Genomic DNA, 130,330 nt, shown 5'->3' with positions numbered 1-130,330 from the left:
CGCCTGATGGCTGCTATTGACGAGATTGCTCCTAGGTGCCCTCCACACCCTTGCCTTAAGCAAGCTCCCTGGTATTCCCAGGAGCTTTGTGAGAGAAAGACAGTAGTGAGACGGCTAGAGCAAGTGTGGTGGAGAACTCATGACAAGGCAGCGAGAACATCTTATCGCACGCTTATGAGGGCATATGAAATGGCGGTGAAAGTGGTGAGGCATGACTTCGTCACTGCAGAAACTGCATCTGCTAAATCTCGCCCAGCACAATTATTTAAGGTAGTCCTCTTACTGTTCTTGAGGAGTTGTTGGCCTACCACCTCACCGGGACAGAGATTAGGGGGACAGCCTTACAATGGTTGGTCTCCTTCCTCAAGAACTGGACAAAGAGGGTTGCTGTGGGGGAGGAGTTATCTGACCCTTTCATGCTCCTGTGTGGAGTACTGCAAGGGGTGATATACTCCCCTACACTTTTAAACATCTACATGTGTCTTCTGGCCCAGCTGGTCCTGGCCCTGACCTGATGGAATGATCTCCCGGAAAAGCTGAGGGCCCTGATGAGGCTCTCTGGGTTCTGCAAGGCCAGCAAGATGGAGCTCTTCCGCCAGGTGTTTGTTTGAGACTGTGGTCCCTCCTCCCCCCTTTATAATCTGGACCTCTCTTTATAATCTGTACTCCCACCCAGGCTATACAACGCCTATGGTCAGCTATCAGGGCAACAGCGGCTGCCAGCAGAAGGGCTGAGGGTTCATACAAGAGAGTAGGTTGTTCTTTGTTGTTGCCATTGATTGTACCGGATTTTATGCTGCTTTTATATTTTATGTAAACCACCACAAGCTGGCTGGGCTGAAAGTGGCAGTCTATAAATTCAATTACAAATAAATAAATAAACAAAAAACAGCATTTATGTTTTTAATCACATGCACACAGTGACAGTGGAGAGGGGGTGAAAAGAGTTTTGCATGATATGTGCCAGGTTGGAAGTGCAGCCTTCTAATCTGGCAAACCGGGTTTGATTCTGCAGCCCCCCATGTGCAACCAGCTGGGTGACCTTGGGCTCGCCACAGCACTGATAAAGCTGTTCTGATCGAGCAGTAAAATCAGGGCTCTCTCAGCCTCACCTCCCTCACAGGGTGTCTGTTGTGGGGAGAGGAAAGGGAAGGTGAATGTAAGCCGCTTTGAGACTCCTTCGGGTAGAGAAAAGTGGCATATAAGAATCAACTCTTCTTCTTTTCTCACACTTTAAATGTCACACAATATTCCCCAGCCTGGTATTGACTTTGTAATGAATGGGTATGTGTTGGTGTAAGAGGAACAGAACTCTTCCTGAGAAAGGGCATAATAGAAAGATATTAGGCCTCAGGTATATAGAGTATGAGGTTGATTACCAATGCTTGAGACTTTCTGCATTTCAAAAAGAAAGCTCTTAATCAGTTGTTTTAATATATAGATAGAAAATACATTTAAGTACAAAACTAGGAAGATCTCTCATTAACCTGATTTGGTTCCAAACTTCCAACAGGCAGCATGAGAGATATAGGAAATCTACTCCAAGCTACTGTTGTTGCTGTTACATGTAGCAGGTTGGAGCATAGCTGCACCACTTTTGGCATGACACAATTTTATGGTTTGTTATTTTTGGTTAGCTGCTGTGTTTCACTGTTTGAGCCTAGCCCATCCTGACAAACAAGTGCTCGGTCCAATCCAGAGCACAGGCGTGTAGATGGATCCAAACTGTCCTAGTGACAAGTTTTCATGCTGTGGTTCAGCCCAGATTTCCCACTTCTCAACTCAGAACACATGGCAAGTTGCAGTCTGGGTAGCATTCACAAGATTACTTCAAAACAAAACACTGTACATTCATTGGTCACCAAAACTCAACAGAAAATCCATAAAAATTCCTGCTGATTTTGACTTTCAGAACATGGTGTAAGTCAGCCACAACGCACTGTTGAAAACACATGCTGACATAACAAAGCTGCTTGTTGCAAGGGAAAGGGTTAAGTTCCACTTTTGCTTCTGACTTTCCCATAATCCCAAGTATCTGCTAAGGGCAGTGACCTGACTCCTGGGGCTGAAAACAGAGCCAATGGCAACACACCATCAGTCTTAACACTTATGCAATTTGATCTCTTTCCACCAAGGGAGGATTGCTGGAGTGGTGTTTTGGTAGAACCAGATAGGGCCGCTTTTTAGCTGCTCTGCTTCTCCTGTTGAGTCCAGGTGCTGACCTTCATCCTTACTGGCCTTTTGATATTTTGGTGTTTTATTGTTCCAGGCAGAAAGATTATTCTGTTTCCAGCTTGAAAGGCTTAGGTACGAAAGATCCAGATTAGGTATACAAGATTCCATGAGAACTGGAATGAAATAAATGGCTTTATTAAAGTCATAGTCTGCTATGTCTGCTCTATATGGACTGTTATATGAAGCTACCTTCAAGGCAGACCAGCAGTTCTCCAGTATCTGACAGCAACAGGTCTTTCCCAACATTTCCTGAGAACATTATAATTAGGGTCGCCATGTTCTTTAGCACAAAATATTCAAGTTGCTGTGGAGAAACACATGACTTAATTGGTGCTGTACCAACATGCTCTTAAGAAACTGCTACAGTCATGGGGCCTTGAAGGGTATGTGTATTGCTGCTGCACATTTTCAGAAACAAGGTTTTTCACATCAGAATATTATGACTTCCAAGCCCTTCACCTTTACGAAAGGAAAAGTACTTGTGGAATCTTCTCTTGGTTACCAGCCAGGGTTTTGTCTTCTCCATGAGCTAGAATCTGAACAATTATTTTGACAGCAGCTATTGGAAAAAAAAATATTCTGTGGTCTTGGGTTGTGCTCTGGCTGGGCCAATTAGAAGTATGTGGTTTGTAATGTCACTTGAACTTTTTTTTCCAGACTGCCATTATACTGTCTGGCTGTGACTCCATTTCCTTCCTGACACTTGGTCTCTTCCGCTGCGTCTCTGGTTTATTTCTGACAACCCTGGCAGTGCCCAGTTGCATTTTTCTTTTCCTCCTGTTGAGCCTCACATCTGCCCGGCTCTTTGAATCAGTGGCTCTGAGTAATTTCTGGACATTTCTTTAGTCAATTATTTATAACAAAGGATTGCAGGCCATTCTGGGAACAGAATAACCACTGTGATAGGGCAAGAGGGTTTAGTCAGCATCTGGAGTTTCCAAATTAACTGACTACTGAAAAGTCTCTTGACACATTCTGGTTAAGTAAGAATCTTAAAAACCCTGTGTTTTGATTTCCAAAAATCCCTTACATTTCTAGCTCTTAAAGGGACAGAGATATCTATATCTATATCTATATCTATATCTATATCTATATCTATATCTATATCTATATCTATATCTATATCTATATCTATATCTATATCTATATCTATATCTATTATAATGGGAGGCAGGAACACCCAACACCCACCAAGTCATATGGATGACAGGGACTGTAGGAAGATAATTTGCAGCAAGGTAATTTTATGATGCACATCATGAGAACTGTTACATTCATGAGTTCATGGATAGAGACCCGGCTACTGGGCAAATGCGCAGCTCTTTATTAGTAATCTCAACAATGAGTACATGTTGTAGCACAGTGGTCCGCAACCTTCTTCAGGCTGTGGACCGGCGGCGGTGGGGAGGGCGATCACCTGGCCGCGCATGCCATGCATGCATGGCACTCCTGCGCATGCCATGCCTGCACAGCACTCCTGCGCATGCCATGCCTGCACAGCACTCCTGCGCATGCAGTGCCTGAATGGCTTGGGTGCGCATGCATGCATGCGCGGGAGTGCCACGCATGCGCGTTTGTGGCCGTGCATGGCGCAAATGCACAAGCGTGGCACAGCGCAGCCCTGCGGAGGCAGGGAGCTGCAGCCCAGTGCCAAGGCCTTCACGGCCCAGCACCAGGCTGCGGCCCAGTGGTTGGGGACCACCATTGTAGCAGGTAACAAGAAGAAAACCCAAACATATACATATGACAGACAAGAGGAACACCCACGGCCACGTGCGATAGACTAGATCGAACATGACTGATTTGAACCCACTGGATCCTGCAGCAGGAATCCTTGCAGTGCATTGGCTGGTTTTGTGTCTGCCTGAATCCTATCTCAGACCTCAAGCTTAGTCCTCAGCAGATCCACATACACAACAAGAACATAAATTGAAAAGGTTCCAATCTAATCATTTGCTGTGAGTCAGGACCATTCTCCACCCCTCTTCAGGTAACCCTGAGCGATCCAAACTACTGGGTGTGACAGGCAGCACATGTGCTGCAAAAGGTTCTTACAAGGTAAGTAACACCAGGTAACTCATTCAAACAAATTCTGTAGCTCAATGTTAAGGAAGGCAAAATCCACTCAGGAACACTGAGCAATTTGTCTTAGATGAAAATTCTTTTCCATTCCCAGATGTTGCTGTCAGCCATATTTGCAGCACAGATAAATGACATAGCCTAATGCTAGTGAGCCCTATGCTCACTAACTTATCTAACTCATTATTATCTTTTACTGGCTGTGATTATTCTGGATGTCAGGGAAGGAAAAGTCTTCTGCAATACTGTCCTTGGCAGGACCCAGCCCCCCCCCCCCCCCCCCCCCCGTTATTGAGCAGAATCCCAAGCATACTCTTTCTCACTGGAGAAGTGTCTGATGTCCTGAAGAATATAGAAGTGCTCTCCTATTCTGGGTAAAATAAGGGAGGACCTTCTTGGGATGCAGTTGAGGCACCTGAATGGAAAGTATACTTTGCACATGTATCTGGCTGTGTTTTAGCTGGCTTTATGCTTTGGGCATGGGATGCCAGCACAGATTATCCAGGGAACATTTGCTCTCTGCACCCCTGGTTATGCTTACAATGCTGAAACAGGTATAAAGACAGAACCATGTGGAATTGGTCTTTTGAGCTCCATTGAGCCAATTACATATCCAGCATCATTTTGTCAGATCAAGAAGGTCACTGATCCTGCCTCCTATAGACCCCCCTCTGCTCAATTAGTCAAGGGCATTTCACATAGATTGTCCATATTTGCATCACAAATTCTAAATGATGCATGAAAAGCAGCTGTTAAAAACTCAAGAATTAATTATCTACAGCACTTGAAAAGGAATAGCTTGCCAGACATTGCACTGGCAATGGAGTGTGGGAGTGTGGTCAGGAGCACAGAGCATTTGCACTCCATGGGAGCAAACTGTGATTGAAAAAACCACCAGCATGAATGGCATCTGCTTCTCATTCTGCCCATCTACCCAGGTGACCTGAAACATCAGACCAGAAGCAAGATAGGTTGGTGCTTGCATTCCATTATATATGAGAATGGAATTAGCTAATGCCAGCAAGTCATCTTCATCTGTGCCTGGTTGTTCTTACTCCATGTTCTCTCAAAACTGGTGCCTGTTTTGAATTTCTCTCAAGCTGAAACTTGATTACCTACAGAAATCAGGGTTGAGAAGGAATGCACCCTCAGTATCTGTTCCAAATCTGCCACTTGAGACAGGAGGTTCAACCTTTCTCATGATAGGGTCAGATCTTGTTCCATAGAATTTCCACGCCCCCCCCCCCAAATTCATTCAGTTTTCTTACACTCCTGTCATTACATTTTACTTGGCCTTGAAGACACCAAAGCACTTTCCCATTTTTGCTACAGGAGACTAATATGGCTGCCACTATGAAACTGGATGGGGCAAGACTCTTCTCATAATTTACAAAGTCAAAGCCTCTCACACACACAGAGAGATGCAGGCTTCCTGCATAAAGATGCTACTGGCGCCCTCATAATCTTGTTCTTAATGGGAAGTACTGTAAAAAGCAAAATAAAACTGCACCCAGTAGGGGTATGAACAGTAAACCTAAAATGTACTTCATGTTAGGTAAAGCCATTTTGACTTAATTTGATAATTACCCTTTTCTGGTAATTATTACAAGTTTACCTGTACAGAAACTTTCTTTTTTTTTTTTTTTTGCTCCCCTTTCTTTTCCTACCACCTCTAAAAACTTTCAGTTCAAATAACACGTATTTGGTTTCCACATAATCACATCCCTAATATTATACAACTCATTGCATGCACACCACACTGGATTAAGCCATTCTGGTGCCCTCTACCTACTTACTCCTGTCACTAATGAATTGCAAACAAGCATGTTCCCCATCATCACCCTGTGCCCTGCCCGATGCATGTGTAATCTAAATAGAAGCTTTAATGATGCTTCCAGCGGCTCTAGCCCTGCTGAGAAGGACTGATGGTGAGAGGGGTCAGGAGGGCTGTGGCACCTTGAATATTTCCCCCTTAAACCTTCCTCTGTCACAGTGAACAGCCTCCAAAGCTCCCTGGAACAAACTAATATTTTATCGTTGCTTGGAACGTGTGTCTGCTTCTTTTTCAGCATTTCTGCAGGATCCATGGGCATACTGAACTAGCAGGTGCAGTTAGGCTACTCTTTGCTTGATATGCAGGATCTTGATCCAGTCATTGAAGCACAGCTTTAGCTAGGGGATATCTGTTGTTTATGCCTGAGATATTTGGACAAAAATAGCTTCCCGACGAAATGCTCTTACTCTTGGGTGATCAGTCCCAGATACCTGCTATGGGCTCACGCCACTGGCTGTATTCACAGTGGCTGGGTATGTAACCACTATTCTGTGGAAAGTCATAAAGGAACCAGCAGAAGGGAATTTCAAAAGTGCCCAGCACAGAGCACAGGATGTCTGCACTTACTACTGCATCATACTAAGAGCACCAGATCATTAGCAGCCTGTAAGTCCAGCTGGCTCCTTATATTCTTATTTTGTCCTCTAAAACTCCACCTCTTGCTTTCAATACAAAACCTGCAAAGTTTCCTGAACACCCATCAAGAGCTGATTGTTTTTAAGAGAAGAGGGAGAATCCTGGCACGGAATCCATGATATTTCAGTGCAGAACATCAGTCAACAAAAAAGGCCTGGCTCTTCTTTGGAGTGAATTACAGATTTTATTTATTTTAAAACATTTATAACTTGCCTATCCCTTCAGGGCTCACGGCAGCTGCTGCAGATGAGCTTGTACTACTGGTTTGTAACTAGCAAGCAAAATATAATTCTGATTTCCAAGGAGCCAAGTAAGGTCCCACATGGTGCTTCACAGCTTGGAGCAAGAAGGTGGGCACATTGCAGCTTCTGGCTGGGTCACATTTGCAACAACTGGCTGTGAATGCTGAAGCCTTGGCCAACTCTCTCTAAATAACAGCAGCCAGCACACATGGAACTGAGGCCAATCTGTGCATTCCAGAGAAACTTGTCCAAAAACACTTGGAATGAAAGGAAGAATGTCAGGGGGGAAAATAAGGGGAGGGTTGCATTGTTAAAATTGTAACTGGTTAATCTGGCTTCAATTTAAGTGGGGAAAAGGGGACAAAATAAAACAAAAGAATGACTGTAGTTGCCAAAATCCAATCTTGTGTTTTTATAAAATAAAGATTTAGGCATTGTTAGAGCTCAAGCACCAAAGAGAATTTAAGGATGCAAAGGAACTGGACTGAAATCAATTGCAATATGGGCTCAATTCGGTGCACAGAGCTTGTTTATGTATCTGAAAGATACATAATCTGAAAGAAGACGATTTGAGCTTTTTGCTCCTTGACCCTTTTCCCAGCTGTCTTGCTGAGGTTACAATATATAAAAATCGTATTTGAATATATTGCAATATACCTAGTCCTCTTCCGTAAATATATATTTAAAATAAGGAAAGCTCATTCAAACTCACATAATGTTTCATAGAACCAACATATATTAGGATAGGAACCTCTACTGAATTAACTTGTGGAATTCCCCCAAACTATAGGGCAAAGTCCCTATAGTGTAATTTGTGTAAACCAGGACTGATGATACATTTAAGAGGCCTTTAAACTCTCATTCATTCATCCAGAGGTCTTTAGTGATTAGGATGCTTAGTACTTTTCTGACTGTGATTTTAATATTTTTATTCTCTCATCTATGTTACTATAGTTATTGTTTTGCTTTATTTATATTGCTTTGAAAGTCTTGCCTGCTGAAAAACAAAGTAAACACTTCCTTAAATAATAACAATACTTAAAAATAAATGGAGTTAGAGATGCTGTTGCATACTGACTAAGAGATATACAGGGTACTCCTAGACATATTTCTTTGCATATATGTATCCTATACCTATCCTATATATTTTTTGCAGTGGAATTTAAATATGCATAGGATTATAGACTGAAGTACAAATCAGGAAGTCCCTGGTTCAAATTTATGTTATGTGGCTTAGGCCAGGCTTTCTCAATCAGGGCTTTGTAAAGCCCTGGGGTTTCTTGATTACCCTAGAAGGGTTTTCTGAATGAGTGGGAGTTAATTATACATATTACTAAACCATGATTGGGAAAGCCTGGCCTAAGCCACATAAAGTGTGTATGTGTGTGTGTGAAACATTTATTGGTATATGACCATATATAGTCATGTCAACCCCCCCCCCTCACAAAATGGCCAATCATGAGCCTGGAAGGGGTGGGAAGAGGAGGGATCCCAGGTGGGCATGTACACAGCTCTGCTTCCCAACCGCATTCTTTATGATTGTGTTGTTTCTGGGGTTTCTTGAAACCTGAAGAATATTTCAGGGACTTGTGCAATGTGGGGATATTGATATGGGCCTATCTTAAAAGATAAATGTATGTGAAGGATTTTAACATTCTCTATAAATGCAAGTATCATTATTAGAATATTAAAGAATTCCATCTTCCCCATGTGTACTTTCTGCTATACTCAGAGGTTGCGAGTTCTAATTAAGTTTACTTAGCTTTTAACAATTTACAAAGAAATTGAGCAGTGACCAGAATATCAACTTTGATTTATGTATTCAGCTCTTGAAAAAAGAATAATCTCAGGCACCTAATGTACTTTTGCTTTGTGAATCTAACAGATCTGGAGATGGCAAGTGCCTGGACAGAAAATGACTGGGAACCCCCTTTATGCTCTGCTTAATTCTGAGAAGGATTACACCATTTGTAATGATTAGCTGTAGCTGATAGCTACAGCCAGAGTAAATCATCAGGTGACAGGTAGGTATGAAGTCAACTGTCCCCTGGGCAATAGTTAACTGGAAGTTCCAATGCACATTACCAGTATATTACAGATAAATGTAAAATGGGAGTGCTGTCATGAAGTCAGGACATCCCTGAGCAGAGTGGAGTTGGTCAGATGCTGGCAATGACAACATGTAGTTTCAAAATTGGAGTGGGTATGAGGACATATGGACAGACAGATGAACAATGACTCATGCTTACTCTGGATCCTGTAAATGTCTCCCAGCAATTTTGCAAATCTGCTTCCTTATGCAACATTTCCCCCTTGCCTAAAAGGAATCAGACTTTCCTCTAAGCAATTGAACAAACTCTAAAAACATACAGTATTCCCCATCATACTTTCCCATTTCCTAGCATGACAAGTTTTTATTCCAGATCCCATGCTGTGTGTGTTTGCTTGTGTGTGTGTGTACACCATATATATATATGGTTTGCCATCAGTTACATATTCCCCTGATGAGATCTACAGGCAGCTGGCCCAGATTTCTTTCCTGGATCACATGACCTGTCTAGGTTGCTTTATCTTTCTGAATACCAAGTCTGTAGCTTGTTTCTCCCCTCTTCTTTTTGAGACTCTTAATCAATTTAAAAATATAAAATTGACCCACAAAACTTAATCAGAGCTGTTTCCCACAGTGATCCTGAGGAGTTTTCTTGAGTTTTATTTCCTCTCAAGTTCTTTTCACAGAAGTCACATGCTGCCATACATTCCTCTAGCATTAATGCTTCCTTTGGGACTCAGACCTTACAGAAATATGAGAACAGAGCTTGCAACAGGCAGACATTCTGGGGAACCCGGCTGTGTGTTTGCTGTACGTGCATGGAAAGGAGCTACAAAAGAAGAACTTCAGAGCTTCCCTTCACAGGATACAGCTGATAAATAGATCTCTCTGAATACTGCATGTCACTTTTGAGGAAGCAAGAGTTTGCTGACTTGAAGTCCAAGCTATGTGCACCCACAATCTAGCTAGCCAATAAAAGCTTAAATCTTTGAAAGTAACTGAGTATAATGGAAAAATCTTCATAAAGAATAGTTAGTTTTTATACCCAACTTTTCACTACTGAAAGGAGGCTAAAAGTGGCTTACAATCACCTTCTCTGCCTCTCCCCACAACACATACCCTGTGAGGTAGGTGGTGCTGAGAGCTCTGATAGAACTGATATATAAGAACAGCTCTAAGAGGACTGTGACTAGCCCAAAGTCACCCAGCTGGCTGTATATGGAAGAGTGGGGAATCAAACCCAGCTCACTGGATTAGAAGCCATTGCTCTTAACCACTACACCATCTGGCTTCAGTGATGGCATAGAAGTTTCTGTCTTATGAATGAACTTAATCACCATTTCTTCAAACTGGATGTTTACATTAAATTAGAAATATAAAACTGGAAACAAATTTCAGATTCATATATTTCATTTTGACAGAGATGTCCATATAATTTAGGTTGTTGATTCACCAGACAGAGGAACCAAACTTGTCAATATTGTGGCTGAGCACAGGGCTTCAGCATGCCTTTTTCTGCAACACTTAGAGTGATATTTATTGGCATCATAGCTAGTGATAATTTTCTAGATTTAAATATTTTGTTTAGAACAGAATATGGAAACCTTTATATTTGTAGTCACACTCAATTTACACTGATAGTCACCATTATTTCACCTGTCTTCTTCCAATATGCAATTTTTTTTTGTAGACGGAAAGGAAGTCACAGTATAGTGTGATTTAAAGTGCCTGCATCCTACAAAACATACAGACTTAGCACTAAAAAAAAATTAACATGACTCTCAATGCAAGGCCTAGAATAGGCAAAACCACCTTTTTCAAACTGACCTTGACTACTTAGGGCTGGCATGCATATATCTGACTCAAGATGTGTTGATACTTATTTGAATAATTACAGGTTTGTTTTTGTTCACCTGAGTTTTGTCACACACTGTATATGGAGATATCTTTAAAACTGTTTTAAAAACTTCATTTCAGAATTCTGCAGCCAAAATGCAGGCTGCTATAAGCTATAGAGACAATGTTAAAGAGAACACCAGTTATACATAAGTTTTAGAGAACATCAGCTGAAAAAACCATGCTGGCTATCAATGTTTCTGGCATGTGAAAAAGCATCTGCTCCCATATGAAACTGCCTCTACTCCATATGTCTGTAGCCTGTGGTGAATGTGAGTGGCAACTAAATAGTAGGCCTTGCCTGCTTGTGGTACACCAACTTTTGGAATTTTTTCTCCAGAGCAGTTTATCTGGCACTAAATTTAAATTTTAGTTACCATGTAAAAATACTGTCATTTTCTTAAGCATTTTGCTCATCAGTGTATGTCCCTTTGTTTCTTGCCAAAATTTCTACTTATTATAATTTATTGTAAGTCTTGTACATATATCTTACAAAGTCATTTCAAGTGTATTTACCCAGGAATATGAGGCATAAACATTTTTAAAAACCTAATAAATAATTGATGTTCCTGGTATATATTGAAGTCCTACCCAATACCCAAATTGGCAACTATCCATAACCAATTTTTGAATCTGCTAGCAATTCTGAACATCAACTTCTTGAAAAATGCTTAGAAAGTTATGTATATGCCGTGCTACTTTGTGTTACTTTGATGATAAACTAGCATTTCTGTGCTGTAGGCAATTTGAAAAGTATTTCAGAACATTTGATGTAGGAACATATGTGATCTCATATAAGTTATGTCTCATGATCCCCACTGTTTATAATAGAGCAAGCAGCAACTGTCAAAAGCTGAGGGATTTAAAGGCTGCCTCCTAGAATATTATAGAGAATCCAACATTAATTTCTCATAGTGGTAAACAAACTGAACCTCAACTGCACCATGTTTAAACATGAAATACCTGGTCACATCATTTTTAAATAGTTTAATATTTCCAATCCTTATAAGTAACATAGCAGGTTTAACTTCCAGGTACTATGTATGAAAACTGTCGTTCTGAAATTGGAAAGAGAACGTCTGGAACACACATACAGAAATAAATCAGTTGTTGAAGCTAGATCTTACCAGCTCTATTAATCTTTCTCCTATCACATAAAGATGAAAGAGGTTTCATTGCGGGTTGCCCTCTCCAGCCAAATTTGCTTTCACGTTCCTGACTCTAGAATGGTTTTGTTACATGTCGGTTTCTTTAGACTGCCTTTTGCTAAGTTGCTTTTAATCATGTTTTTATCATGCTGCTTTCTGACAACCTTTTGGACAGTTTTAAAAATCATTATTAACCACTTATTGCAAGTTTATTTATTTATATTTATATACCACCCTCTCCCGAAGGCTCAGGGCGGTTTACAGGGAACAGAAAATAGATACAGATAACAAATATATATATATATATATAATCCTTATCTTGCTGTGTTTAACTCTGGATCTTATGGTTATCTAATCTTAAAATACAAAATAGCTTCGACACTTTACAAGGAAACCAACGAACAACTAACCCAAAAATATGATAAATAAATACAGCGCGCAGATGGGTGGCGGGGTGTTACAACGTTGTGAAACTAAGGATAGGCCTCAAAAAAACAAAAGTACGTCGCGCGCTGCAGCCGTAAGTACTCGGAGAAAAGGCGATCCTTTGCCTGAACGTGGCGCTTGAGGTAAAAAGGGGAAAGTCTCGTCGCCCCGCCCCCTTCAACAGCCCCTGCGCGCGCCTCCCCCCCCCCAGTCTTAGGGAGAGAAGGTAGTCGACGCGAGCCTCGCCCAGGCCACGCCCCTTTCCCGAGTCCCGCCATCGGGCTGCTTAGGTTTGGTAGTGGAGAGCGTGGGCTGTGTATGTGTGCGCGCGCGCGCGCTCACTAGCTCGTTCCCGAAGAAGAGAGAGGGAGGGGCCAAAGGGAGGCCTGCGTGGCAGCTGAGGACCGACAGAGCGACTTGCGGGCGAGCTCGCGTCCTCAACTGCTGTGCGGGCGAGGGAACGCGCGTGCGCGTGAGTAAGAGAACGACTCGGTCTGTCAGTGCGAGAGCGAAAACGAGTGGGGGTGGGATTGGCAGCGGGAGCGCGCGAACGAGCACGAGCGGGTCGAAGTTGTGTCCGGGACTCCTTGCCCGCTTGACTGCGTGTTTGCCTGAGGCACGGGGCCCGAGAAGCCGGGACACCTCCCTCCCAGAAGCAGCAGGTAAGGGAAGGAGGCCTCGCCTTGGCTGTTTCCCAGCAAGGATGGAAGGAATGGGGTCGGGTCACGTCACGCCTCCTCCCAAGCGCTCCCCCCTCTTACAGCTGGGGCGCCCCTTTCTCTTCCGCAGAGAGCTCTCTCAGGTGTCCCCCGTCCCTCCTCCCCCCGTTCCGTATGCATTAGCCATCTCTTCTCTTTCTCCATGCTACTCCTCGTATTGTTTATGCATGCGCTTATTAGTTATGTCCCGTCTTTCAGTTACAAATAATGGTCAAGGCGGTTTACATCCTCGGATTAGTAAAACGGGAAAATATTAAACATTTTAAACGTGTATCTAAAAGAGCAGTTTCCTGAAAGTTCGATTAACTATCGATAAAATAACTAATAAGAGCTCAAAAACCAATATAGAGTGATAACATTCATAGTAAGATTGACATAGTAAGATTGACATAGTAACATTCATAAGTAAAGATTGCTGCTATTACTAGTATTTTGTAGGACCTTTTAATGGGAAATATTTTTTGCTTGCTTTGTTACCTAGGGTGCATTGGATCCCCCCCCCCCCAATACAATTGGGCAGGTTTGTTGCCTTTTACTCATCCCTCTTGCATCCTTGACCATGCTCTAAATCTAGCTGTACCTCATTGCTGGTTGCTTTTCTTTACATTTCTTGGTTCTGAATTACAACATTAACTATTATTTATATGCTGCAACTCAAAAGGAGAACTAGTGAGGTGTGCCATATGAATTGCAGTGGGGTTTTTGATTGCTGTCTGGGATACTGATTACACTGTACTATGGGAGGGGCATGTCATTACTGTCGTTCACATCAGGTGATCTCTTACATACAGTTGAGCCATGAGTAGGAAATACTTACTTGGTGTTATTTCTCTTGTACTTTTGTTATTTTGGCTTGTATATATCTTCGATACAAAATTTTATGGTCTGTATAGTTATTTTGTCACTTTATTTGTAAACAGGTTTCAACTACAGACTCTTTTGGGGGATCTCTAGTTGCCCTCTCTAGTATATTCTTTGATGTGTGCTTTATACAGGCCCCTGCTTTCATCTGTATTAATTTTATAGATGGCAGGAGGAAAGTGGTTTTAAAATATGAATTAAATTATAAAATAGGCATCTTAGTAAGAGTAGAGTCTTAAATCGTAAATGATACTGCTAAAAATTGATAGCAACTGCCTTAAACTGAGTTGAACTGTTGGTCTAATACTGTGTTCAGATTGGCAGCTCTAGAGGCTTGGAAAGATATTATTCTGTTAAATGAGACCTTATAACTGTAAATGCTATAGGCTGAACCTGTAATTTTGTTTATGAAAAGTATGGTCTCTGCCACTGTCCTTTACTCTTAGCTCTGATTCTTTAAGTTACAGGCCTCTGTTCTTCACCGGGCAAGAACGGTCCTTCCAGTATTTGATTTGAATTTCTTTAAGCAGAAATTATTCCCCTAGGCCAACAAACCAAGGATATAAGTATGTAGTTAAGCACATTAGGAATTTTATGTAAATCAGTTTTAGAGTTCCTCATATGGTATCAGGTAACATTTATCCCCTGAGGTTGTATTTAGAGTAAAAAATTTCAGAGAAGACAATAGATGAATGGAGAACAGTTATGGTTTTACTTATTCAGTATTCCTGAATATTCACATTATGGCAGCAATGAGTATAAAATATAATTATGATATGCTCTTGAAACTAGTTCCCACTCATCCCCAACCATTCTTTTCCTGCTGATGGGCGTATGCTCAAGCAAGCAACTACAGATTCCTTGACATTATAGCATTGTTCCTTATTATCCTTCTCCCTCATAGTCTCTCTCTCTGAGCAGTTTTTAAAAGCTGGGACAAGACATTTTTGTGTCTCTAGATAGATCCTGTGTTTTGGACCTAAAGTCCAAACTTGTATATAAACGTGAGAGATACATTGCACATTTCAAGAGCAATAACTACTATATTTTATGCCATTTTGAAATGATAATCCCTAGGAAGCTTCTGTGGCAGCCACTGGGGTTAGGCGTAGTTCACTGGAGACATAGGTTCCAATTCTTCCTCATCTGTGGACATCACTGTGTTGCCTTAAGGAAGACACCACCTTTCACCCAGTCTACTTCCCACAAAGTAGCCTACACACGAAAGCTCATGCCTTGAATAAATCTTTGTTGGTCTTAAAGGTGCTATTGGACTCAGTTTTTTTGTTCTACTTCCCAGTGTTGTTAGAATAAATATAACAGGTGAGAACTGTGAGGTATTTTGTAGAACAAAATTCCATAGAAATTGATAAATAGACAGCTTGTAGTAAGTGGGCAGAAAGTTGCTTCTCCTGGGTGGGACAGCAGTTGTTGAGAATGGAAGGGATCTGATATTTAATGCTACAATGTAGCACTGTACCATATGAGTTGTAATGTAAACCGCCCTGAGCCAAAAGGTAGGGCGGTATATATAAATATAATAAACAAATAAATAATGGGGCAGCCAAACAGGACTGAAGGTGTATGTCTGATGGAGTGTAAACTCAGAATAAGAAGAAGGAATAAATGATCTCTCAAAGATCTTAAACAGACTTGGTGAGAAGTTGCATTGTTTATAGTTAAGCTGTTTCATGGTTGAGAGGTGTGATGAACTTTTGCTTTGCAATTGTATATAATTATAGGCTCATTTATTAAAAGTGAGATTTGCTTGGTTAATTTTTTTTTTTTGCAAAAAAGTAGGATTATATTTTGGTTTGGTATCAGGTAACATTTAAAAAAGTTAGTGTTGGTAGTGCTGTCCATACAATTAAAATACATACCTTAGGACAGACATTCTGATATAGTATTTTTTTAAAACAGTCATCTGAGAGGAGGATTAGATTACCTCATGAAAGCCAGTGTTAAAGCTTGTCTTAATTTCTTACTAACAGGATTATGGAACAAACTCTACAGCTCATTGGGAATAATTTAAAATTTAATCCCCCCTTGTCTGCTCTGATTGGTAGATACCTCTGCATGGTAGATGGGAGGGGGGCTGGGCTATGATGGACGCTGCAGCTGATTCATAAAATGTTAGTGAAATAAAAATAGCATCTCATCAGGCCATGTCCCCTCTGAGGTTGGTTCTTCTAGATTTGCAGTTGCATCCAAGTGGGCACACTCCTAATCAAAGGCTTTGTGCCTGTTACTTTAAGGATAAGCAAACCTCTCCAAATCAAAGGCTCTTGACAGTGTCCTAAAAACTCTTTCCTGGGAGTAAGCTCTATTCAACATGTAAGGTGATCAGATTGTCCCCATTTTGGAGGTTCATCTGGGGGTACCTGGCAAATTGTACTTATGTTGAAATTTTAAAATATATATTACAATACTATTTTTGTGTTCTATGCGTTCTGTGAAACTTTTTGTTGCTCCGTATAGACCACATTTTTAATCAAGACCCCCCCCCTCCCGGTCACTGGTGTTTAACCAATGTTAAAATCTGGTCACCTTACTCTAAAGACATCAGTTAGACTAGCTGGAACATGCCCATCCTGAAATAATGCTTTATTTTTCTTTCTGTAGCATTGTATCTGTACATCAAAATAGAATGTATGGTACTGACCATGCTGCAGTTTTCTTAGACTAATATTCTTACATGCTGCATCATCTAAAGCAGCAGTCATTAAATCTATCTAGTAATGGAAATCTGTTTATCCCAGAACTAAGGGACATGAATTGCAATTCATGTGGCTTAAAACAGGAAATGGTGACTATTTCATGTATTGCATAGCAATGGGGGGGGGGGGGAGTAAGAGGAAAAAAGCTGTTAGACAGAAATGAGATTTCTAAATGGGCTGCCCAAATAGGAACTGAGAGAATAAATGTAAATGTGTAATTTTTCTTGTTTCTCAGTAATGAGTGTAATGGACACTTTAGGAGGTGGTTGCTGTTTTGGTCTCTGTATATAAGCTCAGTAGAAGACACAAGGCACTGTGATACAAAAATACACTTTCTCCTTCCACCCCCAGCAAAACAACCTACAGCTAAGATGACAGCAGGATTTGTTTAGTGTTTTTCTAATATTTAACATTTATTTAATGCCAACAGTGTGATTGTGATGAAAAGCAAAATTGTGGACTCTAATGGGAGACCAACACTGAGCAAATAAGCCATTAGTGCTTAAAGAAGAAATACTTTGAGGCACAAACTGCCTCGGAAACTTGCCTAGTATTATTACTTTGATTAGTATTTAATCTTCCTTTATTGTGAGTTATATTCTTTGTGAAATGCCTGTCATATTAATATAGAGGACTCTGAATAAGAGGGCTGGAAATGCAATTACTGGCACATGGATCATTTTGTGTGCTTTGAGATGGAATCACTATCAGGATTAGTTATATCATGCTGTATGGGTGCTTGTGAGCATACTTCACCTACTTCTAGAGCCAAATTTGAAGGGAAGAATTCTTTCCAATATGTGGTATCTGGGCAAGTTTTAAGAACTTGTGTGGCAGATTGGGATAGTGGGATTGGGTGGAGTTTCATCTCACCCCCCCCCCCAATGCTGTAAATAAAATTCTAGTACTCAGTACTGTCTGAAGTAGCATTATTGCGAGGGCTTGCCAGTTTTCATAAAATCAAGTAGATTGTTTTAATCTTTTATCATATTGTCATAATAATTAATAAAAGGTGGTTGGAATATTCCTGTTATGACATGTCACAGCATATCATGATTTTAAAGTACTCGTATCACCTAAAAGACCATAACCTTTAAAATAGTCATTAGCCTTCAGTTTTTTTCTCTTCTGACCATGCTGGAGGGAAAGAATTGATGGAGCATTTGAACAGGCCAATGGGATCTGGAGGTGGCATCAAAAGCCCATCCCTTACTGGTCCAGGCGGCATATTTCTAGCTCACTCTTTGCTTCCAAGTAGGAGGAAGGGTGTGCTTTTTTGTACTGTTGTGTGTGTATGTTTTATACAGTATTGAGTTCTTGTTCATACATGCAAGAGAATGCTGAGGGGTAGTATGGAGTTGTGTGCTGGTAGTGCTGCTCAGTCTTAGGGAGGGGAGCAGAGGAGCTGAGAAATGGAGACAGCTGCTCACCACCAAGGGCACTAAGAACAACTGTGCTGCTTGGTAGAAGCATTTGCAAGGAATAGTAGGTGGAAGCTGGAGATATTGAGCACCTTCTCTTCTCTTGTAAGTGTGTTGCCCTTGCAAATTCATGTTCCAAAGTCTATGAGATTGCAGAATTTGCTATACTTGGATTGCTATACTTATTGCCATGATATTTTAATTAAAGTTAGGGAATATGAGTGCATATAAGACTAATTTGTTTTTAATGCCAACTACTACTAATTAGTGTTAATACAGCATTTTGATAATTCATAGCATGCATGGATCAACCAAGTTATCCTGATGTCAGATGCAGCTCTGCTAACAATAGAATTTGACACTCCCCAGAACAGAGCATAAATAGTATTATTCAGTTATTCAAGGTTTAATGGCTTAAATAAAAAAATAGCCATTTCTCACTATCAGACGTAAAAGTCTCAATCACTTCCAAGAGGACTTTGGCTCCAGATCTTTTAAGAATTTGGTTTAGGCTTTGCTCGTGCATGTTAATGGTACTATTTATCATTAAAAAGAAAACTTCAGTCTCCTGAGAGAATTGAAAAGTAAAACATTGTCCATTTTCTCACCTAGCACTGAAGCAGTGCAGCTGGGTTTTGCATCTTAATGAACTAGGCATTCATTACCCGCCCGCCCCCCCAAAAAAGAAAAAAATTGCTTCCGATATTTACAGTAGCATCATAAGCAATTACACCCTTCTAAGTCCATTGACTTAAGTGTAAGCCCACTGGTATACTTTATAGGATGGCACTGTGTGCTAAAATGGGTCTGGTACCTATTGACAGCCATAGCTGACTTACATATGGAGTTGAACACATTTCTCCTAGAGATTTCCTGAAGTTGGTTTCATGTGAGAACAAGCATCATCTTGAAGAACCTGGCAAAGAGCCATACTGGCAAGCCTGTTTTTCTTTTTTGATGAAGACTGTGATGTTTTGGATCACTCAGAAGTTACCCCACTGTCTTTGGATCACTTTCTTCAACATGGTCCTAATGTGCATTATGTGAAGCTTCCCAGCCTTTTTTTTTTTTTACAACCAGAGATCACCCTGCACCACTTCAAAAAAATAATAGAATGTAAGGCCTAAAACTTAACACTTTGAGAAAAATGGTTCTAACTCAAGAGGCTGAGCACGTTGCTTTATAGATCTTTCTTTAAAGAGCAGATTTAGAAGTGCAGATAACTTTGCTTAATATTGATTTTGACGTATTGCCCAGAGCTGCTTTGAAATAATAATTCTCTCCTGGAATTCAACTAGTGTCCCCACAGTGACTCTCTTGTAAGTGCATGCATTTAATGTCTCCCCTTCTATGCTTTGTAAAAAACTGCTTCTTAAATTTTTTTATACTTTATCAAAATAAACATGGTGATATTCTCTTCTATTCTTGCTTCAACACCACAAGGTCAGGGAGCCTAGAGGATTCTTTAATAATATCAAGTGCTTTCCCCAGTCATAATTACCTGTGCTGCGGAGACTCAAAGGAAACAGATGTAAGCCTGTTGTCATAAAAGTGGAGCCTTTTGCACTGTTCAGCAGTTTGACACAGAATGAAAATCTCATAGTTAGCAAAACATATAATTTTTGTAGTTGAAGGTAATGCATACAGAACTGCAGTACCTAAATTTTAGTTGGCTTTTTTAAATGGAATGACTCTTAAGAGTTCATAAACTGGCCATTTTACCAGAACTGTGAATTGTGGAAAGTAACTCCCTACTGGATATTTTAAAATGCTGGTAAGAAGGATTGGGGTGGTTAGCTTTCTTCGTCCTGGGGGACTCCTTTATGTTTTTCTTGTTGAATACTTTATTTGGAATAAATAAAATGTTCTGGTTTAGTGCCCTCATATTGCAGAGGTGAAAAATAAATTGATAGGCCCTGTGAACTCTTGCCCCAGCCTAGAATGCTCTTGTGACAGGTGGTAGCCCGCACCCTCTCAGAGAGCTTGCAAGCTTTCCATTTTGATGACTGGAGTGATGTTTACTATTCTGTATGACTTGCATTGCTTTATCATTGAGCTCTGAGACATCTCTGTATAATTCAGTGAGATGTCCACTAGCCTTTTGAAAAGGCTTCATGAACATGAAACACAAACTCATGTTTGTATTGCCAAGAAAAGCTGGTGTGGGGTAGCTGGGGGTGTTTATGAGAGACTCGTTATATGTTCAGATTTGTAAAGTGATGTACAGGGGACTGGAACCCAGACTTCTGCTTGTCAGTGCCTGCCTCTGAGTCAGCAGTCTGCTCCTGGCTCAAGTGGGAGTAGGATGGCTCAAGTTCCATATTTTCCCCTTTCTGACAAGCCAACTGCTGTCCTTATTACTACAGGAGATTAATGCTAAGCATGCCATGAGTTTTCATCTGTGCCAAGGAGAAGGGGGGAAAGTAAGATATTTTACAGCAGAAAATGTATGTTTGTGACCTGACATTGTAGGGCAAAACGTTGCAGATTATTATGTTTTTTTTTTGTGTGTGCAGATTGACAGTAATGTAAATGGATCTAGCCAACCATTTCAAAAACTGACTTATAAAATACCTTCTGAAATGTGATTTTGACTATTTTGCTTGCTTTGTGGCATGAACAGGGGATTTATAATTTTTCTTCATTAGCTACCTTCTTCCAGAATCTATCAGCATTCGGCAAGTCTGTTCTTCTCTCCCATGGAGACGTAGGAGGGTGTTTTCCAGGAAAATCAGGGAACTGGTTGGATGAGCTTTAAAGGGATGGGCCTGTGACATCCTTAAGCATTTCCCCCCAAAGTGCAAGATTTCTAAGTTAACACTTCTAAGTAACTGAGTAGAGACAGCAGTAAGGGCAAAACGTTTGAAAAGGGATAAAGTTTTTGTTTTCAGCATCCTTCTTCAAAGACTTCAGCTTCTGAATTTCTCCTTGGTAGGAAAAATTTGAGTTTCCAGTATATTATAGTAATCAAGTTGAAGACGATAAAGATAATCAGTCCCAGTCATATATCTAACAAAGTGGTCTCTTTGCACATGATAGCCGCTGTCACATTGTATTTGAATCTTTAAAAGGTCACAGAATACTCTATAATTTTGACTGCAATCTCTGGAATTCAACCTATTTAGTCTAACTTCTAACACAATTCATTGTTCCAAGGAAGGATTCTGTTCTGGGTTAAATTGTGTGCTCCTCCCTGCTATTAACAGTTCACAATATCAGAAGTTGTTTTTCCTTTACCTTATTTCTGACAGTGGAAAGGCAACAGTCAACATTTTGTTTGGGAGGTACTTGAGGCAGATGTATGCTATTTGCATCCGTATTGATAGCGCTATGTACATGTTGTATACAGGGTGTCATGAGATAGTACCAAGCAAAGTATCTGATGCTGGAAGCTCTAAGATATAGAGTGAGGAAGTAAAACACTGTAGTTGCTTTCCAGATTTCTGGGTAAAATTGCTCATTGACACTAGATAAGATAATCAGACCCAGATAATCAAGAAGATGCTCTTGGTATTGTAGTCTGTTTTCCTGCTCAACATCATATGCTACATCTTTATTGCTGAAGAAGATATCCTTGTGCATGAGATTTTGGGGGCAGGGCATTTCTTTCAAAGTCCCAGTTGGGTCAGATAGATCATATTACACTATATATAGGATTATTCACATAGGCTATACAAGTAGAGTAGAGGAAGCTATTATTTTTCTTTTGCAGGCCATACTTAATGAGTTTGGAAACTCTAAGTGATGACTTTCAGCTCTTAGAAGATTAAGAACCAGTGCTGGTTTTTGTGGCAAGCTGTATATATTAAAGTCAGCCCAACATAGTAAATATTATCTGTTACCATAATCATTGTACTTAGTGTAAGTGCTTCTTGGGTGGATATTAAATATCTGTTAATCTTTATAGTATTTATAGTATAATTTTTTAAACTTGCTTGAACTTCTTAGTGCTTTCACTGGTCAATTACTTCAATTTATAATGTCTTGTCAGCTGTAAGAACATTACTGTCTAATAATACACACCACATTGTACAATATTTGACTTGCTTAAGTTGATTTTTCAGAGTTCAGAGAACATTTTTAGCAAAGAGACTATGGTTGATGTTTTCTTATTATTTGATTATATCTTTTGCTCAACATAGATTGTATTGGTTATAATGGCAAAGCAGAATGGATGGATTCAATTTGCCTAATGGATCACTGTTGTTAGAGAACTTCTACTGCTATTTCTCATATTACTCCTCCTCCTCCCTAAAATGCAACTGATGTGAAAGTCTGAGAAAATCAGCTTAGTTTGGTATGGATCATCTGTAGGAGTGGCTGGAATCTGCAGAGAAAGTTGATTATCAGTTCTCCATCTGAGGTGAAGGATGTCTTGGTGGATGATTCCTACCCTTCACTCAGGGAGGCAGGAACTAGTTTTGTTCCTCTTCCTTTCTCCTTGGTGAGAGTCACTCTTCCTTCAGTTTTCCAGTCTCTACAGGGAGAATGACTAGCTAAGTAGACTGTCTACTTTCAATTTCCCTTTTTTCTTATTCTTTTATTTCTAACTTCTCCCTCTCAATTCTCCTCTAGTCTAGCATATATACTATTCCTCTCTTATTTCCCTCTGTCTTGCTTACGGGTAGCAACTTCTGAGGAAAGAGCTTAGGAGGCTTTCTAACAAACGCTGAGCTCATGGCAACCATTTTGAAAGCACAGCTGACAGTGTTCTAAAATTGACACTTGGTACTATGACTGAATTGGGGTACACAGAGGGATTTCTGCCAGCTAACAACTTTATATGCTCCCAGTGCATTGATTCTGAATATCTCAAGGCTTCTACCAACCAAACAGGTAAGAAAATATCATTGGATCTCAGCTGTTTCAGAGAATCCTCATGTTGATAAAATAACCAACACCAGGCTATTCAGCATGCCTCTGAATTTTCCCCTTCTTAAGACAAACTATCAAAGAAGAAATCTCAAATCTTTGCCAAAGATATGATGGTCTCATTGGAAAAAAGAGCCTGATGACCTACCAAGGCAACTCAGAAAGGGAGAAGGATTGATGATGGACTCATCAGACTGTGTCTTTAATAATAGGGAGGAAAGGGATTTCCTGCCTGATGAGGAAGAGGGTGAAATACAGGAGCCTGAGCACACTGTGATTTCTTTAAACAGAGGACTATCAGTAATTATTAGCTAAGTTATTGATTGCACTAGTCTTAATACAGTCTCCATGGCAGCTGAGCAAAGTTCAGGAACTGAGACTAGTCGCAGACCAAAGGAAAATCAGAAATTTTTTCCCAAGCTGGGCATAATCCAAAAGGCATTCCCTCTGCCAAAATTCATGAGAAACAGATGATGGAGAGTGGACTAATCCTATGGCTAGCCAACAGTTCCCTGCATTCATTAATAAAAATGGTGTGCTCTGCCTAAGTATACTGAAGTTATTTTGCAGGTCCCTCTGGTGGTTTCACCCATGACTACGCTACAGACTGCTGGCTAGCTTCCAGAAGATGGAGAGGGTGACCTTAAAGATGCAATGCATAAGAAAAGCAGATCTGGTTTGAAAAAGGCACATAAGGCAATGGCAATGAGGGTGCCCACCACTGCCGCTATTGTATCTAGAGCAGTAATCATATAGTCCAGAAAGATTCTGCTGTTAATACCAGTCAATAACCACACAATGACTAAAGGAACCAACAGACTACTAAAAACTGTTTCTTTTCCACTGATGCAACCTTGGTTCTCTCTAATTTTCTTTTTCAAAGAAACTCAGCAGCCAGAAGGATCTTTTTGAATATGTGGAGGATAGGCTGATAACCACCTAATAGCCCCTTTTCAGGGAGATAGGCTACTTGGAAATGGCCTGCACAGAACCCTAGTTGATACCAGGGATATAAGAAGTAGGTCCTTCCTAGAAACATCAGACATGAAGGTCTTCCCAGCCTTTTGCATGCAATATTCCTTGTCTAGATTTCACCAAGAAGGTAGGAGAGGCCCCTGGACTTAGTCTGGAATGATCTTCAGAATGAGATAGTAATCTCCTAGAGTTTCCAAAGATCAGGCAATATCAGACAGGGAGAATAAGCCTGTTCAAAGCATGACTTGCAGGAGATACTGGTGGTGGGGCACCTGTTTTCTATTCAGTGAAATATAAAACAACTCTCAGACAGACTTGTGTGCAACAGAGACTGAATCCCGTGGCCTCAAGATACAGTTATTAGCTTTCCCACTGATTCCTGAAATGATCAAAATGTCCAAGAACGCTGGAAGCCACCAGTCATCTAATGCAAATACAAGCAATAGAATCAGTTCCATATCAAATTCATTCACCTTCATCCCCTCCAGGTGGAGTCACTGAGATCAATCTCAGAGGCTCTTCAGCTAGATGAGTTCCTGGCCTCATTAGATCTTACAGGTGTACCTTCATGTACCTGTCTTTCCCACCAATCATAGGTACATTCAGTTCTCCATAGAGAACATCCATCTACAGTTCAGAACTCCACACTTCAGGTTGGCTACCACTCTGAGGCTGTTGTAGAAGCTTTTTGTAAATTCCATAGTGCCTCTGAGTCACCAAGGCATACACATTCACCCATACCTCTGTGACTTACTGATTAGATCCTGTTCCTGATAGCAATCAATTCTGGATACACAAGAAACTATCTATAGCCTCCAGAGCTTTGGCTTCTCAATAAATCTGCAATAGAGTTTTCCCAACCCCACTCAGAGGCTAGAGCACCTTGGGGTAGATATAGACACAAACCTAATTTGTCTAATTGTTACTCTCAAGAAAGTTAAATATAATAACAAGAAAGACCAAAGGCATGGCAACAGCAATTATCAAAAGTTATTCTTCAACTCATATGAACCTCATCAGCTTCCAGTTGCCAACTCAAATGCAGTCTAATAAGTTGGAAGGCGGTCCTGTCAACTCCAACATTTCCACAGGCCACTCCAGTTAGAAATGGCCAGAAAACCAGATGTATTGATAAAGGTTATCCTGAAAGTCAGAGTTTGTTATGGTGGATGAAGGACAGAAACCTGAAACAGTAAAAATTCTATTTCATGAATGAGGAACAACAAATTTTTACAGATGCAAATTTCGTGTATGATGCTGGATGGAATGCCAACCCAAGTCCTGGGGTCTCATGCAAATAGTCACTTCCTATAGATTTGCTGAAAAGTTGGGCAATCTACCTGGCCCTGTTACTCTTGATGATCATTTGAGCAACTTTCATGTTCTCCTTCAAATAGACAGTGTGATGTCCAGAATCTATGTGAGCAAGCAAGGGGACTCCAGATCCTCTGTTCTGCAGAGAGAAGCAATCAAGATATTATAATGAACTGAACCAAACCTACTGCCAATCCACACCGAGCACTTCCAAGGAATGCCCAACATACAAGTGGACTGTTTGAGCCATCAAACCATCCAAAAGCAAGAATGATTCCTGAAGAGGAATGTATTCGACCTCATTGTGAACCACTTCTGTGCACAGACAGAAGACATCTGCATCATGCAACAGTCACCAAGTGAACCAATTCTACTCCAGGTATTTCCATCTGAAGGCAGAAATAACAGATGCACTAGTGCCAGACAGCCTATCATATGTATTCACTCCAATATTGGTGCTTCCAAACACTTTTTTGGAAACTCAAATGACAACAGGTAGAAATCCTAGCAGTGGCCCATCGCATCCGCTCAGAGTATATCTGAGATTGGGGCACCATTAAGTGGGAACCCTGTACATTCATAAGGACAAAGTGGTCCTCAGGACCCATCATTTCACTCCAAAGTAAACTATCTTCCATAGTTCTTGTAAAACCAACCTAACATCCTTTGTCCTAATCCTAGGCAACCCAAGGAAGAATCTGGCATTCACTAGTTGTCAAAAGAACTCTCAAGACACTCAGAATGGAGAGTATCTGGAAAACAGATAGTTTGTTCATAGCATTTTCACCTCCTAACATGGGCTCAAGGATATCCAAGATGTCTATCAGAAGATGTCTTTGAAAAATACTTCATTAAACCATACATGGTGCAAAATCAAAGGTACCCAGGGCATCACCGCACACTATGTCAAGAGTGCTGTGATTATTGCTGTGTTCCACTGTGGTAGAGGCACTCAAGGTGGCAAAATGATCCTCAATACCAAAGTTCCTTAAGCACTATAACTCAACCTATTCATCAGATATAACCTTGCTTGCATGGGCAGTGTCTGCATGTATATGGAATCTATCTCCCAGCCATCACAGCTGATGGTAGAATGTTAAACCTAGTGAGAATGAAGGCGTGTTGCTGTGAGTTGACCAGATGGTAAAAGTGAGGAGCTAGCATATCAGGAAGTATAATTCCTAAGAAGAGAGGAGAGCAGGTTTTCCTAGCTGCTTAATTTAGAGCTTGAAACTCAGTATCTAGGATTCTGCATTTTATGATTTTATATACTGACTAGAAACTAAGCCCGCTGTGCTTTAAAGACAGTGGGCATTAGGGGTCCTATAGAGTTGGGCGGGGTGGCTGCGGGAGTTGGCAGCAGCCAGGCCACACACCCGAGGGCAGGGATGGTGTGGCCTGTGTGGCTCCCCCGGCGTCTGCCGCCTTCTCGATGTCTCCCCCTGGTGCGGCACCTACCTGAGTTGTCGGAGGGTAGGCGCCGTTGCAGCAGTCGCTGTGGTGGTGGTTGGGCCAGATGCTGGTGTAGGGAGTTGCGGCGGCGTTGCTGGGGTGGCAGCTGGCGGCAGGTGCTGCCAGATGGCTGGGCCGGGGCCACATGGTGTCTGCGGAGGCAGGGCGGGCACAGGCATTGGCGGGGCTGGCGGGGCTGGTGGCGGGCCGCAGCCACGGGAGAAGGCAACACCGGCTTGGGCCGTGGCCGCGGGTTTGCAGAAGCCAGTTAGGGTGGTGGGCAGGCGCCGTGGGGTCCTCCAGGGCGATTGAGAAAATGGCGGTCGGCCGCATGGGGCTGACGTGATGGGGGCAGATCGGGAGGTGCAAAGCGCCTCCCGATTCGTCAGTCCGGCGGCAAGGGACCTGCGCGCAGCTCGCAATTGGTCCCCTGCCACCGGACTGACAATCCGATTGTCAGTCCGGGGGAAGGGGCCTATCAGCACCCTTCCTCATCATGGACAGGGCCCGCCCTCGGGGCCCTTAACAAATTATTTAATCCGCTCCGTTAGGAGCGGTTAAAGATACTGATGTTACAGGCACTGAGACCAACAAATCTAGAGAAATGCTGAGGGTTTTAATTTTTTGCTCAACATAATGTGACCGATTAGATGATTGTTGTTCCAAGAACATTAGGAAAGTAAAGCTATAAGATTCAGAGTTAAAAATTAGACATAGCGAAAAGTTAATGGTTAGCATTCATGTCCTAGTCCCTAGCAGTCTTTGGTTTGTTTTGAAACAGATTGCAGCATAGGCAGTTGGGAATGCCTAAAATTCTATGCAAGAAATAGGATTCAGTATTTTCAACTGTTTGGTTAAAAGCACTTATCCATATAGGGACTCCATAGAGCAGCTGAGAACATGACTTAGCGTTAAAGAGTTTAAGTGCTGCTGGTACAAACTGGTTGCCCTTGGTGTAGAAAAATCAGGCAACAGCCAGAGTGCTATTATTTGCAGTATTTATTGTGTGGTTCTGATGTACAGTCCAGCTCACATTGTAATGGAAATGTACTCCAATATTTAAAATGCCTAACTTGTTCGATGATATTCCCTTGAATATTCCAATTGAAAGGCTTCCATGATTTTGCGAAAATTAACACTTTGGGCTTCTCATAGTTCAATGCAAGCCTATTAGTTTCACAATATGCTAGACAATCGTTAAGGAGGTGCTTCAGGCCGACACAGGAATAGCACATAACGACAGCATCATTGGCATAGAGCAAAAATGGTCTGTGCTAAAGGCCAAGTTTGAGACAATGGCCATCTATGTTTAATAATGATGAAGCAAGCTCATTCAATAACAGGTTGAAAAAAAAAGGGAGCCAGTATGCAACCTTGTTTAACACTCTTGTTGGCTGCAATTCTCGTGTGTTAAGTACCCTTAGGGAGAAAGACTGATCTGACAACTTGTATGAGAATATAATATCCTAATTGAGAATAGTAGCCCTTTATCTATATTCAGATTCTCTATATTCAGATTGGCTAACTCATTCAACAGATGATCCCTGGGGATAGAGTCAAATGCTCACTTAAAATCTAAAAAAGCAACAAACAGCTTAGCCCCATTTCTCCCTCCCCTATATTTATTAACTAGATGGGTCAGAGTAATACAAAGATCTAAAGTGGACTTTCCTAAACAGAATCCAATTTACTCAGAGCCTAAGATCTTATTCTCAGAGATACACATGGTGAATTTTTTAATGACTGTTTGGCATAAAGTTTTCGGATAACAGAGAAAAGGCTAGGGCACTACTCTAGAAGGTCTCTCCAAAATCTCCTCTGCCTCAGAGGGAGAATGACCAAGAAGGGTCCTTCTCTTCTGAGGACAGGAAGATATCTTGTCCCTCCCATTTCATTGTCATCTGGGAGACATTAATCTACTGTATCATTCTACGCTATGATGTACTTTGTTTCAGATTCTTCCTCATCCTGCTTAGTGACCTATAAGACCCTTTCAGTCTTTACCTGTTAAAAGTTGATTGTTGCATATCTGACATCTGTTAATGTCTTACAATTATATTTCATGTTATTTATTTCTTTATTTTTACATTTGTACCCCACCCTTCCCCAGAGGCTCAGGGCAGCTCTCAAAGTTAAAAACACATGGGATTACTAAATAGGTTTTTAAAATTCTAAAAGTCATTAGCTAAGTTTAAAATCAAACCTGTCTAGTCCACCTTCACACGGCCCCCAATTTTGAGGAGTTAGATGATCGCAGAACTGAGAGGAGCCATATGTTCTTAGAGAGCTTGTCTGGGGTGACTTTCAAGCAGGGAGACCAGCATCTTGATACTATTCCTAGACCTTAACCATAGGCTTGGTGGAACAGCTCTGTTTTACAGGCCTTGTAGAACTAGTTAAGGTCCCATAGGTAGAGTGTTCCACCAGGCCAGAGCCAGGACCAAGAAGGTTCTGGCTTTGGTTGAGACCAGTTTCACCAAGGAGACAGGAAGAGGAAGAAAAATAGCTCCTGCCTCCCTGAGTGAATGGTGGGAATGACCCACCAAGATGTCCTTCTGTTCGTAGAGGAGAAAGACCTTGCTTGGTAAGTAACCAATGGTCATTCTTCAGTCATTCTTCTTTGACTAAAGATAGCTTTAAAAAAAACCCTTAATTGAATACATTTTGTAATTTTATAGTATCTCCTGCCCTTTTTCTTTGCTTCAAACTTGTGAGGTTACAGTTTCTCTTAAGGATGGCTTGTAGAACTGCCCATTTTTCTTCCAGATTTTTAAAACGAAAGATATATTTCCTAACATATCTTATTGTAGGTCCAGGGTAAGGTAAAAACAAACAAAGCTTTATTCTGTGGCTGAAAATACAAATATTTGCACAGAATTTCCCCTGGATTCTAATTCTGCAATTCATGCAATGGTAGGAAATTTTAAGAAAAAGCATAGTGCAGCAAGGGCAGGCAGGCTAAGCACTCTGGTACCGAAATGCATTTCTTCAATTATCTGAGAATGTTGAAGTGTAGTCTTCAGGGCTTTCCTCTCTCATGCTTTTCCCTTGTATATATATGTAAGATGAAGCTTCTGCTGGCAGAAGCAGGTTTCAGCAATCACAGCAGCTCTTTGAGGATCTAATAAGTCCCCCAAGGAGTTACTGTTCTAGTTACACTTTTCCTTACTTTCTAGTGGAAAACTAATTCTTTCTTATGGAGGACAGCAACTTTTGAAGTATTCTTGGGTGTAACACACAATAAAGATCTTTATGGTAGAGAATGGAACTGTATTTATATTTCTTTTAAAAAGATGGACCTTCATATTAGTGGTGGTGCAAGCATGTTTAGTTGCTGTATTTTTTTAATGTTATATGTTCCCTAGGTACTGGTGAGTTGCTATTGCTGTGTACTGTTGGGATAACTGAGCTGGTATCCTATGTAGTCCCACTCAAATGTTGAAAGAATGTTATAAGCAATAGATTGCAAAGTAACGGCCACAGAGTTCATGATTTCACTGATGATGGCCACCATGCACAATGAAGCATGTTGATAGTGACCTATATGAAACATGCATGAAAGAAGCCAATTTATGCATGGTCATGCCAGACCTCATGTGACTCCACTACACACACAAGACATAATCTGGAAGATAAAAACAGCATCCTCAGTGTATGAAATGCTACAGCACGCTTAGCAGGAGCCCTACAAATGACAACACCAGGCATCCTTGTAGATATAGGTTTACACTGTGCACACCCAGCCTGCAAATGGAGACTGTTTTGATAGGACAAGGAAAGGAAGGACAGGCAATCCAAACAAAACTCATTTAGGAGAGACCACACAGGAAGACACAATGGTTCCCTAGACAAGCATTCAAGGCCAGTTAGACAGAACTGTACAACTACAGGAACAGTGTTGCCATCTTCATCTCTCCAGTAATTTAGTGGGAAATATCATTGAGATGCAAGATTTTTTTCTACTATAGATAAATGTAAAATTAAGTTGTTTTGAATGTATATCTGCCTTCCCTGAAGCCATAAGATCATCACCCCCCAGATTCCCAGTGACTCTGAGGAAGAGAAAATTAAGAGCCTCTTTTTTAGAGGGGACATTGAAGTTTTTAAACAGGTAGCCAAATATTGTGCCATGACGTGCAAAGTACATAAAAAGCATGTTACTGGAAATCTGTTGTGCACTATTAATCCTGATACACTTTTAGTTTAATTCTGTTTAAAACACTTGATTTAAAAGTATTTATTTGCTGTTAAGCATCATTACTATCACTATTATCACTAAACATAATACCTGATTGGCCCTCCTTGGGGATATGCTGCCAATAGAGAGAGAGAAAGAGCACTCTGCCAATGAAGGCTAATCAGTTCAAATTGCACTCTGCCAATGAAGACCAATAAGCTCGAATTGCATGCAGACAACTCACTTCCTACCTGATTGGCTCCTACTGGAAATATTCCCTCAAAAGGCAGACACGTAGCAGGTAGATAATTTCCTTTTACTGTGAACTGTTTTGTCACCTGCAGAGATATAGAAGCCTACTTAGGAACAGAGAGTTTATAACCTCCTAGAAAAAAGTTGAATGCACACTGATTTCTGCTGTTTTAGGCCTCACTAGAAAAAGAAGAATTGGTTCTTATATGCCGCATTTCTCTACCCAGAGGAGTCTCAAAGCAGCTTACAATCACCCTAACTTTCCTCTCCCCACAACAGACATCCTGTGAAGTAGGTGAGGCTGAGAGAGCCCTGATATTGCTGTTCAGTTAGAACAGGTTTATCAGTGCTGTGGTGAACCCAAGGTCACATCTGGGGGAGCAGGGAATCAAACCCAGCTCACCAGATTATAAATCAGCAATCCTAACCACTGGAGGCATAGCCAGTTGCACCCAGAGAAGCTATGGGCTCTAGCAACAGGCTTTAGAATGTACGCCTACACTTTGGCCTTCCTGGGAGCTGGCTACATGGCAAAATCTCCTGCCCAGCCATGGAGTCTTGGGGCCCCGCCTCCAAACCTCAAGGAACATTCCTGACCCAGGGGTCACTAACCTCCAGGTGCAGCCTGGAAATTGCCTGGAATTGGAGGTCATCTGCAGACTATAGAGAACAGCTCCCCAGAGGAAAATGGCTGTTTTGGGCAGGAGAATCTGTAATGACAACTCATCTCCAGGCTCCTGGAGATGAAAGGGCTTTCTTGGGAGGGGAAAACTGGAGTAATGTGCCCTATAGAGGTTGCAGGATGCCAATCTCCAGTTTGGACCTGGGAATTTGCAGGTCATTTCTAGACGACAGAGATCAGTCCTCCTGGAGAAAAGAGCTACTTGGGAGGGGGGATGCTCTGGATCCCATGGGGTGCAAGATGGGATGCCAGGCTCCGGGTAGGAAACAAAGAGAAATGTTGTGTGGCAGTAATTGCTAATAACAATAAACATCAAATAATTCATAAATTTGTCACAGTTTCTTCCTTCAATGAAGATTTAATTCATAGCAAAATTTGCTTGAGCAACTGAAAACCTTTCAGTCTTTCGGGCTTTGGGAAAGCCCCGGAAATGGGATCTCCAGGTCCCAGCTGGAGGTTAGCATCCTTGCCTCTGTTCAGGGATGCCAGCCTTCAGGTGGGACCTGGAGAACCCCCAGAATGAAAGCTCTTCTCTAGACTCCAGTGATCAGTTCCCTTGGGGGAATGGGCTGCTTAGGTGGGGAGATCTCTGTGGCACTGTGCCCCAGGGAGGATTGGGGATCCCCTGGAATGACAGCTCCTCCTCAGACTGCAAAGATCACTTCCCCTGAAAGAGCTGCTTGGGATGGGGACTGTGTAGCACCCCTCTATAGACAGAGAGAGAGAGAGCAAGCAAGCAAGAACAGAAAACAAAAGCATTCCTCCCTTCTCTAATTGCAAACCTTATTAATCACACAATCATCTCTCAATGTGGGAAATACCTGAGTGTCTCCCTCCTTGGATTGCTCTAAGAATCCATTGGCCAGAGGTCCAGATTTAAAGGAAAATAGCAGTCATAACAGTCAATAAGCATCCTCCTGCAAAAGCTTGTTCTGCCTGTGCTGTAGTTCGTCTCTTTAAGGCAATGGCAAATTGTACAGCTTGGTGCAGTGGTTAAGAGCAGCAGCTTCTAATGGGGCGTGCTGGATTTGATTCCCTACTCCTCCAAATGCTGGGTAACCTTGAGCTAGTCATAGTGAAAAGTTAAAAGTAGGGTATAAAAATCAACTTTTCTTCTACTGGGAAACAGTGTCTCTCCCCTCCACATGTCCCCATGGCCTCATGGTGCTTCTGTGCCCTCTCTACAGTTTCCCTATCTTCCATGCCATTGGTCTCAAATTTGCAGTTTCTGGGCCTCCCACAATCCCCCCTTGCAGAAGGTGCACAGGCTGTACCAGGAGGCGGCTCCCCCCCCCATGTTCTCTGAGTTAAAAAAGGCTAGGAGGCCAGGGCAACTTACTGGCAGCAGGTCATGCTCTGAGGCCGGTCCCTCTTCCACCTAGCAAACATCTGAAACTGGCAGAAAGTTAGAGATGGACAGCTGACTCATTATTATCTTTTCCTGGCCGAGAGTTCCCTCCTGATTGGGACTAAACTTCCAGGGCAGGCCATTTCTGGCTGAGGGCCATCTCCTACAGGGGGAATATTTCAGGGGGAGTCAATCTGGTAGGGAGTGAGTTGTTTGCATGCAGTTTGAGCTGATTGGCCCTAATTAGCAGAGTGTTCTCTCTGTTGGCAGCATACCTCCAGGGAGGGCCAATCAGATAGGCAGTGAGTTGTCAACTTGAGCTTTATTGTGTTTAGTGATGAGGCAAGATCAGGGAATTTCTTTTTATCTTGAAATGTGCTTGGTTCCATAACTTCTGTGTCCAAAAAATATAGAATGATGTTTATTTAAAGAATTGTCATAATGCCATGGGGGTCTGTGCTGTGTGGGTCCACAATGTCAAATTAAGAACAGTATAATTTGCAATGCGCAGCTGTGCTGTAATGTGAAACTTGCAGTTTTTGCTTAACTTCCATGTGAAGTACCATCAAGTCACTTCTGACTTATGGTGACCAATGAATTAATGCAGTGGTCCCCAACCTTTTTCCAAGTTTATAATGCTGCAGGAAACCAGTTCCTGTTTCTTTTACATGGGTGCCTCTAATTTCATTCCCATATCAATATCTAGAATTACTGAGTGAAGCCCTGCAGCAGGGTGAAATTAATGGTTTTGTGACAAAGGATATTATGTCTGTGTGGCTATGCTGTTGAACCTTTTTACAGTCCATTATCAAAATGGCATACTATTTAAATCTTGGTAAAGAGTGTAGCTAAAACATAAGCCTTTTCTTACTGAAACCCTTCAGGAAATTTAGCAATAACTCTTATCTTTCAAACATACTAGCATTTCTAAAGCAGCTGAAGATAAAACTGCCAAGTGCATCTAATGGAATCAATAACTAACACACACCCCTTTTTTAATTTAATGCATCTGGGTTGTTTCCCATGGACCAACCAACACTTATATTTTTGTATATTTAGTGTGTAGTTGCAAATTTTCCATACTATGAAAGCTATTTTTGCAGTTAGTATTGGTTGCTTTGCAGGCTTCACACGTTGTCTAACCAGGTGACTTTGAAATTGTCTTTTGGATGCAGAATATGCATTATAGCATTTATTTTTACTCTGGAGTGCTAATTTCTTAGCATTATGTATTATCTGTTTTTGGTTTGAATATAAGAAATATAAATACATTAAGTTATTTATTTTTGAAAATAAGCACATCTCCTCCTTGTTCCTTGAGGAAGATTCCCCCCCCCCAGTAAGACAGATAAATTGGCTACTAATATTATCATAACTACACATTGCATTTTTCATATGTACACAAGATTTAAGTGTGTATCTTAAAATATAAGGTGTGAATACATTTTGTGTATGTATTAGTCATGCAGGTATGGTCATGAGGGAGCAGTGGTATTCTGTCGAGTGTGAACTTGGTGACAGAGGCAGCTTTGTGACTGTCTCTTGATTTCTGACTGTCATAATATGGAGCATGATGGCATTAACTTTTCTTTCTAACTTTTGGTAACAAGTCTTGTTGCTAAATTGTTTTTTAAGCTGTTTCCATCTAACCATTTTCCCTGTTAAGAAGGAACGATACAGACTGAAATATGTTCCTATTTCATACCAGATTGGCAATATCTCATCAATAATAGTATAAATTGCATTCTTTATTTTAGCTTCAAAATAATTATTACTTCCATGTATTGGCTGATTGAAATGATGAGGAAGTTGATAGGGAAGCAAATCAGTTAGCTTTAGAAAAAAGCTGTGTTTGTTGGAACCTTTTGAGAGTACGTGCAGTGTAGAAACATCTTAGCGTGTATCTGTTGAAAGATCGATGTTGCTGACTAAGTACAGAAACATAAACATGAGCTGGGGTAGAAAATTTATTTCAAACAAGTTGGAAAGCTTGCCACAAATATTTAAATAATAAGGCTAGTAGCATTTGTTTTATTGACATCAGCTCTAACTAACTATTGGTAACTTAACATCAGTTGGTTTCTGTATATAGAGCAATAGATTATACTCTCATATCACTTATTTATATCAATTGTTAACTTAATGAGAAAATGAATCTGGATTTTTTGTTTTTAGTGGGTTTTTATGTTGTCTAGAAGCTAAAGCTTAGCTCTTGTTACGCTTACTACACTGGTGAAGTTTATACATAGTCATTTCTGTGTCTTTTTTCCAGAATAAATTCTGCTCATAAAATATGGAACTTTGGACTTGATGTGGCCTAATTAATATACATATACCAATGTATCTTAATTTGTCAAGAACTGTAAGAAAAATGGTTGAAAGTTAGCCCAAAGTCTTTAAAATGGTAGTAGGCTTGTGACATTTCTGTATAGAGCCCAAGTAGATACATGTTAAAATCTAAGGAATCCAGAAGAACAGCTTTGTCAGGTTTCCCACCACAACCTTCCCTTCTCCTTTAAGGTGTACTAATACCTTCATGTTTAAAAGTGTTGCTTTTTGCATCATAATGTCGCGGCCCCTTTTGTGCAGACTAGGAAAGACTGTAATAGTTCTTCACGGCCTCTTTGGAACAGCTTTGTGAATGTTCTAGGGAAGTGATGTTTATAACCTCTCCCCTTGAAAGTAAATATGTACACACTGGTGTATGCCTTAAAAGGTGAGCCTGCTCAAATTTTAAGGTCTTGTCTTAAAATGCCCAATAAGTTGGTTAGTCTTTAATTTATTACAGAATACGTGGTTGTTAAGAGTTGAAAAGTATATTGACATTGTAATGGACTTCAAAGTATTACCAAGGGATATAGCTAACATGATAGATTTCCAATGTTATTTTGGCCAGGGGTGTATCACTGTGCAATCTTACCTTAAAATTTAAGGTTTTTAACTTCCCAGGATTACTAGGACACCCTACCCCTCAGATATCTTTTATTCACCAAAACAACAGAACACAATCCCAGGGGCTATGGCAATGCGAGTCAGATAAGTGTGATTATTTATTTATTTAAAACATTTTAGTTCCCCCTTTCCACCCAAATACAGTCCCCCCAAGTTATTCCAAACAGAGCAAAATAGCCTTTACTAGTGAGTGGAAGACAACAGTAGAAGGAGGGATATGTATCTCTGTAGGGAGGAAATTCTAAATCCTTGGCACCCTGATTGAGAAGGCTCTTTCATGGGTTGCCAGCAGTTTAGCTTCAGAGTATAGGAAGCTGAAGTGGATGGGTAGGTTGATATGGGAGAAGATTGTCCTTAAGGTATACTGGCCCCAAACTGTGTGGGGCTTTAAAGATCAACGCCAGTACTTTGAATTAGGCCTGGAAGCAAATGGGGAGACAGTCTAGATCAGTGGTCCCTAACCTTTTTATCACTGGAGACCGGTCAACGCTTGACAATATTACTGAGGCCCAGGGGAGAGGGTAGTCTTTTGCCGAGGAACGTTGCCGCCGCCTGAGCCCCCATTCCACTTGCTTTCCCGCCGGTGCCCCTGACTTCCCGCTGCCAGCTGGGGGGCGCTACCAGCAGCAGCTGCATAGTGCCATGCTGAGGGGGAGCACCCGGCCATGGTGGCCACTGGAGAGCACCAAAGGTGAGCCAGCGGTAGAGTGGCAGGGCAGCCCCCGAGGCAGCAGCCAGGGAGGAGGATGAGGAGTAACCGCGGCCTGGTATCAACTGATCCACGAACCGGTACTGGTCTCTGGACCGGGGGTTGGATGGAACAATCCTAGAATTATATGGTCCCTATGAACCACTCCAATCAGTGTTCTGCCTGCAGAATTCTGTACCAACAGTAGCTTCCAGACATTTTTCAAAGGCAGCCATACATAGTTCATTGCAGCAATCTAATTTATTTGTGCTTTGAAAGGGGGAAAGGGGGAAATTTTGCATTTTGTGAATGCAAAAATGAAAAACCTACAACCCACGCCTTCCCCCAACCTTCCACTTTATAACCCTTGGCATCATCAGTCAGATGTCTTAGGTCTGTAAAGTACAGTCTTAAGTAATTTCCCTGGAGACTTACTAATTTCTTGCACAACTCTCATATGCATCATATGGTAGCTGCTCTTCCATCACCCTTTTAAGCAGTGCTTAAATTTTGAAAGGTATATGTTACAGATTGTCATATTTTTGTGTGGCTTTTCATGTTAAACTGTACTGCTTATGGTAATTTCAAGTCATTTTGAACTGACTCCTGAGAAAGGCAAGCAAAGGAGTTAAAACTTGTCAGGAATTTACAGTAAATGCTCCTTTTTTGAAATTGCTGTCAGAAGCTTAATTGTTAGGTTCAAGTATATTTGTCATGTGCCAGACAGTGTCAGTGTTCTTGCGGTAAGCCGGTTATGTACTTCCACCCAGAAAAAGTGAGAGAGTGAGAATCCAAAGGCTGCTTGAGTGTTTTCTGTTTGCTTGTGTTACAGAAGGAAGAGGGAGGTGATGCTGTTTAACGTAGCTGGTAATTAGGTTCTACAAGGAAGCATCTATTACTGTTGCTTGCTTTGCCAAAGCTCTTCAGTATGATGGATGAGATTTAAAGGTTGATCTGACTAAATTGCAGTGAGAATACTAACGACAAAGATATTTCTGTTGTGAAATATTCCTACAAGACATCATGGCTGTGGCATAAGTGCTGTAAGATAATGGACAATAAAAGTCACTCGGAAATAATACTCTCCCAGGATATGGCTGCTGCCTTGTCACACACATACTGAGCCAAGAGAGAATGTAATCATGAGCCAAGACCATCATTTAAATATATTGGTAATCTTGTATAGCATCTTGACAGATTTATTTTATGAGCCGGCAAGAGAGAGAACATTATTGGGCAGTGGAGGGGGGGAGGAAAGCAGTATCGTTTTGGTGCTTAGTTTGTAAAATAGTTTGCATTGATTCGCCGTTTCATGGTGGCTTCAGTAAACAGTACTTGTGCTCTCTTCACTTAAAAAAAAAAAAAACCCTCAATCCTATATAGGTTTTTATGGAAATAAAATCTGGCCAATTCACTGGGACATATGTGAGGGTGTTATGTACGTGGTGCTTCTGTAAGACTTTCCCATTAGATAAGATCCCTATCCTTCCTCTCATAACCCTCATTTCTATGAGCTGTTCTTAATTTCAGTATGGCTAAGTGTATCAATGAAGGTTTGTATTAGTTTCACCATTTGTATGTACATTCTGTTGATGGCAGAAAAAGTGTGGACTGTAGTGGTGGTGGAAATGCTCTCTTCAGTACAGGTTGCTAGTGATAATGGTAGGAAATTTGTATGTGTAGCTCATGACTAAGTGACTGGCAAATTATTTTGCTGGATTCAGGCTAGGTCAGGGGCTGTTCTGAAGTTTGTATAGGGGGAGCATTCTTCTTTTGCAACCAAAAGATGTACTACTTATGCCAATCCACTGGGATTGTTTTTTTTTCTTCACCAGTGGAGGGACCCAAAAGCAAAGACTCTCTTGGGAGAAGCCTGCTTCTGCATCCTTAATTCCTGAAGATTGCTAAACCTCTCTGAATGTTTACATTTTCTCTATTTTCAAGAATGCTTAGGATCACATCTTTGTTAACACATTACAAGATAGCGTATTAGACAAACAAGATATGAGGTTTTATTCTGCGGACCCTCATATCTTTCACATCTTCTATGTGATGAGTTATAGTTCATTGTATAGTTTTTGAAATGCTATGCACAATCATCTTTGAAAGATATTTTAGCTAACTGCTTTGGTGCAAATAAAGCCATTCTTTCTTTCCACCTTGTATATGAGCAAGTCGTAAGGGAAGTGGAAGACAGAGGTGATGCATTTGTCCTCATATGCATGCTTGTCATTAATGATAGTGTTATTTGTCATGTTCTTTTAATATTCTGAATTTGTATACTTGCATGCCCATAGTTTTCATGTAAATAAAAACTACATAAAATTACATTAAAAATTCATGTAATTTTCAAGTAAATTACATAGTTTTATGTAAATAGGTCAAAGCTTAAATGGACTTCGAGGAATGGTAGAGGACAGGAAGGCCCGGAGGATCATTGTCCATGGGGTCGCTATGGGTCGGACACAACTTTGCACCTAACAACAACAACAACAATGCCCATAGTTGCTTAACACTTTCAGTCTGTTCTGGACAATGCTCCTTGTCCTTGTGGGAAACTTAAGGTGCTGGCTAGGTTTGAGTTGGTTCAGATTCAGGGTCCTTCATAGATGTAATAGCTGAAAAACCTATTTGAAATCCTTCAGTGTGAAGATCAGGATAATAAGGCCCTTTTGTTTTCCCCTTTATCACAGGAATAGCAGAGACTGAGGGGAAAGACAGCCAGTGTTACGTAGATCTGTTTGTGCCCAATACTTTTCCTGGGTGCTTAAAAATATTTGCAAGATGAAACCAGTTAGGGACAGTTCCTGTTTGAAAGGCAGATGGGTAACAAGGCAGAAGTTTCTCCAAACAAAATGGGAAGTATTGTCTAGCATATCAAATTTGGTGAAAGATTTGTTAAATCTGGATTGTTGATTTTTCTGCTTTGTGGCACTTTGTGCAACAGAAAGAACTGAGTGCCAGTCAAGTGGAAAGCAGCAAGATATACATAACAGGGATCTAGGTGGGTTAACACAGGAAAACAGGTGCTTGGTGGGAGCAGTTCTTGCCTTTGTGCTGCTCCAGAAGTATTCCTCACTAGAAATATTGGGAAAATAAGCTGATTTATGGTTATGAGCTAGCTGCCCAAAGATATATGTTTATACCTGATAAAGCTGATCACAGCTGTTACTGAACTGGATTTGGAAAGGGAGTACATTGAGGAGAATAATACAGGCTGCCACTACAGTTCTGTTCTTGAATGGGTTACTGGTCTCTAATGATCCTGAGCTTTGTGGCTTTTTTGCTTTCCGAAAGGGAATGGTGAAATAATTTGTTTTCCTAATGTGCTGAAATGTTAGCTTTGAGGGGAAAGTGTGTGTGTGACACCCTTCAGTTTGAAAATCAACTTCAGAAAGAGATCCCAAACTGTATTGGTATGTTATGAAAGGGAGGCCTATGCAAATTGAGAGATGAAATTAGAATTTAAGTATGTCATGCTGCTGCTATAGATTGTGCAGATTTTAGTAGAATTAACTGACTACTAAGGGACACATTTTTACTGTGTGGTTACCAATGGGTTTCCTGCTAATTCAGGAACGAATAAACAATTCCAAGGTAAGTTCCTCCCCTTTGGCTGTTTAGAAAAAGCAGAACAAGGAAGTTCAGTTTTGGGAAGGAGAGTTGCCCTCTTAGTTTTTCTTGATAGAGTTAAGTGCTCAGATGAAGAAAAATGTTAGCTTTACATTTCTTCATTTAGACCAACATACAGTAGATACTACTGGGTTGAATTATAGTCAGAGTATTCTGATTGATAAGCATAGTTGGAAAAATCCCTGATGCCTTGTTACTGAAGCACTTAAAGAATTTTTTCCTGGGTCGTGACTCCTGAACATTTCAAAAATTTGTCTAGCTCTGTCAAATAACATTGACTTATGAGACTTTCAGCAAAGATTTAACCAGCTTTACTCAACAACAAATTCAAGTGCTCTCAGTTACATTCAAGTTTTTATTTTTCTGTAACTTAGTGATGCAGTGTAATAAACAATATGTCGGCATTCAGTTTCTGGGCCTTTGGATTTGCTTCTTCACAGTTGTAGGTTGTGCTAAATTTAAAGAAATGAATTAACAGGTACAGCTGCATGCTCTTTAATAGTAGTTCTCAACCTTTTCAGTATGATGACTCACAAGTCCAAATTTATGAGGTCCTAGAGGCAAAGCCCATTGCACCCAGTGAAACAATAGGCTGTAGGATACACGGCAGCACTGAGGCCTTCCTGGGGGCTGTCTACATGACAAAAGCCCTAGCCTAACACTGGAGTCTTAAGACCCTGCCTCCAAACCTCAAGGAACATTCTTGACCCTGGATAAAAAAGAGACAATTAATTCCATTTGCTGATTTGACAGAAAATAACAAAAGATTTCTCATTTTTAATACCATCAGATCAAAAATTATATCATTCTTTAATTAAAAAGAAGCTGCTTCTGATAAGACCTCTCAGTGAATTTGAAATGTTAACATCACATAAAATCTTTATAAGGAAGATTTATCTATTATATTATGAAATTGTTTGAAGAGTTCAAATAACTTTGAGAATAAATGGAATAAAAAATTGGGGAATGTCTTAAATTTAAAAAATGGGATTTTATTTTTTCTAAGGGATTAAACTTTACAATAAGTTACATTTATTGAAAACCTGCTAAAATGATATATATATAGCATACAAAAATATATCTAGATTAAAGGACAGAGAAAGCAGGTGCTGGTATTGTAACAAAGAGAACAGACTTTTTTCACATATGGTGGGAATGTCCTAAAGCACTTTTATATTGGGACAAGGTGATTGAAATTATTAATGTAGGAAGATCATGGTATTGTAATATTACAGGACAGCTTCCATTTTGAACTGTGCAGAATAGTTTCTGTAATGAACCATTTGTGTAATAAGTGATGAGCCAATGAACAATTAGATTCAAGCCCATTTTGTATTAGTTCTTCAGAGATTGTTAGTATATCTTATGTAAATAGCTCAAAGCTTCTAAGAGGAGCTAGCCAGTGTTAATTTTTTCTTGATCTAGAATACAGCATTCTGTTTTGATATTAGCTGGCAAATGTTCTCTAAAAGGCTGCTGCAGTAGCTCTTGCACTCAACTCTTTTGATGGGATAGAATCACCCAAGTTCATACATTCCAGATAATTGTCATAGTGGTCCTTATCTTCAGCTTGAAAACCCCCACACTCATTCTGTGATCAAATATAATTAAGTAGGAGATTTTCTCTATAGCATTGTATGTTGTGATTGTTAATTGAACTAACAACAAAATGCATAATGTATAACTTAGCATATACAATTGTACTATATGCAGTTTAAAAATATAAATGTCTTTGCTTTCTATAAGACAAATATTGGGTGCACATATACATTGTTTGAGAAAAGTTATGACTGCTGCATCCTATGCTAACATAGCACATGGATCTTAATTTTTGCGATTTGAAAAATAAATGAAAGTTGAAGATGGAAAACAAAATTATGTAATAAGCAAAAGAAAGTGTATTATTTGAACAGAAATCCTCATACAATCATAATAGATAGGACTACCAACTTATTTAGCTATCAGGTGCACACATTTAGTTTGAGAATTACAGCTCCATTTATCTTTAAAGTTAACCTTGTATTCCTGTTTTAAGATCTTGTTACACCACTAAGTGTTTGTAAAAGTTTATGGCAATCAGAGCTTCTACTTAATCTTAAAATAGCATCAGAATTTTCCAAAAATGGCACTGTTAAAGAACGGTGCTGAAAGCTTTCTCCTTTGCACCATTTCACTTATTAGCAGTGGAGATTAGAGCGCATTATCTAGTTACCCTGACATGCTTTTCAGGAATGAAAATCCAACCTATTACACTATGGTGAAACTCCAGCAGTGCTGTCCATTATTTAATTCCTTGAGAACAATAATAAGGAATGTCCCAGCTTTGCCATTATCTTATAAAATTTTTAGTAGTCCACCCCACCCAAACATACTTACTCAGGGGAGCAATCCTATTCAGAATCCTACTTAAATCTGTGCAGTGAGACTTCCTTCCAGGAAAGTATTATTAGGATTGCACTGTTAGTCATGTATGCCATATCAGTGACCTGAAAGAGAATAAACTGACCTTTAGTTTACAAAAACTCCCTCATCTGGTTGCCAAGAGGCAGTTCTTGTTGGCTTCAGACAAGCCCCGGGACTTCCCATAATTGAGAAATAGAACTTCAAAGCAAAAAGCAGAGGTAGAAGTACCTGCCAGATGTATAAGGGAGTTTTCCCTTACACAATGCTTTCCCTCCATTTCCTGTTCTTGACTTTGGAATATAGTAGATTGACAATAGTATTGTCAGTTAATAGTATTGTCAGATTGACAGTTAATAATATTGTCATCCTTTCAGGGGGCACCATGTTTTAAAGGTTTACCCAATCAGTGATGAGCGTTTTTTTTTTTAAGAAATGTTAATTTGACTTAACATGCTTACTTTAACATATTTAGTAAACTTAATTGAAATGTGGGTAATTTTTATTTTCCAAATAAAACTTTGAACTGAAATATTTGATTAGGGAAAAAAATCAAATTTGTTATTTGTAGTCTGCCTTTCCCACAGGGACTCAAGGGGGATTATTAATTTGTCAAAAGCCAGGAGAGTGAGAGCTTTACTGGCCTCCCTTGGCTTTCTGTTCTATAAGGCAGGACTCACAACAGAGAAAGCACATGTATGGGCAGTTGTTGATTTTGCCCATTTGCAGTTGGCACCTGTAAAAGCCCCTATTGTCATGTGTGAAACTGTGGCTCATGTGGCTTTAAGGTTATCTGTTCCAGTTAATATTTCTGGTAAGGGCTTGCTTGGAGGAGTAAAAGAATAAAAACACAACAAAACCCCCATAATGCCCTTAATACATTATTTGGAACCGCTCAGTGAGTGGTATCATATTTAGTTAAGGGTTAAGTGGATGGAGAGTGGGTGGGGCTGGTCCGGGTGAGGGGCGAATCGGAAAGTGCAAAGCGATTGGCCCCTCACCCGACTGGCTAGAGTTCGAACCAGTCGCGCCTCCTGCCCCCCCCCCCACCCTGGGGCCCCTTAACAGCCGTCAGTCCTTACTGACAGCGCAGCCAGCAGGACCACGGCTGCATTCCTCACGCGTCTGGCCCCAGGGAAGGGGCGCACAGCCTACAGTTCGCTGTGGGGGGGAGAGGGGGCAACAGAGGCCTTGTCCCTGGCCCTGGAAGCCCACCCATGGCAGTCTCTGAGGCCGCGGGTGTTCTTCCAGGGCCGGAGGGAAGGCCGGGCTGTCATGGGGGGGGATGGGGGCTTCTGGGCCCGGGGGAAGGCCGGGAGGGAGGTGGAGGGGGAAGCCGCAGCAGGGGGGAGCTTTCAAAGCCCGTTCTGATGAACTGGCTTTGAATCTAGTTAAACAATAAGATGGCAGATGAAAGAAAACGTACTAGCAACTCACCCCCTTGACCAGCCAGGGACAACATTCTTACTCTCCTCCTGATGAGAGTGGGGAACAGATCAATTGATGGATACGATAGACATGAACTTGTTTCATTTCTCTCCTTCAGATATATACAGTATTTGCTGGGTATAAGGCTACTTTTCCCCCCTGAAAACCATGCCTCCAAGTGGGGAAGGGGGGTCGTCCTATACGTCGGGTGCACTCCAGTTGGGATAGACATAGCTGCCCATAGTGGCCCATAGTACTGTAATGTAATGTAACAAACTCTGTATTTTGAGTGGAAATGTTAGGGGGTCATCTTATACGCCCAGTCATCTTATACGCCAGCAAATACGGTATCTATATATCCCTCTATACCTAAGTCTTATACAGCATGCAGAACTTCTCTGATGATCTCACTACAAAAGCACACCATGCTTCAAAATCTTAAAATAATCTTCTCATTCACATATGGTTTGTCAATTGATAATTTAATTACTGGCTTGAAGCACTTTTGTAGTGAGATCATTAGAGAAGTTCGATATGACAGATTACTAAAACTGAATGCTGTATAAGACTTAGGTCTAGAGGAATATAGGTCTAGAGGAATATAGGTATGTATCTGAAGAAGTGGAATGAAGTTCATAACTGGTATGCTTGTCATACTATAATATACTATGATAAAGTATCAATTGACAAACCATATGTGAATGAGAAGATTATTTGAAGATGTACTTCCATCAATTTTGAGATTATTCTTTAGAATGGGTTACTTTACAGCCTATTCCATACATAGTTTTGTATCTTGCATTTAGCTCTGATACATGCATGAACCAAAATCTGTGCAGTTGCACCTCCACAGGCCTGCTATATGTGCATGTTTTTAAAGTCTAGTTGGCACATCTCTAAAGTATCTTTCTTAGCCAGTCTGCTACTTACAGAGTGTGTATTGGCCAAATACTACCCTCCTTCTTTAACTGCTGCTATACCTATAGTATGTTTGCTACCAATATCCCAGAATAGATGCCAGTTTTGAGCAGGACATCATGTCCCTTGGGTGTCAGCAAGAATCAGTGCTGGTGTCATGTGAGCAGATGCATATCAGTTTTCAAACCTGATATTTCGTTCTTACCTCTTACAAAGTTGTCTAGCTAAAGGTGCTTTGAAACAAATACTAGCCCAACCCCAAATACTTGGTGTGACTTTGCAGAATTGTAGTTTATTGCTCGGTGTTGTCAGGGTGTGTGCTGACAGATGTGATTTCTTAAATTCAGAAAAGAATTTGTTTCTCGTTGAGCATTGCTACTTACAAGGTGAGTAATGATACTGTGGCTGTAAGAGGGTCACTCTAAAATAAGAGTAATCACAATTAGGGATGGGCGTGAACTGGCTCACACTCTAAAATTTGGACTGAACTCGGACTGGTTTGAAGTTCAGGATCCGATGTTTGGATAATGGCGCATGCGAGGGAGCCTGAGACAGCTGGGCTAGCAGAACGCAGGTGAAATAACCCCTTGAAGACACTTTTCTCCCTGCCACTTCAGGGGGGTGGGGGGCAAACCCCTTCCTGACCCAGCCCTTTCTCTTGACTATGGCCTTTCCATCTTCTGGCAGCCACTTAACCCTTCAGTTTTACTCCCTGCCACTTCAAAGCGTGCTGCTGCCAGGAGCAAACTTCCTGGACTGGTTCAGTTTGTGTGTGGCTGGTTCAGATTGGGGTTCAGTCTGCGATTGCCCCAGGCCCTAAATCACCTTTTTTGGGTTTATGCCCATCTTCAGTCACAGTGGTTTTACATGACAACTGCAACATGTCATTTGAGGTCTCTTTTATAATGGGAATAAAGGCCACAAAAATCCATCCAAATTAGGCCTCATTTATTAGGCTGCTTCATTCAATTATCCGGCTGCTTCTTTCTCCCTCATATGTATGTTCTGAGCTGTGCAATTCATAGACAGTCTAGCCTTCACTGCATAGTTAAGGGTATCAGAGTCTCTTTTGTTATCAGCACTGGATTTTGCCCCTATTTTGACAAAGCCGTTTCCTGTAGTCACAGTGTAATACATTGACTCAGAATGTTGGCATGTGCAATCGTACAATATTGAAGCAGAATTGGTCTGGAGCAAATAAATGTGACGTCATTCGACTGAATGAGTAAAACAAGAAATATGTAGTGACATGCATAATGGTGAAATAAGCTTTATCATAATTAATTACTTCAGAAAGTTGTTTCTTGCACTTACCTGGAAACATTCCAGGCCTGTCCTTTTGCACCCTAGAGTCCAACAAGAGTTCCAGGGTATAAAAGTTTCAAGAGTCAAAGCTCCCTTTCTCAGCCACTCAAGAACTTAACTCTTGTTGGTCTCTGAGTTAGTACCAGACTCAGTTCTAACCGTTTTACTGAAAACCAACATGGCCACCCTCTGAAACTGATCTTCGTAAGTGAAAGTTCCTGTAACTGGATAACTGTCTCTGTAGCAAGGTGTTATTCAAGCAAGGTTTACAATCCAAGTCTTTACATCTTTATCTCTACATGTGGAGACCTCCCATCTCTTTAGAAACTAGGGATTAGCCCTAAATGTGGTGCCATCTACAGTGTTTTCCTTGCTTTCTGGGCACGTGATTTGTTTAGAATGTGTGCAGTTTAACTGCCCAGGTGCGGGTTCTGAGGGCTGCACATGCATTTCATTTCAATAAAAAGTACCACTAGGTTTGATTTTCAACTACAATTAACCTCTTATAATTGTTGAAGGCTACCTTGCAACACCTTGCACTGGTAGTATTTTGACCTTCTATCTCGGTTTATATTATCTCACCTTGGCAAGTGTCTTGCTTTTTCCTTTGCAATTTGGATTAATTATCTGAATTGTTAGAGTGCTTTTTATAACCTTTTCTGTGCCCTACTTTATGATACTATAAAAAGTTATAAAGAGTAGTTACTGCTGACATCTATGTTGATTTTTTACTTGTTTTGTATTGTAGTTGTCGGCAAGCTGGTAGAGCTTGCTGTCTTACGGGATTTTAGTGTTTTATTATCATATAGAGGTAAAGCCCATTGTATTTTCTAATACAATGGGCGCTAGCCTGGGCACTGCTGGCCCTGGCAGCCTTGCAGGGCTCCTGGCAGGCCCCTTCCACCGCGCTGGCCCCGCCGCCTCCCCCAAGGTCCCGGCTTTGGTGCGGTGAAAGGAGCAGGCCTGCTCCTTTCACCACGGCGAAGCCTTCCCCCCCTCCCCCTGAGGTCCTGGCTTCGGTGTGGCGAAAGGAGCAGGCCCGCCGCGTCCCCGCGGCGATGGGCCTGCTCCTTTTGCCACGCAGAAGCCGTCCCCCCGCGAGGTCCCGGCTTCGGTGTGGTGAAAGGAGCAGGCCTGCTCCTTTTGCCGCACCAAAACCTTTCCCCGACGCCCCCCCCCCCGAGGTCCTGGCTTTGGCGCCGGGAAAGGAACAGGGGCACCGTGTCTTTGACGCGGTGGCCCTGCTCCTTTCCCGGCGCCAAAGGCTCTTCCCCCAGGCCACTCACCGAGCCCAGGACAGGCAAAGGGGCCCCAGACTGACACTTGGAGGGGCCAATCGGGCACTTCTTAAAGATCATTGTAGTTTTCGACGTCCTTATAGGATATTTGCACTTCCTTGTAGAAATGGGAGAAGAACAATATTTGCTCTATTTTTTCCTTAGAGAGAAGTCTAGTACTTTTTACATATTTACATATATTCTTATTGTTTGGCAAATAGAATGATTAAAGTACACTAAAGTATATTAAAGTACAGTACATACATTTATATTAGCAAAGGGAGGGGTTTTGTAGAGTAATATAGGAACAGAGACTTATGCAAGCTATGGAAGCAGAAGTGAAAGTTTTGCATTGAAATCAGCCACACTAATCATGCCTTCCTGGCAGTCTTCAAACAAAGGTTGGATACACACTTTTCTTGGATTCTTTAGGATGCTTTGTGCTGAACCTGCGTTGAGCAGGGGGTTGGACTAGATGGCCTGTGTGGCCCCTTCCAACTCTATTTCTATGATTCTATTCCTCTCTTCTTATCATTCCTGGAATATCATAAAGTCCTTTTGTCTACTTACATGGACAAGTTGGGCAATACTCAGTCAAATTGTGGAGTAAATCAGCCTCTTTCTTCCCAGAAACTATTGCCCATTTCATGCAAACAACTGCTGGTATTGAGTGATAGTGACTTGGTCCCAGTTACCTTGAGTTCAGTCCAGCCATCTGTCAGTAGAAGATGCTGATGGATGCAGATCTTTCCCACTGAAAGAAGAGAGGGGAAAGAGTGATGTCGTCCCTTTCTCCTTCGGCTGTAGCCCACTGACCGAGGTTGCTATTACTTCATGCAGGTCCTGCAATACTGGAGAGATACTATTGATTATGAAGCAGAGACAATCCATGATTTTGTGAGCAAATTTCCTGTTTCAGTTCCCTGGAGGTGCAGCATGGTGTGGTGGTTAAGAGCAGCGGCTTCTATTCTGGCAAGTTGGGCTTGATTCCCCGCTCCTCCACGTGTAGCCAGCTGGGTGACCTTGAGCTCCTCACAGACCTGATAATGCTATTCCCACAGAGCAGTCTCTCTCAAAGCTCTCTCAGCTTCACCTACCTCACAGTTGCTTTGAGATTCCTTTGGGCAGTGAAAAGCAGGATATAAAATTCCAACTCTTCTTACTTCCTTAAGCACATCTGCAGGAGTGTGTTATATGCTCAGGCTGTCATAATTTTATTTATATTTATTTACTAATTTCATCTGTACCCTGTTTTTCTCCACAATGGGAACCCAGAGTGGCTTACATTGTTTTCCATTCCTCTATTTTATCTTCACAACTGTCCTGGTTAGTAAGAAGAGCCATGCTGGATCAGATCAAAGGCCTATCTAGTCCACCATTTTATTCAGATAGTGACCAGCCAGCTACTTGTAAGAAACCCACAAATTAGAAGACTACAACAGGTTTTGGCTACCCATTTAAGGAACCTGGTGTTTTTGTAGAGTGTAGAGGTTGTCATACTTCTGCTTGGTGAACAGAGGAAATGTCTCCTGCATTGCCAGTGTTGGGTAGTGGTTAAAATGTGGTGGACTGTAATCTGGAAAACTGGATTTGATTCCTCACTCCTCCACATGCAGCCATCTGTGTGACCTTAGGCTTGTCGCAGTTCTTCTAAAGCCTTCTCTGCCCCACCTACCTCACAGGGTGTCTGTTGCCAGAAGAGGAAAGGAAAGGTGTTTGTAAGCCACTCAGATTCCTTCAGGCAGTAAAAAGCAGGATATTAAAAAAACAGCTCTTCTTCTGCTGTTACTTCCTATGCTCATTTATCTCTGCCACAATAAAAAGAGAAGACTGTTTCTTCCAATCAGTCTTGTTATGCTCAGTTATTTTAATACAATTCTGTTATTGTTCCAATACAGATCGAAAGCAAATAGTGGCATGTTACTATGGAAGGACAACACAATCATCCACACCATCTAGGGGACCAGAATAATCCACTCTGCAAAGTGACGAGTCAAGAATACCAGCATGATACTCAGGTAAGCAACCCATCCTCCTTTTTTGGAAAATTAGGAAATTGTCTGAGCCACATTTATTTTAATCAGAAACAAGTGTCATCTTAGACCCTATCTCTGTGGGTAGTTACAGTAGTTAAACTGACATATTCAAGGGCTGATGTATCTTGTCCTTTTCCAACCAAATTTCACTCAACCGCAGCTCAGACCTCTTCAACTGTTTTTCTTGTCAAGGTTTCTCTGAAAAACATCTGTAGGTCTTTTGTCTGGTCTCCTGCATCAGCATGGTCCAAAAATGCAGCTGTATGAAGAGTGCTACAGTCACTTTTTTGCTGACCAGCTCGCTATTCTTCCATGTGGGACTGCACAGGCCCTTGTGGAATTTCCAAAATTCCAGAGGGCCTGCGGGGCAGCACTCTTCCACCAGACATTTGGTTGCGTTCCAGAGTTGCACCTCTAACATCTAAATGGGGGCTCCGCCTATCCTGCATCTGGGGTTACTGCCCCATTGCAAGCACCCTATCTTGAGCCAGGCCACACAGTAGGTCTTTATAGTTGGCATGGCTAAAGTGATTACAGAATCAATTTTAGTACTGTTTTAGCCTAAAGCTTGTTTTATTTGAATGTTTTATTTGACATGTTTTTTACCCTGATGTAAGCCAACCCGAGAACGTTTTTCGGAAGGGGTGGCCTAACCCCCCCCAAATAAATAAATAAACAAACAAACAAACAAATAAATAAATAGCTTGTTTACTGAGAGGACTTTTGTGCAGGCACAATTCTCTCCTTCCTTTCCCTATTGAGGGCTGCTCACTCAGAGGGCCTATCTTCTTCAATGCAGCAATGGGTGAACTGAGGGGAGGAGCAGTGTGCTTGCCTCTGTCATGTGCCTTTTGGGGTGAGAAAATTTGGGTGCAAGTTGGAAGGATGGGGGAATGCTCCTAGAATTTTGAATGTTTCTGCAAACTTTAGAATATCATTTTTAATGTCTGGCCAGTACAGTCCCATGTGTGTCTGCACAAAAGACCACTCAATGAACAACAGTTTCAGATAAATGCAACCTTTCTCCCCCACCACACCCCACCCCACCCCACCCCACCCCGTGAGTCCTCATGGGTTCCCAACTTGTCCTGATATAAATAGGATACAGACAAATATATGTGCATGCACAAGTATGTAACTGGTGACATTACTTGTTTTAAGGCCAGACTTGTGGCTTGTTAATCATTGGAGCACCTGTCACTAGAGGCAACTTTGTTTTTAGAACAGTACCTGTTAACTGGGATGTGCCAGTTAACTATTCCTTTGTAAGCATTTCACCTAGCCTGTTGCTCCAGCTTTCCTCTTTTCCACAGTTGGCTATATATAATCATTTATTTGTGCAAGGTGAGAAAATTGTTAAAGTATGGTGACATATCCTCGTCAAAAGAATAATACCTAAAAACAAATGGGCCAAGTGTATGTTTGATTTTTCCTGATAAAGTTTAGGTTTCCTGAAACCAGTAATGTTCATCCTGACAATAGAGGCATTATTTGCTGAGCTAATTCATTCAAAGAGCAGAAGTGAAGCAGAGCTATGAGGTTTATAAAAACAATGAGTTGCCTATGAACACATGGTGCACAGCGATGCTTTGAAATACCCTGTGTGGAAGGCAGACCCCCCTCCCTTAATGCAGCAATTTGTTATATTAAGTCGTTTAATAATAATTGATCTCCTTGAATTAGCCAAGTTGCATTTTGAGCAATTAGGGTTAATTACAGTCTCATTTGGCAGGATAGAGCCCGTGTAATTATTCCATGAACGAGATTAGGAAGTATTCTTCTACAGCACATTCATAGAATCTTTAAAGTATATGTTAAAATTTGAAATGGCATGGTTAACTTTAATTAGTAGATAATAACTCTGTTCTCTTAGTGGCCTGACATTAGGATTGTTTGTTGTCATGTGTGACTATTTTGGGGCATACTTCGCTCTCTCTATTCATATGTTGTGGCTGTCTCTTCTACTGGAGGCAAAAATGAAGCTAGAATTATTCAGAAAAGAATAGTCAAGACCCTTAAGGTTTTGTACACCCTGTTCTCCAGGGAGGCTTAACAAATTTGGGACTATTTCTCTCAGAGAAAAGATTGAACAGGGAAGATAAGCAGCAGTTTCTTGAATATCTTGAAAGCTCTCGTTGTGAGAGAGGAGAAGACAGAGAAAGTATTGAAAGAGCTCCCCAGGGAAGGACAATAAGTGATGTGTTAAAAATGTAATGGTATGGATTTAGAGTGGCAATTGAGAGACAGTTCCTTGCTGTATCATGAATTGAACAATGGAGCAAGTTATGTCTAGAATATGGATAATCTTCTGGATTTTTGAGTCCCTCTATGCCCCTCCTGGTTTGGTTCTCAACAATTTTTGTTTTAAAATATTTTTGATCTTGTTATTTATGAGCATATTGTATCTGACTGTGATTCAATAGATTTTTTTGTGAGTGGTCTCATTAAATTTTCTGTATGTAGTTTAGAGAAGGTTGGACTAAAATGGTTAAATACTATTATATATTGGTAAAATTTAAATTATAGTAATAACAGTATTGTTAAATAATTCCTTGTTATGTGAATTAAATTAAGATAGGCAGATTATTTTGGTTGTTTTAAAAATTGAATCACTTTCATTAATACTTTGTAGAAGACTTTATCATAATTAGTTTCAATAGATAAGATAAGACGGTAATAGATGTTCATGTTGTTAAAATAGCTGGAGTGGAATTGGAAGAAATTAGTTATAGCATAGTAGCAACCATAGTAAGGTTATCTAAAATGCTAAATGTGAATGTCTTAGAAAAAATGAAAAGGCTTGAGTGCATGTTGATCACAAACTAGAATCAAGTTATTCAGAAGGCCAGTTATCTAGTTTGATAGAAACACTGAAAAACAAACTATTACAAATTCTTAAAAGAAACAAATATTTACCAGTATTCTTTAAATTAAATTAAAGAGCAGACTCTTTTTGGAAAAAAATGATGTTTGATCCATTCAACTCATCCAACTACCATCCACTTTCGCATTTGAGCTTGTGGTTGAGTGTGTGGTTGCAGATCAGCTACAGAGTACCCTGGAAGAAACATCAACCTTTTGTCCATTCCATTCTGGCTTCTGGCCTGGCCATGGCTCTAGTCACCCTCACAGCTGGATCTAGGTGGGGCAGTGCTACTGTTATTGTTGGACTTAACAGTAGTATTTGACACTCTCAGCCATGGGCTGTTAGCACATTGTCCAGCTGATGTGGGGAGCCAAGGTGCCATCCTTAAATGCCTGCAATCTTTGAGGACTGATGACACCCAGCTATATCTGTTGATGAACGGCCATCTTTTCCACCCCTCCAGAATCTTTGGAGAAATGTCTGGATGCCATGATGGACTGGCTCATGTAGAGTTTGTTTGTTTATTATTGGATTTCTTACCGGCCACTGTTGGCAAGCTGTCTTACGACAAGTTGCAACTATAAAACTCCACAATAAAACAGTAAAATTCCAGCATTAAAACTCACTCTAACCCGGTAGCGAACTAAAACCTTCCCCCACCCACTCAATGACCACCCACCTAGCACCTCTGGGTTGTGGGGGGAAAGGGTTAAAAATGAGGAAGGGCCCCTGATCTTCATTGTTCTGGCCTCAACCAAAGACCTGGCGGAAGAGCTCTGTCTTGCAGGCCCAGCAAAACTGAGAAAGTTCTTGCAGAGCCCTAAGCTCTTCCAGGAGCTGATTCCACCAGGGGGCCAGGACTGAGAAGACTCTGGTCCTGGTCAAGGCCAGGCATACCTCCCGTGGGCTGGGAACCACCAGCAAATTTGTACCCACAGAGTGCAAGACCATGTAGGGGACGTAAGGCAATAGGCGGTCCCTCAGATATGTGGGTCCCAGACCGTGAAGGGCCTTAAAGGTTATAACCAAAACCTTGAGATTGATCTGAGCTGCAACTAGCAACCAATGCAGGTGCCTCAGCACAGGCTGGATGTGAACCCGCCAAGGTGTTCCAATGGGAACCTAGTAACAGCTGCAATTTCTGGGACAAGGGAAGGCTTGCATAGAGCAAATTACAGAAGTCAATCCTGGAAGTGACAGTCGCATGGATCACTGTGGCTAGGTTCTCCAGTGACAGGTAATGCGCTAGTAGCTTCATCTGGCGTAGGTGGCTGCTCTCGTGATCTGTGCCTCCATTGAAAGGCAGTCATCGAGGATCACACCCAGATTCCTGGCAAAGGGCGAGATGTTAAATTGCACCCCAGCCAGGCTGGGTAGATGTGCTTCCTGATCTGCCCCCTTCTTCCCCAGCCACAAGACCTCCATTTTGGAGGGTTTGAGTTTCATGTGACTCTGCTCAGGCCATCCAGCTACAGCTTCCAAACATCTGGTGAATATTTCCAGCAGGAAGTCCAGGCGGCCATCTATCAGGAGATAGAGCAGGGCATCATCTGCATACTGATGACAACCCAGCCTGCAACTCCGGACCAGCTAGGCCAGAAGGCATATAAAGATGTTTAAAAGCATGGGGGAGAGAATCGCCCCTTTCAGAACTCCACCCAGGAGTTGGAAGGGGCGTGATAACTCTTCCCCCACTGCATCCCTCTGTGTCGGGTTCTGAAGTAAGGAGATCAGCCATTGAATGGCTGTCCCACGTATTTTATTTATATTTAAATGTATATACTGCTAGTCATGACAGGCCATCTCATGGCGGTTCACAATAAAAACCGATAAAAGTACAATACAAGAGCCCATTAAAAACCTTTAACAGTAACATTGAAATGGAAATAGAAATAGTAGTTAGCGGCATAATAATTCCTAAAAACATCTTAAGGAGCCAATAATTGTTCCAGCCAAGGGCCTGAATAGATGACACTATTAATCTAGAGGCTCAATCAATACAGGTAAAGTAGGGTGGAATCCACTGAATGACAACTCCGGGCATCACGCTGGCCTCAAATGAATGCCTGGCAGCTCTGTCTTGCAGGCCCTCCAGCAAGTTCCCTCAAGGCCCTTAGCTCTTCCTGGAGCTCATTCCACATGATGCAGAATTTGTTTCCAGTGTTGTTATGCTTTATTTAAAAGCAATTTGCTTGGTCTCTGCTGTGGAACTGGACATAAGGAAGTGTTGAGGAAAATTGCTTACACTTAGGTTTGCCATCTGTAGATTGGGAAATTCTTGGAGAAACCTGGGAATGGTGGGATTTAGGGAAGGGAGGGAACTCAGCTGCATTTAATGCCATAGTGTCCACCTTCCAAGTGGCCATTTTCTGCAAGGGAAGTGACATCTGTAATCTGGAGTTGTCATTTCAGGGGATCTGTTTATGCTTCTCAATTAGTTGAGGATTGTGTGCCGTTGTACACTGGATATAATAGCTTCATGTGTGGTCATCATGAATCACATCAATTACAAAAAACACATTCTACAGACATCACCTTTGGAACTAGTGTGGTAAACAGAAACATTATTCATGGTCTGGTAAAACCATGCAAGGGAATTTGTCCAATTCACAGCATATGGACTACAGCACAGTAAAGTCATGCTATGCGATAGTGCATGGAGTCACATTACTGGACTGACAAAGTTGTTCAGGTGTGTCTTGCAGATGCCTGCAGTTGGCATTGAACTGTCATGTAAACAACTCAGGCAGTTATGCTTCTGTTTTCTCTAAACTGGTATTTTTCTTTAGCAGAGTTAGTAATACATCTGACCTGCCTTGTCAGTCAGTAATATATCTGACCTGCCTTGCCAGCCCTATAATTTGCTAAAGACACAGTAAAACCTTTTCCACCAGCTTTAAATTAGGTATTATTTAATTTGTGCCTCAGAACTGTGAAAAAACAAAGTTCAATTCAGTCTCGGAATAGCCGTGACATTGTGTTTAGAGCTAGTGTGGTAGAGTGATTAGAGTACTGCACAAGGTTTGGGAGGTTTGAGTTCAGATTGTTAGCCATGAAGCTCAGTGAATGACCTTGGGCCAATCTCTACTTCTCAGTCTAAAGGGGTATGTTGTAAGCATTATTTACATTTATCTATTTATAGAATCATAGAATAATAAAGTTGGAAGGGATCTCATGGGTCATCTAGTCCAACCCCCTGCACTATGCAGGACACTCACATCCATATCGCTCATCTACTGTAACTTGCCACCCCCTTGTGCCTTCACAGAATCAGCTTCTCTGTCAGATGGCTATACAGCCCCTGTTTAAAAATTTCCAAAGACAGAGAACCCACCACCTTCTGAAGAAGCCTGTTTCACTGAGAAACTGCTCTAACTATCAGGAACTTCTTACAGATGTTTAGACGGAATTTCTTTTGAATTAATTTCTGGTCTGTCCCTCCAGGGCAAGAGAGGACAACTTAAACAATTTAAACAATTTAAGAGAACAATTTAAAATATTTCTATTCCACCCTGTCACTTTATTCAGGATCCCATAAGTCAGCGAGCATCAAAACAGAACATTAAAGCATTTGAGACATTAAAAAAGCATTTGAAGTACAAATAAAACACATGCAACAGAATAATATGAAACACATAAAAACACACAAACAGGGAGGTGGGCTAATAAGAGTGAATGAGTGAACACCAAACAACTACAACAAAAATCTTCATCTTCTGGTGAAAAACAACAATAAGAGGGAACACCAGTGAATCTCCCTGGGAGGAAGTTTCAAAGTTTTGGCACAACTGAGAAAGCCTGTCTCTGGTTGCCTCCCTTCTAGCCTCAAATGGTAGGGGCATCCAACAAAGGGCTTTCAGAGTGACCAGAGTGGTCAGGTAGTCAAGGACAAACAACCAAACACTGAAGTCCACAAGAGTCAATGAGAAGAGAATGGGGCAGAAGTTACTTTCCAAGCTTCTTGAAGAAAGGGCTAGTTAAAGATTGCAACAAAAGTTGTATATTTGAGATTGTCTGATCTAAGAGACTGTAGTAATGTTATATTGTATTATTATCTGTATCTTTGGCATTCCAGAATCAATACTAAAAACATGTTCATTTTTTAACACTGTGTGACTCACAGAGTATATAAAACCCATCAGATTCTATAGAGGACAAACTGTGCTGCTGTTTAACTTCCTGTTTACCATATATCTATTTTATATTGTACAGGTTAAAGCTTCCCTGAATATTATTGTGGGTGTCTTTTAATGGTGAAATCACTTAGCAGTTAATGTCACTCAGATATGAACTTTAAAAGATAGGAACTTTAAAACTAAAAAAATTAATGATGCATTGCAGATAGCCCCTGTTGTGCAAGTTGTGGTACTTTCAGGCAAAGAATGACTGATTGCAGTTCTCAAAAAAAAAATGTGATGCTGCCATCTTGAATGTAAAATATGTTGCATATTTTATATAAGGTTTATGTTATATGTAATTTATATGTATTATATATACGATAAATTGACTGTGCTGGTAAGTAAAAAAGATTTGGGGATGTTCTGGTTTGACCTGGGTATGCTTTTGTTCATGCTAATAGTTATCATCTTCTCTCTGGCTCCATTGTTGTAATGAAATCTGATAGGCTGTGATAGAAAATGCAAATCTAGGTCATTGCATATGTAAATGTGCAGCTGTAGTCTTGGCATATGCCAGAGTGTATCATCTGAGGTGTCCAGTTGTCACCCAGCATTAATGGGGTTTGGCAAGCCAACATCTATGGCTGAACCATATTGCAAGAAGTTAATGCTGGCATGCTGTTCTACTAGCATGATGTGAAGAAAGTACTGAAGGACTTTTTTATTTAAAATATTTATTTGATACAAATATTGACTTTAAAATTTGCATGCATCACTATGTTCATGGTATGCTTGGCTATCCATTACAGCATGTCATATTGGGATGTATGAGGATATTATTAGTCAAAAGATTTTTGCAAGTTGTGGCTTCTTGTGTTTTCTGAGAGACTCTGGGACATTTGGGACATTAAATAAGTTGGATTATGTCCCAATCATGCTGCAAATGCTTACTCCAGCTCTCCGTCTTAAGCCTCTATTCTGTTACTACCTGCTTTGTGACAAAAGTGCTGCCCAGAATTTGCCCCAAAGGTTCTCTCCATCTTGGCAGTCATAGCTTTCATACCAGTGGTGGAATCTTGAGCATCTTTCCTAATGCCTGCAAGGCATATAGTGGAAGGGATTTCCAGAATGGTATGGGTGATAGGTTACATAATACTTCAAGAGGAAAGGATGGGGATAAGTGCCTCAAATATTTCCTGCTGCACTGTGGAAGCAACAAACTTTTTAACCAGCTGCATTGAGAAATCCCATATTTTAGTATCAAGAAAATGTCTGTGATATTACTGAGGGCAGCTGTTTCTTCCTCTCACTCAAATTCTTGAAATTTTTAGTAGCGAGGGACTTGAGCACCATAGGCTGAAATTCTTTGACAAGGCACCATATTGAGCACTCAAGAGAAGCCAGGCATAGGATAATTTTAACAAAGACATTCCAGGAGAAGCATAAATGCATAAATACTGTAACAACGGAGAGAAATTACACTGCAGCTTAGTCAGATTGCATGCAAAATATACAATATACTTCAGATGAGAAGTGTATTCTTGACGGATGCTTCCCATTGGGACAGAAAACGGTCAAAACGGAGTTTCTTGTGACACCAGTAGGAGTCACCCTTTGGTGGTGATGCATACCTCAGGGTATGCTGATGGTATCCTGCATTCTCATACAGCTATTGAAGAATAGATGTTTTCTGAAGCGGTATACTGTGCTATCCATGAAACTGATGCCATGGGGCAGCTTCAGTTGTGTTAGGACACAGTTAACTGTACTTGTCCATGGGCCTCAGGAGGGCAATAGCAGGAAGAATCTCTGGAATACTTTTGCTGGCAGGAGTTTGATTTGTTCCATTTTTGAACACCACTGCTCAGACTGACCTTTGATTTAGTATAACTATATGGCAGTACAGTGGAGTATATGTGTGTCTGTGTATCTGGGGGCTATACTACAGGTTCTACTTCACTTACTCTAATTTGCTCACTATGGGTTTTTCCCCCTCTTCAGAGGCACTTGACATCATATCCATATCGCTGCACACTAGCAGATTTTCAGATAGAGAAAAAGATTGGACGAGGGCAATTCAGTGAAGTCTACAAAGCAACTTGCCTTCTGGACAGAAAACCAGTAGCATTGAAAAAAGTGCAGGTAAGCACCTTAATGACCAAAAGACCAATTACATTTGAGTAACTGCTACTTTGGGGCATAAATGTGTTTTCACCTGTGAATGTTAAAGATTAGTTAAGATAGCAGCTGCCTCAAGAACTTCTTGTTTTTAGAATTTGCCATGCATATCACTCTTTTTTCTTGTGTGTGGTATTATTTAGTATTTCATATTCCATAGGTTTACTAGATTTTACATATTCTGGAATACTTTCTGAGTATACAACATCCACCCACCTATGTGCTGAAGGTTCTTTATTTAGATTATGCTAACATTTGCTGGTAGCATTTTTTTCCTAATCTTTGAACTGATCTTTCAAATTTCCACTAACTGTGAGTTTCCCTCTGATTTTGAGAGTACATATTAATATTATTTGTTTTTAATTAGTGGAGGGGAATACACAAAAGAAGGCAGTTTATTTTGTCAATAGAAAGGAGAAACATAACTGCATTATGAGAAGTGCTAGATCATTATTGATAATTATTTCCCTAGCACTTTTTAAGATGTTGTTATGATTCTCATTGATTTGTATACTGTAATTTACTTTTGTTTTTTTGGAGATCAACAACCTGATAAACAAGCTACATTTCTCACCCTCACCAATTTTAGCTTCATTTTTTAAAAAATTGATACATTTTCTGTTTTGTTTACAGATATTTTTAGATTTTGATCTACAAGAAGTCTGATGACTGCAGTGTGGGTATTAATGTAGGAAGTTAGGGATGATGGTGATTTAGGACCTGAAAAGTATAGGTTCCATTTTTCTTGCTTGGCTTTTAAGCTGTTTTTTTTTCTCCTTTTGAAGATATTTGAAATGATGGATGCCAAAGCTAGACAAGATTGCATTAAAGAAATAGACCTTTTGAAGGTAAGAATTTCTCTTGGTCTGTGATAATGTTTTTGTAATGGGAACAGGCTATTGTGTTCTAATGTAACTAAAGATAGGTGAGGAATCTATACAGTCTGTGTAAGAAGAATTCTTTTATTTAGGCTCTGGTTGCAAAGCTCTGACACCTCAATTTGTATTTTTTTTAAATGAAATACCAAGATGACAGTGGATACCTATTCGTAGATATCTTCCATTATTTTAGCTTTTGGCGTTTCACACTAGTGAGTTGCTGTTGCAAATTAAAGTTTAAAATTGTGTGTTGTGCTGAAGTAGAATTTGCTTAAAAGTCCAGTGGATATCTTTGCAATTTGAGAGTTAATCTCAAACTTATTAATTAAAGTTGTTATATAAGTGTGGCCAGTTTTTTCATATTATTGCTGAGATACCTGCCAAAAGTTTTCAGCTTTCAGTAAAACTTTTGGTTCCTTTCAACATGCCAGCTCAGTGAAAGTATTCATTAAGTTTCTGGTTCTTTGCCAACACTTCCTTAGGCTACAGGTTGGTCTAAAAAGTATTAGGATCATCTGATTCTCTGAAGATCAATTGGAAGTCTTCTGTCTGGCACCAGCAACTTTACAGCTGTTCCCACAGAAACCCAGAGAATTGTGGAGATCACCCAGTGTGGCAGAGTTTGGATTTGATAGAGGTGTGCTTTAACAGAGCGCCCTGCTACTGCTCATAGGTTTTTATCAGGAGTATGCTGAAGCAGTACCAGTTTTTATGTTGGAAATACCCAGCCCAAATCCTTGACTTGAATCTTAACAGTGTTGCAATGTTGCTCATAAAGTGAGATTACATCAGAACACTTCTGTGTGAGGCCTACGTAGATAGTGAGGAATAGGCAAAGAATGCCAAGCTAAACAATTGGAATAGTCTTCAGTGCCTTTGGGATGCAAAACAAGGTGCAGATGGGGATGGGCATTTCCATATGCTTCTCAGTGAATTCAGGCCAAAATGTCCACATGTGTTAGAGTCATGGGCAAGTAAAATCAGAATACTCAGAATGATGGGGGAATATAGATGGTCAATTATCAACCGTACCGTATAAGATGTCCAGAGGCAACTGCAGATCTTCCTCTGTAAAACTCACCAGGGAGCCAGATGTTAAGCTGTGAATGTTGTTTTAGCTTGGCTGTGAAGAGAGAAATGAAAGATGATGATATGGTAGGATAATTAGCATTTCCATTTATGATGTGCCAAGTATCCCATGTATTTTCTGACAGAATTTTTCCTCCTTCACTTGACTTCATGGTGTCTTCCTTAACCCCCAAAGGCTGTCTTTGTGTGACCGCATAAAGGCCTAGCTTCATCATTTAATAAAGCAGGAACCACATCTGGCTGTAAAATGCTGAGACTACTGTATTAACTCCGCAAGACCTCTCAACAAGCTTTGCTGAATCACATGCAGAAATGGCAGGCACATGACTTGAACACAAAATCTATTTAAGTTGCTTTTCTACCTCTGTTACATTGGGCAGCAACCAAAGAAAAATTGCTAGGTTGTTGCCACATTTGGCCTTCTCAGACAGACTAAAAATAGTACAGCTGGTAAAATAAGAACTAGGAAAATAAACTGGTGACTTGAAATCTAGCTGGGAGTAGAATCTGAGGATAGTCTGTGTAAAAATTATAATAAGTGAATGAATTGAACATGAGTATATTTTGAAGCCCTTGTGAATCAAAGGAATTGGGAGGGGGGTGACCATAGTCATTATTTGCTTTACATTGATGCATAGGCATCAATGATAAGTTCCTTATTGCTATTTGGTCCTGACTTATGGTTATTTGAACTGGGACGTAAGTTATCAGATTGGCTTTGAAAGTGGCTGTCCATGCAAGTTTCCCAAGGTCCTTTGCTGCCAAGCTTGAGAATCTCTCCTTTAAAAGAACATTGCTAAGGGTATCAGTTCATATTCCATTGCGATTGCCTCAGGAGACCTTTGTGAATTTTGGAGCCCATTTCTTCTTATCACATCTTTGGGGGAAGCATTATGAAGAACAGTTAAGAACAGTCCTTGTGATGAAGCACTTTAATAGCTACATCTAAAAGCATGGTAAAAAAAGCAGTTTGATAAATGATATTGTATTGTAAAGGCACAAGAGATCTCTTAGTAAATGTTGTCTATTGGGCATTCTTTTAAAATGTATCCAAGTTTTTGAATGGAAAAAAAAGTCCAAGCAAATATGACAGATTTTGTCTAAGATTTATATAATTCAGCTCTGAAACGCTGGATGTATTAGAGCAAAGATCTTAATGTCAACCTGAGAAACAGTTTTTAATGACATGATGCAGGTCAGCATTTTCTGGTAAATTGGTGCAGGTGCCAGAGTTTTCCCATGGAGTATGGGAGAGGGCAAAGATGTTCAAGGTTTTGTTTAGAGGCAAGAGAGGGTTCCAAGATGACTGCTTTGCTCTGTCTGTCAGCATCAGCAACTGGAACATGCTTCATTCACTAATAACATGTCAAATCAATATCTGTAACTCATCTCTTATTAATTGATAGCTCCCCGATGACTGCTCTTACAGTTACATGTAAACTGAAGGACATTTTGAGCTACTGTACAAAAGCAGATGTAGGAAAAAAACATATTTTGCTTAGCGAAAGCTTCAGGCATATACTCTGTATTCAATATATAGTTTTCAGGTTCTCAAGATAGATTTTTAGGGCCATTTTATGGAAAGGAGTAAAATTCTAATGTCTAAATTCCTTGCTAGTCTCCACCCAGAGACGCAGAATCTCAACACAGCTTTGAAATGTGTCTGGAAAATGTTGTTTTGTAGTTATTCTGCTGTGACAAAAGCTGTAACTGTTTATATGATTTACAGTAATTTTTGATAAGGGCCATGCTAGTTTTTCTAGAGTAAGCACAACTAGCTGTATCTGACCCATGATACACATGAAGCATCTTCTGAAGCTTAACAACAACAGCAACAAAAGAACAAATGAAACATTACCCCAATTGCTTTTTGGTTTAACTGTAGGATGTGAAGATTTGATGCAGCGTGTAAATATGATCATTCTGTGACGGTATTATGTGAAATCAAATGCGTGAGTTTTTAAGCAATTAGTAATTATAATGGCAGAAGCCATTCTTTTTTTCTTGAACTCTTTAGATTGCAAAGGGAAGGCCTTATTTCTTAGAGCATTGAGCATGGGTTAGGTTTGAGTTTTCCTCACTGGTTTGTGAATGGCACAGAGAGGGCTACGTATATTTATTTTGGTCTGTATGTTTGCCAAGCAACCAGCTTTTGTTCTGGGAATTTTATGTCCCCACAAGATTTGTATCTTTGTGCTTCAGTTCCCTCTCATGCCAAAACCTATATCTAAATTTTCTATGAACCTCAATTTAAACAAATTAGCCCATTTCTGTAGAGACTAAATTATATTCCATAGCCTTTTCTGGGAAGGACTTGGCAATGTGCTATATCTACTGAGTTTTAGTATACGTTCTAATTTTGTGAGTGAGAAGGAGGGATGAATGAGAAAGGGTATACATGTGTGACTCAAATCACAAGTATTTTGTGTTTAATACATTGATTAGGGGAACCTTAAGCATTTGGGAACTGGCACATCCTGATCTCTTAAGTTCCTCAACTGCAAAATGAGTGGAGACAGCCCAGTAATGTGGCTCTAATCATTAGCTGGCCTGCCAGCATCCAGCCTTCCAGTTAGAGACCACTTGTTTTTTTGCATGCATCTTGCTGACAGCGTTGCTCTGCATACACATCAGGCATTCACTTCCATCAAACTTTTAGGCAGCATTAAAGAAATGAGAGAGCAACAGTCGCCCAAACCAGAGTATTTATATGCATTTAAGAATAAGTTGGATTGAAGGTTCTGTGGTTCTCTTTTTCCCCTTCCAGAGGCAGATATTTCTATAGCCCTCTGCATATAGTGATGCATTCACTGTCTTTATTACTCATGTGCATGCAGATACAAGTCAAGGATGATGTGGAAAGAGTGTGTGTCTGAGTGGGAAGTTCATTGGATGGGATTCAGGGGAGTACACTGGATTTAATAAAGGAGATAATAATAATCATGGTTTTAGCTTTGCCAGTGTTCAAGGCAAGAGGACTGGACATGGAAGCTGTGAATGGGGGTGATAGTTTGATAATTATAGTTTCTAAGTAATTATCCCAACTCTTCCATGAAAATTTGTCTTCTACATTCATAAAACTATAATAAAGAACTTAAGTAAAACTACTACAGTAGGAGTAACAACATTAACAAATCATGGTCAGTTAAACTAATAAGACATCACTGAAAACAGTGAACCCCCCCTCCCATCACGTAAATACACAACGTATAAGGAACAAAAACTAATCTCTCATTGCCTGGCACCTAAAAGAGAAGATTGTGCCAATAGTTTCACTCTCAAGGTAGTGGTATAGAAAAGGTGATCTCCAGGGCCCATTATGCACGGAGTGGAAGGTCCGCATTCGGGGTGGAATGGCGGCGGCTAAAATCACCAATTATGCATGCTGCAGGTGGCAACCGGGCGCAGAGTCAACGTATGCCGCCGAAAAAGCTGCGTTAGCGAGATGCGGAAAAAAGTGGAGCTTCCCGGGACCAGGGCACAACCAGAAGCGGCTCTGGAGTAGCCGTGTGCATAATCGGATACTCTGGGTTTTGCCGCCGTTGCGTTCCGTCCCGTGCGTAAGCGGCTTGCTTCACTTCTTCCTCCTCCGCGTTCTCCATGCTGCCATTTCAGCGGCCATGCATAATAGGCCCAGTAGCTGCCTGCTGACCTTGGAAGACAGGACTCCAGTGGACATAGGACAAACCTAGCTTGCAAGGCGGCTCATGTGGAAGATGGCAGATCTTTAAAAACTGCAGACATCCAGGCAGTATGAAGGAGGCTCACCTCTTCCAGTGTGAAAGACAGTGTTCAGAATGTAGGGCTAGGATCTGGAAAATTTGAGTTCATGTCTTCACCTTCTCATGAAACTCATTGGGGCACCTTAGGCCAGTCATTCTCTCTAACTATACAGAGTTATTATGAAATTAGAATAGACCTCCCTGAACTCTTTGGAGGAAGGGTGGTAGAAATGTGTTACAGAGATGAGGAATTAACCTGATTTACCATAAAGGCATTTATGTCAGCTCGGTATCTGAAATCTTAGTAATCCATGAAAAAGTCACACACAAACAGCAACTGCCTGTGTGATGAAATGCCTACTTCTCCCTGCTGCACCTCTCCTCCAATTTATTTTTACTGTGTATTTGGCAAGTGAGAATGGGAGAGAAATATCACTCAAATTAGTCAATAGTTGGAGAAATTGCATCTGCCTTCTTAGCAATGGACTGTGGGTATTTGATTTTTGCACCCCACCACCTAGCTTTAGTTCACTGGATTTCCCCTCTAAGCATTTTTCTGTGTTTGAGAACTTATGTTTTATGCAATGTAAATATTTTAAAGGAGCATGTTAATTTCAAGTGGGGTTCATAATTGGAATGCATTCCTATTCATGTGTGATAAAAATTTGGCATGTAAGGACTTGGGAACATTAGTTTTAAGAGTTAGTGTGTATGAATGCTCCAGAATATATTATTGAAAGATGTTTCTCTTTATACAAAATATTTACCCTCCCTCCAGATCCTGAATGTTCGAAATCTCTATTGCATAGGAGTAGAAGAGAGAAATCTCTAATAAATCTGTGTGGTTCTGCTTAAGGAAAATTTAACCTCTCATGGATCACTTCACCCTGACCTGGATAGCCAGGGCTATCATGATGTCAGAAGCTAAGCTGGGCCAGCCCTGGTTAGTTCTTGGATGGGAAATGACCATGGAAGGTTGCTATATGGAGGCATGCAGTATGGATCACATCTGTATCAGGGCAGCAGGTGGTCACTCTTTAAGCATTTTTTCCAGCTCTCTGGTGTTCAATATCAGTGGGTCTATAGCAGAACTAGATTTACCTGAGATTTGTCAGCACTTTAAAGGAGTTTGCAATGTATTATGAAATCTGTAATCTTAGTTACTACTTTACCTGCATTTTGTGTCAATATACCTTTGAGTCTTTTTGTACCAGTATACTTTCACAAGGTGATCTCTTCCTTCTCCTCCCTCTACCCTATATTTGCAGCAATTGAACCATCCCAACATAATCAAGTATCTGGATTCGTTTATTGAGGACAATGAACTTAACATTGTGTTGGAACTGGCTGATGCAGGTGACCTCTCTCAGATGATTAAGGTAATGACAAGTTAATTTCTTAGGCTGCAGTAGAGAGCATCTGGGGGAAAGACAGGAAGCTGAAACTAGTGGCTTCTTTGCCAAAGTGTAAATGACACCTTAGAATGGCAACCAGATGAGGGATTTCTCCGATGTTTCAAAAACCAGAGATGCAGTAAATGTCATATATGATGATGATTCATAAGAGGGTTTCCATTATTAGAAAAAATGCTGAATTTTAAGGTACAACACCAAGTGGTTAGATGCCTAACCCAGATCAAAGTCTAATTTTGAGGCTGCTGAAAATGCCGATCTCTATGCCTGGATATTATTTTGACTGAGCCAAGTTGACTGAGCAGCTTTTCCATTGACAAGCACTTTTAATTGGGAGGGAGCAACTGAAGGCTTTTCAAAAAGCCTCGACCTTCTTCGCCTGCTTGGATTTAGGCCTGAGATGTTTCAGATGGCTGCTCTTTCCTTATGCGGTTCTCAGGAATCTTAGCATTGTGCAACTAGCTTTAGCTCAGCTGTTATCACCTGTTTTTAATAGTTTCTTTGACATGTTAATCTTGAGATAGGCATCATCTACGAGAACAGATGTGGCCTCTCATATTTTATTGTTTTGACATCTCTGATCTGAAGTGATAATAAATAATCATTTTAGGATGCTTGCCTCCTCCTTAGTGCCAGGCTTTGGGCTTTTCTCAATACCCATGAAAGCCCTGCTTTTGTTCTTAGAGTAATTCTTGTGCTAGCTGCAATCATTGTGTAATATCCCACCGACCACTCATAAGGGATTGGGGGATGGGGAGCAGCCATGGACTGCTTTTGACAAGACAAAGGTATCCTTCAAAGAATTCATATTTGCTAAAGCAGGATTTGGTATACACAGTATCAAACTTCGTTCTCATTTCTGAGTAGGAAACCCCTACATCCTATAGAGCAGAAGTAAGAATGGATCCCAGAGTACCCATATTAGTTGGAAATGTCCAACTTTGAAGGTTTGGGTACTATTTTTTCAGGGCTTTGATTGTAGGAACTCATATATTGATTCCAGGTCTGCTGCACTTTTGCAATCTGTACATACCAGGAAAACATCCAAAATGGCCATTTCCGATTCTGCCATACTCTCATATTAATCTTCTGTGGTACTGGACATTATACCTTTGGAAGAAAATGTTTTAAAGTAGAATCCCAAGTTTGGAGACTTTAATTGTTAGGAAACACCTACCACTTCCTCCTCATCTCTTTCCTGTGTGTTCGGGAAGTTGGTAGAAATAGCAGTATAATTCTCAGAAGATGGTTTTAAAACCAATATACCCCAAACCCAGGGATCGTCTTTGCTCTGCCCCCTATCATCTGCATTATTTATGAGGCCTTAAGAAGCTGATGTAACTGAGGGATGCTTGCAGTACAACCCACTGGAGAATTTTGACTTTCTGTTAAATGTCAGGGAAATCTTATTGGACATGACATTTAAGAAGATTGTTAATTGTGGCCTAGCATACCCTCCCCTACATGTTTCGATGAGAAGGAAGCTGGAGTTAGGGAATAAATAATACTTCTCCCCCTCTGCTTCTCCGCAGTATCTCATACTAGGCATTGCTTTGAAATGCTGGCAAAAACCATTATGACTAAAATGCATACGTTTTCCTTGGCTCTGGGCAAGGCAAGTTAGCTCCAGGACAGTTTTGCTTTGCAAATGCCTGGAGGGACTGAACCTACCTTGCCCAGATTTTTGCAAGTCAACTTCTATATGAGAAGTTTCTGAATACCACCTCTTTTCACTGCCCCAAACTGGGGTTTCCTACATCCTAGTCTAGCATTTTACCCAAATGTAAACATGAGGAGAACAAGTACAGCAGAACATGAGACATGCCTTTCTGCAGCTCAGGGCCTGTCCGCATTTATGCACAGTAGCTACAGAGCAGATTTCCCTTGAGCTGAATATAAAAACAGGTATGTATTTCTGCCCAAAACTGAATGCCAGCTTCTCTAAAACATTTGGTTCATCTGTTCACACCCACAGCCAGGGGTTCACAGCTTTTTGAGCCTGTGGTTACTTCTGGAATTCTGACTCAGAGTAGTGGGCACAACTCAAAATGGACTCCTCTGGAGGTAGAACCAACTTAAAAATGGCTGCCCCTGGAGGTGGTACCAGCCTGAACATGTCAGCGAGTGAGGATATGGAAAAATCTGATACTAATTCTTCAGCATTTCTAGAAGAATTTCTGACTAGCATGTCTTCGAAAATCAACTGATTGATTAAAAATGGCTTCTTCCATACCCAGTTTACCTTCAGTCTCACAGTGAAGATTATTGTGCTGTGGTGGTAGTAGCTGCCAAACAATTTTTGAAAATCTGCGCAGATAATCAGAATCGTTGCTGGACAAAAATGCTGCTGGCCCTGCACACTTTTAAAAAACTTGGCAGTTACCAGGAAAAGTGTTGGTGGGCAGCATGGCACTCATAGTAGTTTCAGGAAGCATTGTAGGTAGGCTCAGTCTCTGAGGAGCCTAGCCCACCTAAAAAAGATAATATGGGGGAGGGGGAATTTGCTCACATCGGAGGAAATGTTGATGACTGGTTCCTAGGATGTATTTATATATTCACTGTATATATTAGCTGTACCAAAACTGATACCTTGAGTCTCCAGATTGTAGTCAATGGTTAGTCTTTGTAATTCAGTGGGCTGCAGTGGAAATAGATTCAGTGTCCTACCCCCTCTATTGCTCTGTTGGCTTACTTCTCATCCGGCCTCCTTTTCCTTACTTTTGCAACCAAATCCTTAGATGAAAATAGTGAAAGCAGAGTAGTAGACAAGTGAGGCACAATATGCATGCTAATTTGCCTGAATCTGTGTGTAGAATCTCTGTTGCACTCATGTGCACACAGGCTCTAGTGTTATGTTTTTAGAGACACTATAAATATTCAGTATATCCTGTGACTTTTTTGATTTGGATGTTTTAGTGTTCCTGGGCTTTATACCCATGTGCATGTTGCTGAGGAAGCTCTGCCACACCTAAACTGGAGGAGTACTGATCATGACCCAATATTCTTGTCGACTTGCTAAACAGAGAATTCTTTTGTTATGTTAAAGATAGATGATGAGCATCTTTGATGGGAAAAAATAGAAATCCTTTTGCTTCTTAAGGCAAAGTACGACCAACATTTGTTGTTTTCAGGCATTAAATATGTTCTGCATGGTAATTAACTAGATTAATGCTAATTATAATTGGTGTCCATTCAAAAATGTCAAACCTATTTAAGCATCTTTTTCATAATGCTGTTAATTAGTGAGTTGCATTGAAGTTTATACACATAGGCAAGGAGTTAGTTGCTAAGAGGAGGCTAAGCTTCTCTGCCGAGGGTCTTGAGGACACTGGCAAGGTAGCAACTGGCAGTCATGGTTGCCTTGCCAGAGTAGAGAGACAGGGACATGTAGCTGCTTTGTTCATCTTGTTTTTTTATTTTCTCTCCACAGTATTTTAAAAAGCAGAAGCGGCTAATCCCAGAAAGAACGGTTTGGAAATACTTTGTGCAGTTGTGCAGTGCAGTTGAACACATGCATTCCCGCAGGGTGATGCACAGAGGTAACATTAATTTAGTCTCTTTTCGCTGAATAATAGTATAATGTTCCAATTAGTAAGCGCCTGCATTCAAAAACAATTATGCTGATGTTCAGCCAGTGTGTTTAGAGAGACAGTGGAGCTAGCAAGATGGATTTCTCCTTGTGCCTGATGCTTGACTGTTAAAGCATTCAGCCTAAGCTGATCAGGGGGATTATGAAGATGGGCTCCCTCCAGTTACCGTCACTGATATTTGGTAAAAGTGTCAAAGCTTCCGTTAGAACTGCGACAGAAGCATTAATGTTGAAGGTAGTGGGTGTAGTAGGTCTGAGCAACAGCTCCGCAATGGGATCCTCTTTAGAGACTCTAAACTAATGCAGATCATAGACTCCATCCAAAAAGCAATCTTTTTTTTCGTTTTTAAATGCACAGTCAGTGTTTTGAAAGAAAGACACTTCAGGGAATACAAATGTGCCACAAAGGAACAGATGCTTGTCCTGCTGCCGTTTTCAAATTTGTCATCTTTTAAATGTAGCAAACATTTTGCTGAATCCACATAGTATTCTGTTCTTTCAAGGTTCCTATGTAGTGCTTTTTCATCAATAGATCTCAAAGGGCTTTCCTTTCATCCCATTGTAAACAGCATAGGAAACCCATGAGGTAGGCTGCCACTTCTTCTCCTGTTTTACAGATGTGAAACTGGTGCTCAAGAAACCCTTTATGCAAACCTCCCAGCTGTAGCATCCTTACCAGCATACCATATTTCTAGAATTAGAGGGAGGAATGCTCTTGCTATGAATAGGCTCACATTTTTAACACAAGCAAATATTAGGGATAAAGAGAGTTTTGTTGTGGTAGTGTTTGTGTGAGAATGTCTTTATTGTTGTTTTCTGAAAAAGTTAATTGGTTTTGAAAAAGAAAACTATCCTTCCAAAGCATAGCATATTCTGTGCAGCTGTAATGTTTCAGACTAAACTCAGATTTGTGTTTGGTATGCAAAATATACTGAGAAATGTTTCTACTTTTAAAAAGGAGTAGAAAAATGCCTTGGGAAGATGCAGGAATGAGGTTACAAACTGTGGAAACTGTCTTGGGTAATTTGACCTTCTTTCTTTCTCTTCTGCTTTCTAGACATAAAACCAGCCAATGTGTTTATAACAGCTACTGGTGTAGTGAAACTGGGAGATCTCGGATTGGGCCGCTTTTTCAGCTCCAAAACCACTGCCGCACATTCCTTAGGTAATGTTAATTACAACCCAACTCAGTTGGCACCTCAACGCAAGAAAACTTGTTTGTAAAAAAGATGCTTTTAAAAAATCTATTAATGGTCTAATTCTCTTTGTTGTGAGCAACACCCAAAACTTCAGGAGATACTTTTGCCACAATATTGTTTGCCTTGGCTGCCCCAATCAGCAGTTTCTGAAAATCTAAAATATTCTGTCTAAGTTCATGAGCACATTTCTATGGAGACCTGAAAAGGAAAATTTTGGTATGTTCGCTTGAGTTTTAAAACCATTATTCAAAGGCCAGTCTGAGTTCCATCTACTGTAATTCACCATGGTAACTCTTCCCCCCCCCCAAAAAAAAATAATGCTTATGCCCCTCAAAACATTGAGAGCTATCTGTTGATATTTGACTTTTAGGGAAAGGCATGATATAGTAACCATTTTGTCCTTGAGACCATTCAGAAGTTCTGGTACCTGGTTGGGTTACTGCAGCCTACAGTTTGCAACCCCTTTTTCTGTCTTCTAATAACTCCTAATCAGGAGAAAGCCTGATGTTGCTCTGCGATTTACCTTTTATCAAACTTGTTCAGCAACTGTGTATCTCAGAATATATCTGGAGAGGAAAATACTGGAAGCTGATTTTGGTATATCCATAATAAATCAATATAATGGTAAAGCCCAAAGAGGAAAAGAGGGTGGAAGGCTTCTGGGCGTGGAACTTTGCATTCTTTGTCCTGAAGAATTCCAAAGTCATAGCCACTTTCCTGTTGTACTTTGTCCTGTTTTTTTCACTGGCTTACAGTTAACTTGCATACAGTTTCCTGTGTGGAGAATTCCTTCCAGCTACTGCTGCATGGCTGTGTGCAAAGGATTAATGTTCGTGATGTTGTGGTTGCCTCTGCTGCTTTCTTTGGTGTTATTCCACATCCCAATCTAAAGAAAACTGGACTTCTGAAATATATTTACTGATGATCTTCAGCATCAAGAAAACACGGTGGTCTCTGATGCTGTTATCCCCACAGTTTTCAATGGAGGCAAATTAGTAGTTCTTCCGTGCTTCCCGCTAATGCTTCCTTTAAGCTCTTTTGCTGCCATGAACAGAAACTGCAAGAAACCAGCCTTTATGAGCCAAGCCTAAGAAGTGGAGCTTCTTCATATGACTTTCTTTCCCCAGCCCTTATCTACATAGATCCCATGTTCCCCAGTGTACTCAAATAAACCCCATCCCTTTTTTTATCACAGGAAAAGTTGGTTGGATACAGTCCATTTTGTGGTTGTGCAGTCATTCACAAGAGATATTCAGGATTACGTGGTATAGGTCTTGAGCTGTGGGGGGAGGGAAGAAAGCTGCTGTGATATGTTGACGGTGGGTCAAGGAACTGGTGAGATTGGTTTGCTGTATAAGCAGTATTCTGTCTAAAATGCTTATTTAGCAAAAGCTTTGGCCAGAGGGATGGAACTGTGGCATAACATATACTGCCAAGGCTAGAAAGGGCAGTTTTGTTCAGTGAATAGAGTAGATACAAATACTTATCAGACAGACCCTGCACTAAAAAAGTTACACAGGTGACACTAGCTGAGCCAGAGATTTTGCGTACATGAGTTATAACTTTAATTTGTGAACCTGAAAACAAAGATTAACATGATACTAATGAAGTGCTCTTGGAGAATTCAGAAAGGGAATGTACATTAGAAAGGGAATGTTACATTTACCAGGCCCAAGGAAAGATCTCCATCTCTCCCAACTAGGACATAAAAACTCCCTTTGACCCATTCCACACCAGCACCGCCACACTGGGCTGTTGCCAGGTGTTTTGGCTGGAGCAGGTTGCCCCACCTCTTCCCGAGTCCATACGGTGGAGCATTTTCTCCGCTGGACCCAGCCTGCCGCATATTTGTGCCTCTAGACAGGGCAGTCAGAGCGGCGAGGCTTTGCCACGCTGTGGGTTGAGGGTATTGAGTTACAATGCAATACCCTGTTCTTAAAAATAATAATTACAAAATGCCCTAGGTGGCCTCACCATGCTGTGCAGAGTGGCAAAGCCACCTGGAGCATTTTGTGTTCCTCCCAGGATGCTGTAGTCACAGACATTGGTGGGGAGGAGCTGGGCCATGATGGCCCAACTCTTTCCTTCCCCACAGCCCTGCCCCAACATAGGCCCCCATAAACGCCCAGGGCGAATATGGGAACATGGATATATTTGCGTTCTCTTGCCCCCGGGGCAATGGGGCCTAAGTCGGGCCAGGCCTGGGATGATCCCAGCCCGACAATGATGTCATCTGGAATTTTGAATTTGCGTTGCCTCTGGAGAAGCGGGAAAATCTTTACCCATGCTCCCTCTTCTCTGTTGTGATCCAAGTCTGCAAAGGAGTAATATGTTTTAGACACTCCAAATGAATTTGTCTTCCTTGCCATCTTCTGGTGGCCACTGATTTACATCAAAGGTATCAAAGTACACAATGTACCTGGAGAAAGTTCCAAAAGTATCCTTCAAAAGCCTGTCTGTTCCTTCCTAATTTGCCTCTTTTAGCAAACTAGTTTTTCCAGATACATACAATATATTTAAATATAGTTTTAGTATTCAGTTGAGTTAACCCTGATTGAATGTTGTAGAATTAAAACCTAAGCCATGAGCTGAACAACTCCAACTTGGTTTGATATGCCACAGTATATTATGGATTGTATGAATACCCCTCCATGTGTTTCTAAATCCTGCTTGGGTGATTCTGGGAAAAATACATTTGAACACAGTTGGTGTTCTCTCCTCTGAGGACCTGCTGGTAACTTCTTTGGTAGAGGAAGCATAGTTTTATTCCTGGGACACAAGCATACAGCTATCTGATGTGTTTCAGGAACCATGTTGGGGCTTGTCCAGTAAAGTTCTAGTTGCTGTAGCAAAAATCTTTTATAAACTGTAACTAAGCATCTAAGGTGCTACTGTATTTGTATTGAAGCATCCTTCTGTGACCTCGGATATCCCTTCTTTTGTGAAAGTAGTTCTTATTGACTCAACACTCGCTACCTTTTAAGGGCAAAATTGTTCAGGGATTCTGAAGTCTTCTGTGCTTGCTATGATATAAATTATAGTAGACAATGTGAATTATTAATGGAAAACAGGCTATGTAGATCAGAAATTCGAGTTTTTCAAACTGGTTATACATATAGCATAAAGCCAAGTGGTTCAGAGCATGTAGCTTCATAGGACCAGTTCATTTGTGAGATTTTTTAATTATTTTGAGTCTTCTCACTCTGTCCAATAGAAAGTACCCCTTTTATACAATTTTCCTGTCAAGTTCAGGTAATAAGGACACAAAAGACGTATGCATAAGTGATATGCCTTCATTTGTTGTTTTCTTCTCACTGCAGACTTGCCAAGACCAACTGTAGACTGTTTTTGGAAACATAACATAAGACCTGCTTGTCAGGGTTGGTCTTTGTGCTCATAGAAAATAGTGTAAAATTCAGTGCTTGGATCCAGTGATTCCCTTCCACTGTAATGCTTCAATAGAAGGCAGTCAGTAGATATAACCCACTGATTTTTAATTCTATTTTTTAAAATTACATTGCATTGCTTCCATTACCCATTCCAAACTCTGCAGCAACCTATACAGATAAATAAATATTGGCCAAACTATCTACCCATGACAGTTTTCTAGGGAGGAGTGACCTGCTTTGATAGTATTATGTTGGAGATATTGAATCTGACTGCATTAGAAGTCTTTGCAGTTGAACCTGATGTCTCATTCTTAACCATCCAGTTCATGGAATGACCATCAAACCAGCCCTCTTTGTGCCGCTTCTCATACTCACTTTGAGTCCATCCTAAAATTTTTTTGAGGAACTGTTGCTTGAAGTTATTATACCATTAATTGTATAGACGCATAACCCTTGGTTGCTATGGTGAAGGTATTTTGTGTGTTCTTGTTCATTCTACAGAACATGGGAAGAATTCTATTTTTCAGGTATATGTACAGGGAAAGCTGTTCCATATCAAGGAAGTTTATCTCTTCATAACTATTTAAAATTACATCAGCTGAGGACAAAAATAGATTTATGTCCAGAACTATGATTTTGTCCTATTTGACTGTTGTGGCTATTAAGCATAAATTAAACAGGGGATCTAGTAGTACCCAGAAGCCAGGCAGTCAATGTCAGACATTCCAATGGAGAGGAGGGCATACTCTGAAGCCTTCCTTGGTGGCTGGCTACTGTTGCTATAATTCAGGGAAATGGCATCCAGGAAACGTCGAAAGATGTCTGGAGAGAGAGAAGCCCAAGTTAGTTCATACAGGTCAGCAATTTTGCATTCTGAAGGCTGTTTTATTTAACAGTCAAAATAAAACCCTGAAATCCTGCCTGATTTAAAGTACTTTGCCGAGTTATTTGTTTCCTAGTGGCACAGTCTTGCAGGTGTAGTTTAATGTGGAGATTTACATTTTGATAAGAGGTGGTGGCAAATGCATATACACAATGGCTCTGCCTGTGATATTGGATTTCCCCCCCTATTTCAGTGTTGCCCTGGCAACCATCTTGAACTCTAATATCTAAGGCTGCTGACCCATGAAATGAGCACAGAGCTTATGCAAATAGATTCACCTAATTTTTTTTCTTTGTATTTGCTAACATCAGACTGGCATAAAAGGGCATTAGGCAGTACCACAACTTGTCTGACAGGTGTACTCCTGGCTCTGGCAGCATAGACGCCTCTGTGTCAGAAATGGAAGCCATAATTAGAGCAAGGAACAGAATGAACGTCAAACGAATTACCCAGCAGCAGATCATATTTGTCAGGAAGGATTCAATACATAAAAATTAAGTGACAGTACATGCCGGAGTAATGAAAGAAAAATGAAAGATTTGCCCATACACTTCTTGCAAGATACAAGCGAATGTCTCGCTTGGAGCAGCAGCAGGCTCTGCAAGACAAATTACATGGCTGGATTTTGAGGGTGCTGTTTCTTCACCGCAAGTCTGCATTCATAAAGCAAGACAGGGTGAGGCCCACTTAAACAGATACCTGACAGCAGGCTGGCAGAATAAACTCAGGTGCACATCATTCCATACTTGGAGTCCTTAATGCCAGTATAAACCCCCACAACCTTATTCAAACATGGAAGGGAAGCATGTTTGAGCAATCAGCCCCACAGGTATAATGGTTACACTGGCTTTATTCAAATATATGTGCAGCATTCTTCTACTGCTATTTCTTTGACCATCAGCCTGTTGCTTCCAGAAGGCCTGATGCTTTCTTCAGAAGAGCACTATTGATTCAGCTAGAGCTTAGCAGAAACCTTATGTACACCCATGTGCTTTTTGCCAAGGGATATTTTATTTTCAACTGTTCCTTCAGGGAATAAATTCAGGGACCCGTGGAGACCGTATAGCACACTTGCTGACCACAGAGTCCTTTCCAATATGAGGAACGTTGAATTATTCTACTTCAGATTCACACAGGTGTGCTTGAGGTGTTTGCTTGAGACTGTTTTATTATACAAAAATGAGTTGTCAGATCTGAGGCACAACTCAGAACTGCATTAAGTGTGCCTGTTTTTCCATAGATTGCAATTTGTTCTGAAAGTCCTCCTTTGGGATTACATCATATATATTATGATGATGCATCTTTCTGGCATTAAGATCCATTATTATTTATCTTCCTTCTCTTGGAGGGTAGCTTTTTTAATTTAGAAAAAGGTAGTGCAGTTGACAGAGGATGGCTAGAGGTTTATACAGTTGGCCTATACAATTAGAACTCAGTCTCACCACTAAAATTGATGGAAGTACATTTAGGTAAGAAGACTTCATAGAATGCATAAGTCATCTATGGAGTTTTGTTTCCATAAGCTGTCAAGCTGTCTGCTAGCTTAGATTGCTGTACAAGAGTTTAAGATCAATTGATAGAGGAAGAGAGATCAATTAGTGGTTGCTAGCCGTGATGGTTAAATGGATTGTTCATGTTCAGCGACAATATGCCACTGATTGGCCATAAATAGGAGGTGACCTTTGTGCTCTTCTGGTGGGCTTCCCAGTGGCTTTTGGGCAAGGATGCTGGACTTTGTGGATCCCTAGTCTGATCCATTAAAACTATTCTTATGTTGTTTCCATTTCTGGTGAGCAAGAAAACCAGAAAATATAAGCATCTGCTTTATTTTTTCTGCTTCCCTGACCACACTGCTGTCCAGGCAGAACTCACAGGATCTCTGCAGCAAAAAAGTAGCATCTTGGTGTTAGAGTACAAGTACCTACTGAACCCCAGTTTTAATTTTTTAATTCTGGAATTATTTATTGGTGACTGTGGAATTAAAACATTCTAATTCAGTAAAATCAGAGTCCAGTAGCACCTTTAAGACCAACAAAGATTTATTCAAGGCGTGAGCTTTCAAGTGCAAGCATCCTTCGTCAGACGCTTGCGCTCGAAAGGTCACGCCTTGAATAAATCTTTATTGGTCTTAAAGGTGCTACTGGACTCTGATTTTATTGTGCTACTTCAGACCAACACGGCTACTCATTTGAATCTATTCTAATTCAAGTAAAGCTTGCTGGAGGATGGTTACAAAGTAACAGATCAAATGCTTACATTTTGTAAATACTTTTAATAGTTCAAAGATTTGTATTTATATATGTGTGTCTCTGTATGTGTCTAATAAGTTGCAACATGAATCACAGAATCATAGAATTGGAAGGGACCTTCAGGGTCATCTAGTCCAACAAGTTGCACAAAGTTGGAACTCATAACTACCTGCCCACCCACTCACAATCTGTCTAAGTTCATAAAATCAGCACTTCTGTCAGGTGACTATCTAGCCTCTGCTTAAAAACTTCCAAGCCAAAGTGAGCTGTAAAAATTATGAGTTGGGTTTTGCTCTTCTTCCAGCTTGAGAAAAATGATGATAAAGTTTCCGGATACAATGGTGTTTGCCCCAAAAGCAAACTTAGCAGAACCAGCATGCAGAGAGCTTTAAGCCACAATTTGTGCCTGAAAAAAAAATAGGCAGTTTGCTTGGTGCTCTGTGAGTGAAATTCAGCATCCTAAAGTTCCCACCTCTCCAGCTTCAGCCCAACTTGCTTCATAAGCTGTTCTTCTACCCCCAGCATTATGCCTTCTCTGCTGGGCAAATGCCAAGGAAACTTTCTGGTTAATAGTCTGCGATTAGCCTCCTCTTGTCAAATTGGCTGATGTAATGCATTGCTGAGGCCTGGCTGATTAAATTGGAAGTCTTGTGCACTTTCCTAGAAGATGCTCATTACAAGAGATTCCCGCTTAATGCTGGACAGACCATAAAGACAATTGGTCTTGTCAGTCTTTTATCTGGCCCTTATTTAAAAATTAATGCATCTCTCTCTCTGTCTCTCTCTCTCTCTCTCTCTCTGAAGCCTAGATTTCTGTCTGTTCATCCATTTGCTGACAACACCATAATAAAAAATAGTGAATGTGCAAGGTAGGCTTGGTTGGGTTGGGTGAGGCAAGGGTTATTACATAGACCTACTTAATGTCTTAGTGCAGTGTAGTGCACAGAAATCAAATAAGAAACATACACTCACCCCTGTAATAAATTCTGTCATTCTGCTTTGTTCAAAGGCCTTTTTGGGGCATATGTCAGTGACAATGTTATATTTATTTATTTCATTTTTGTATTTATATACCGCCCTCCCTGAGGGCTCAGGGCGGTTTACATGAAATAAGAATGATACAGGTAACTCCGTTTGCAATAAAAACATGGTGATAACAATAATATTAATATATTAATATCAATAATACAATTATTGAACATTATATTGAATAAAGGGCTATAAAAGACAAGTGTGTAACTTGTCTTCAATATTTTTTGCCTGTAATGTGGTGTCACTTGTATATGTCAAATTGTTAGTGTTCCACCAGTTTTCACTTCGCCCTGTTATACATTTAATCCAGTTTTTCTTAAGATATATTTTGCATATAGATTGAAGAGATAGGGAGATAAAATACATTCCTTGCCAATTGGAAACCATTCTGCTTCTCCATATTCAGCCCAAACCATAGTTTTACATGGCCCACATGTCAAAATTTTGCTGTAATCTCTGAAATGCGAGCTGATTTTCTTATCAGTGGTCTGCATTCAGGAATGCTGTGTCTCAAGAGCACTTCTTTCTTCTGGCACTTGAGTGCTCTGCTTTACCAAGCCAGAGTTTTAATAGTGGGGTTGTGTGATTTTTGTTTTTATGCACAGCTTTAAACAGTCCTGTGTGCAGTGCTACTTCCTTTCACTAAGGAAGATGAAAGGCATTTCTGTTACCTTTATTTCAAAATGAAACACTGATTCTAAGGGTCAAAAAAGACATGATGGCATCCTCACAGCTGATGTAGGAACACCACTTCCATTTTAAAGTTAAGTGGACAATGCAGTGGGATGAGACTCCCCCTTCTTTTCCAAGTGCTGAAGCAGCTGGGGAGGAGGTGGTAACTGCCTCTTCCCACCATGCTAAAGGCAGGATGAGGATTGGACCCTCACAGCATTTTTAAATCACCCATTTTAAGCTTTAAAATGGCAGTGGTGGCCCAATATTTGGCACAAGGATGTTGATGTCTAGGCTGGGCCTAAGGAGAATCCTTGTGGACTGGACTAAAGGACCACTTAATCAAGCATTCTATTTTCAGCAGTGGTCATATGTTAGATCACCTAGAATCACAGAATGAAAGTAGCAGTTCTCTACTTGAGTTTCACATAGATCATCTGCTTAACTTGCAGTGCAGGAATGAACTGTCACAGTCTTTAGGTTCTCTTGGTTATTGTAACTATCTGGAAAAAGTTTTTAAGTTCCTAAGAAGAGGAAGATGTGGACAGGAAATTAGAAGTGCGTCCTAATGATAATACTGTAGACAAATTGAGAGATGTTGACTAGTATGCCTGTTTGAGTGCTTCTGGGTGAGAAAGTACTGTCAAGTTGCAGCCAACACATGGCAAACTCCTCAAGGGGTTTTCAAGACAAAGATGGCTTGCCATTGCCAGCCTTTGTTTAAGAAACCCTGGACTTCCATGGTGGTATCCCATCTTTACTAACCAGGATTGAACCTACTTAGCTTCCAGGATCTAAAAAGATCCGCCTAGCGAGGGCCACCCAAGTCAAAGTACTTCTGGGTGACTACAGGCCACTTCGTAACACCTTTCCAGAGCCAGTTTGGTGTAGTGGTTAGGGGTGCAGACTTCTAATCTGGCGAGCCGGGTTCGATTCTGTGCTCCCCCACATGCAGCCAGCTGGGTGACCTTGGGCTCCCCAAGGCAATAATAAAGCTGTCATGACTGGGCAGTGATATCAGGGCTCTCTCAGCCTCACCCACCTCACAGGGAGGAAAGGGAAGGTGATTCTAAGCTGCTTTGAGCCACCTACGGGTAGAGAAAAGCGGCATATAAGAACCAACTCCTCTTCTTCTTCTTCTTCAAATACAAATGAATTACCAAAACATACGCAGGAAACATTTTATGTACAGCTAACCATTAGCAGTAGCAATAATAGTCTGCAGGGCAGTCTTGGGACGAGGGTGTCTGAGGGTTGAGAATTTTGATTTCTTTTCAGTGATCGTTGGTCATGGGAGGTAGAAATTGAGACGGGCACTTTTTTTGAAGGACTCCTTTTTAGGCCCAATTCACACGTTCCTGCAGCTGGTGGATGAAGTTCAGGGTCAGTAAGTGAGTCATTGGTTTTCAGCTGCTGCCAGAGATCAAAAACAGATACGAAAGGATCTGTAGGAAGCCCTTCTTCCTGTATTACCATGATATTTCAGACCTTAGCCATGGATACTTGATATATTCCTGCTTTTTATTCTATATTATGCTTCATTTGGTGGCTGGACATGGAAACTGCACAACTTCATCAGTTGCAGTGTTTCATCCTGGAGTGTCCTCTCACCAAATGGAGTTTTAAGGCATGCTGATTGCCCGGTTATGTTATGAGGATGAGCTAACCCATCATGCTATAGTTGACCTGAAATAGGAGGAATTTTCCTGTTTTAAGAGACAACAGTGTGGTTTGTGAGGTCATATGCATGATATTACTCTAGTCTGTAGCCCGCTATGCAAATGCTATGTATTTATTTAAAAGCTTTAGTAGCTGCCTTTCTACCATGTGGAATTCACAGTGGCTTACAATGTAAACAAAACAATAGCCATAAAAAACTCAGAATGCTACATCTGATCCTGATCACAGTGCAGCTAAATGGTGAGTAGACTTGAAACAGTATAAATAGCAGAGGTTAATCGATCCTTAATGATTTTAGGAATGATATACTATAAATTCAGTATGGTTCTTTGGGCAGCAGAATAACTAAAAAATGGATCTAAGAACAACCTTGGATTTGGATTAATGAGTATTGTCTTTGCTTTAATGGGCTTTCCACAGTTTGCTATGGAATGTGCCTCCCCTCCCCCATGTTATCCATGGCATGGAACTGCTGGAGAAAGTGTTTCTTAGAATATATGTTGTTAATACCTTCTCTTTCCCAATTTTTAGTTTTTGGATCATCATAGTAGTATTTCTCCTCCAAGGCTGTGATTCTTTGGCTTGCTTACAAATTGTCCTTCAAGCATTTCTTTCTGATAGATGCTATGGTGATCCTTTGAGGCTCCATTGGCATTTTCAAAGTTGTCTTGGAAGATAATTTATTTTTCTTGGCTTCTGACTTACAGTGGGAACACCCTACTATATGTCCCCAGAAAGAATTCATGAAAATGGATATAATTTTAAATCGGATATCTGGTCTTTGGGCTGTTTATTATATGAGGTAAGTATATCTTGCACTAATATTCATGTAACATATTTAAAAGATGTGAAAATGGAAATGAATGAAAAGGAAATTAGGCAAAAAAGAGTTAATTCTGTGTAATTTTGATTATTAAGTTAATACTAGATTATTAATTTGTTAATACTAATAATACTATTAAGTTAATACTAGAGTATTCTAGGAGTGCATATATGAGAAGTCTAGTTTTTAGAGGGCCATGCGGTTCCCAGGATTTTTGTATTCTTGGATCAGAGGTTTTTGGCAAAAGGAAGCAAGAATAAAGCCAAATTGTTTGAATGAGGTGGTGGAAAGTGCCGTCAAATTGCAGCCGACTTATGGCAAGAGATATTCAGAGGTGGTTTGCCATTGCCTGCTTCTGCGTAGCAGCCCTGGACTTCTATGGTGGTCTCCCATCCAAGTACTAATCTGGGCCAACTTGGCTTAGCTTCTGAGATCTATTACCCGTTGTTTAACTCTGAAATTGTGTATTTCAAATGACAGACTTTGACAATACTGGTAGCATTTAAATCTGAGCCTACTCAATTTGTAATTTCAAACTGCTTTACATAAATAAGGCAAATGATGTTTCATTGACAGCCTTTAGTTTATTTCTTAGATTGTTTTTAAAAACTTTGTGTAAACCATGCAGCTACTATCAGTATGTTCTTGCCATGGTCAAAAACAGAAATTGGAGTCATGTATGGACAAGACAAATATTTCTACAAACCTGGAAAGCAACTCAGATTTTTAGAAAAATCTGAATTCCTAAGGAAGAAAAAAAAGGGTGGGGGGTTAACCTCTTCAAAATGAAAGAAGCAGTGCAGATGTCTTTGAGGGCTAGGCAACCCCAAAAGTATTGCCAGTATTGAAGCCTTGGTTTCTGTCAGTAAAAGGAAAAGGGGAGGGGCAGGGCCCTTTCCAAAGCTGTTTTGACCTTTGAGGGAGGGCTGTTGCAGCTAGGCCCAACAGCAGCAACCACCAGGCAACTTTCTGCCATTTGATTTGTGTGACTCGCCTAGACACAGCCGCTGCTTGCTAGAGTACAGCAGCAGCCACTCAATTAAAGCCTGTGTGTGGTGCAATTGTTATACTTCCAGAATACAATATGGGAGACCCAGGATCATACCACTGTCGGTTATGGAAGCTTGTTGGGTAACTTTGGAACTGGTACATACTCTCAGCTTAACTTACCCTGCAGGATTATTGTGAGGATAAAATAGAGACAAAGAGGATGATGTCAACAGCCTGGGGCCCTATTATGGGGACAGGCAAAGTATAGATAGAGAAGATGAAGATGGGGAGCTTTTAAACAGTAGATTGGTTTGTGGTTAAAGGGAGACAAGGAGGTAGGCAAAGGTGAAGATAGGGGTATTGCCAAGTGGAGGGAAAGGAGAAGTAGTGTAGGGGGGAAATAGCTGCCTCCCACAAGTCTTTGCAAGGTTCTGTGGAGCACAACTTGGCCAGGCCCAGCAGCTGCTATTGCACAACTGAGCCATTGTTTTCTAGGCTTTTAGGGAGGCAAAAGCTAAAAATGGGAACAGGTAAAGGTAGGTTGGCTTGTGGTGGGAAGGAGAGAAGGAAGCAGGAAAGGGGGATAGGCTGTGAGAGATGACAGGGAAGGGAAAAGAGGAAAAAATAGGGAAGGAGAAAATAAGATGCTCCACGCAAGTCCTTGTTTGTAAAAGTATAATTATTTGAAACAAAGATCTCTCATATGAATGACCTGTAAGATTGTGTTGAATATATGAGTTTGAGGAAGTTTATTTTAAAATAAGTGTTTAGTGACTTTGGTTCAAGAAGATAAGTTGTTTGAAAGAGCTGAGTGTGTCTTCAGCTATGAACCCAGGGCAAGGATAGAGTAATTGCCTGTGTGTAATTGCAGATGAAGGAATCAGGGCTCTTCCTCCAGTTTGCTCTTTAGCACTTCCTTTGCTTAGCTGAAGTTATTTTTAAACAAGGGGGCTTGGAGTGGAAAGCCTTCTAAAGAGCTGCCTGCAGATGTCAACCAATGTAGCATACAAAGCAAAGAATGGCTTTGAAGTCCTAATACTTTTGCTATTTATTGTGTGTCTAACATCAACCTAAATAATTTGCAGGATTTTGTTAGAGCCACTTCCATTTTGGGAGTAAAGGACAAGCAGCTGCTTACCCAAATCAGGGGAAGACCCTATTCTTCTTGTGCTGAGATTTGAGAAGAGAAATATCCTAAACCTTTTAAGTGCATGAGGAGGGGAACCTCTTTGGGTGCTGCTGGAGGGGAGAGGAAGTCTCTCACCTGGTGTAGCAGAGGTACTTGTTAAACAAGACCAAGTGCTTTTGTTAGGGCCTCAGGCCCCCATCATATAGCTGTTCAGTATGTGCTGATTAATTTGTTGGCAGTGCAGGGTGTACAGAGAGACAGAGAGAGAAATATCAGTGCTCGGAAGTCAATAAATGAAATCAATGAGCTGCTGCTACAGGGCTTAAGTAGCCTTTGGGAGAGCAGCACAGCATGACTCTAATAGCCCTCTTCTTGCCTTGTGCAAGCTCCATCACCCTAGCCTTCATACCGTAAGGGGTAGCAGTCCTCCTGGAAACAGACGGGTAAAGTAAGCAAGTCACAGAGTTACCTTCTGTTCGCCAGCCCTTAGGGCATGGATGCAGCCACCCAGGAAGCACTCTCTTCTCCGTTTTTCTTGCAAGCCTGTTTGCTGCACTATGAAAGACTTCCTAAGAAGCCCATTTAGTTTACTGCTGAGCAGACTGGTCTTGGGTCTTTTGTATTAGAAGTTGACCCGGAAGCAGTGTGATCGTCACACACACAAGGACCTAGCCCACACCTGTTTCAGCAGGAGGACACTGCAGCAAGGTAGATGGCATATCCTGAATCAGCTAATGATTCAGGAACTCTCTTGGAAGAACCGTTGCAAGGCATACATCTTGATCTGTGCTGTCACTAGACAAGCAGCAGCAGGGCTTGCTGAGGTCTACCTCCTTGTAATTTTTTTTTTTTTGGGGGGGGGAGACAATGTCTAGACCAGGCTAGAGGGGAAAAAGTGCCTCATAGTAAGGTTTTCAGTTACTGGGAGCCCAGTTTGCCACAAGGGAAATGGTATCACATTAAAAAAAGAAAGGACCAGAGAAAATGGAAATGTTTTCCCCATAACCCCCTCCCCCAAAGTCATTTGGGGATGGCTTCATTGATGAAGCACTGCAACAGTTTAGGAATGGATGGAACTGTGTTCTGCGGCCAAAGGTACTTGTTCATTATTTGGTGGTAGAAAAATGACACTACATCCCCTGTCGAGTTATCCCTTCTCCGTACTGTTGTTAAGTAATGGATAGTAAATGATCTCCAGCCAGTACCTCCATGAACCAGCAATAGGATTTAGCACTGTTTACCCAGAAATGCTGATCTGGAAAAAAATATATAACTAGTACTGATGTTTTCTACTGGTGATAAAGAGGCACTGTGGTGTGATGCAGGTTACCCAGTATGGTGCCTACAGGGACCATGTCATCTATCATCACTCCCCCTGCCATTCGCCAAGTTTTTCAGAAAGCAGGCAGGGCATATTATTGCCTGCTCTCATTCAAATGAAAGGGTTTCCTTGGCTGCTGCCAGACGGACTGGCAGACACCTGGGCTTTCCTTTGACCAGGGGTAGTCAAACTGCGGCCCTCCAGATGTCCATGGACCACAATTCCCAGAAGCCCTTGCCAGCGAATGCTGGCAGGGGCTTCTGGGAATTGTGGTCCATGGTCGCAGTTTGACTACCCCTGCCTTAGACATTTGATTTGGTTCCATTCCCCCTTTTCAGGCTTGACCAAATGTTACCATGAGCGTCTTTTGCAATGCAGAAAAGGAGCTTAGATCTAGTCTTAGTCCAGGGAGCTGGTCTGTTTTATGATGGGAGGTAAGTGCTGAGGAATAGAAGGCCACCCATTCATTCTCCAGTAGCTGGGCCATGCTTCCAACCAAAGTACAATTAATACTAACTCTCAACAGAGCAATGTCCAGACTCTGTGTTCAGTGTGGTTTCCAAACAATTCTTCTTGCAAGGTGAGGAGCCTGTCTGCCACCTCTAGCAGCCATCTTGAAATGACACTTGCCACCTCTCCTCACAATTAGAGCCTGCATGGTCAGAAAGACTGGGGACCCCTGGATTAGTGTCTTGGAGTACAATCAGAAAAACCCAGGCTTGAACACCCACTCTGCTGGATGCTCATGGGGCTGTCTCATACTCTCAGCCTTTCCTGACCGAGGAGGATAAAATGGAGTGGAGAAGAATAATGTACAGTACTTCCCATTGGGGAGAAAGGCAGGAAATAAATACTTGGTTTGCATCTCAGCTGTTGGTGTTCCTAAAAGGTTCTTTCCATTGTCCAGCATCAGGTGGTAAATAAACCCCTAAAAACATAGTTTGGATTTTTCCACATGACCTGCCACAAATGAAGGTCTTTTGTCTTGAATTAGAGCAATTAGTTAGGGTTCTTTTTCTGCGTCATACGTAGGCCAGCCAGCAAGAGTGTTCTTCCTGTCACTGGTCGGTCTGCTCTAATTCTGGGCGTTCAGTTTTGACTAGATCAGGGGTAGTCAACCTGTGGTCCTCCAGATGTCCATGGACTACAATTTGCTGGCAGGGGCTCATGGGAATTGTACATGCACATCTGGAGGTCCACAGGTTGACAATCCTTGGTCTAGATAAGCTCATCTGTGAGTGCCATGCCAGAGAGGCATGTTCACACGTGGCCTGCCCCAGAGCAAACACTCTCCTACTTGGGGCTCAGTTGAAGTGTGAACACAACTGCTCAGTGGCAATAGATGGTAATCCCTAGCTATTCACATCTCACTAATGAGGTGTGAATTAACATCCCTTATCTTCCCCCCTCCCCTCTCTGAATTCCGTGGATGTCAATGCCAGCACTCTGTTCTCCTTCTCGCTTCGCTAAAAGTGGGGAATGCATTGATTGGCTGACTGTAAGTTGCTTTCCATTCCATTCTCCCTTATTGTGCAGATAAACTGGAGGGATTTTTGTCTCCAGATTGCCTGGAGATACGTATGTCAGTTGGAATTCACTATAGCGTTACTGGGGGTGGGTGGGAGTAAAGTGTATGATGTCAGATAATGTCACCTGAACCTGACACTTACAAACTCACATTGATTTATATTAAACCTTATCAGAATAGTGGGAAGCCGTCACCATCTCTTGGAGATCTGTCATCAAGATAACTTGCAGGAGATAAAAATAAGTTTTCCAGTCTCTGAAAATAGCTGCAAGCAGTAGCTTTAGCAGTTCTAACAAGACAATCAGTTTAAACACAGAAAGCCACTTGTACTTTTTAGACCAGCGTGGTGGTCCGTTTCAAAGGAAGATCTGTCCATTTTCCTATAATTGTTCTAATCCAGATGTCAGAAGCAAATAAAACTGCTGCTCACCAGAGCTCTTGAAAGCCTCCAGCCTCAGGACTGTGGCTACTCCCATCACACAGTAGCCTTCTACCAGTGTCTTTTCTAAGTTACACTGCTTATTATGGACAGAAATGGGATTGTGTAGACAACATAGAAGACCATGCTAGAAAATTTTGCTGTCACATTCTCAGATTTATACTCACAATAATGAGAGTTAGATAACTTTGTTTCCAGGGTGGCAGCTCACTGCAGTATCCTGTTTCTGAGGGTTTTATTCCCAAAATTCACACCTCTGACCAGGTCCTGCCCTTTAGCTCAGTGGTGGAACACAGATTTTCCTTGTTGGATGTGCTTGACTAGACTTGTAGCAAAGGGGTATCAAATAGCTGACCTGTGTGTGACTAATATGCTGTAGAATGGTGAATTGCTTTGCTTTTTGTTGTTTGCAGCCTCACCTGGAATAATATATTAAGAAAAATGCAGGGTGATTGCTCAAACCATTGCATAGGAAAGCAGGTTTTTGTATTAAATCTGGATTATATTAGATACATACTATCCACAGGTTGAACTAGAAGCCCTTTACTTAGCTGCCAAATTCCTAATCGGCATGAATGCTAGGATGTTGCCGCTAATATCTGTTAAAACCATAAAATGAATCAGAGAATTGCCTTGGAGTGACTCTCTTCTTGTTTAAATGTTGTTGGGAGCTTGCTGAGTATCTAAAGAGAGCTGGATTTCTATAGGAAGCTTTCCCTGTGCATAATTACGAGCAAAAGACTAACAATTATCAAACAAATCCACTGATTAAAGTAGCAGCGCAAGCCATTGGCTTCACTAAAGCTAATAAAAAAAATAAAGCTTGCCGATCTGCCACAGCTTGCGGCAAAATGGTTTTAAAAGATCTTCTAACCAAAGTAGATAATATCAACAATTATCCAATAGTGCTTCATTAGGAGGAGGATTACTTCATTGTGGCGGGGCAGCTTGTGACAGTGAGAGTGACAGGAAGCCCTTGAATAGCATTATGGATTAATAAGCAGCTGGGGCTCCATGTGGGCTGCCTGCTGAGGGGACACAGCACTTGCTTAGCAGCCTCTGTGCCGCTCGCTTGCGGCATTCTCTTTGAAGACGGCCCTTATTAGAGCTGGATGGAAATCGGAAGAGGGGAAGTTCTGTTGGCTTTTTTCCTGGTGGTGATGGAGCCTTCTGCCTCCGCTTAGCCTGTTTTGGGGGTTGGGGTAGTGTTAATTCCCAGACCCAAGGTCCTTGAAATGTACATTGGCTTCTGTTTGGCTCTTTTGAACTTGTACTAAATTTGGTAGATGGTGGGCTTTCCTCCTTTTGAAGGTCAGTTTGATTTCTGCAACCCCCAGTAAGCTTAGCAGAGATGGAGGTGTGGATAGTGCTCCCACAAGGTAGCATATTTTGGCTATCCAAACTATTTTTGAAATGGGCTCCCTATTACATTGCCTTTTGGGCTTTACTGTGGATGTTTATATCAATAAAGTCAGCAGCACTCATGGTTGTTGGGTTCATGAATGAAAGAAGCATGAAGAGTTTTTTTGAAAAGTCATGGAGGGAGAATTGTCATCATCTCCTTCACTCTCTGAGTAGCACATGATTCATTTTATTTTATTTAGGGATTTATATACCACCCCTCTTGGATATACTGTCTCACGCAGTTTACAGAAATTTTGTAAAAAAAACGGTATATTCCATATATAAAACAATATAAAAGAGATTTAAATAATTTAGAACCACAGACATAGTTACATCGGCCAAGATACTGGAATTTGATGAGTTATAACCTGTCAGGTGTCAGAAGAGGAAAGGAGAGCAGAAAAGGTGGATGGGAGGCCAGAGATTTGGATATAACTGGCCTCAACTGTAGGCCCAGTGGAAGAGCTCTGTCTTACAGACTCTGCAGAACTCAGAGGGCCTTGATTTCTCTCAAATCATCCCACCAGGCAGGAGCCAGGACCAAAAAGGCCCTGGCTGTGGTCGAGGCCAACTGCATTTCTTTAGGGCCAGGGATCCTTAGCTGATAGGCTTTGCTCTGTCAAAGAGCGGTCCATTCAGAGAGGTGGTCCCTCAGGTACGGAGGGCCTGGCCTGATGCTGTCAGAGACTTGCAAATCTATTTTGTTGTCCAGAAAATGTGTGCAGCGTACCTTGGCACTTCTGCAAAGCCTGCCTAAAAGTGAACTGCAACTGGTACACCATCACGGATGGCTGATGTTCTCTTGCCTTTACTCATCTTCCTTTTTCCCCCCCATTCCAGATGGCAGCTCTTCAGAGTCCCTTCTATGGTGATAAAATGAACTTGTTTTCTCTCTGCCAAAAGATAGAGCAATGTGATTACCCACCTCTTCCAGCTGAACATTATTCTGAAAAGGTGAGTCACCCTCGAAACAGCAACTTGCAGAGCAGCTGAACATGCTCTGTGGGGAGTCTCAGGAAGGAACAGCCCACACCCAGATGGATAAAATTGAGGTCCCCTTCAGGCAGCTGCCCTTAAAAAACCCTGATGGCTGCTGGCACGAAGCTATTTTGAAAGCGAGGAATAAATTGGTGTTCATGAGCCGCATTTTCAAAAGTTGCAGTGAGGAAATGTGCCACTTCCAAGGCACATACCATAAGGCAGTGGACGAACTGGGATGTGATGACTGGAAGAGCAGTGCTGAGAATTTGGACCAGGCTGGGTGCTTTTAAGACTTTGTGGCTCTGCTGAAGTCCAGCCTTTATAATTACTGCTGTGTATTGCTGATTTTTGCTTCCAAGAAAGCTCCTTGTGTATTGCCTTCGACAATACACTCCCTGTGATTGTTTCACTTGGTCCCTGATGATTTGAACACTATCATGTCTTAAGAATTAACATGTCGAGTACTAGACAGATGCCAGTGGTTTGCATTCTCTCCTGCTACCTATGAAAAATGCAACCTTTTAATATTTGAAGTTGGTAAGTCTGAGCAAGGAAACCCGCTTGCTGCCTGTCTACCAGCTTCATATGTGCTGTTTTAGCAGTATCCCTTTTGTATCTCATTCTGATTTTCACAGAAGTGGGATGAGATTTTAAGGGAACTTCAACAACTATTACAGCTTCTCTATGAAAACTGAAGTGAGAGTAGAGTAGATGTACAGCAGCCCTAGAGAAACTCTGCATTTGTATTCCACCCACCCCATCCTTGCCTTAGAGCTAAGTAAATGGCCTCTGAATTCTCAACGTCTGCAAAATGTTCAGTGCAGGCCTCTGAGATACACTTGGACCCTGCACAGTGAAGTTGGTAGACATTTGTCTCTTGGGGGAAATGTTTTGGGTCATGTGCAAGGGCATTCAGACTTATTCAAGGCTTCCAGTTTGCTTTATTCTGATGCCAATACACAAACTTCCCTGCTAGTAGCACCCATCCTTAAGCTACAGGTAGGGCATCCTGAGAAACCATGCTTCTCTCAGTGTACATGCGCAATGTTTAAGAGACCCAGACTGCCACTAGATGGGGTTTTGATGTGCCGCACAATTCTTTTCTCTTCCTCTATAACATAAGAAGCCAAAAAAATTGCAAACTGCTGAAGTTCCATTTCAAGTAATCCTGCCTTGATGGCCACTGCCCATCACTGAGCATGGTGATGCCTTTTTGACAGTCCACTCCCACAGACTGCACACTGGGTTTTGTTTTTGTGTTTTTCCTGTGGCTACTCTTCCAGAGGCAATGAGATCTGCATCCTTTGCAGTATTGTGAAGGTCTTATCAAAAAATGATTTAGCCTTCGGGGCACCTTCAAAGACAGCAGTCTCCTTTGGATTTCATTTTTAAGTTTCTCTGCTGGGTGCTTTCCTTCTGCTTTGCATAAAAGTATGTTCTGGTGTTCTCAGTTCATTGTCACTCATGTTGGATCCCAGTGATCTGGGAGAAAGGTAGGCTTAGTACTGTTTTAAATGAATATAGAGGGAGATCTGAACCAGCTCCTCCTGCTTCTGTAAGCAGATCCCTGACTTACAACCCTTTTCTTACTGGAATGTTTGCTGCAGTGGTGGCTGCTGCCGCTGCTGTTGTTTTGGACAAGCCCCAAGTGCCCTCCCCCCCCCACCCCTGTAGCCTCCTGCTTGATTCCTGATCCATGGAAGGCCTGGTGCCTTAACCCATCTGCACAACTTGGCTCATTTTGTGGTGACTTTCAGGCTTGCAGAGCACAGTTAAATTGGTTTGGAAAGCAAGTCTTTCTTCCCAGAAGCTTCTGTGGCCAAGTCAGGCTTGGAGAAAATGCTTTGCTTTGCCTTGCCTGGCTGCTGTTGCAGCTCTTCGGGATCTGCCTTCTGGCAGCAGGAATTAGTGTGAGTTGACAGATGTGTTTCCTGTCTCTCCAATTACTGTCGGTTTGCCTCCCTCTGGCAGTGCTAAAGAGTGTGCAGTCTAGTGATGCAATTCAGGGTGAGAAGGATGGTGGAGAGCTCCAAAGTGGCAGGTCCCAGAGAACTCCCTTCCAGATGGTGCTTCTGCATGCAACAGGATGCAAGGAGCAGGTCACTAGCTCAGGAGCAGATCACAGGTTGAGCTGCTGCTGCTCTAGCACAAAACTACTTGGAAAGCAATGGCCTACATGCAGATGACTGGTATACCTCAGGCATGTAATTATTATACGCTGTTCCTGCTGGAAAAGTCATTTAGGGTGGACGTGACCACCTTTTAGGTTGGTTTGCCCAGCACAACTTGAATTAACTAGGTGAGATGCAAGAGATAAATAAATCCAGAATTAGCTGGTGGGTCTCTTGCCGTCTCACAAGTGGTAACCCTTGTTTGGGGGGCGGGCAGACTAAGCATACAAGGGAGCAACAGTGCTAGCAGCCCACCTTTCATGGGATGTTGCCTTTGGTAAACTGATTGACTTGAAAGCAGAATGAGGCAGGAGGTGAGCTGTGCTGCAGGCCTTCTAGGCCAGTGCCATCTCCCTCCCTAGAGTTGCATCAAGGCTTTCTTGAAGGACACTGGGAGGCAGCTCCTCAAAGTCTCTATTCATACTTCTGACTGACTGCAGTTAAATAAAGGTGGTGCTCTTCTGCACCCATATAAAACCAACCCAGCTGCAGACAGGGAACTGCCCTCCTTGCTTCTGTTCGCAGGATAGTCGTGCTTTTAATTACCATTGAAATAATTGGTTCTGTTGCTGCTGGGAGGATGGGAGAAGATCAGAGGCTCATGGCTGTTTCTTTTGGTGCCTTAGGGTGTGTAAGCTGCTTCCAGGGGCTGTGTAATTAAAAGCTCCAGTCTTTCAAGTACAAAATAAAAAGGCTAGGGCGGTGGGAGTTACAGCACTTCTGTACTTCCTTTATTATGCAAGCAAACGTGAACAAGGAGGTCACAGCTCTCTCAACTGGCTAATGGCTCCAAAGCAAGGAAGCTCTTGGGAAGACTATTCTAACCTCCACTGCCATAGCCTGGCGGTGTAGACTTCATGCCAGGCCACATTGTATGTGTGCCAGATGTCTCTAGGCTTACTTCTGGAGACTTCTAGGCTATGTGGGTTGTAGTGCATGCCCATTTCCTGATCAACGACCACGCCTCTCCCTTTTTCCCAGAAGCTGAATGCTTTGAGTTAGCTTATGTACACTTTGTGGCGTTTGTGATCCCCGCTAAGCTTTCTCTAGCCAGGCCACTTATTGTTCCTTTTAGGAAGGGCACATATAAGCCATCTTGAACCACTGGGGAAGACAGGATATGATTTTAAAACAAATACTTGGAGGCTTTCCCTTTTAGAATGTTTTACATTTTGAATTCTTTTAATCAATTTCTTTAAGATAGCTGATGAGACAGTTAAGTTTTTACACTACTAGCTGTGTGTTCTTAAAGCCATTCAACAAATGGGGGTGGAAAGGATGAACCTCTGATAGGCTACACCTGGTCATGTGACACGCTTGCCTTAAAGGAGAAGCCCCTAATTTCTCTCAACTTCTGTCGGTCCTGGATTTTCCTTCCCTCCTCTGCCTTTTTCGATCCTCTCCCCCACCCCTCCAAGAAAAGAAAGAGGCTCCCTGCCTGGCTCCTCTCCCCCCACCCTTCAAGAACAGAAAGAGAGAGGATTGCCTCCCCCCCCCTTCTGAGCCTCCCTAACCATGTGCAGAAGACTTTCCTATTTCAATGGGGAGGGGCAGGGGGGGAGAAGAAGACGAGTTCAAAGCGATCTGAATTCAACAGGATTGACAATGGAATAAAGAAAGTAAGTGCAGACTCTGCCCAGGATTAATTGCAGTAGTGAATACGGAAGCAGTACATTTTTTGATGATCTCCAGGTGTGCCCTGGAGACTCTATGGCATCACATACCTGCTGAACCAAATGTCACTCTGCCAATGCTCCACCCCCAAATTTTCAGGAATTTAGCAACCATATGCACCGAAGATGCTGCTGTTTCTAGAGTACCAGTGTGAACATACAGCTATGTACACTTGGTTATGCATGTGTATTTTGATATGACATACATATTTTACTGTCTTGAAAGCAACAAGAAATGTTCTTGTATAAAGACTCAGTTATTTTCAGTGTAGTGCTGATGGGTAAGAATTATCGGATCTTCCACAATATATATCATGTGCTGCTTCATATGCAACATGAACTAATTAAATATCTCCTGTGCAGTCATCGCACGGATACCAACATTGTGTGGGAGCACATCAGCATCATGTTTAAATTAGGTCATGGGATGCTTTGATTGATACAATGGCAAATTCCTTGATTGGGAGCTTCCAAGATTGGAAGTCTGCCATCTTTTCCCTTGCAGAGTGTCTTATGTGCCTTTGTCTCTTTGCAGTTGAGGGAGCTGGTCAGCATGTGCATATACCCAGATCCTGATCAAAGGCCTGACATTGGTTATGTGCATCAGCTAGCAAAACAGATGCATGTTTGGACCTCCAGCACTTGAAGAGTCAGCAAATGTGCTCCATGAAAAGCCAGCCCAGCTTAGTCTTACTTGAACCTTCTGTCTCAGAATGAAACCAAGAGGTGCCTCACCAAAGTCAAGCGGGAGAGTTTGAGCCTTCATTGAAAGACGCTTCATAATTTCTGCAGGCCACTTGCAGGGGTTCTCACAGAGTGGATACGCTCTCAATGAAGGCTGTGAGATGCTGCTGCAGGTGTGTGTTATTCTTTTTAAAGCCAATAACATGTTACAGACATAGATAACTTAAGATCCTTTCTTAAAACTGTTGTGTGTAATCTAGGTTAGACTAAGAGCAAGGGTTTCTCATTGTGCATTTGTCACACCCCTTGTATTTTAACTAATGTGAAATATTGAAATAATTCCTTTGGTGAAATCACTTTATAGTAATGTAAGAATTTCAGTAGAATTTGTGTAATTTTATATAACTGCTACTTTGCCTCTTCTGCAAATGGCTAACAGCAAATTCAGTTTCTAGTTCATTTATTTTTTAAAAGTATCTGCCTGGAGTTTTTATACTTTCCCTTCTTTGCAAAAATAGAATATGGAAAAAGGGAAACACCTTTGAAGGGTTTTGTTTTTTAACTGAAATGTTAAAATGGCTACTATGCAATGCATTTTATTAATGTGGCTGCAGCTGAGGAAGACTCCCAAGTCTGCCTCATACCAAAGCTTTTTTTTATAACTTTCCTTGCCTGTACTGGCAGAGAATTTGTGAGAATCTCAATAGCCATTCTTACATGAAGACCAGTGTTACTGTAAGAAGTGGGTGAGTGGGTGGGCAGGGGGATTTGTAAAATCACTGGTACTTCAGCAACCCCAGAACTACTTTAAAGCAGTGTTTTTAAACTTAATGTAGGGCTATGACATAAGACAAGTTAAAGAAAAAATTCATTTCAACTAAATATCACACTTCTTTACTGTGAAAACTCATTTATAAATGTGAATATTTTAAACAAGCTGATTTGAAGGACATTTGTTAAGGCTAACTTAAATTTTTCTCACTTACATATTTTAAAATCAGCCAGTTTAATACACTGTTCCTAAAAATGCATCATTCTGTAGAAATGTCTAGTAGGAATAGGGCTGCAATCCAGAATTTCTGAAGGACAATATTTAGAGGTGTGACATCAGAATTCTTCAAGCACTGGAGGTATGGCCTCTAGGCTGAATCCTCAACGGAAATCCTACTTTTCCTGTAGATAAATAATGTACTTTTAGTGAGTTTCTGCAGCTCACTTCCTGCCTTTATAAGGAAAAGGGCAGTGCCAACTGCTAAACCGTTTAAGTAATTCTCCAAGGTGTTAATATCAATCTGTTTAATTGCTGTGAAGTTGCATGTATTACAAGCCCACAGAAGTCCAGTCTATTGATCTCTTTGGAGAGCCAGGAAATGTTCAGCTCTGCAGAAGTTGCCTATGTGTAATTCTGTGCTGAGCTGCTTACAAACTGGGCAGGGGGGGTGCTTTTTTCTTTAAAAGCAAGCAAAAAGAGGGGTTTTTTTGATGTGTGACACTGAATAAGTCTCTGGCTGTTGGGAGTTTCAAATTACTTATCAGTCTGCTAATTCTGGTCTCTTTCTTGCTACTTAAGTTCTTTTAGTACCTAAGTAAATGTATTTCCAAAGAAAATTTTGCAACTGCATTTTTAGATGAGATTTAAACGACTTACAAAATAAACAGTTTTCTTTGTAAAGTCAGTTTTCAGTGCCAGCTGCAGACATTCAAGTATCTTAAGCAGACATGTCTGAACCACAGTAGAAATGTGGTTCTTGAAATGTGTGCATAAATTTATTTTTCCTCAGGTTCATCCACAAAAGTAGTGCCACTTGCACATGTTTTGGAATTCACTGTGAGTTTTCATTTTAAAAGTCACTTGTAGGGAGACGGGCCATTCTGAAGAAGGTAATACGACTTCTAGATACTTACATTCTTCCTTGATGTAGCCAGTTGGGCTGCACCTGTTTATTCCCATAAAGCAAAGTTTATACCGTGTGTGGCCAGACACTTATCCACATTCTGTCCCCAGAGATGCATGCAACCCAGCACTGAGTAAACTGACTTCTCAGAACCAGGAATGCTCACTTGCCTATTTGTGAGCCTTCCTCTGTTCCCCACAATAATTCACTATATCACTTAGTTCCCACTGAAGTTTAATAATTCTGAACAGCCCAGCATACAGAAAGGTGTTTCAATATAAAAGCAATACACTGGGCCCACTCAAAGGCCCTGAAAGTTTTCAATAAATCAAGATGTGTCCATCGTTTGTACTGTTTCATCCGTCACTTCAAGATCCAGCAGAGTAACTTTTTCAGTGAGAATGCCTGTGGTTCCTCTCTCACACTTGTATCTTCCTTGCCTGTTGGCAGAAGAAACCATCACTGGGTTAAAGGTAACTTCCAGTAGTCACTGAATAAAGCAGGCACAGGAGAGATGCCTGATTCACACTTCCATCTAGAAACTGGATATAAGCAGCAGCTTAGGTCTGACTGAGGACTCAGATGGGAATTCAACTGTATTAGTACACATGGACAACAGTTCATGTCCTGCATCATCTTTAACCCTCCCCCCGCTCCAGAGGAGCGGGAGGAATAAAGGAGTAAGGGCAAGTGGGGAGGAGTTAGGGCGGGCCCTGTCCGGGATAAAAACTCGGAGGGCCCAATCAGGAGCCGCGAAGCGGCTCCTGATTGGGCCCTCCGAGTGTCACTCGAGGGCCAAGCAGCCAATGGGGAGCCGCACAAAGCGCGGCTCCCCATTGGCTGGTTGGCCCAGCCTCGCCTGGGCCGGCCACGGAGTTGCCGCTCAGAGGAAGAAGCCTTCCCCAGCGGTAAGTCCTCCGGCCGGCTTCCCCTCGCCCAGGGAGCCTTCTGCCGGGCCCTGGGGCAGGCTCGCCTGCCCTTGGGCCCGCCAGAAGGCCACAAAGCCCACTCCCGAAGTCCTGAGCCTTCTGCCAGGCCCTGGAGCAGTCTCGGCTGCTCCTAGGCCTGGCAGTAGGCCGCGGAGCCCACCGCCCCCGTCCGGAGCCTTCTGCCAGGCCCTGGAGCAGTCTCGGCTGCTCCTAGGCCTGGCAATAGGCCGCGGAGCCCACCGCCCCCGTCCCGAGCCTTCTGCCAGGCCCTGGAGCAGCCGAGCCTGCTCCTAGGCCTGGCAGTAGGCCGCGGAGCCCACCGCCACCGTCCCGAGCCTTCTGCCAGGCCCTGGAGCAGCCGAGCCTGCTCCTAGGCCTGGCAGTAGGCCGCGGAGCCCACCGCCCCCGTCCCGAGCCTTCTGCCAGGCCCTGGAGCAGCCGAGACTGCTCTTCGGCCCGGCAGTAGGCCTCAAAGCCTGCCGCTCCCGTCCCGAGCCTTCTGCCGGGCCCTGGGGCAGCCGAGACTGCTCCTCGGCCCGGCAGTAGGCCTCAAAGCCTGCCGCCGCCTTCCCGAGCCTTCTGCCGGGCCCTGGAGCAGCCAAGCCTGCCCCTGGGCCCAGCAGAAGGTCCCAAGGCCACCTACCTTCCTCTGTTCCTCCCTTCTTCCCAGCATTCCCTTTGCCCTTTCCTTCCTCCCAGCATTCCCTTTGCCCTTTCCTTCCCTTCCTCCCAGCATTCCCTTTGTTTTTCCCTTTCTCCCTTCCTCCCTATCTTCCATCTGCCTCTTTCTGCTACCTGTTTCTCTCCCTCTTCTTCTGTCTCTATCTTCCTCCTTTTCTTTCTGTGTTTCTGTCTCTCTCCTTTTCCTCCTTCCTTCGCCCCATCCCTCCACCATCATGCTAGGGCCCACTGTATTTTGCCCACAGTGGGCTTAATATCTAGTCATCTTAATAAAAGCAGTGGGAGAACTGCACACTGCCTGTTCTTTACCTCACTTCATCATGTCTTTTTCATTCCAACCTGGCTCTAGTACCAGAGTACAGCAAGGACAGGTGGTGGGTGGGGCAGAATTTAGTTTCCCTCACCTATATATATATATTTAAAAACTGCTTTAGATGTGAACAAGCAGGGATCTGCAAGAAGCTCATTAGGAAATTCCCCCACTGCTGCCAGGAGGAAAAGAGGGCACTAAGCTCTGGTATTGTTTGGGCTGGGAACAGAGCCAAGGTAGGCACAGAACAACAATTGGAAGCAGGGGGAAGGGGTTTGTTGCCAGGTCATGGGGGCTGTCCCAAATGTCTAGGGTCCCTCCCAGCCCTAACACAATTGAGGCTGAGTGGCTGCTAGCTCCAGTCACCTTCCGCCCTCCCCTCACCACCTTGGCAATTAGAAGGAAGAAGTGACGAGGCCAAGAGAAGAAGCTGGGCAGACAACTAGCTGATTACAGTCAGGGGGAGATGTGGCTGCTTTCCCCTTTCCAAACTCTAGAGGCAAGCAAAAACAGTAGCCATGAAAAGGATGAGGGAAAGGGGGGCCCAGAAAGGCAAAAGGGGGTGGCTGAAGGAACAGGGGCACTGAGCTGTCATCTGTCTCTACCTCCCCCTAGCATAGAAAGAGAGCAATGGCCAGGAAGCCACTGGGTTGCTACTACTGTTCTCCCTTCTTTCTCCATCACCACATTGCCATCATCACTCATGCTGGACATGACCTGTAGCTACACTGACAATGTTTATTGGGCTTACGGATCCTTGCATGTGCCTGATCCCACTCTTTAGATTTATCAATCTGCACAGGGGACAGATTCAGAATTACACGAGATATAATATATATCCCATCTCGTTTGGCTGTGTGGCAACAATGTTACCGTAGATATAACTTGGTGGTTCCAGTGTCAGACTATGATCTGGGAGACTCAGGTTCGAGTCCTCACTCTACCATGGAAGCTTGTTGGGAGTCCTTGGGCCAGTCATGCTTACATGAGTAAAATATATGGTCAAGTTATAATTCCAGAGTAGTGTTAGCCAAAAGCAATAAAATTAGGGGAAGGCAGCCCCTTCAAAGTATGAGGACATAACAAATTTATTCCATCTTATTGTCTAAAAATTCTCCTGAAATAAATATGGTTAAAGAGTGTTAGTGGGTTCCTGACCCTTCAACTCATGCTTCATATTAGACACAGCCTCACCCCAGCCTGTTACATACCTCAAAGAGAAAAAAAATCCACAGACCAGTGGGTGGGGAGCACAGTTTTGAAAAAGTCTCCCCTCCCAAAAGATTTTTTTTTTGCCTGTGGGAGGCTGTGAAAGCTGACCTTACCCAGAAGAGCTAAGCACTACGTAAGTATAAGGATATAAAATGCTATTTACAGAAAACCTTTGCTTTTAATAGCAAGTTCCATGGTTACTCAACTGTGTCTTGCACATGGGGTGAAAGTACAGACTGCAAAACCTGTCAGTGGGCACAGACTCAGCAGTTATAAATCTCAGTGTTTCCAGCCAGCCAGATGGAAATGGTATTTACTATCAGACATGATCAAAAACCACAACAATTCATGAAAAAATAACTGGAAACAACGTGAATCTTACACTCCCACAGAATCCATTTTGAATGTGTGTTGCATAGTAACAGAATGGTAACTTGTGATTTTAGTCCCTGGAGACCACAACATTGCTATTGTGTACCATTTTTCCTAAAACAAAACTGTGAAGAACAACTCTCCCTGAGCTAAGATGCAATTCTGACACTCCTATTGAGGTGTTGCAATGCTAGACCTTACAAGAGCAAAATTTCAGCTAGCAGAAAGAAAACATTTGCTTCCCGCATACGAAGAGCCATCTCTTCAACCCAGACCATTTTAACTGGCACAGCCAGCCAGCTGTTCTCCTTCAGGAAATGATGGCTCTGTTGCACTCTTGTGAATGTCTCTCTCAAAGCCCTCTGTTCCTATAACAATGAACTCATACAGCTTTTGAAACTAGCAAGCCTCTCAGATGGACAAGTGCTGCAGGAACAATTCCTTTGTTAATTTGTTTTTCAAAAAAAGAGCATATTAATTATCTAAGCTAGGACAGTTTGTACCATCAACTCCAATCAGGACAGCATTCTCTGAAGCACTTCCAGTTACAAATGTTGGCAGTCCATAGATACAATCCCCACACACCTGGTATGTATTAAGCTTCTGAAAAACAAATGGAATCTAGACACTAAAAGAATCTGTCACCATTGACTGTATAAGACACTCACCTTTCCCCCTTTTTGTTGGGCATATCATAAGGACGGAGGAAGTCCAGCTTGTTCTTGCTTAAGACACACAGATCAATATTGCTGCCTGATCCCAGATCATTGTATATCCCAGCTGCAATGGCATCTCTCACAAGCTGCTTGGCTTCCTCTTCCTGGAAGAAAAGTCCGTGAAAATATTAGTGCCTCAGTCATCCCACACTTCGAAGCAGTTATGCTGGGCTGGTAATCATATGCTAACTCAAGTATTTCACACAAAATACAAACACGGAAAAGACAGAGTGACTCAACAGAAACAATTTGAGCTGGTACTCCATTCAAACAGGGAGAGAAATATTAAGGCGGTAACTCTTTGGAAGGAGAAAGGGAGATGGAACTATCATTCCTGCAATTATGCCAGAGCAAACATGCACACATACATGTATGTGCATAGATAGCACCATTTTACAGCTTAGCGGCTTACCAGGATCAGGAATGGTTAAGATCTGAATCAAACTGTGTATTCTCCTGCTGTGCATTGCACTTGCATGGACATATACTGTCAAGTTATACACCCCAGGCAAAACCATTACTGATTGGCATTCATCACAGCTGCTGCCACCAGTAAGCTTGAACTTCAGATATACCTTGCCCTCTTTGTAAGGAAACAATTCTGCAGGTAAGCAACTTCTGCACAGAACTATGAACAGATCTGTTATTCTGTTGCCCAGTGAAAGGAGTGCAGACAAATGAAAGCTAGACATCTGCAACTGTATTTATCTCTTATTTTTGACACAATATAATCTGCAATATTCCCCCTCCCACCGCTTCTTTCTTCAGATACAGACTTTAGTAGTTAAGACCCCAGCCAAGGAAGAACTCCCATCACAGGTATTTCTTGATGTACTGTTCCTGATGATTTTCTTAGAAAATAAACCCCCAATTAAAAAAATCCCCCAGTGTTCAAATTGCTTCAGCAGCACATCCTGTACAGGTAACCACAATTTGTTCTTTACACCCTCTACCATAAATGGGAAATGGATGGAATTCCAATTACATTAGCATCCGGAAATTTGTATTACAGTAATTTTTCTGGACAAGCACTTCTGGCCTAAATAAGACAGTGCTTTCAAATTATGATTTTAGTATTTGGGGGAGAATCTGTGGAACATAGTAGCGGATAAAATAATACCACTGTGTAAGGACAGAGAGACACAGTTCATACAATTTCCAAAGCACAACTATGCCGCAACTGAGTTTCCTGATAACTTCTAAGCAGTTCCAGGAGAGGGTTAAACTACAGAAGATATTTTGCCAGTGGTGGAAGGTTTTATCTTTAAAGCTTGTCCAGTTAAGGATTTCTAAAATGGCAACTTCCCTTCAATAACAAACTACTTGCAATTTCCTTACTAAACCTAAATTGGCAATCCCCACCCCAAAAGCCCCTCTGGAATAATTCTGTATTAATGGCTCAAATATCTCAGTAGAAGCATCTCATTGAAAGTGGTAGCATCTTCAAGATCTGGCTTGCTTCCCCTGTATAGAAAATTCTCCATTCCAGTGCAGTACTTACCTAAGCCTTGTTCTCCAAAGCCCACTTCTGTGTCTCGGAACACCCTATCTTCAGACCACCTAACCCCACAGAGCTGCCCATGCCAAGGCTCCTTCAAGCTCAATGCTCAGCTAATAGCCAGGGGGCAAACGGCAACTCCTCCCATCTCCTTATAAATCCTCCAGACCCAGCCCCAGGAGAATAAGGACTGCAGGGTGTGTTTCCATTCTAATCCCAATGGGTTCTCAGATTTAAGCAGCAGCTGCATGAGTATTGCTGAAGAGGCTCCTGAAGTGCCATTGTGCCTTTTTCCAGCACATGTTCAGCACTCTCTAGTGATCTTCCACACAAGGAGTTTCCTATGGAGGCTCCCAAATTCTCACAGCTCAATTAGGACACAGACCAAGAGGTCTGCATTCAGCCAGACATCCTTCAAATGAAAGAGGAAATTTTTCAAATACTCTCAAATTAAGCTTTGGCCTGGGGTCACCTGTAAATGACTGGTGTATGCCAGCACAACATGGCTCTTCCCTGCTTAATTCCAGAATAATGTTCATTAAACACAGTACACGCCAGGGAAGATTCAGAGATGTCCATGAAAATCTGCTAAACCTAGGCTTTAAAACACACAACATACACACACAGCGCAGCAAGAAATAATTCGGTAGAACAGCAAGCAGAAAGATACAAAAATCTGGAACAAAGGGGAAAACAACAACATGACTGTGTGGATCAACAGGAGCAGTTTCCCCCCCTTATCTTTCTTTGAAGGTTGCTCAAACTTCCAGGCAATTTCAATAGTATTTGAGGAGCTATAAAAACTGTTTAGGTACCAAGAAACTAAACTTCATTTATCAAGGTACTTACCTAAGCCTTGTTCTCCAATAATTAATTATAATTAAAATACTATCGAAAGAAAATTCGCCACATCAGCCCATGCGACATTTTTAAAAATTTGATTTAACACCTGCCAACTAACAGAGCAGTCATGACTACGACAATATTGTTATTACTCAAAAAGATATATTCTTGGGTCTGTGGGGCTATCAATGCCAATTTTATGCACATCTGGTGAGAGTGTAGGAGAGTAGAAGAGTTCTGGAATACAACCACTACAGTTATCTTTAAAGGTATAAGAGCATAGCTACCATTATGCCCCCCCTTTTTTTTTCGTTAAAGAGCCTCTTGTGGCGCAGAGTGGTAAGGCAGCCGTCTGACAGCTTTGCCCATGAGGCTGGGAGTTCAATCCCAGCAGCCGGCTCAAGGTTGACTCAGCCTTCCATCCTTCCGAGGTCGGTAAAATGAGTACCCAGCTTGCTGGGGGGGTAAACGGTAATGACTGGGGAAGGCACTGGCAAACCACCCCGTATTGAGTCTGCCAAGAAAACGCTAGAGGGCGTCACCCCAAGGGTCAGACATGACTCGGTGCTTGCACAGGGGATACCTTTACCTTTACCTTTTTTTTGTTAAATCATTTAGAATTCCCTTCTAAAGATGTTGTGAATTGGTTAGAAAAATTAGTAGTATGTTCATCTATATAAACTAGCTTTTCTACTACATGGCCAAATGTCTGATATATTTTGAAAACAGAATGCTTTCCAGTCTACAAGAAGAAATTAATTTTGAGCTTGCCTAACTGACGTCTTATTATAGCTTTGTAGTTTACATTTCAGAACTTCGTGTAAGTTTTATTTCTATATTTTTAATCGAAAATAAACTTTAAAAAATAAAATGTGCAAAAAAAAAAGGTTGCAATAGCACTGAGAAACCTTGTTCAGTAAAAACTGGTCCTGCATACAAGCCCCAAATGCCAGTTCCCACCAATTGAGTTTTTTAGAATCACAAAAGAGAGACTTCTAATGAAAGTGCTGACAGTCACAGTCTTAACGATGGTGGCACGAATGACGCAGTGTAATAATTAATCTTTTTTGAAAAAAAATCTCTAAAAGTTCTGAGTATATAAAAGGCGCACTTCTTCCTTTATGGTTGCAAAGACCAAGCTAACTGGGAATATAATCCTCTGGGGCCCATGGATGCCCCTTAAATGAGATTACTGTAAGAGTGATGTACTGTAATACAAGTCAGCTGTGACAAGTATCCCTTTATAGGCTGCTCGGCTTCCTCCACTGCTACATCACACAATGTGTCCCAGGACTCCAATGTGCTCCTCCATTTACCGCCACATGACAAATGGGCAACACTCGTAAAAGGCACAAAGAGGTCCGGGCCAGCCATGTAATGGTCACCACAGCTGTGCCAAACTGCTGGAGGGGGCACGGCAGACCCCCAAGTTCATTAAACTGACCAGTAATGGATCTTTCAAAATGCGTCTGAGGAATTGAACAGTAAAGGCTAAAATAAATAACTCAGCACGGAGGCTCATCCAAAATGGTGTTTGATAAATTATTTATAACTGAAGAGATTGTCTGCATTTAATTTTGGAGCTACTGGTAGCATCTTTAAAAGATGATTTATGTGTTGTAATGCCATTAAACTCTATATTGGCCCACTGCTGGCTATAAAGTCTGCTGAGATTTAGAGAACGAGTTTTAAACTGTCACAGCAACATCATAGTAGATAGAGACGGTATTAAATCTTTACTTTAAACCCGTTATCTGGAGAATTGCATTTTGTAGACACTCCAAAACTGATAGATTACCTCTCTCCAACTGCAGTGGCAAGAGTCCCAAATAGCCCTCCCCTGGTAGAGAACTTTTCCACATTAGTCTTCCAGAGAGCTCATCACTTAAGTGATTTGCAGACTAGGGAGAGCAGAGCACCCAAATTTAATTTGAAGCATTCTGCAACGGAAAAGGCTGGTCAAACAAGTATCAAATGTTGGGACAATTTCTTGCAAAAAGCTTTCAAGAGAAAACCATTTCACCTATGGTTCTGAATGCCTCAGACAAAATAATGTGAGTGTCTGGGGTATGCTATTCTATTAAAACAGTGTGAGAACCTAAAAATGAATTTTCAAACATATTTACTTCATTTTTATCTAGCCTCTCTCACCAGTGCAAGCCCAAAGAAGCTTGCATCATTTTCTGTCTTGTCCTCACAATGACCCTGTGCGGGACTGGTTAAGCTGAACACTGTATAACTGGCCTAAGGTCACCCAGCAAGCTTGTACGGAAGAGTAGGAATCGGTGTCCCAGATCCTAATCTGACACCCGAACTATGACACTACATAGGCTCTAATTTACAAATAATTATAGTATGCCATTGGAAACAATTCTTAGTATACCAAAAGGGCACCTATATGTTTGAAAACAGTATCTGGTTTACTTTTAAACTGCTGTACCTTGCTAAAAATCCAGTTTCTTAATCTCTGCAGTTCCAATGTATATAAATAAAATTTGTTCAACACCCTTTTTGAACCCCAAAAACAAAATGTACAAATTACTTAAGAGTACCTCTGACATGACCAAGGAGGGGGGGGGGGATGCTAGTGCCATAGTAAAAATCTATACAAAAGTATTGGGAGTTTGGGACCAGGCATGAAGGATACCAGGTCTTAAAGAAGGCTAATTAGACCTTGGAAGAGTAATCGGCAGTCTTGATTGTGTAGAAATGTGGATACGCCTGTCTTCTGGGAGAAATTTCCTCACGATCAATACATAACGGGAAGCAAAACTTAATCTACTGGGAAGCTTTGGGAAGGGAGCTGACCCCAGGCAGCCACTCCAAATCAAAAGAGTTTGACTGCTTCATGGTCCATCTCTTCTGTCTGGCCCCCTCCAACTTGGGGGGGGGAACCCCCAAATAGAAAAGCCTAAATAGGCTGGTTCATATCTGGCATGTGTCTCTGAACCAAACGCCATCTTGGGGATTGACAGGGAAATACAAGCAAAGGTGGATTCAAGTGAAATGAATGAAAGGCACCTTTCATTCTAATGCTCAATACTTCGTACAGTGCAATGAGAAGGGGATGAATGCACTTCAGATACTGTTTTGAAGCTCGAACCTTAAATTGATTAGAAGTGGCATGATTTTTGCTTTGTTCCTACTTCACTTTTGAGTGATCACTCGGGTAATGTTAAACCTGTCTGAAAGAGTTATCAGCACAGTCCTTATTTGAGACAAGATTGGTTTGTGTAAGCACACTATTTCTCTTATTCATCTGCTATTTATGAACAATAGTGATCAAGCCACATTTCTGTGGTTGCAGACTGCTGAAGGTTGTCTCAGAGACTGGAAAGTCAGTGTGGGAATACTGCAAATATTCCAAATCTTCTGCTACTGAACAAGTCATTCTGTACTCAAATGTTTTTTGAACCCAACAGGGTTACTTTTGTTTCTGAGCTAGGTAGGGTTGCCAATTTTAAGTTAGAAAATTCCTGGACATCTGGAAGTGATGTCTATCCTCTGGAGTGGCTATTTTCTCTGAGGAAGCTGATCTCTGTACTCCTGAGATAAATCCTAAATCCAGGAGAGCAGGCAACTCTACAGCCAGGTGAGGGAACATATGACAGATGGGTTTGGCAGATGTCCACTCACTCAGTTCTGTTCACTCCAAGAATAAGCCTTACCATTTAAGTTTTTAAAATCTATACACTCCATTAATACTCAGGATAAAGTTTAGATTGCAGTATGAATGAGGCAGTCTGGAAAGCCACAGAAACTCATGCTGCAGTGCGATGTACAAAGACATATTTAGAACTGTTGCTGCTTCATTTTAACTGGTTATGCTTGCTCCTGTACTGTTTTCTCCTGAACTATGGTGCTCTGTCTACACAGCCAGAGGCATTTAAGTAAAACATCCTCAAGCATGTAGTGCAGATTTACATAATTTGCTGGCTTTAGAACTACAATGAAGAGTTAACCTTGTCAAAACAACATGTTCCACAACAGCAAAATCAGGCTCTCCCTACCACCAAATTGTATCACAGCTCCCCCTTTCTGCTTTCCCGTCCTAATTATGTGGCCACCCAAAAACATTAGATAAAACATTCCTACTTATGACCAGATACTATGTGCATCTTTGCTTCATATTTAGTCTTCAAAAAGTCCAGCAATAAACTCTTACCATCATGAAAAATCCAGTCATGCAACAAGACACCATGACCATAAAGAACTGAACTAAGACATCTATATATGCTTCTTAGCATGCTTCAGCCTAGCAAACCTTCAAAGGTGCTTATTATCTAAATGTAATGCCTGAATTTGGAATCAGTCTGAGGATGCTGCAATAACTCGCAAGTAACTATTGGTTTATTAGCATTTGTACCCCTACTTCTGCCAAGGAGTTCAGGGCAGTATATATTTAACCCCTTCCTTTCCCACATCTTGGCCTCCTAACAACTCTAAGAGAAACCAACTGGGCCCAACTTCTCTACATGCTAAAGACAGAGAACATAAGCATGTCAGATACATCCATGTATCTCACCTTGTATGTGTACCTTTCCTATGTCACGGAAGGCCTTGATGTATTGCAGCTTCAAACAATGCTTAGAAAACTATTCACTAGGAAGAAGCAGACTCCATCTATGACTGGAACTGAAAGGTGTACAGAGTCATTTTTATTGCACCCAAAATTTGGCAGGATACAAAACAAGCCAAGACTCAGTGTGTGTCTTCCTTGCCTTCAAGCATTTGAAAGGATTCATTATTGCATAATTTGTGTTGTTGACAAAAGAGAAGAAATGTAAGCTTACTGGAGCTGTGTTCCTTCTGTTACCCGTAAAACGTCCATATCTTAAAGCTTTCCAACTGCAGGTGGCTGAACCTAGCTATTTTCACAATGTAGCAGTACGTGTATCCGTGAGCCTGGCCTCCCCTTTCCTACTTCCTGCACCACAAGTACAATAAACCATGTTAATATTTCATACCAGTGTGAAATATGCTACAGTATCAATTCAACATCTGTTGTCTTTAGGGTTCAGGAGTCCCGCAGTGGCCCTTTCAATTTGTAATTGAGTTCTATGCTGAATTAATCAGCAGTTTATCTTTTTTAGTTAAAAATATGTTCCCTACTAACCTGAATTTACATTAACAATTTATGCTGAGTTACGAGCCAAGATAGCAAACATATGATTTGAGAACCATCATTCTGTAATGTCACTTCCTTCTATTTCGTTCCTCATAGGAGCAGCAGAAAGCCATTCTACTGGCTAAACTCTCACATCACAAAGGAGATGTGCGTAGGCTACTGAGGGCTTTCCAGTTGCTAAAAGCTAAACTCCAACTCCCAGACACAATTTATTACTGGTGCTTTTGTGATACTGCCAGAATTTTCAGAGCAAAATAAACCAGACTTGTTTGACAGGGAAGAACAGATCACATTAATAAATCTCCAGTAAGAACCCCAATTTCTTAAATCTAATCTTTACTGACTGTCCTCATCTCAGCTTCAGTGATGTGGGCAAGGACAGAAAGCCGAGAAACAGGCAGTTTGTAGAAGTATGCGCCTGCACCACATTGAAACAAGGGACATGCCGCTAACATTTAGCTATCTGTTGGGTATTAAAATGTGAGCATTTTGGTGTTTCTGGAACACCACCATTTTAATCTGCACAGCCCCTCGGATTTCAAGTGGCTAGTCAGAAGCCTACCTGGACCAGTGCCTACAAGTGCCGTATTGGGGACCCCTGAGTTCTTCCCTCCCTTTGCCCAAGATTGATTTTATTTTCTGTCGTTAAGAAAATATGAACTATAGACCTGAACAAGGGGGGGAAATAGTGCAATCCCACCACATCATCCTGTTGTGGTGAAAAATGAAGCAATATGAGCACTGACTGCTGAGAAACGCATCAAAAATAATGACCTATCCTCCATATCGCATCTTAAACTGAAAAGGGCTCTCTAGACATCAGTAGCTTGTGAGTACACCTGCTCACAGTACCAGACACAAGTTTTAAGTACTACTAAGTATCTTCAGTAAGTTCAGGAAGGTGCCCCAAAAGTGCCGGCATTCAGCCATATAATGCAGTGTTCCCCAACCTTTTTATCACTGGGGACCGGTCAACGCTTGACAATTTTACTGAGGCCCAGGGGGGGTAGTCTTTTGCCGAGGGACGTTGCTGCCGCTGCCTGAGCCCCTGCGCCACTAGCTTTCCCGCCGGTGCCCCTGGCTTCCCGCCATCCACTGGGGAGCTGCGCAGTGCCACGCTGAGGGAGAGCCCCAGCCATGATGGCTGCCAGAGAGCACCAAAGGTGAGCCAGTGGCAGAGTGGCAGGGCAGCCCCCGAGGCAGCAGCCGGGGAGGAGGATGAGGAGGAGCCACGGCCCGGTACCAACTGATCCACGAACCGGTACTGGTCTCCAGTTGGGGACCACTGATATAATGGATGAGTTAGAATGTACAGTCAAAATTTCTTGGCAGATTCTGTGTTCTCTCAGATTATACAGAATGACACGCCTGGAAATCACATCCTTTAAGCAACTCCATAAGCAATTTCCTTATGGAGAACACAGCTAGTAAGAAATGAAGATTACCAGGCACCAGAAGCCGTAAGCTATAAAGTGCTTTATCATTAATTCTGTAGTGTACATTCAAATGAGTAGCTGTGTTGGTCTGAAGTAGCACAATAAAATCAAGAGTCCAGTAGCACCTTTAAGACCAACAAAGGTGCTACTGGACTCTGATTTTACTGCAGTGTACAATTATTGTAGGCAGCATTCTGGAGTGAAGGTAGAAAGATTTAGATCAATCCTACTAATGGAGGGAAGCCAAATTAATACCCCTAGAATTTAAAAGGACAAACAGGGGAAAGCATCTCTACTTGGAGAAACAGAAGCACATATGTCATAGTAAGATGACCACCGTGCAGACCGTGCAATTGGAAACAAGAGCATCAATTCTAAAAGGACAGAGTGTCACAGATACACAAACGCTGGGCACTTATTTTTGCAAAGGAGTCTAATTTTTTTTAAGGCATTTGCTTAAGCTCTGCGTTCTGCCAAAGGGGATGCAAGTTACTCAGGCAGCTCTCCAGCTTAATGCTGAGGGTCTCCCTTGATCTCCATTGTCTGCTGGCAAACCTCCCAGCAAGCGGCCACCTTGCTACGGAGTCATTAAAACTCCGAGTGTCAGCTGGGGGGATTAGCCAGAAGACACCCACACCTGAGCCCCTGTGGCAGAGACATGGGCATTTTGATCAGGCCCACTAATGAAGCCGGCATTCATATGCAGCTTGTCACTGCTCCTGAGTGTCAGTCAGTCACACAAGCAGCCTAAATGAGACTGATGAGGCTGCTGTGCCTGATCAAGATTAAAGTTTGGGCAGTTGTCAAAAAAAAAAAAAATAGCACACCACAGTGATTCTCCTCTTGTCAGCAGTTAAACTGATACTTGACCACATGCAGTTACATTTCCCAGAACAAATCCAGCTAAGCCCCAGTTTCGTGCCCACAATGAACACCACCCACCAGATATCCCACATGTTCAAAATGTCACTGCAAATGTCCAACAGAGCTCTTGGCCTGTTCCTTCCAGCTGAGGGCTGAATGCTATTGCAACCTCCACCTAATAAAGGAAGGGAGAAGACTGTCCCTTTCAGCCTACCCCATAAAGCTTGTGGGCAGGCCACCTGATTTCAGAACCCACAAAAAACAGGAAAATGTCATGTTTTTTTTTCCTTCACAGAAATCAGGGTTTCATAAAAGCAACAGCAATGGGACCTTTGTCAATATAATATTAGGCAAGCTGGGTAATTTCAAAGGTGTGAATAACATTTAAGGTGCTGAAAGGATACGTCTTATCGATTTGTAAACTAGACAAGGGGGGAAGGGATTAAAGCACAAATATGTGCAACAATGCAAAATTTAAAATCAAGTTATGAATTCACCTGAACGGCTATACAATTAAAAATCAAGCCTAAATACTTATTTTTACTTATTTTTTAGACTTACTGACTGCCGCTCTTGGGCCAGCTGGCTCACGGCGGTTCACAACAGGATAATAAAACCGCAATAAAATACAGAAGACAATCAATAAAAAATGTCCCCTCCCACAAGGTGGAAAGAACACTGCAAACCTGATACTGAACTATCAAGTGATGCAAGTCAAGAGGTGCCATCAAGGCCTCCGTGGACAAAAGTTAAATTCTACTGAAACAATCTGAGTGGTCAAATATGACCATGCCATACCAGGCAGAGTACTCTGGTTGCATTAAAATTACAATGAACTCCTAAGCACAGTTACACCCTTCTAAGACAACTGGCTTCAAAGGACTTTAAAAGATCCAACTCTGTTTGGGACTGCAGAGTTCACGCATCAAATTTTCAGTGCCTTCAGGTTTTCTTTTAAATTTAACAATGTAAGCAGCATGCATTCTAAATTGTTTTTACATTCTTAAAAATATTTTGCCAATAAAATAATTTAAACATGAAGTTTTGCGCATTTAAACTACACTTATTTTATTTTGCTAATCCAATATTTCAATTCAAATTTGTTACTACTGGAGTATTGGAAACCTTATATTTTATTTACAAAAATCAAGTAAAAAAACAAAATCAGATCATGCTTTATTTATAGCACTGGAATAACTTCCAGAAAATTTTCTAATTCATATTATTCCAGAAAACCTGCTCCACTAGGCAAAAGGCCAGGAACCAGGATTTTTAGCTCTGCCACACTCTTAATGATTCCACACCGACAGAGTGCCTACAACTGCACACAGCACATCTGCACTGGTGCCAGCATGAGGGAAGAGTCATCGCTCAATGCAGAAAGTTCCAGGTTGAATCTTTGGTGTCTCTAGCTAAAAGGATTTCAGGTCAAAAAGAGCAAAGAAGACCACACTGTGCTTGGGACCTTAGAGAGCTACCAGCTGCCTGAGTAGACAGTACTTGGCTAGATGGCAATGAATCTGGCACAGGATACTTCTAAAAGAAATAAGAAAAAGTCAGTTTTTAGATCCTGAGATGGGAGCAGCTAGGAAATGTGAGGGTGGCATTTTCAGAAAGCTGAATAATCAGGGCTTTTAATGCCCAGCACAATTCCATGCGTTTCACCATCTCAGCCATCCCTCATCCCCAGGCCCCTTTTACAATATTCCAGATGGCACAAACTGTCCTATCTTTCTATATTAAAACACAAACAGCTACCAAAATTAGAGCAGATAAAACAAGTTATGAATAAACTAGCCAACTACCCAACCAGAGAGCAATCATAGCACATAGAAGCAAGTCTTCCCTGTAAGCAGCAGCTCTAAAGAATAATCAGCCAACTTTCACCCAATTCCAAAGCTCCTCTGAACAGCTAGATTTCCACTGACTGCCGAACAGAATACAATAAAAGGGCCAGGTGAGTCTCCCTTGGTAGGGCAATCCAAAAACGCTGGGTAAGAGCTCTTGATCTAATAATACTTGAAAGCAGCTCTTTCGTAACAATAGGAATTATTAAACTATGCCTTCTAATAACAAGTATTCATATGGCAAACTAATGCACAGTTAATCCCAGAATATTCCCATGCTCTTAAGAGGCCTATGGGAAGATATGGGGCAAGCTATTGCCCCTTACACTCTTCCTTTCTGCTGCTACCTCTGCCTCTTTTCTGTTTGTTCTTTCAGGCATCATCACTTGTAGCCCACTTCTATGTCCTTGCTAACTAGAAATGTGCCATGGTTTCCAAGTCCTAGAGAATGGGAGCATTTCCAGACAGTAGTTAGACAGGTTGCCGCCTATCTCTACCTGCCCACGTTTTAACCTCTTGGTTTTCAGACCTGTTAGGCATGGCAGTATTTGTCTCTTAGTATAGAGGTACGCAGATCATGATGTCCAGACATCCACTGAGAACTTCGGAAAAGGTCCTGCTCGGGAAAGCCTCAGTTCTAGAAGCATGCCATCGTGCCTTAATTTTGTAATTCTCTTCCTGCCACCATTTTCCAGTAGCTGATTTTTGCCATGTTTTAGACACTAGATGTCACCAGTGTCAAATCAAGTCAAGTCAGATTTTATTGCATGGAGCCATAGGCCATTACAATGTCACCAGTGTAATCCTCCAAGTGTTCACTGATGGCTAATTTTGAATTCTTTGTTCTGACTGTAGGCTATGCAGGGGTAGTGAACCTGTGGTCCTCCAAATGTCCATGGACTACAATTCCCATGAGCCCCTGCCGGCGTTTTCTGGCAGGGGCTCATGGGAATTGTAGTCCATGGACATCTGGAGGACCACAGGTTCACTACCCCTGGCTACTGTACTCTGCTTTTTGTTGTTCATTCTGTAAATGCTTATTGTACTATTCATTGCTTTCTGTTTTGCCTGTTCAGGAAGTTTAATTTGTCACAGGCTCCACCATGACCATGATCTGATGCTGCGGCTATTTGTGCAGGTGTATTTGTGTAAAGTGCCCTCGGAAGTCACAGCCGTGTCCTAGTTACGCCAGAGTTTCCAAGGCATGTGATTAAACAGAGATCCATTTTAACAGCCTTCTTCTGCAGTCTTTCTTGGTAGTCTCCTACTTCGTTTCTAAAATCTGACGAGATCAGGTTATACTATACCATTATATATCCCCATGGCTATTTACTGTTAGTTTTATTGGCATTCTTTGTTAAACTAATAAAACCAAAAAATCAGCAATAATTTTCAGCCTTGTAAACCATCATACGAGTCTCTGCTTAGAGCTTTAAAGAAACAGCAATTCAAAGGACTCAGATGACCATGAGTACTGGAGTAATGGCTGTCACGATGCCATCCTTTCCTGGAGGTACAAGCAGAGTGCTTGTAAGTAGGGCAGTTTGGCAGGCTCTTTACTTCTGCAAACTGGAATTTCTGTGAGCTAGTATCAATTTTTAGACATTGGTCTGGTGTAAGAGTAGAAAACATGGCAAGTCCTTTGGCACATAGGATCTCCTCTGCCTTGTATCAAGGAGTGAACTCCACTGAAAATGTAAGGGGCTTTGCTTCACAAACTCAATCACTAGGCTTCACTAGGCAAGCTATTCTTTCTCACGCCACCTTATACAAGTTTATATAGGGGTGCACATGAGCAACTGTGCCTGTCTCACAGCAGTCACCTTGTTTTGAGGCACCTAGAGCTTTAGGGCAAAAGCTGTTGCCAGCCTGGCAATCTATAACAGCTCCTCTAGAGGCCAGCATCTATCTACCTGGAGGATGTTGGATAGAGTTTGTGTCTCTCTGCAGCCCATGAAGAGGCTGTCACGCTTGGCACTGACAAAGCACGTGCTACCCAAAAAACTCAAGATACTCTAAGTCTAAGAGGGGGGGGGAATAGGCCCTGCTGGTGTGACGCTGCCTCAGGCGGTGGTAGAAGCTTGAACAACTCATCTTCAAACGGCAGAAAGCCAGAGCTTGAGAAACCTGCAAAATTGGCTAAGCCTGCAGTCTTCGTTTCTTTAAGTCGAACATCTTCAAAGTCTGCTATTCTCACTGTAGGGCACAGCAGCTGCCAGAGCAGGTTTGATCCTCTCAGCTTTTGGCAGCTCTCAACTTGAAATTCCAGCAAAAGAAATTTTTCAAGTTGCTATTATTGCCTGTCACTGATTTATAAATATTGTGCACTATGTGTTGTGGCACGGCTCTCTAGGGACGCCGGCGCATGCCAAAAGCGTAACAGAATGAAAAAACAGTTCCTACCCTTCAAATAAATGCTAATGCCTTTAACTGCGCTCACACGATGCTTTTGGTGAACAGCTTCAGTAGTACAGAATATATATCAGAGGGGGAAAAGGCTGATTGTCTTTTCCAGCAGTATTCAGCTGCTACTTTCATTAAGCTCGTTTAATTAGATTCCAGATGCTAATTTGCAAGTTGATACCAGAGGGTGCAGGACGGTTTGCCTTTGAATCATTTCTCTGTGATGTGATGGTCTTGCAGCACACCACTACCCTTTCAGAGCTCTATCAAGATATTCTGACAATTAGTGCAAAAAGGAGCAGTATTCATCTTAACAGGAAAATATTACTAATTTTCTACCCATTTTAATGACAGGAGTCTGGAAAATTTTAAAGTTCTGTCCCTCACAACAGCAGTCAACAAATTTCATACATTGCACTGGTACCTAGAAATGTGCCAGATATAATTTAGCCCTTCCAAAACGCAGATCTTGCATGCTTTTATGTGATCAAGTCTTGGAATACTCAGCTAAAAGATATTCCAGTTTGTTTATGACAAAACAGCAGAAGTCAGTTTCCCATTAAATTTAAAGATGGAAGATAAAGCCATTGTCATATTTTTCCTACAAATGTACTATATTGAATTCCTTGCATATACAGTTTTTAATTTTACCTGGATTTGTAAATCCATCCCATTTTATACCAGTTGGAGCAAACACAGATTTTAAAAACTGTTGTCCAATTAAATCCTTTGTCTAACATGGGAGATGGTGCCTCCCTGGCTGAAAGATAAAAGGAATGGGGCAATGAACTAGATGGATGAACCTTCTCTTGGGTTTCCCAGACACCTATATAGTTGAGCTGTATGGCACTCTTCCAAAATACTTATGGCAGTGTATGCAACTAAGCAAAGCCCTAGGACAGAGCAAGGGCAAGTCCAAACACAGTCACTGCAATCTAGGGAAACTCTGCTGATGCTTGGACCACCCAAGTTAGTTGGGCAAATTTTGTTCTTCTGACCCTGATGAATGCAACAGATTAATTTGGTCTTTTCCTCTTCTCAATACACTTGCTACTGTACCCCCTAATCCAGAACAAGTTAGAGTGACTAATTTTTGTTTTGAATGGGGTGGCGTAAGACAGTAAGTTAAGGGTTTATGTGAAACTATGAACAACTTGGCATGGAATTCCAATCTTAATGGCTGGCTGTACATTTCATCAGAACATACTGTTGTGCTCAAGAGTCCAATGCATCACCAGCAGTAAGGCTCATCATTTCCAACCTGACTCCAGACTTCACTACTTCAGAAGCATTTTTAATATCCAGTATTTCAGACAAAAAAAATTTTTTTTTCTCTAGTCTCCACAAAAGGAGACTTGCGTTGCGGGAAGGTCAGATTTGGGTCTGTTACTAAGATTAAACTTGACATTACATTAAGATCAAAATGCTGATTGAGGGCATACACAATAATAATTTATTTACATAGAAAAAATAGAAACCTAAAGGTGTGTATCTTCTGTAGAAGAAATAGTTACTTAAGTTGGAAGGAAGATGTAGTAGGATATAGCTTGGTGTAGTGGTTAGGAGTGCAGACTTCTAATCCAGCAAGCCGGTTTTGATTCCGCACTCCCCCACATGCAGCCACCTGGGGGACCTCTATCACAGAACTGATAGAGCTATTCTGACTGAGCAGTAATATCAGGGCTCTCTCAGCCTCATCTGCTTTACAGGGTGACTGTTGTGGGGAAAGGAAAGGGAAGGTGACTGTAAGCCTCTTTGAGACTCCTTCTGGAAGATAAAAGCAGCATACACAACTTATAACAGGCGTCAGTGATATGGGGTACAAAATTCTGCCCCACATATGTATAGTGATTGTCAGGGTTGTTGTGCAGAAAATCAATCATGTTAGATGGGCTAAATCTGGGAGTGAAGCATGGGCAAACCCCAGTGCCCGCAGATGGTCCAAGCTTCTACATGATGCATTTACCTACTTTTCCTAACAGTAAAGATTTAAATTATTTATTAAAATCTGGGTGGGAAACTTTTCTAGTTTAAATTTTCCTGGAAAACCCACAGCACTGATACTGTGATGTTGTGAAGCTACGTTTTTCCACTTGCACCTTAACAGGTATCAGCTCAAGTGTCAAAGTCTTCCAATGAGAGCTCATACCTCCTACAGTTTTGTGCCCCTATGCTTACTCACATCTTTATGAACAAAGTACAAACAATATTAAAATCCAGGGAGGCCTTATGGGTGAAATCCTTTTCTCACAGTCCTTGGCTAGTCACAGCAGGCTGACAATAATATAAATTACTCAAATACCATCAATTGGCCAAACATATGCGGCTGTAAAAAAGAACCTGTGGAAAAGTTAGTTCTTCGTCAAACATGAAAACTATTGAAGAAGAGAGTTGGTTCTTATATGCTGCTTTTCTCTACCCAAAGGAGGCTCAAAGCGGCTTACAGTCACCTTCCCTTTCCTCTCCCCACAACAGACACCCTGTGGGGTGGGTGAGGCTGAGAGAGCCCTGATATTACTGCTCGGTCAGAACAGTTTTATCAGTGCCGTGACGAGCCTGAGGTCACCCAGGAGGCAGCATGTGGGGGAGTGCAGAATCAAACCCGGCATGCCAGATTAGAAGTCCGCACTCCCTACACCAAACTGGCTCTCAAAATAGAGTCCTACAAAATAGAGTTCTACGTTATAAAGGACAGGCCATAAAATACATTTGTAACATTCATAGTGTAAGGAGAGACCATGAGATCCTTCTATTGTAGAACTCTACAGCCAAGCCCGTCACGCTATAAACCACCCCGTCCGCCTATATATAATCTTGCCATCTCAATTCAATGATACTTCAAATTGTTTTGCTGACAACAAACACTGTTTAGAAACAAACAAGAAATAAACAAGCTGCCCTATCCAGATCCATATGCTTACTACAATTAATTATTAAAACAGATGTAGTATCACAGGCAAGACACACAAATAAAGCTATAGGTAAAAATGGAAATACCCTCGCCAGCATATTGTTTCCCTTCTATTCCTATCGCTGAAAACACAGCAAGAAAGATCATTGAAAGCAGTGGTCCCCAACCTTTCTGAGGCTGGGGACCGGCAGGGCATCGGGCCACGCCCGTGCAGCGGGCCAGGTCGCACCCACGCGGGCCACACCCGCGCATCGGGCCACACCCATGGGTCGCGCCCGCACGGGCCGGGCATGCGCAATGCGCGGCCCGGCCCTGATTCCCTCTCCCCGCCCTCCCACAGTAAGAAGCTTCCCGGGCCGCAAGCTTGCAGCCTGGGAAGTTTTTTACTGCGGGGGGGGGGGGGGGAGGGAGCCGCGGCCCGGCGCCATGGCCTTCGTGGCCCGGCACCAGGCCGCAGCCCACAGGTTGGAGACCACTGATTGAAAGGATCACGACAGTAGCTTGGCCTTGTTTTAAAACTACACATTGCATCCTTCTCAGAATAACATACCACGTGACACTGCTGACACAATTATGCAAAGATATAATGGCGGTGGGGGGGGGGGGGCTACCTCCATGTCCGGCTTGAAATTGTCTTCAAAAACTGCCATAGCTGCCAAAGCACCGGAACCTGCAATCAAATCAACAGAGGAATCATTTATTTTAGTCTTACTGCAGTAGCAACTAAATGCAGTTTTTTGATTAACAGAAAAAGGAAATACAAAACAGTGTGCTACTTGCCATAAAAACAAGATCTTTAAAAATGCTAATCTTCATATTGCTAATGACCATTTGAATGTCCCCTGTTGAAAGTTTCATCACTTGCTTCAGCTGGCATCCCTCTAACCTCCATTTATAACCACCTAACTCTAAAATAGCTGCTTGAGTACTGAATACTTAGGTTCAACTTGTATTTGCATATCCTTACCAGCAGAATTATTAAACAGAGATATACATACCAGAGGTGGGGGCTTGGTTTCCTTGGCCCACAACACCTTCCACAACCATGCCACAACTGCTTTTGAAACTGAATGGCCTTCAAAAAGCATATTGTAATAGGTTGTTAAGGAAGCAGGGCTTTGTGTCTGTTGCTCAGAAGTACAAGACAGTTAAACAATCAAGTATATGTATGTTCTCAGATGCCACTCCTCCCTTCTTTTTTAAAAAATAGTTATTTTTAAAATCTATAATTGTATGATGCCACTTGTTACCCACCCTGAGCATTGGAAGGGTAGGATATAAATAAAAAATATTATTATTAATACTACCCAGTCAGAGTTTTTGAGGCTGAGGTAGGCTAGAAGTCTAATATAAGCCAATGGGAAGGAACAGACTTTTAATGAATTAATTCAGTGCATTCACTGTGGCAGAGAAGATGTGCCAGAAATATTAAGAAAGTTGCTGGCTGCTGCCTCCTGGTTATTTGTTCTCTTCATCTACATTAAACCAGATTATTACACTGCATTCATTTTGGTATTGTTCCTACACTCTGCTCTGCAAAGTAAAGCAGGCAAAGTGGCAGATGTGAAAACACAAGGATTTATTCATACTTCATGCATATCAGATTATCTCAAGGATAGTTCTGCAAGAGCCCCTTTTCACCCAACCAAATCACAGGCATCACATGCACATCCTACATGTGGACGTTAAGAAGCAGCTGGGCACCATTTGTATTTTTAAACTTGCTTTGTTCACAAGAGAATCTTCTTTGCATAGAGACATCATGACGTCTCTATGCAGCCCAGACTGTGTTTCAGGCCACTCTACTTTTGGAGATTGAACAAAGTTACCCACAATTTTTTACGCCAATTAGGAGATTTTTTGGCATTTATTACTTTTTAACTTGTTTTGCATACCACTATCTATTTAACTGGGTCACCCAGAAAGCCGTATTTTCCATTTAAAATGATTTGTGTACATCGCTTGACCACCTCAATGGTTTAGCAAAAGAAAAAGGCAGCGATTAAACAGTTTCAAATGAGGCATCCTGCTGATTTTATCAAGTCTGCTGAATGTATAATGAAAAGGGAGAAGCTGACAGTGACACTGCTGAGAAAATACAGACTACCTTATCTGAACCATTTAAGGAGGTCCAATTATAGATCAAGTTTAAAGGGTAGAAGCAGCAGATTTACAGACACAAATCAATGAACATGGTAATCCCAGTGAATGTGACAGATACTCCTGTTATAGAATATTGCTGTGGTTGAGGATCATTACCTTTACAGTACCAAATACATCACATTTATAAGCAGTGGGGTGCTCAAAGCATCCTCTTATACTCCAGGCAATGGCCATTCATTTCAGCCTCAGCACCACATATGGCTCCATTTTCAAAAGGCTAAAACTAGGAATAAAAAAATGGAAAACTTTCCAAGGGGCTGACAAAGTCTTCACAGAATATGTAAACAGCCCAAAACAGCAAACAAAGGGAAAGGTGCTAAACCACAAGAGGTCAAAATGAATCTGCGCTTTGGAAGCAAGCACTGATTCCAACAAAAATGCATCTATTGTTGAGAGGTGAAGAGAGAAGGTTGCCATGTTTTAAGCAAGATGGAGCCTTGACTAGAAATGCCATAGGTGGCAGAGCTGACATAACAGAATGGGTGGCAGCTATTGCATTTGTGCGGACTGCCATTATCATGGGAAAAGAGGACCGCAGATAATGTAAAGATTCGTACATACATGCACAGGCTGTTAGTTTGCCGAGGCCCTGCCTGTAAATCATGGTAAGCCAGATTTTGCCCTCATCGCTGTACCGCACTCAAGCAGCCTATAACAGCTAAGTACTGACATGCAAAATAAAGACAAATAATGCAACTGGGATGGGATAGAGGCTAACTGCTCCATGCCTGGTCACTCCTGATCAGCTGTCCTCAAAGGTCAACCACTTAAGATCTCATATTAAGTTCCATAAGAGTATTAACAGGAACAGAGTCAGGGGGCATCTATCACCCACCCCAAAAAGTTCCCTTGGGCAAAGGAAGTGACATGTTCCCTGAAGCTCTTGCAGGTTATTTTCTCCCATAAAATTCAGCAGCACCCAGCCTCCTTCTACAGAATCTCAACCTGTCTTCCTCTACAGAATCCCAACCTGACACTTAAAATCCTTTCAATCAATAAAAAGGAGGGGGGAAACAAAATCCATCTACTACATTTAAAGAGGAAAAAAGTATACTGATCTGGAACTTAACTCAATTCTAATGCAGCAGTTATAGTTATATTAATGTCTGAGGCCCTGAATCAAATACTCATACAACACTTTCAGCATAGGCAGCATAGCTCCATGCCCTTTTCAAAAATAAAACCCAATGAGCTGCTCAGCACCTGCCTTGCTCTGTTCAGCATGCAAAAGCCCATTTGTATGTACAAATACTGAATGTACATAACACTGCACCAGTACTGACTAGAACACTGTCAGCTCACATGGTGCTTATTGTGTATATTGGAGTAACAGCATATGCTCTGAATTGGTTCAATGGGGGCACACAAGTGCTAGCCAGTAATTAAATTTAAAACTTCCTGGAAATCACTCCACATGCACCTGCAATGCTGTTTTCTTCATCAGACCATGGGGACGGAGTGCATTCAATGCCTTGGGAAGCTAAACCTCTGTTTGTTTTTAAATCTCAGTATCCAGGGTTAAACAGGAATTGGAGATTCCAAAACTTAATATCTGCACAATGCTCTTTTTTTTTTCAACAACAAAAAAAAGAAAACCACAACATGGCAGTGTGCATCTTCAGAACCCACAGACCTGTTTGCTGCCACCGCTGCCATTGCCTGCCACGATGGAGACCGTGTGCAGTGTGAAGAGAGTAACATTTAGATTTCTCTAATCCATCAGTGTCAGCAGTCCCTGACAGGGCACTTATTCACAAATGCTCATTGTTATTCAATTTGCTGTTCATCCTGGGTAGAAATCCAGTGCTCTCCACAGACCCATCGATCGGCATCATTTTTCACTCTGGTTCCTGGCTGAGAGGCCTGGTCTCTTGGTGGCATCGGCTGTGCAGCAGACAGACATTGCCAATGCATGAAGAGCTGATTTATGAATATGAAACAACACTGGTGCCAAGAGATCAGGCTCAGCCACTAGAGACCACCGGAATGCAGCTTGCTGCTTCCCAAGTCGGAACTGCAGACTTCAAGTGCTTTAATTTTATGCACGCATTTCATTATATAGCCATGGCCAGAAGCTTTTCTAGACAAGCCAGCAATCAGACAATCTTGCATCGTTTGCTGAAATCCACATTTGTCCTTTGTCAGCATAAACACTTTAATTTGATGTTTTCACTCCTGAGTAAGCACTGAGTATGTTTTAAACTCCTTCTGAAGGAGGATACTGCTTTGTGCTCAAGATGCTGGATTTCTATTTCTTTTGCATATTGTATGCAATTACAGAAAGATCCTCCTGCTTTATTTCAGCATTTCATAATATATGGCTTGCAACAAAAGGGACATGGGAGGAGTAATTAACATTCAGTCTGGAGAAATGTCATGAACATTTTTTTAAAAAATAAGCAAGCTAACATCTCATCAGATGTCAGCGATCTAAGCATCTGCACCTGTGCTATGATGGCTAAGCACTCTGAGCATTAGGTCACTATAGCAGCTAGAATGAAAATTTAGACAGGGAAGATCGATTTGAAACTCTATTCAGCTGGACCAGTCACTGGCTGTATGATGGGGATGTTTCCTGCCCTGAACTCCTTAGGAAGGGATGGGAGAATAATAGCAGTAATTAACAGAAATGCCACTTTGGACAACCAACAGAATGGAAATGACAGTAAATAGCTTTCCAGTGACCCACCAAAGATTTGATTTCAAACATATGCTAATATGCTAAACACATTAGAGACCAATCAGCCTATCCAGGATGACCAGGAAGCCAAAACATTATCATTTAAGAGGATGGTGCTGATCTTAATATGCTCCTCTGTCTAGAGAAATCAAAACTGGATTATTATGCCTTGTTAGACACTCAAATTTGTGCCAGTTTTCAGAGCCGAGGGCTGAGCTGCAGAATATTTTAGCCTCCCGATTTTATTTCACATTATTTTAGACAGTCATTCACCCCAAGCCTTATTTAATAGGTAAGTATGAATTTTTATCAGAACTACATCATCTTCCTGGATCTGACCCTTTAAATTTAAACATGACAACTACAAGCGTTAAACAATCTATTTAAAAGGCAAATAGAAGTCGTCCATATGGTTGACTGGATTTGTACAAGATGCTCTGTGGCAAACCAACAGTACAGCTTTGGAAAAGGCTTACATCCAAACTCTAAGCATGCTTCTTTTGAAGTAAATCCTACTGAGTTCAATGTGATTTGTTCCAAAGTGTGCCAAGATTGAAGCCTTATTTTTTAAAATAGGAAACAAACCACTATGTACAGTATTTATTCAAAAGGCAGATTAACTCTGTTAGTTTTCCTTTGCTTAGATGCCTGCTTGTATCTTAGTAGAGGAGAGGAAACTCTACTAAAAAAAATTCTTTTCCTGGATTCAGTAAACATTGTTCACACGACAGCCATTCGTCAGAGTATCAAACAAACAATGACAAAAGATGCCTCATAAAGCAGAGAACAGTCCTTTAGTTTTGGTTCACTTAATATGTACACCCAGCAAGGTAATTTATAGTTCAGTTATTCAATAATTGATAGGTTTCAGGACACATTTATAAATATTATTAATCCTATTTTATCTTTTATGTTAATTCATATAAGAGCTTAGATGGAGTATTACATCATAAATCCTATTAACAGCATTTTTAAAAATAGATTTTATGCACAAATAATTTACTACTTTGTGGAGTACCATGGCACCATCTATTGGCCTAAAATAGCCTTTTCTCCCCTATTGGTCTCAATACATTATAAAAACCTGTTTACATATGCATGCAACTCCCCTCCCTTAGCGTGTGTGTAAAAGAGCATCTAAAAAGTCCACAAGCCTTTTGCATGACTAACAAGAGTTTCTTGTTGATAAAAGGATGATTTATGTGATTGACTGCATCCTATTTTCCTACTGACATTCACTTCTAATAAATTCAGCAACACAATTTGGAGCTGCTGAACAAGGATCCGGTATTGAATACCTTGCTTCACCTTGGCTTTTTTTCACAGCATGTTACATCAGCACAGACAAAAATTATAGCTCTCAAGCAGTATGGTAACCTGCATAGCATGGATCTAGTCTGTTGTGAAGGCGAAACAAGGGATTCAATACCGGAACCTTGTTTCGTGGAATAAAAAGAAAGACAACTTCTATATGCACCTTAGAATTTTTTGGTTGGTTTTGCCAGCTATGTCACAGTGTTTGTTCTTTCACTCATGCGGCTACCTATAATTCCTGCAGCTGCCTATAATTATTTGCTTGAGCAAAGTTGTTACTTCGGTATATATAGGAGGAAACAGCTGTAGAGCAATGCCACTGATATTAGCCTGAACTCAAATTAATAAGACCAAACAATTTTTAGCAAACATTAATATTGTCACCTATTTACAAAGTACTGCAGGAATTTCAAGAACAAATAATGAGTGAAACCCCCCCCCCTCTCTCTCATTCATACTCACTGACTGTTCTCACAAGTTTTCAGTCAGCTAACTTCTAAGATTTTTATTCAGACATATTTGTTTTACCAAGAAACAAAACAGATAAATAGAAGTCCTAAGAAAACCCATAGGACAGCTAACTTATTTTTGTGGCTTTCAGGCAATAAATCCGCCATGGTGCCGATTTTAAAAAATCTTAAATGCCCATTTCAACATTATTTCCCCAAAGGGCATAGTGGCATTTCAAACAGTTTGGGTTTCTTTTTCCTTTACAGTTCTGATGAAGAATTGTTAACTTGGGTTATGATTTAGCACTGAAGCTGTATTCTAGAAATCCAATTTCCCACTAAGTCCAGAGAATCTGGATTTCTTTCAGTGAATCACAATTTACTCACAAGTTAAATTATTATTTGCCATCTAAAAAGCTGATCACACAACAATGGTTTTACTTTCAGGTTCTACAAAACTAGTTATGGGGAAAAATGTGGCAATGAAGAAACACAAGTAAAATGCTGTTGGTTTCCACTAGCAGGCAGTATGGTTGCTATGTTCTCAGATGTGAAAGAGCATTGCTCACCCATTGTGACATAAGGCAACTTGTCTGTAGATCCATGGGGATAGATGCTGTAAAGATGGGGCCCAGTGACATCAACCCCTCCAAGAACCAGGGCAGCACCTATATATCCTTGATACCTGGGTACAAAACAAACAAACAAAAAAGAATAGAATAACGTTACCAGGATAGGTTTCAAATTCAAAAACGTCATTTTAAAAGTTGCCCCTGGGAACCTCTGCATGCACACTTACTTGAAGGAAGTCATTTGAAGATTCAACCTGCCCCACTGCAATGTCTCACTATAATGTATTTAAGGAACAGGGAAGCAAGAATAGCTGTTATGCAGGTTCTCAGCATCACACAGTCCATGTACAGGGCAGTTACCTGAAGAGCATCTGCTTGAGCATCCGGTTGGCAGTGACCACTCTTGGAAGCCGCCCAGTTGACAGCAAGTGGAGTTCCATGTTGGAAGAGATCAGTTGGGTGGTCATTTCAGTGTCTGCAGCAGTCCCGGCTCCACAACAACTAGAACCAAATCACAATTTCATAAGCTTATCATATTGTTATTATGTAACTTCTTTTTCATTTCTGTATCCCCTTCACATCTTTACTTTTTTTTCTAAAAAAATAAATATATATAATTTAAAAAATGTCATAAGCTCCCAGTTCTTTAAAAACATTCTGGTATGAGAAGTATGTGTTTGGTATAGCTGAGCTGATAAAATAACTGGAAAATACTTATCAGTATTTTTCAGCTATTCTTTCAGCCAGATATATATTGGGGCTCAATTTTGACTATCCAAAGCGGACACTGTTGTAAAATTCTGAAAATATTCAGGATTTTTAAGGGTGGCCAGATAGTCGAATATAAAAAGCATTTAAAGGTATGACAGTCTATTTAAATATTCTGGGTTAACTCGTCAATTGCAGAAGACATTCAAAGAGACAGCTTTAAAGCAGGCCACCCAGAAGAGCCCTAAGTAGAACTCTCCCACACAGGATCAGCTCTGGGACAAGCTCTGTTGGGCAGTATGGTTTAAACCTGGCTGTCCAGCAGAGCCCCATTTATGACTGTGGAGAGTTCTCTCTGTGGTACTAAGGCAGGATCAACCAGGGTGGTGTGATTTGAAAGCTCCCAGCTGGGTCTCCCTGTGAGCTACATGGGGCTGAGAGAGCTCTGAGATAACTGTGACTAGCTCAAGGTTACCCAGCTGGCTGCATGTGGAATCAAATATGGTTCTCCAGATTTTAGTTGAAGTTTCAGTGGCTATATCACGTATTTATTTAGTGTATATTTATCCCAATTTTCTTCCCAGTGGGAACTCAAACTGGCTTACAAAAATACAATACAATTTAAACAAATTTAAATAAGAAAAAATATTTTAAAAAAACAAAAAAACAAAAAAAAAAACAAAAAGCACACTAAACATCCTGGGCTGCAATCCACCAGGTTAGTCTATCAAGGCCAAGGCAGAAAGGAACAAACCGTAGCTTTCCCTATGCAATAATCCCAGAAAGTGATTGGACACTGTGTGTGGGGCGAACCATACTTACTAGATGTTTGGAGAGATAAAGTGGATTTTTGAACAATTCTTATCAGCAACAACCATCCCTTCTGTGGCTCTTGTATCTGCTCCAAGCACAACACCATCCTATAGAAACAAAATGCTTTCTTAGAAACAGAAAGAACAGCACTGAAAGAAGCACACTACTTGAACAAATATCAAAGTCGCAGCTGAACTCTCACCTTGAACACTACCCCAGCAATGGTGGTTCCTGTCTTGCGAGCTGAAGGGAGCCGGAGACCCTTCTTGGCACTCTCTTGTTCTAGCTGGCCATTCCTGGAACACAGTCGTGAAAAAACTGTTACAGACCTTTTCCAAAGAAAGCACAAGAAGGTACTGGCTACATCACTGCAACCAGAAGAGATGTCAAAGAGAACAAAGGGTTCTTCCCACCAATTATCTAAGCTATCTTCTAATTCTCTCTGATAACCCCCACAACCACAACTCCAAGACATTCTTTAAATTAAGCCAAAACCACTTTGGGAATATGAACTGACTTTCTGAGATCTCAGGTTAAGCTTAAGTGGAACCAGATTGCTACAAAATCCAAGAACTTATTACAAAGAGGAGCCCAGTTAAGGTCTGGACTAACCAATAGCAGGACAACACTTGGTTTGGGTGTTGGTTTGTCAAAAGGACAGATGCAGATAAACATTAGTAAAGTTGGCAACAAACATCCCAACATCCCCTCAAATGTAACCCAAATCAAGGAAACAAACTGAAAATATGGTTCCCTTTGTGGTCCATCCACCTCAAGCAATCAAGCCTCTTACGCTTCCCTGATACCAAGAGATTAGATTCGGAAAGAGGGTTATGAACAGGAATGTCACCTTTAGGTGCTCACCAAGGTCTCTCTTCTGCCCTTCCCCATTCAAAACTCCGGCGTGGGCAGCTTTACTGGGGTGGGGGAGAGACAGACCTCAATTCCTTTCCTCGCGGGCCACTGAGATTTTCAAGAGGGGCTTAACCGCAGAGCCAAATCGGGGCATGTAAACTTGGCATTCAGCCCCTCGTGCGGCTTAGCAGGGGCTGTGCGGGGCACAGGCTGGTGCAATGTCGGCATTTACATCCTGCATTTATTATAGCTACTGCATGCAAAACCATACAGCGCATTCGAAAATGCAAACTGAAAGGAAGACCAAGCTCTCCTCTCCTCTCCCTCCTGTAGGCCGCAGCACCGCCTGAGTCACGGCGCACCGGCAGCCTTCCGCCTCTCCCTCCCCCCGGGCACCCCGCGCCAGCCGGCTGCTTCCACGCTGCGGCCCTGCTTGCCTGGGTCGACCGCCCTCCCTTCGCCCCTCCGCCTCCTCACCGGGCGCAGTTGTGGAAACTGAATCCACCCGCGAAGTCCGAGGCCTGCAGAACCGAGAGCGTCGTCGCCATCTTGCTTTGCTTCACAGTCCGCAGCAAGACGGAAACGGAACCGGCGAAGGAGGCGAGTCCGGCGCGCTTGTTGCTGTTGCTGAGTCACCCGCTAGCTAAGCGGAGAGGCTTCGGCGGCTCTTCGCGCGACGGGCGGGTTGAGCTCCTCCCCTCACGGTTCTTCCTGCCAAGCAAAGCAAAACAAAAACCACCAAAAAGGGAACGTCGAGGCCTCGGATTCTTCTCTCACAGCCACGGATTCGAACCCCCTCCACCAAGGGGCTGAGATCCCTTTTCTCATGTTCAGTGGGGCCGCCTATATTTCTTCAGCAGGATTGAGCTTTGGCATCCCCACAAGCCCAGTCTGGTCAGATTACTCAAAGTAAAAAAAAAATTGTGGCAGCAACATAAATCAGCCCCATGCATCCAAGGGCCTTGGTCCCAAGCAAGTAGGACTTAAGACTGAGGTCCCTATGCATGTGAAACATGATCTGGAGGAAAAAAAAATTCATCAAACCAGAGGTTTGTTGCTGGAGAACCTGGTATTCCCCTTTACTGTGTATGGGTGTGGAAGCTGGACTACAAGCAAAACCAGCAGGGAAAAGAGAAAGGAAAATTCAAAAGATACTACAAAGATTGCCCAAAAGACAAATCTGTAGATTCTAGATCAAGCTGGAACGCTTCCTAGAAGCTCACACTACTAAATTGAAGCTACTGTAATTTGTCAATGAAAAGACAGGAGTCACTGGAAAAGGCAAGGGTGCTAAGGAAAGTAGAAAGCCCAATATAAAATGGAATGACTCAGTGAAGGAAGCGACAGCCTGCATGACTTGAGCAAGACTGTTAACAATAGGACATTTTGGAGGCCAATAATAGAGTTCCCATAAATTGGAAGCAAATTGACAGCACATAACACACACACAAACCAACTTTACAGTTATGCTTGCCCATACCATAAATACAATTAAACACTCTGGGGCTTTTTATTAAATGTGCACACTTATAATGTGCACACATACATCAAAGTAAACTGTCCGACAACATAGCCAAGCTGCACAAAAATTTTTTTTTTCCAGATTTCTAGCTGTCAATTAACATTGAAATTATGGAGCCTGCCCATGACCCCAAGGCTATTTTCTTACAACCAAGATGACTGTTTTATATAAGAACGATCATCTTGGATATAAGGAAGAGTTCTGCCATCATCTAGACCAGCACCCTGTTTTCCACAACAGCTAGCTAGATGCCTGAAGAAAGCCCACAAACAGGCTCCTAAACCAAAGCACGCCCCCCCCCCCAATATTATTGCCCCTCAGCAACTGGCATTCAGCAGTGTACTGACTCTAAATATGGAGGTTCTATTTAACCATTATGGCTACTAGACTATCCTTCATGATTTTGTCTAACTGCCTTTCAAGCCATCTCAGCTAGTGACCATCACTGTAGCTATGGCATGAAGTTCCACAAGTTAATTATGAGTTGAAAGCAAATGTTCTTCCTAGTATTTTGGGAGATGGAAGAAGGGTTCCCTGTATTCCATTCCTTCAAACTATGTATAAAGTTTTATCATGATCTTCTCTCTCCTTGTTTTTTTCAAAATTAAAAAATCCCAAACTTCTGAGCATTTCCTCATATGGAATGTGCTCTAGTTTCTTGATTACAAGACCTGTACATAGTGAACAATAGGATTGCACCATATTTCTGTACAATGATATATTAAGAATAATCATGGAATTTGTTGTCACAAGATATGGTTAAATTTATCCATGTGGATAAATGCAGTCTCCATGTTCAGAGGTAATATACCACTGAATCTGGTTGCTGGGAAACTAAGAACAGGCAGGAACAGTGGCCTTCATATGCAGCCTGGCGGCTTCCATTTACAGCATCTTGCTAGCTAATGTTGTCAACGGTATGCTGGATTAGATGGATTTTCAATCTCATCCAGTAGTGCTCTTGTTATGTTCTTTTAGGTACAGTCAGGCAGCCTGATCCTATGCATTTTTACTTGAAAGCAAACTCTCTTTGTTTAGTGATCTTTATTTCAATGTGTCAAAACAATTCAAAACCTTATTAGCAATAAACTAGATGCAGACTCAACTGCAATTGATGTAATTTGGGTTCTGAGGAACAAGTGCATTCTGCTCAGCAGGGGAGAGGAAAAAATAGCATGGCCTTTCAGTCTATTTTCAGGTGAACGTCTTCCCCCACTCCGGTATCACTGCTTCTGTTCTGGACTGGTTCTATTGTGTAGAAGGGAGGATTTCAACAGCTGCCTCTTCTCACAGTACTAACAGCACTGTGGCAAAAAATCTGTCCTTTCTATGCACTGTTATATGTGGAAGAACCTCTGATTCATCATAGCTGCCCTCCGTGTGTGTGTGTGTGTATGTCCTAGGACCCAGTGTTTTTCACCAGACTTTCAATTTAGCATGTTTAATCTTTCTCCACTTTCTTCTGCTTGGGATGCAGCCCTTTAGAGACTTAACCCATTTATTATGTTACACAGTTGTTAACTGAAGTCAGTTCAGTGGCACACATTAACTAAAGTTATGCAAGTGCATAAGGTCTTTATAGGACCCAGCCCTAGAGACTTTTCAGCAATTAAACTTGTCATGTTAGCAATTGCTTTATACTGTCCGCCATCTGCTGAATTTCTGGTATCTGTAGTGGTTCACAAGGCAGGCAGGATGTGAGTGTGGATTCATTAGCCCAACTGGAGAACAGCTGAGGAAGAATCTGCCTAAGATTTGGATAAGAAACAATGTGTGCAGTGCACATTTACTGGAGAAGGAGAAGTGTTGTTTTTCTTTTCTTTTGCAGACTCTGTACATCAAACAGGGCTGTTAGGCATTTGTTAGCAAATTCATGGTGAACCCTGAGAATAGCTAAATTGGATCTAAATATGCAGCAGAGTGATTTGGCAGGGCACCAAGGTGGTAGGATGGACAGCAAATTAAACTCTGGTTACCATTCGTGTTCTTCTGGCTTAGAGAGTGTCCAGCCTGTCCAGCCCTCATTGCTGGGAGCAGTAAATTGTTTCCTAACCTGTGGTGTAAAGTGCCAGCAAGTCATAGCTGACTTAAGGAAATCCTGCAGGGTTTTCAAGGTATGAGACATTTGGAGGTTGTT

At 41.6% G+C, this 130,330-nt stretch overlaps 2 protein-coding genes and 1 long non-coding RNA gene across 5 annotated transcripts; 1 reads left to right on the top strand and 2 right to left on the bottom strand.

Annotated features, from left to right (window-relative positions):
* Positions 1 to 12,817: 12,817 nt before the first annotated feature.
* On the top strand, positions 12,818 to 95,744 carry NEK6 (NIMA related kinase 6). Of its 3 annotated transcripts, none has more exons than XM_077305668.1 (10): positions 12,818 to 13,018; positions 49,836 to 49,955; positions 58,959 to 59,099; positions 59,921 to 59,983; positions 66,093 to 66,203; positions 69,667 to 69,775; positions 70,883 to 70,990; positions 81,637 to 81,731; positions 89,404 to 89,517; positions 93,924 to 95,744. In XM_077305668.1, the coding sequence occupies exons 2-10, from the start codon at positions 49,863 to 49,865 to the stop codon at positions 94,032 to 94,034; spliced, it is 945 nt and encodes a 314-aa protein (XP_077161783.1). In that variant the 5' UTR covers positions 12,818 to 13,018; positions 49,836 to 49,862; the 3' UTR covers positions 94,035 to 95,744. The 3 variants fall into 3 exon arrangements, with proteins under 3 accessions (XP_077161783.1, XP_077161781.1, XP_077161784.1); XM_077305666.1 differs by lacking the exon at positions 12,818 to 13,018 and adding an exon at positions 13,025 to 13,208; XM_077305669.1 differs by lacking the exon at positions 12,818 to 13,018 and adding an exon at positions 48,812 to 48,834.
* LOC143821964 (uncharacterized) lies at positions 40,777 to 47,038 on the bottom strand. The gene is made up of 3 exons (XR_013226000.1): positions 46,670 to 47,038; positions 42,986 to 43,095; positions 40,777 to 41,318 (listed from the first exon to the last, which is right to left on the bottom strand). It is a non-coding gene; the product is annotated as an uncharacterized LOC143821964 (long non-coding RNA).
* A 440-nt stretch (positions 95,745 to 96,184) lies between the features above and the next one.
* On the bottom strand, positions 96,185 to 127,388 carry PSMB7 (proteasome 20S subunit beta 7). Its single transcript, XM_077305670.1, has 8 exons — positions 127,149 to 127,388; positions 126,019 to 126,112; positions 125,826 to 125,923; positions 124,656 to 124,796; positions 124,293 to 124,408; positions 117,729 to 117,787; positions 100,140 to 100,291; positions 96,185 to 96,407 (listed from the first exon to the last, which is right to left on the bottom strand). Exons 1-8 carry the CDS (start codon positions 127,217 to 127,219, stop codon positions 96,296 to 96,298), a joined length of 843 nt encoding a protein of 280 aa, XP_077161785.1. The 5' UTR covers positions 127,220 to 127,388; the 3' UTR covers positions 96,185 to 96,295.
* Between the last annotated feature and the right edge of the window lie 2,942 nt (positions 127,389 to 130,330).

The sequence above is a fragment of the Paroedura picta genome, chromosome 12 (assembly GCF_049243985.1).
Source record: "Paroedura picta isolate Pp20150507F chromosome 12, Ppicta_v3.0, whole genome shotgun sequence".
NCBI classification, from domain to species: Eukaryota; Metazoa; Chordata; class Lepidosauria; order Squamata; family Gekkonidae; genus Paroedura; species Paroedura picta.
Note: the sequence above shows the minus strand (reverse complement) of the source record. Positions and strands in the feature narration are given on the sequence as shown.

Excerpts from the sequence above, each read along its gene's own strand:
- NEK6 (XM_077305668.1), top strand. The coding sequence starts at position 49,863 with ATGGAAGGACAACACAATCATCCACACCATCTAGGGGACCAGAATAAT. Across the intron at positions 59,984-66,092 it reads AAGAAATAGACCTTTTGAAG|CAATTGAACCATCCCAACAT; the intron begins GTAAGAATTTCT and ends CTATATTTGCAG. Across the intron at positions 70,991-81,636 it reads CACTGCCGCACATTCCTTAG|TGGGAACACCCTACTATATG; the intron begins GTAATGTTAATT and ends TCTGACTTACAG.
- PSMB7 (XM_077305670.1), bottom strand. The coding sequence starts at position 127,219 with ATGGCGACGACGCTCTCGGTTCTGCAGGCCTCGGACTTCGCGGGTGGA. Across the intron at positions 117,788-124,292 it reads GTTGCCTTATGTCACAATGG|GTTCCGGTGCTTTGGCAGCT; the intron begins GTGAGCAATGCT and ends ATTTGATTGCAG. Across the intron at positions 100,292-117,728 it reads ATTTCAAGCCGGACATGGAG|GAAGAGGAAGCCAAGCAGCT; the intron begins GTAGCCCCCCCC and ends CTTTTCTTCCAG.